Source organism: Vulpes vulpes, chromosome 11, assembly GCF_048418805.1.
Source record: "Vulpes vulpes isolate BD-2025 chromosome 11, VulVul3, whole genome shotgun sequence".
Lineage (NCBI taxonomy): Eukaryota > Metazoa > Chordata > Mammalia > Carnivora > Canidae > Vulpes > Vulpes vulpes.
Window position 1 is genome coordinate 4,370,200 of NC_132790.1, and position 144,179 is coordinate 4,514,378.

The following is a 144,179-nucleotide window of genomic DNA, read 5'->3' on the forward strand; positions in this document are numbered from 1 at the left end:
AAGGATTACTTAGCGGTTAGAAAAAGGGTGAAAATACATTTTGAGCTTTTAATGGTATCGCCGCCATGTGGAAACACATTTCACTGAAAGGTCAAACTTGTAAATGTTTCAAGACCAAATATTCTGTGCTTCACAATCTAAAATCCGTGACCTTTACACTCTGTTTATTCAGCTCATGCAGAATAGACTCGTAAGGCATTAGGCTGTTATATCATCCTGCTAAATTTCTGAGCTTGTCTACTGCTGGCTGCCATGTGCATATGTATTTTGTTGAAAGATGCTAGTAGGAGATTTTTTCTGTAGTGTAAGTGTGAAATGCACATCCATAATTCAGCAAAACGGCCATTTGGAAAATGAATTAACCATAGTAACCGCACTTCTGAATCACAAGATTTCAGGTTTGCTTATTAAAATAGCATTCAGTTATTCTGAATAGGTGTGAATGCAGTTCTAGTATGTGAATTTATTCCTTTTGGAAATCTCTTTCAGTGTTGCTTGTTTAACTTTCCACTTCTTTTCTAATGAGACATGTCGATAGGAATCAAATAACAGTCTAGGCCTGTGGCTTTATTGAAACCTCTCTTTTTCTCTTGGAAGATGCTTAAGGAGGACTATTGGATTCAAGATCCCGAAGAACCAGGTAAAAATTTAGTGACCTTTTAGTATACTGATCCATTCCTCTCTTTGATAAAACATCATCTTTTGTCATCACATGAAAAAAAATGTCTACTTAAAAAAGGCCAAGATATTCAATGAGTGTTAATTTCTGACAATTGATATGCTATATATCTCCATGTTCTTGTAAAAGATGTTAGCAAATTTGGATAAGGACAGAAAACTGCGGAATGTATTTAAAAGTCAAATGAGAAATTATATCTATTTTTTTATTTTTTAAAATTTTTATTTACTTTTTAGAGAGAGAGAGAGAGAGAAAGAGAGTAGGATGCAGGGGGAGAGGGAGAGGGAGAAAGAGAACCTCAAGCAGACTCCCTGCTGAGTACGGAGCTGGAGATAGGGCTCATGACCCTGAGATCTTGACCTGGGCTAGAGTCAAGAGTTGGACACTTAACCAACTGAACCACTCAGGTGCCCCATAAATTATATCTTTTTAATTTCTGATATGTCTTCTTTTATAGAATAGAATAAATGTTACAAATTTAGGGTACACACCTTACGTTAACCAGGATGCAATAATATATCCTGAAAAATGATACTAGTTTATTATTTGATGAAAATTTATTCTATTGAATCATAGAAACACAGCAGTAGAAAGAGTCTCAGTTTCTTCTAATCCCTTCTACTTGGTGGGACATAGAACTCTATTAGGAGCCACCAATGTGCTGGTCAACTGCTGTTTGTTTGTTTGTTTCTTTCTTTTTTTTTTTTTTTGTTTGTTTCTACAACCATCTTTGCCCTTCCTTATGCAACTGTGTTCTGTATCACAAGAATCAAATTTCCATCAACTGAATAACCATTTCTCTCTCACTCTATTTTTTTCCATGCAAATGCCAATCTACATTTTTGTGTCCCTAAATGAAACTTCACTGTACACTCATTTAGTATCATCACAAAGGAGTATTAGGATGGCTCTTTATTTTAATTTAACCTTTACCTTAGCATATGCCATTGATCTCTATGTACACTAGTTAATATGGTTTATGAGAATTTTAATGAGCCAAGTAATTAGGCACAGCAGGAAAAACTAACTTTGTAGATCTAATTTTAGATCTCCCAGTAAATTTTTACAAATAAATGCATTTGGTGTCAGAAAGCTGGGGCTAGTTTAAATTATGCACATCAAGCTTCATTCTCATTTTACTGTAAGTTTTAACAAATTATATATTGTTACAGCCCTCTGAAAATCCGCAACAGTTATTTGTAATCTATTGGACATTAAGCATATATACTATTCCAGATCTATCTGTGTAATTGAAAACCATAAGATTGGGGCACCTGGGTGGCTCCGTTGGTTAAGCATCTGCCTAGGACTCATGTCATGATCTCAGGGTCCTGGAATCGAGCCCCATATCAGACTCCCTGCTCAGCAGGGAGCCTGCTTCTCCCTCTCCCTCTGCGCCATGCTCATGCTCACTCTTTCTTTCAAATAAATAAATAAATAAATAAATAAATAACGATAAGATTAATACTTAGGAATTAATTAATTAATAGGGGGATAATTTTGAATATCATGATTCATGACTGAATTATTTTATTCCAATGAGAAGATAGGTTTCAGGTGGTTAGGGTATAGCTTTTAGCTTCAACTCAAACTGTGACTTAAGGCTTTAAGTGTCAGTGCAGCTTTATAAAGGAAAGTCACATGTTCAACATTGAAGATGAGGAGGAGGGGCTATAAAGAGCAAAGTTGCATACATTAATCATGATAATTCTAGCAGATATAGCATACAAACATTGGACTGTCAATGACATAGTTGGTTTTCAAACAATATATATTGAATGAATGAATGATTGAAACTTTAATTTACATGAGAAATCAACACGGCTTCCTCATTTTAGCTGGCCCCATGTAGTTTCTGGTCAGCCAAAAACTAGGGGCAACAATATTATTTAGAAGCCACCAAATCTCATTGCAACTACTCAAGGTAATTCAAATCCTTGATTTCAAGTAAGAAGGCTTGAGAGGAATGTCATTGTCTTTCTACTTGTTTCCTTGCTGTTTTTGCTAATGATGCCATTTTCCCTACTTAAATCTTCTTCCCTGACATATCTTTCATTTTCATTTAATGGCTTATGTGCCTTTTCTGGTAATTTTGAAATTTCTCCTCCTGGTGCTTAGCATGGCAGAGATGTCTTCTCTCTCCTCATTCTGCTGCCCAGTGGAGGCACTTTTATTATTCTTTGCAGCAGCCGGTATCCTTGGATGTTCCCAATTCCAGGATGTTGCTGGTTGTTCAAAATCATCATAATCACCATTCCCTTTCCTGTATTTCAGGCATAGCAAGATGTTTCTAGGGACTACTAACCCAAGACTGTCTTCTTTATCACTCATGTTATATGGTGGTTCCCCACATACTGCTATATATTCCTTTCCAGCAATTCTAGCCATCACTTTGGGGATCACAGTCTAATGACCTGTAAATGGCATTTATCCTTTATATATCCAGTGATTCCAGGATTCAAATTGAGCTCTGTGTGTGTTTGTATATGCAACATAATTTATTCAAATATATATTTTACCTTATTATTAACTAGTCTAGTTTTTTTAAGCAGCTCTGTGTTATTCCCCACACATTAGATGAGAGAGTAAAACTTCTTTTCATGTGTTGAGGAGTATACAGAAGAAATAGTACTAATCATTTGCATAAAAAATGAGGACCTTGTGTATAGAAGTGAAGTACTACTTTTGTTCATCAGAAGGAATCAGTACCAAGAGAATTCCACAGCTCAACATTGAACCTTCTTGAGCTCTACCAGGTGTACTTGGTAGTTTTGTCAACACCATCCAACTTTTCTTTCTTTATGGCTCGTGGTTCTTTACGCTCTTTGGCTATCTGGAATAAGTACCACTGTAAACTATCAGGGATGCATTTCATGCTCTGAATAGCAAACAGATGTATTCTTTAAGAGAGTATTCTTTTCAGAGATTTTTTTTTTTTTGTAGTTAAAGACTCAAAAGGAATAAGTAAAACAAGACTTTTTCTGAGATGTACTAGAATGAGCTTTAGCGTATGGGCAAATAATTTGAAACCATATTTTATCTGTAATCAAAAAGGAGGTTTTTGGTTATTTGTTTTGTTTCGTTTTGTTTGTATTTGGCAATCTTATTTATTCTGTTTTCATTTATTCTTTTTTAAAAATATTTTATTTATTTATTAATGAGAGACACACAGAAAGGGGCAGAGACATAGGCAGAGGGAGAAGCAGGCTCCCTGTGGGGAGCATGATGCGGGACTTGATCCCAGGACCCCGGGATCACGACCTGAGCCAAAGGCAGAAGCTCAACCACTGAGCCACCCAGGTGTCCCTTACTTATTCTTTTTAAAATTTATTTTTTTTTCTTTTTTTTTCTTTTTAAAATTTAAATTCAATTAACCAACATATAGGACATGATTAGTTTCAGATGTAGAGTCCAATAATTCATCAGTTGCTTATAACACCCAGTGCTCATCATATTACGTGCCCTCCTTCATGTGCATCAGCCAGTTACCCAATCCTCGACCCCGACCCGCCTCCCCTCCAGCAGCCCTATTTATTTCCCATAAAGTATTTCATGGTTTGTCTCCCTCTCTGAGTTCTTCCCATTCTGTTTTCCCCTGCCTTCACCTATGATCCTCTTTGCTGTTTCTTATATTCCATATATCAGTGAAACCATATAATAATTATCTTTCTCTGATTGGCTTATTTCACTCATCATAATACCTTCCAATTCTATCCACGTCGATGTAAATGGTCAGATTTTGGCCTTTCTGATGGCTAATATTCCATGGTCTCTACCACATTATCCATTCATCTGTCAATGGACCCTTGGGCTCCTTCCGTAGTTTGGCAATTGTGGACATTGTTGCTATTAGCATTGGGGTGCAGGTGCCCCTTTAGATAACTACATTTGTATCTTTGGGGTAAATACCTAGTAGTGCAATTGCTGCGTTGTAGAGTAGCTCTACTTTTAGCTTCTTGAGGAACCTCCATACTGTATTCCAGAATGTCCATATCAGCTTGCATTCCCACCAAAAGTGTAAGAAAGTTCCCCTTTCTCCACATCCTCACCAAAATTTGTTGTTTCCTGGCTTGTTAATTTTAGCCATTTTGACTGGTGTGAAGTGGTAACTCATTGTGGCCTTGATTTGTATTTTAAAAGGGAGTTATTATCATAATTAAGTGAATAATTTGAAATTTTACTATTACTACAAATATTTATATTGTATAACAAAAGTGGCATAAAGAAAAAAATGTTAAGAGGATGTTTAAGATTTTTTTGACTTAAAGGCTACTGTTTCAAAGGAATGATATTGAATATTTGTGTTCCCAAAACATTCTGAAGATAGAATCAGAGTTTAATTTATCTCTTCCTTCTAAAAATATGTTAAAAGACTCAAAGTGGTAAAAAAAAAATTCACTTTTGAGTGCTTTATATTGTCACAATTGTCTCCACAATTAGCGAACTAGGAGGCCTCGAGCTCACCATAATGGAGCATTTTCTGGAAAGAGATTTTCAGTGAATGCCACATTTCACAATATTTGTGAGAAAACAACCTCGATGCCGCAGTATATTAGCAGTCCTGTGCAATAAGCCAAAGACCCTTTCTCTTGATAATGCTCTTATCAGAGTAAGTAAGAACAATGTGGATTTTGGGGATAATGTCATGAAACTTCATTCCTTTAATTAACATCCCCTGAAAATAATCTGTAATGGAAAGAGAGAGGAGCAAAAAGAAAGAAGCCTATAAGAACCTCAAATGTGTGGGCAGGTGCTTCCAGAGAGACAAGGCATCAGGCATTTTTCTACTTTCTCTGTGGAATAAGTACCAATGTGCTTAGGAAAAAGAATCTTACTGTGCTTCCAATCAGGAAGTTGGTACTTCAATCAAAGTTCCATTTTAAAAAATACTGTAGAAATTACAATTGTAATTAGGTAATGTGACAGTTTTTATACACCTTCCCAACTAATGGCTCTGTGTTTGGCCTAGACCCTGGATGAAAGCCATGTCATTATAGTTCTCAGTCTAGTAGCCATAAAAATTGGGAAAACATGTCCTGAGCTGTTAAGTCATGGGCTTCCAGAGAGGCTGAACCATATTTGATTTTTAATTTATCAAAAGAGTCTGGCAAAGTACTTGGTCCAGAGTAGAAGTACAACAAAAATTCGTAAGATAAACTGAAATATCCTTGCAAATATAGGTAAAAAAAGGAGTTTTGCAATTGAAGAGATTTATCATAAAACTCTAAGGATTGATTCTTTCATCGCTGTATTTCTAAAGTCTGTTACAATTATGGCTCTAGCTGACATGAGTAAATAGTTGCTACATTTCTGTCCTTGGCAGATCTTTAAATTTCACACATTTGTCAAATCAACAAATAAAAAACAAAAATATACTTAACTGAAGAAATCACATCTCATCATTTATACAATTTTTTTGTAATTTTTATTCTTATTGGGGGATCTAGTTAAAGATTCTCTGCTTTAGTGACTTTTTAGAAACATTTACTCAAAACATTTAAGGGAGAATCACTTTTGATAATAGAACTTTGCATAAAATTACAAACTGGGCTTGACATTATAGGAGCTGGATGCAATGTGAGATTATCTTAATTAATTTTATCCTGATTTGGCTGTCTCTTTCCCACAGGTTTTTGAAATTTAATGATTCCTACAAATTACTTCAGCTACTAACACAGATTTTTTTTTTTAAAGACATGATTTGATTTAATTCTCTGTAGTTAGCCCTTTAGTGCTTTTTAAAAAGTATTCCACATAGATTTCTATCTTACTTTAGAGCAATGATGATCAGTGGATTGCTTCTTTGAGATACAGATTTAACTTTTTAGTTTATAAAAGAAAACCATTCTTTTCTTGGAAAGCTATAAAAATAGTCCATTTTCAGCTATAATTTTTGATGTGAAATATATACATGCTTTAAAAATTCAACATTGAATTCATTCAACAAGTTCCAATAGACTTTCTGCTGAAGGGCCTAAAAATCTTCACTTTATGGAAATATGAAAATCTATGTTGTCTGCAGATAATAAGGATTTTTAATAAGGACATTTCAATGTAGCTTGAAATAAACCATATATAGTGACAATAAAAAGAGGACACATAAAATTGTACCAGATTGTGTTGCTGGATAAGATTTCAGTGTAAATTTTTTATCATAAATATTGTGAAAAATACTTGTATTCTGTGATTACAAAATTTTTAACATACTATCAGGTGTTCATAGTTATTCTCAAAAGAATGCCATATCCAAAGTAGTTTGTTACACATTGTGTGCGTGCATGTGTGTGCACATAAAACAAAGGATGTGCAAAAATTAGTGTAACTACAAGTCGAAATAGAAAAAGGTCTGCAGTCCCCTTTGGTTTAGTCTTAGTGGAGCATTTGTTAAAATGTTCAAAACATTTGCTGAAAGTTAATTACTTCATAAACTATAATAATTTGATGCTTATGATAATATGATCTAAATTTGGCTGACTTTATATCGACTATATATTAATCTATTTAAATATCATGAAATTGCTACCTTCACTGCTTCTATTATCACTGCTACTGAATCTAACATTATCATACTAATAATCATAACCTTAGCCAACATTTATGTAATGAATTTTTATATCCTTGGTGCTACGTTAAATAATTTACATGCCTGTGTCCCTTAAAATTTCACTATATTTCTTTTTGTTATGACGTATGGGATTTTAAGGTAAGCAAGCAGTGATGCCCATCACCACTAATGCTATTAATTTAGCTGATCTAAGTTCTTAGGCTGGTGTTTCCGTCATTTAATACTAATATGCACGTAGGTCTACAATTATTTTGATCAAATGGATTAGCCTTTCCTGAAAAAGAATCATGTTTCTTCAATGGGAATGTGTAAGCTATACTTTAATGTGAGAGATTCCAAATAATCTATTACCTTTTTTTGTGCCCCTAAACAGGGTCTGATATCCCAAGTTTGACAACTTTAGTAGTGGAATGTAGGCCTTGAAAGCTAATCTAATATTATACCAAGCAATAATCTTAAATAATGCTTATACTTAGCAAATTAACGAATTATGTAATCTATCTGTCAAAAAATACTTTAAATGTGGAATTAGAGGGTAAAAAATAGACCTTGTTTTTAGACGGAATTACTTATTTTCTTTTTAGATTTGTTGGGCATGCCAAACATTATGGTAGATTTTATTAGTCAAAAGGGGCTACACTGACATCTCCCATCTTGCCACTCTCCATTAAGAAAGCCCTGAGCCTAAAGTTTGTATTCTACATGCCTTGAGACTACCACGGTCTGAGAAGATCTAGATGTCGAGATCTAATCCTGTGAGGATCCTAGAAGGACAAGCCTGGGAAGTATATGAGGGGAGAGATAGCTGGCCACATCCACTGGCCTAACTCCTGCTACCATTTTACTGTCCCCATGTGAGGGACCCCATGCGCAGAAACACCCAACAACTCCCTGAATTTCTGATTATAGAAATCAGGAGAGTTAAAATAATTGTTGTTGCTTTAAGTTCCTATGTGTTGGTATAGATCTGTACGTAACAAAGATGACTGAAACAAAATTTGGTGCTGGGAGTACTTTTCATAATAAAACTCCAGACACTTGTCTCATTGACTTTGGGACTGAACAGTAGATAGAAGCAGGAAGGACCTTGAAAAGACTGTGGACTATGATGGGTCTGGAGGTGGCAGGCAATCAGGGCTTAATGGAAAGTCAGGAGGGACACCTGGGGGGCTCAGTGGTTGAGCGTCTGCCCTCAGTTCAGGGCGTGATCATCGTCTGGGGATTGAGTCCCACATTGGGCTGTCTGTGAGGAACCTGTTTCTCCCTCTGCCTCTGTCTCTGCCTCTCTGTCTATGTCGCTCATGAATAAATAAATAAAATCTTTTTTTTTTCTAAAAAAAAAAGGAAAGTCAGGAAAAGTATTGCTGGAAGCTAGGAAAAAGGAAACAATCTAATAAACAATGTTCTAGATTAAGGACTAGCAATGATTTTCTGTAAAGGATCAGATAGTAAATACTTAAGAGTTTGAGTCCTATTCCCTCTCTGTCACATATATTTAAGTATTGTATTATAAAAAATCATAGACAAAAAAAATAAAAATCAATCAATCAATGACAATATGAAAATAAATTTGGCCAACAGTGGACTAGATTCAGCCGCAAACCATAGTTTGTTGACTCTTGATCACGATGAGATTTTCATGCAAAATGTGAATGTATTGTCTAGCTGCCTCTTACAAGAAGATAGAGGAGTGAGATAAACAGAAGAATAAATGTCTGTTTTTTGAGTGGATCGTGCAAGGTGCACACCATCTTTTCACATAGAAAAGGATTTTCAAAGTAAAAAAGTGTCTGAGGTTTAAGAACCAATCCAGGGTTGGACTTAATATCCGTGGTTGAGAACTCAGACTATCTGAGGCGATGACACATAAAACATTTTGGAGACACAAGTGGCCTTCTAAGGATCTTAAAGTTGTGCCTTATAGATTCGGTCTCTTAAATAATAAGGATTCTAATATATTTAAGGAAAAGATCCCAACAATCTCATGCAGAGTCCAAGGTAAAAGATTCTTTCAAAGAGATTTGTGGGCACAATTTTTGTCTAATAGAATGGATTATACCCCCAGTAGAAAAAAATAGTTGTAAAGTCATAAGAGCTTGTACTGAATGAGACAGAGTATCAAATGAAAAGAGGCTTTTGAGCTCCAAATATTTTATGAGGAGAAGCAGGCAGAGGATGTTTTCAGAGAGGCTGCTTCTTTGTATTTTTGTTTTTTAAAATATTTATTTATTTATTTATTTAGGACACTTCTTTTTTATTTAATTAATTTTTAAAATTTAAATTCAATTTAACATACAGTTTATTATTAGTTTCAGAGGTAGACTATAATGAGTGATTCATCAGTTGTGTATAACACCCTGTGTTCATTATATCAAGTGCCCTCCTTAATGCCCATCCCTCAGTTACCCCAACTCCCCCACCCTTTCCCCTCCAGCAGCCCTCAGTTTGTTTCCTAGAGTTACAAGTTTCTTATGGTTTGTCTCTTTCTCTGTTATCTTATTTTTCCTTCCCTTCCCCTATATTTATGTATTTTGTTTCTTAAATTCCACATATGAGTGAACTTTTATGATATTTGTCTTTCTCTGACTTATTTTGCTTAGTACAATACCCTCTAGTTCCATCCACGTCATTGTAAATGGCAATATCTCATTCTTTTTGATTGCTGAGTAGTATTCTATTGTAGACATACACCTCATTTTCTTTATCCATTCATCTGCTGATGGACATACACATTGGGGTGCAGGTGTCCCTTCGAATCACTATGTTTGTATACTTTGGATAAATCCTAAGTAGTGCAATTGCTGGGTCATAAGGTAGCTTTAGTTTTGACTTTTTGAAGAACCTCCATATTGTCTTCCAGAGTGGCTGCAGCAGTTTGCGTCCCCACCAATAGTATAAGACGGTCCCTTTCTCCACATCCTTGCCAACTGTTCTTTTTATTGAAGCTATTTAAATGAAAAATGGCCTGTGGGGTAAACCTAAAGTCTAGAAGATGAACCCAAGAGCTATGGAAAACAATTCATTGGGAGGTGGAATGAGTCCTAATCAACAAATTAACAATATATGTAGATTTAGAATATAGAAATGGTATATGTATCAATTTCTCCTATGCCTTCTTATTTTTCTCTTCTTTGAAAGTATCTATTGAAGTTTTTTTATGTCTGTCTCACTCTCATGTGCTTTGAGAGGTGGTTACTATACTTTGCATTAAAATGAGTATAATTTGTTGAAGCCGGGAGGATGGGCTGTGACAACTTACATATTCCAACAATAGCATATGCCCCAATTAATTTTCTAGAATTTCTACTCAATAAAGAAATGAGATCTATGCCCTTACCTTTGCATATGGACTGCTTTATGACTTCTTTGTTATCAGTAGAATGCAATAGATATGACTTTGTGTGACTTCTGAGTCTAAGTCAGAAAAATAGAGTCAGACTTGTATCCTGGTGCCCTGTCTAAACATATGATTAGATTAAGGTTATAGTCCCAAGAATATATACCTTCAAGAATCAAAAGTACATCATCTCTAATGGAAGAAAGTATCAACAAAAATTCCATTAAAAAATCCATTTTACCTTTTTTTTAAGCATATAAATGCTGTTACCCAATATAAATAGCAAGATACACAAAGAGATAAGACAATGACAAAAAAAAAAAAAAAAAGGAAGGAAGGAAGGAAGGAAGGAAGGAAGGAAGGAAGGAAGGAAGGAAGAAAACACAATAAAACCAGACACACAGAAGATGTAGGCAATGCAATTTATCAGTTATCAAAATATATCTGATAGATGACTCATATCTAGAATACATAGGGAACTCAGTCAAAAATAAAAAAAGGCAAAGGACCAGTTAAAAATGTGGACAGAGGATGTGAATAGACATTTTATTAAAAGTGCATCAAAATTTACTTAAATTAATTAAAATACAAATTAAAATCACAATAAAGTATCATTTTACATACTCTAGAATAGCTAAACTTTAAAAGATTGGGGATATAAAATGTTAGCAGGCACGAGAAACAACTGGACTCTCTTAATGTGTTTCTGGGTATGTAAAATGACATAATTATATTGAAAATGACTTGGAACTCTCTTATAAAGTTAAATATAAACCTATCTCCTGTCCACGCCTGGATATTTACTGAAATTAAAAGTAAATGTATCTATAAAATACTTGTACAAGGGTCTCATAGCATCTTAATTCATAATAGCCCAAAGGTGAAAACCAATGCCTAGCAGTAGAAGAGCAGATAAACATATTGTAGTAGATACAGTGAAATGCTCCTGTACAATAAATGTTCCAACAACTGGTACATGCATATACAGCCTGTTGTGCAAAGGAATCCAGACATGAAAGAGTCCATGCAGGAAGATTCTATATTTAGGAATCTCAACAAACAGTGATAGACCTCAAAATCCTGGTTATCGGGATCCCTGGGTGGCGCAGCGGTTTGGTGCCTGCCTTTGGCCCAGGGTGTGATCCTGGAGACCCGGGATCGAATCCCACATCGGGCTCCCGGTGCATGGAGCCTGCTTCTCCCTCGGCCTGTGTCTCTACCTCTCTCTCTCTCTCTCTCTCTCTGTGACTACCATAAATAAATAAAAATTTTAAAAAAATTAAAAAAAAAATCCTGGTTATCCCACTGGTGGGAAATTTACTAGATAAATGCATGAGAATTGTCAAGAAGGTGAAAGTGATTCCTATATTTATCTGGTGGTGGGTAAAACGTGTTAAACTGATTGAATTCTATACTTAAGATCTTTGCATTTCATTACATGCAGATTTTTCTAAAAAGTGATTTATGACACCTGGCCCACTCAGCTGGTAAAGCATGTGACTCTTGATCTCGGGGTTGTGGGGTCATATCCCATGTTGTGTGTAAAGATTACTTAAAAACAAAATCTTTTTAAAACATATATAAAACTCAAGTGATTTTTAAAAGGTTAACCAAATGGTTTTGAAAAGAAAATTAAATTTGGAGGATTTAATCTATAGAATACCAATATTTCTTTAAAACCAAAGCAATTTACTACTGTGGTGCAGTCACAAGTACAGACAAATAGAATAAAGGACCCAAACTATAAAGCTCTAAATATTTTATGTGCCTTTCTGATCCCTTTGAGTGGAGAAATATAAATTACATGATATGCACAAAACTGGAGTTTTTCAAGATCCCAAGATTACTCTAAAACTTTTGGGGAGATTTGTACCAGGCTGTGTATTGTCTGCGCAATATCATAAAACAAATTCTGGCCTTCAAAAAATGTCTTGTTTTTATAGTAAAAAGGCTTTTGATATCTTCACTTAAATAAGTGTGGCATTATTAAAATATGTTGTGCCGTCTTATTAAATAAAATGGTTACCTAAAAGTGTACCAGGTTTTTTACATATTTAATGCTCACAACAAGCCTGGGATAGGTTTTAGGTGAAGAAACTAAAGCTCATAGAGCTAGGTGATATCTCCAAGATCATACGATAGGACCAGGATTTAAATCCAAACTAACCAATCTGCAAATCTCTGCTACTTACTATCAGTTTCTTTGACAAGTATTTTTAGAAAAAGTATACATAAACAACAGATCATCTACCTCTAGATTAGAAGCACATTTCAAGAAATTAGCAGTATATTTTAAGAATAGTTTAAAATGTTTTGAAATGAAAAAAATAACTAGCAATAAACCAGTACTATCTCTCTCACAGAAGGACCAACAAATGTTTATGGTATTTGTTTCTGTTTTTTTGTTTGTTTTGGTGAAAGAATGCTGGGTTTGTATTTTATCATGGTTACGACTGTGTTTTTTTCCAACCACCAGTAACATGAAGAGAATCACTTTGGCTGCCACATAATTCTGGAAAACTTCAAAAAGGAGCCTTATATAGGAAACAGACATTTCTCTAGGGCCATCTTCACACTGAGGATATCACCTTTTCAGATCTCAGATCCCTTATCACTTCAGTTTTCTTATGTTTTGTCAACATCTCAATATTGACATTCTAGTCATGTATTTCTTATAGCATTATTAAAGCTCAATTTTGAAAGAAAAAATTAAAACACCAGGGCACATCAGTTAAGCTGTTTGACTAAATGTCTAGATCTCCAAAATGAGAAAATGAACCAATCAATGATATAGATTTAGATTATAATATTTTTCATAAAATAATACAAAGGATCTCTGCAAGATACTGCCTTTTAGGAAGCATTTAAAGATAACAAATTTACATCAAAATGTAAAGTTATATTCCCTCCAATTGACACATTTTAATGCATGCTGAGATTTGGATTACTAAATTATGAAAACTAGTTTCATTGTTCAAATACCATTGTTAGGGATAAGTTACTAAGAATTTTATAATAAATGCTGTGATGAGTATTTAAATGTTACAAAGGAAGGTCTCACTGTCCTCAGGGATCTCAGATCTTCTATGAGGAAATGAGGTTGGATTATGTGAACAATATTGAATGCAAAAGAACCAAATAGCATCTGTGAGAGAGCAAAGAACTCAGACACGAACAACTAGGAATGTAGACAAGAGAGCTCTTAGGCTTCTCTAGAGAAGCAAATTTGATTTTCTTCTTCTTAAAAAGTCACTAGAGTTGTAATGAAATGCTTATTGACATAATTTCATGACCTAATCCAAGCTTCAAGTTGAGATAATATTTTCTGTTACTATGGATCCTACTTTCCAACCAACTTTCTTCAATGTCGCTCAACCAGTCTGGGCATTCCTGCCTATAAGCCTTAATATATGTTTTTCCCCTCTTCTTGGAATGCCTTTCCCTGTATTTCCTTATGTCCTTCATCAAAGACTTACCAAGGTTTAGTTCAAACATTACTGAATACTTCTATGATCCCAACACCTAGTGGAAATGACCTTCCCTTTGTGTTATTACCATACCATTTTAATATATTGATTTATATTTCCATTTTTACACTTTTTTTGTCAGCTATGAACTCTTTGGAGTTAGGCTATGCAGTTTCTCATTTCTAGCACCTACATGACATAGTTATTGGCACTTAGTGATATTGAATAAATAAAATCTTCAAAGAGTTGATATAGTTAATTTAGAAATTATTCTTAAGCATATCAAAGGCATGTGCACTGCCTGTTTTCTCTGGCATATTCTCAACTTTGCAATCCACCAGGAAGTCCTGTCCCTAACACTACTCCCAGCAGCTCAACTAGCCTGTGTTAAAATACCAAGAAGCCATCACACAAAAAGATCATTATATGCTTTTCCATTCTGTGAAAAAACTCAGTTGGTTGACCTGAAACTGAAAAAAGGAAAAGTGCCAGGTGAATTTTAAAAATAAGTAAAATAAAACAATAAAATAAATAACTGCAAGCTTAGTCTTAACCAGCTCAAGCTGAAATAGGACAATGTATAAAGAAAGCCAAATGAGGCCTGGTTGTGCCAGAAGGTTCAAAAATCCTCTCACCTCCAGGAAAAAATAAAGTATTACACCCTAGCCACAATCCACTTCAAAAATCCATGGAAAATTGTGTCTAAACCCCTGTATTTCTCCTTGCAATTATTCTATACTGTAGGAGGAAGTTTTCTCATTAAGTTATGAATTAAAAGTAATATAGTTGTAAACTCACAAACTGGGCCATCATATTCAGCCATATACAGTACTTTATGCTGCTATTCTGTGCTCATGGGATTTTCTGTAGAATTCTAAGGAAATTTATAACCTCCCTGAGAAATAGATATTCCCATTCCTTGATGCTTCAAAGGATTAGCAATAGAATGTGTGAATCGAGTAAATGAGATTCTACTGAGTTCCTGTGGAAATTTTTCTTAGTGCATTTGATTGCATTTCTACATATTTTGGTTTGTTTATTATTCTCCTTCTATGCCTCTGTGTCTTAACCCTGATGTTTTTGTTAACTCTATCTCTATTTCTTTCAGTTCCTATGAGGATGTTCTATAATAAATTTTTAGAGAATGAACATATCTTTCTTATAAAACCAAATATGTAAAAAAAGAAAAACTTTTAAATATAGGACAGTTCCAGTTTGGTTCGAACTATGTTTTATTTCTATCATCATGTTTATTTTATTGAAAGGTATTTTGATTGTGTAATTATGCAGAAATTTTAAGAAATATTCCCAGTATTACTCCCAACCCCACTGTTTACAGACGATTCAGGACTGTTTGATCTCTCATTCAAGATTTTTCTATTACCAAACACTGTATAAATTTTATTATCTGCTTCTTATATTTTCCTTTATTTCTTGAGGTTATAATCAATCATATCTACAACCTGCCATCAGGATATATATTTGACTCGTTTTAAGTCACTAAATAGAATTCCAGAAATTCACTGTTGAAGTGAATTAATCTAGTACCAAGTTTCCTACTTCAACTCCCTATGCTTTCCAAAAATTTTGGATCACTAGAAGATCTTTTTTTAATTAACTTTATGGTAATTATTTTTTGTTTTGTTTTTAAGATTTTACTTTCTAATCATTTCATTACCTCAGAAAGCCAAACATAAGGAGGCCGAGTGATTTTCCAAAGTTTGAAGATATCTTTGGTCTTCCTGAGTTTTGTCTTCTCTCCTATAAAATGATTTTGAGTCCTATATTATTAGTCTCTCTTTTCTGAAATCTTTTTTCTATTTCTTTAAAATATGAACTCAGAACTTAACATTACATCCTAAGGATGGTTCGATCAGTAAAGAAGTGAAGTTAATGATAGACTGGGGATGATCAAATAAGGGAGCATAAGCCCTCCTGGTATTTTATTTTTCAATTCATACAATATCTATCTTACTTAGGACCTTATCTCTGTCTTAAGATTTCTAAGAAGACGTGAAAAATCATCACTTGAACTGACTACTTTTATTGATAGAAATGTGTTTACTCTTATAAACAGAAGTTTAGAATAATTAACTTATGTAATAATATCCTCTATCAAACTTGGTCCACACAACAAAACAAAACTAAATTTGTGCACATCTGTGTTAGTTAAAGCAAGTTTTCTTATGAGTTTTTCATTGATTATGTGACCTGAAACAGGATCTAAGGTTAATTACTTTTAAAAATTAAAATAGAATCTTTGGAAGTGTGGTAGTATAAGAATGAGCTTACAAACTCTTCTCAGAAAGATACAGAAATGACCAAAATAGCACATTTTCAATCAGGGCATTGTCTTAATTTCCTAGGGATGCCAGGACAACTTACCATACACATGTAGACTGAAAACAACAGGCATTTAGTCTCTCTTAGCTCTGGAGACCAGAAGTCCAAAAACAGGGTATCAATAGAGTTACACTCTCTCAGAGGCTCAAGGAGAGCATCCTGTATCGCCTTTTTAAGCTTCTGATAGCTCAACTTTTTTCTTGCCTTGGACTCCAACCTTTGCCTCAGTCTTTTTTTTTTTTTTTAAGATTTATTTATTTATTTATTTATTTATTTATTTATTTATTTATGAGAGACACAGAGACATAGGCAGAGAGAGATGCAGTCTCCTAGTGGGCAGCCTGATGCAGGACTCGATCCCAAGACTCCGGGACTATGACTGAGCCAAAGGCAGATGCTCAACCACCGAGCCACCCAGGTACCTCTGCTTCAGTCTTCATGGAGATTTTCACATGACCTTCTACTCTGTTTCTCTGCATATCCATTTTTGTCTCTCATCAGGACATGCTCATTGGATTTAACGTCCATCCTAATTCAGTATGATCCCATATGGATCTTGACCTTAATTACATCTACAAAAACCCTATTTCCAAATAAGTCACATTCTGCGTTTCAAGGTACACATTATTTTGAGACAGAGAGGGGACAATTTTTAACCCACTACAAGTATGGTGACAATCTTATCCCATAAGCTTTAAGAGATGCCTGATAGATACAGTCCAGTTGGGGAATACTAGAAGTTTACTTATATATTTTCTTTTCTTTACAATACTGGTTAGCAAGCTGGGAAACATTTTGTGAACCCTACTATTCTGTTTTGGGAAACAAAGGTTAGAGACATTGGCACTTTGTGTGATTGATGTGGACCACAATATATAGAACATTTCTGCTACAAATAAATACCATTAAAAGCTTGAACTTACTGGGTAAGAATAAAAATTACATTATTATTCAATATCATTTTTAATTCTCATTTTACAATTTCTACAATATTATTCTAAAATAGAAGTACTACCGCTAATTGGAACTGTTAAATATTAGAGGGTAGAGAAGCTGGTACACGAGTTGAGAGCTCACCTCTTGATCTTTTTACAAACATCATGAGAATCTTGAAGGAAATTGCACTTGGTTTGACATTTTTTTTTAAAAACCTTTTATAGGGAATATGATTCGTTAAGCTAATTTCTTTCCATTAGATATGTCTTATTATTATTAATCTGTTGAGTAGTTAGTTTAAAATGGGTAAATCCCAATTAGCTCAGTTCACTCCTTGAATCAACACAGCTCGATGGACCTTAGGTTACTGTTAGAATACAATTAAAAAGGACAGGAAAGACATGAAACAAACATATTAGAAGCTAAGTTTCCTGACTATAAATTCTAAGAACCCCCAAACTCTTCCTTATATCTTTTAAGACTGCTACTGTTGAAAAAATTAGAAAAGAAAAAAGAAAATAATGGATACCCATTTATCAATCAGTATCTTAGTTTAAATTCTGACAGGAGAAATTTTCATGCATAAATAGGAAGTGGTAAAATAGTAATGTAATTTTTTCAAACCCACAAAGTCTTGGGTAAGTGTACCACCTGTAAGAATGTGAAAAGCTGAATGTAAGGTATATATATATATATCAGCCCAGGTGACTCAGTGGTTTACCACCACCCTCAGCCCAGGGTGTGATACTGGAGACCCAGGATCAAGTTCCATGTCAGGCTCCCTGCATGGAGCCTGCTTCTCCCTCTACCTCTGTCTGTTCCTTTCTCCCTCTCTCCCTCTCTCTCTCTCTGTCTTTCATGAATAAATAAATAAAATCTTAAAAAAATTCAAAAAAATAAATAGTAAACACAAAGCTTTGTACATGAAATTATATATATATATACATATATATATATATGTATATATATATATATATCCTCCCCAAGGGAATATAAATTGTTTTGATAGTCTCAAATTATTTTAGTGTTTGACCATGTGCATTATGAAACAAAAAATGATTGATAAAATTGAAATCTGAGGGCAATGGAAATTGGAAGAAATAAAGATATATGGTAAGGAGGAAAAGAATTATGTCATTGCAGAACTTAAAATGACATTAGAAGCCAAAAAGAGAAGGAAAAAAAACTAGAGAAAATGAAACTGATAATGTCAACAACAGGTTTGAGAAATTGACCGAAATTCAAAGTGAGACCAAAAAAAATGTATTTTTAGAGAAGTATGTAGATAGATATAAATGGTTGGAAGTACAGAACCAAAACATAGCCTTAAAAGAGACAGACACAATTGTCCTAGATATACTGGAAGAAAATTGTACTGACATATGAATTAGACTAACTTTTGAGAGAACTAATCCAATGATAAGTGAAACAAAGATATGTATTGTGAAATTATCAAATTTAAAATTTAAAAAATACAATAAATATTAAGGCAGAAGAAGTAAGCAGACCGCTATGTCTCCTTCAAAGGAGAAAATGCATTCATATATCACATAAATATATAAAATATTGAGGGGGCAGAAAAAGGAGTTTGTGACATCGAATTCTAAATATAATTCCCAGGATGTTATCTACATTTAAAAACTACAAAAATATTTTTTTAATTGTGGTATCATTCATATAATACACAATCTATAATCTTAACCATTTTGAAGTATATTGTTCTGTAGTGTTAAGTATATTCATATTGTTATGCAATGAATACAAAAAATAATTTTTAAATATCCAAGTTCTCATGAATTTTACTATCCAACTAATCTTCCTAAAAATCTGATTTCAATAAAACATAAATTAGAATAAAGTATTAAGTGTTGGGAGACTCATTTATGAAATGAAAATATGGTCAATTCTATTTAAATAATCAAGCAATCTAAATACAAATTTATATATAGCTAATGGATAGGGATCCCTGGGTGGCGCAGCGGTTTAGTGCCTGCCTTTGGCCCAGGGCACGATCCTGGAGACCCAGGATCGAATCCCACGTTGGGCTCCTGGTGCATGGAGCCTGCTTCTCCCTCTGCCTGTGTCTCTGCCTCTCTCTCTCTCTCTCTCTCTCTCTCTCTGTGACTATCATAAATAAATTTAAAAAAATTAAAAAAAATAGCTAATGGATAAAAATTTAATTTGAACCCACTGAAAATTAAAAAATTGATATGTTATTGCATATCAACTGAAACTGGAGTGGAGGTGGGTAAAGAGGTAGAGAAAGAAGAAAATATTTATTTTTCATCTTGAATAAGAAAAGATATATGATTTCTGAGTGTTCTGAATTAAAGTCAGAAGTTATATTTATTTAAATATATAGAGTTAGGAGCACTTGAAATAGTTACAAATTATCAATTATAAATCAAATAATTGAGGAAAATTATACATATATAGTAGCACATATATACATAGAAACAATCACAGAAAAGGAAGTAGTAAAAACTATAACATGTACAATAAAATAACATCGATCAATCGGTTATGACACTAAAGTAAAATGAGATAAATCTACCTCTAAGTGTTAACTCAAAAAATACACAATTTATGAGAGATAAACCAGATATAACAGCACTGAAATAAAAAGATCAAGGTTCCTACTTCAGGGTAACGGGCCTACCTTCACTCATAAGAACATTGGAAATGACAATAAAGGGAAATAAAAATGGGGATAGATTGATGAACGATTGAGAAAGTGTTCTACAATTTCTTAAAGATAGAGCCAATTGTGTTCATACTTGTGGATGAATCAAGGCTGAGCGATCTACAGCTCAGGATACCCCAGAGTAGAAGGCAGAGGACAGGGCAGCCGAGGGGCTCAGGGGTTGGGCATCTGCCTTCAGCTCAGGGCCTGATCCTGGAGACCAGGGATCCCACCTCAGGCCCCCTGCATGGAGCTTGCTTCTCCCTCTGACTGTGTCTCTGCCTCTCTCTCTCTTTCTCTGTCTCTCATGAATAAATAAATAAAAAATCTTAAAAAAAAAAAAGAAGATGACATAGGGGCAGTTTTGTCACAACTGGCTACCAATGAGATGAGAATATAATATACAAGAGTTTTAAGCTGTTATAATCTATTTTACTGAAAATAATTTTAAGGCCGGAAAAAAATGTGCAGGATAAATGTAAATTTAAACAGAAAGAAAGCAGATACAGGGCAACCCAGGTGGCTCAGCTGTTTAGCGCCGCCTTCAGCCCAGGGCCTGATCCTGGAGACCCGGGATCGAGTCCCACATTGGGCTCCCTGCGAGGAGCTTGCTTCTCCCTCTGCCTGTGTCTCTGCCTCTCTCTCTCTCTCTATGTCTCTCATGAATAAATAAATAAAATCTTAAAAAAAAGAAAGAAATCAGATAAATATTAATGCCTGAGAAAGCAGATTTTGAAATAAAAATTATTAAATGAAAGAATTGTGTGAGTTTTATTGATTAAGCTATTTTCTCCTTACAGTATAAGCCCCAAGTCATTACATAATAACTAGAAATCATTTTGTAGATGTGTATGCATGTATAAGTAAAGATGGATTTTAGATAGAAAGAGAAGGGATAGACAGATAAAAGAAATAGTTGAAAGGCGATATTAATGATTTTTCCCTTATGGGTCTTTGCAACATACCTAATATACATTTATAATCATTTATTTATCTATCTTGTATAGGTTTTTTTTTAAGTGTCCTCTAGATACTATATTTATAAGAAAATTATAGAAAATTCGTACTCTTCTGTGCATAGTTAAGGTGTGGCATGAATGCAGTTGAAGTTCCAATGTCAATATAAGTCTACTTTAAGCTCAAACTTTTCTTGCTTAGTATGTGGCTCATTCATGGTAAGTGGCTCATTGAATACATCGTCCTGAAAAAACAAACAAACAGAAAATCATCTTCCATTTCACGAGTGCTTGATGTTTCCTTTTGCCTAGTTCCCTGAGCTGACGGGGCCTGGTGTTAATCACTCAGTCACGTTCAGACTGTACCTGCAATGCTAGATAGAAAGCCAGTCAAGTGTTCACTCGTATTCCCCATCACCCCCGTGACAGTCTCATTCTCCCCTTTAGAGTCAGTTAATTTGAGAAATATTTCTGCTCTGACTTTTAATTTTTCCCCTAGGATTAATCTAAACATAGACTTGTTTTCCCTTCTTATCTGCTCAGCCAAATCATGGAAATGGGAGGGTCTCTCCTTGGTGTGTTGGAGGACTTCTGATCTCCACATTTAAACACATTACTTAGGGTTGGAAAACATGACATTTGGAAACTCAAAGACAAAAATCAAAATTGCCTTTCCCTTATCTATGTGTGTATACTCAGTAAAATTTTACATAAATTGTACCTGGAAGTTAGAAGTAAGAACTCTCAGGGTTTCTTGTGTTGGTTTTGTTTTTATAAACATGTACAGAGGGTAAAGAAATCTTCTAAGCCCCTCTATGATATTTGGGCTTTCCATTTCAATAGCAGTTCTATGAGATAGGTAGTAACATTCTGACTTTTCAAACAAAAAAAAAAAAACAGGATCTCTGATATGAAATAACATGTACAAGACCCCAAAACTAGTGACCAGCAAACTTGACTTTTAGACCCAGGCTTTCTGCTTTGAAAAACTATTTTATTTCTGATTGCACCCTATTATTATTTCATCCTAAATACACATTGCAACGAGAATGATAATTAAAGACCAGCTCCTCTTCCAAACTCTGTTGTTCGTGGCAGATTGTGCTGAGAAAAGTTTTCCTAAATGCTAAACTTGACCATCAGGAGAGATGCATGCTACCTGCCAGGCCAATATAAGTACTTGGAGTCAGCTGTGGTGTCTTGTTTTGTTTTGTTTTGTTTTAATTTCATTGTTTCCGACTACAGTGAAGTTGGAGCTTCCAACTTCCACCTTCCAATGAAGTTGGAACACTTAACCCCTAACCATCATGATTCTATCGGTTTGATGAAGTAATGTTACTTGCTTCTCTCCGCATACTGGAAGCAGTGTCTTAACCCTTAAATTGGTGAATTTTCAAAACTAAAATTTTCCTCTTTTCCCTTCTTCCTGCCGAGCCCTACCTGAATGCAGGTAAAAGGCATTTTAGTTGGTTCTCTGCTGTGTGGTAAGAGGTCCGCCCCAGTTACGGGCTGGTGAGTACTCCTTGAGCCCTAAGGGGAATTATCAAGCCCATCTTCTACAAGGCCTAGCATATCTAGCAAGCTACCATTTGCTAGTATAAAAGTTGATACATTTTCCCCCATCTGTGTAACTCCTGTGTCTCCTATTCTTCTCCTTCTCCTTCTTCTTTCTTTTTCTTCTTCTTTCTTCTTCTTCTTTCTTCTTCTTTCTTCTTCTTCTTCTTCTTCTTCTTCTTCTTCTTCTTCTTCTTCTTCTTTCTTCTTCTTCTTCTCCTTCTTCTTCTTCTTCTTCTTCTTCTTCTTCTTCTTCTTCTTCTTCTTCTTCTTTCTTCTTCTCCTTCTCCTTCTCCTTCTCCTTCGTCTTCCTTCTTCGTCTTCCTTCTTCGTCTTCCTTCTTCGTCTTTCTTCTTTCTTCTTCTTTCTTCTTCTTCTTCTTCTTCTTCTTCTTCTTCTTCTTCTTCTTCTTCTTCCTTCTTCTTCTTTCTTCTTCTTTTAACTGGCTAGGGAAATTATCGATTGAATCCTTTCCTGATCTGATTCATACTACCTCCTAGACCTAACACTTAACCCATCTTGCCTCAGACATTGATCCTGCTATTCCTGTTTCCTGTTCTTCCTAGAAGACAATCTCTTCTCCCTCAGAATTTTATACTTGATGCTCCCTGGGTCTCCTTCCTTTACATGATTATCTAACTTAATTCAGATCCCTCCTCAAATGTCACTGACATGTGAATACCATGTCTGGTTTCTGACATAAAAATAGAAAACCTGCTGTAAATATCACTGTATTTTATTGCCTTTCATGCTTGACACAATTGAAACTGCATTGTATGTTTATTTGCTTGCTTATTTGTCTCTGCCACTAGTATATAAACTTAATGAGGGCAAAAACTTGGAAAACTTAGGCTTTTTTTTCTTTCTTGCAGTCTCCAAAGTATGTGTGTGTATATATATATATATATATATATGTCTGTGTGTGTGCGTGTATGTGTGTGTATACACACACACACACACTATATCTGAAACATCTCTCTTCCTCCTGTTTCAGCCAATTCTAAACCTAATTCATTCAATTTTGGTGATTCCTTTACTATTTATTTTGCCAGTAATAAACTGTTTTACATCCATTTGCAACATGCAAAAATTCCTGAGACAAGAGAATGCTGCGGCCCATATAAAACAGATACCTTCTTATTTTACCATGGTTTACTTAAATATTTTTCCAATACCACCTAGGTGTATATATGTATGTGTTTTTCAGTTATAAATATGATGCAATAAGTATCTGTATGAATTTATGTCTGCCCATATATCTGATTATTTGTTTTGGAAGAATTGCTGAGTAAAAAACATCAACAGCTGACAGTTCTTTAACTGTCAACCTGACATCTTTAGGATTGTAACAATTTGCATATCCAGTGACAAGAGTATGCCTCAGTGTGCACATGTTATAATTTTAAATTGCCATTCATTTAATCTGTTAGTTCCATAGATGAAAAATGAAACTTCAATATAATTTAATTACTGAAGAGGTGTAATTGTGTGTGTGTGTGTGTGTGTGTGTGTGTGTGTATTCATTGGTCACTTCCATTTGTTCCCTGGAAAATTGCCTGTCCACGTGCATTTAAAGACAATCAATATACCAGACAGGTAAATAACTAGGTATGTGTGATTGTGGGTAAGAGCTCTTCCAGTTACTTTACCTCTTTGTGCCTCAGGCTTTTGAAAACAACTCTACATTTAGATTTTTATAAATATAGTTCATACATGCCACAAGACTAATTATTCCTGCTAGTCATTCTTATCCTGATGATATTTCATTCGTTGGTATTCTTTGGAATATGAGATAAAGTCTACACATTCCTTTGTTCTGTTGCAACATATTTTTTACTGCATTTTCATCATTTGTGGAAGTCCTTAGAAAATAATATGTCCTCCTTATAATCTCCTCTCTGTTCAGGGTCATAAATTTATATGCCTAAAAGTAAAAAGAAAAAACAAACTAATTAAAAACATAACTAACTGTACCTTATTCTAAATGGTTAATACTAGTTCTATCCATTGACATTTATTCACTTATGAGAAGAATCTAAGGTGACTAAGGTGATATTCTTGGAAAATTTGGATTTTTCCCATCATGTGATTCATGTGATTTTATGTTTTTGTTTTATTTTTACTTTCTTCTTCTTCTTCTTCTTCTTCTTCTTCTTCTTCTTCTTCTTCTTCTTCTTCTTCTTCTTCTTCTTCTTTCTTCTTCTTCCAAGAAACTGTTGATAATCCATCAACCTTATTTCCATTTTCTGTGCCTTTGTGGAAGAGCAGCTTAAGGCCACTCAGTGGTTGTTCCTACCCATCCCGTGGCAGAGCAATGGGAGCTGTGAGCCAGTCTCCAGTGGCAGGCAGAGCAGTCCAGTCTTCAGTAGAGAGCTGCTGAGTAGGCACACAGGCCCCTGCCTGCCGTCATATCAAACTGTAACTTCCGGTGGCCTAACCGTGAACTCAGGAGCTGGAACAGTCCATTCACTCTTAAATTCCTTCTGTGTCACAGTCTTTTCATCAGTGGCTGCTTTTCCTTTTCAGTCTTTTCAGGGTCTCTGCAGAAGGAGAGATCAAGAATGACCTCCCAGGGTTGTCCACACAAGCTCAGAGCTTCCTGGGCCAACACTCAGCAGGACAGATCCTTTGAGTGAGCTCCTTTGTTGCTGCAAAGGATGGCTGTGTCCACATAGCACAGAGGACAATCTCTGTGAGAGGCTCTGTGAGAGGCTGAGAGCCCTGCGGAGGCTGGTGGTCAGCCCTGGGATCAGTAACCATCAGAAGCCTTGGCTCCTGGAAAGCTGCCTGGACCTGATGCCTGAAGGTTCCAGGAGTGAACAGCCAGCAATAGGAGTGGCTGCAGGAGCAACAGCAAACTCCAGCACAGCTTACTGGCCACTATTCCTGGGTAATATGACATTGGTATCATCTGGGTTTTATATGGCAACAAAAGCACAAGCTGCCAGAAGCTTCCCCCAGGGTCTCTTCAGATTTATGATGTAGATACCATCACTTTTCCTTTTGGAAAGGATGCTCTATTCCAGTTGGAAGTCAAGGTTGGTACCACGTAAATGGGTTCCTGCTGTAGGAAATTCTCCTTCAGGCTCAAGGTCTTTGGATATAGTGAAAGTTTCCCTTTAAGTTGTGATGGGAACAGGTAACAGTGCTGCATGGATTTTTCCTTGGGTAGTGCAGAAAAGCTTTACTTTCAACTTAAAGTCAGGCTTGTGGCTACTCCAGTCTTGACTTCTTAGACTCAGGTTCCTTTTTTATCACCTGTGTCAAGGATACATCTTCTCAAACATAGTCTTGAACATGGTTTTCTTTCTTTCTTTCTTTCTTTCTTTCTTTCTTTCTTTCTTTCTTTCTTTCTTTCTTTCTTCTTCTTTCTTTCTTTCTTCTTTCTTTCTTTCTTTCTTTCTTTCTTTCTTTCTTTCTTTCTTTCCTTCTTCTTTCTTTCTCTTTCTTTCTTTCTTTCTTTCTTTCTTTCTTTCTTCTTTCTTTTTCTTCTTTCTTTTTCTTTCTTTCTTTCTTTCTTTCTTTCTTTCTTTCTTTCTTTCTTTCTTCTTTTTACATTTAAAAAAAATTTTTATTTATTTATTCACAAGAGACACAGAGAGAGACAGACGCAGGCAGAGGGAGAAGTAGGGTCCCTGCGGGGAACCCCATGTGGGACTTGATCCCAGGACCCAGGGATCACACCCCAAGCCGAAGGCAGATGCTCAACCACTGAGCCACCCAGGCATCCCTGTACTTGGATTTCTAGAACTAGTAATGTTTCTAGTCCTGCCAATACCATGTCCCTTATATATTCCCATGGATTTCCTGTCTTTTATTTCCAGATCATTGTCTTTCTAGGAACTGACTGCTGACAATTACCTCTAATTCCACTCTTTGTTCCTCTTTCAGGATTAAGCTGGCTCGGTCTGCCTGGGGTCTAGCCTTTTTTCAGCCATGCTATCAAGAGTTCCTTTAGGTACTCCAAGTGGGTGTTTTCCTCTAGGGCTAGCTCCACCCACGAGCAAGATTCCAGTACAAATTATGACCTTGCAATTCAACCCGATTCTACTGTAGTTATGCAACATTTTTGAGGAGTAAAGAAGCATGCTGAATCTGCCAGGGCTAAGTTAAGTTTTTTAAGAGAAATAGTTATTCCTCTTTTAAGTGACTTTTTTTAATATGTATTATATTTCTTAAGTCACCTCTCTATCATTGAAAAATCCAAGATTATCAAAAACTGTTCATCCTTTGCTAATTGATAAATATATTTTGGTGCCAGAGTTGCATGGTCATTGAAATGAAATGCATGGCAGCCTTGCAGAGCCAATAGCCCACTACGGAGTGATAATTATTTTGTCCACAGGACTTAGATTGACCCAAAGTTATTTGGAATACCTATTTCTTCTCCTGTGTTTTGTGGTTTCTAAGCTTTTACCTATAAAGTCAATAACAAATAACCTAGAAACTCAGAAAAACTTAGCTGCTGTTAATATAAGGAAATTAGTTGTGCACATGGCTTGAGGATCTCCTTTTGTTTGGTTAAGGCACAGAATGCCAATTAATTATATTTATAGCAGCCATGAAAATTTTCAGAAAATTATTAGGTTAAAGAGGACCTTGACAACTGAATTTAATTTGTTTTCATGTCCTATATAAGTATTACATATCTTTTGTACTTATTAGATTGTTTTAAAAATGCATAGATCAAATACAAATTTGATTTCTAACTTTTAAGAGTTCTAGTGCACAGAGATGATGACTGAGTTGGATGTGAATTGAAGAATATTTTAAGTGGCTTATGATATTTCAATTTGAGGGCTAACATGCATCCATGCATCAGTAACATCAGAGATCAGTTGAGATGTGTGAGGACTGAGATTGCTGGAAAGGAAAAAGAAGGTTAATGAAAAGGGTTAGGTCAGAACTCCTCTTGTAGAGCAAATTTTGCAGTAATTTCTTTCTCAAGAATAATGGAGCTAGGCTTCAAAATAAATAAATACATATATATATATAAATATATATATATTTGTATGTATGTATATATGTATATATTATATATATCAAAATCAAAATCCACTATGCTCAGAATTCAACTTTTTTTTTTCTCAAGTAAATCAATTTTGGTTTAGTTTTATGTCTTTTAATTTTTTCTTCTATTTGGATCAAAGATATTACATAGTCATTTTTCACAGGCCCCTAGAAGTCTCTTTAGTCAAATGAATTATAAGTTTATTTCCATTATTCTAAAATGTAACAATTTTATAGATGAATAATTATAAGTATTTGACATCATCTATTAATAAAAGGGTTAGTACCATGGTCTATTGATTAAATATATAATTTCATTTTATGTTAAGTTTAGCAGCACACATTTTTCCATAAGTTGTTCTGAATAATTGCAGAAAATTATGCATAGGTCCTCTTATATATGCAGAGTTAGTTAACAGCATAGCTACACTAAAGGAAATTTTAGAAGGTTTTTTTTTTTTTTGGAAGTTAATAACTCAGCTGAAAAGAAGGAATGGGGGAAAAAGAGAAAAGATAAATATGTAGAATAAGGTAAAAATACATGCTGACTATAATTATAATGTCTTGTGTGGTTAAAAGTAGAAATAGAATTAAAATACATTATAATTAATTTGAAAGCAGCACGATAATTTGCTGTGGACCAATCTATTCACTGAGAACAACTAACTGAGCTGGAAAAAAATAAGGCAAAAGTTATATGTAAGAACACACTACAACAAAGACTTATTAATTTATAATTTTGAGGGAAAAAGGAAGCTAAGCAAAATGAGCCAGACATTTGGAAACACTTTTCCCATTAATTTTCCAATTTGATATGGGGGGTGGGTGAGGGAGGGATGGTTCTTGTGCTGAGAAACTAAGCAGAAATCTAAGGCTGAGCATCTGAGTGTCCAAACTGTACCTTCATTATATCAGAACACTGGTAGGCTAAAAATTAGAGTTGAGCTCCTGTCATATTAGAGAGGTTCTATAAACACCCAGGATTTTCTACTGGAATCCAAAAGACTATATCCAAGGAGTAAAACTAGACTAGAGATAAACCAGTTGTCACTGAAAATACATTTGAAGCACCTAATTTCTGAGAAGATTAAGGTAATCTACCCTAACCAAGCTTCCTGCCAGAAGAAAATTAAACCCTATCTGGAAGGTATGTACCCAGATACCAATGAGCTATATGGTTTTTATCTACAGTTCAGTCAAATTAACTCCACAGAAACATTTCCAGGTAAGATGCTGCAGTTTGCAGCAGACTAATGTCCCTCTTGCACCTAGTAAAGCCACATAAATTAGAAAAGCATATTTTCAAAGGTGTCAGAGGACTTTAGGAGCAACAAGGTCTGGATAAACTAAAATTCACAGAAAAAAACTGTTGTGATGTTAAGGATGCCCAGCTGTTTTTGTGTTCCTTGTAACATTGGCTGGTCTCTGCGTGTAGGCTGATGATCAAGCTTGTTCTGGATAAGATACTTTCCACAGGCAGAAGGATTATCCAGTAATGTATTTTGCAGAAACTTGGGTCTAGAGTGACATGTGAACCTTTCAATGGTCTCAAATTTGAAGCTAGTTCTGAGCTTTGAGGTTGCATACAAGGCTGGAAAGCTAAGCCAAAAACTTATATACAAAGGAGTTCACTCTTTCATGCTTAGGGGCAAAATAGAACTCATGGGAGAGGTCCTGCTTCATGATAAATATAGTCTCTCTTAGTGATATTTATAAACTTTGAAATTGCATGGGCTGGGAAGCTGAGGAACTAACTTAGTAAACCAAGAATAGCTGAGACATATTAATTATTACAGGACTGAAAGACAAGGACCCTTAACCCTGAATGAATCATGCAGGGAAAATAAGGATAAACTTGCTGTAGACTGAATCTCTCTAAAAATTATTAGATATGGAATGAAATAATAAAATATGACTCATAATAAGACAATAAAGACAGACTTACCAATGAACTGGATATTGGAATTTAGATGTAAAAACTCAACTTGGAACACAAAAAGAAAACTGGAAAAATATAAAAGTATAAGAGACTTATGGGACACAGTCCAATGTGTTAACATACATGCAAATCAAGTTCCATGGAGGAAAGAGAGAGAAAATGGAGAAAAGCAGTTCTTAAAAAATACAATGGCTGAGCAGTTTTCTAAAACAAGTGGAAGACATGAACGCACAAACTCAAAAAGGCAGCAGACTCAAAGAAGTATAAACACACACATACACATACACACAGGCACACACACACACATAAACACCTCACTTCTACACATCAGGTAAAACTGCTAAACACTGACACAAAGTGGAAGTCTTGAGAGTATACAGGGAGAAAAAAATATATTACTATCAAAAAAAGAAATATTTGTTTATGCTGACCTCTTAAGAGAAACAATGAAAACCAGGGGCAATGGTATGGCATATTTAATGTACTGAGAACAAATAACAGCCAACCTAATAATCTATGCTCAGGAAAAAAAAAAAACTCCTCAAAAATGAACTAAGATAGAGACGGAAGAAATTGGAAGCGAGTAGGCTTACATGTAAAGAAAGAAATTTTTCAGATTTTAGTCAAGAGATAGCGATGGAAATACGGATATATAAGAGAAAGTGAAGAAAGCTGGAAAGAGTAAATAAATGGATAAATATAAATACATGTTGATTAAAAATGAACAATAATAACTTAATAAAAATGAACAATATTTATACTACTTTGATGAGTTTAACTCTATATAGGACTACAATTCATGGCAACAAAAGATGCATATAGTGGATATGATTTAATAGATTTAGGGTAGTATCAAGAAAGATATAAATATTGTTTTTATTAGACTATAATAAGATAATGGTTGATGTTACAATGCTTTGAGTAATGATTTAAAAAAGAATTAAAAAATGTGTAAATATTAAACAATGTGTAAATAATTTAAAGAAGAATTAAACAACGTGTAATATATAAGCAGTGTTTAAGTTAAAAAAGAGATAAATGCATGATTTATTCAAAAGAGAAGGAGATAAAAAGGAATATAAGCCAAATCACACAAATGGGAATAAATAATAGGAAGGTAAAAAAAAACATAATTACATCAGTGATTATAATAAATATAAATACATATTATACTCCAAGTAATTTACTTAATTTGGGGACTGTACAAAAAATAAATTCCTCTTATACTGCTTACATGAGGTGTATTTAAATACAAGGATGAGAACTTTTTAAAAAATGCTATACAGAAAATCGAAAGCAATTTGGGACAACTACATAATTATCACATAAAGTATATTTTAATGCAAATATAAGAGGAATTTCTTAGTTTTTAAGGAATTTAAGAGGAAAATGTCATAATTCTAAATCTATACTCTAAAACATACATAAAGCAAGAATTAAGTGAAGAAAAAGAATAGACAGGCCCATCATGTTGACATATTTTTCAGCAAACATATCTAAAAAACTAGTAGAAAAAGCAAACAAAATTTCTATAAGGTTAAAAAGCTTAAATAATCTAAGTACTTGATTTAACATAACTGTCATATAAAAATATTATAAATAGCAAATGATAAATATCAGAGCATTTTTTAATTTTTTAAATTTTTTAAAAGATTATTTATTTATTCATGAGAGACAGAGAGAGAGAGAGAGGCAGAGACACAGGCAGAGGGAGAAGCAGGCTCCATGCAGGGAGCCCGAGGTGGAACTTGATTCTGGGTCTCCAGGATCACGCCCTGGTCCCAAGGCAGGGCTAAACTGCTGAGCCACCCGAGCTGCCCTATTTTTAAATTTTTTTATAAAACTCATGACCCTGAGATCAAGACCTGAGCTGAAATAAAAAGTTGGCTGCTTAACCCACTGAGCCACCCAGGTACCCCACAAATATTATGGTATTAAGTTTATATTGAATATTCACAAAATTGACCAGATTCTTACCATAAAGGTTCAGTAAATTTCAGTAGTTGGGAATATTCGTGGTAAGTTCTCTAACCACAATGGTTTTAAATTAAATAAAAACCAATAAAAATTAAAATATAAAATATCAACTAAGTGGAAATTAAACAACATACTTTTAAATAATATAAGGCACAGAAGGTGTTAGCAAATATCTTAAATGAATTAAATAATTAAGATATAGGTAAAAATGTGTTTCAGCTAATATATAGACTTAAAAGCATACAGTACAAAAGAAGAAAAAGTGTATGTAAATGATGAATCACTAAATTCTACACATGAAACTAATGTATGCTAATTAACTGAAATTTAAATAGAAACTTGAAAAAAAGAAAAATAAGTGATTTAAATTTTTATATCAAGGGTAGAAAAAGTTATCAAGTAAAAAAGAAATAAATTAAAAAAAAACAACACAAAATCAATAAAATGTTAAAAAATAACAGAAAATCAGTGAGACAAATAAAGGGTTCTTTGAAACATAACAAAAATTAATAAGTCTTTCAAAGAACAATTAACAATAATAAGGGGTAAATATCAGTTCAAAAATAAAAAATTATAGAATCACTAAAAATTGTATAGATTGTCATTACTTACAATGACTCAACTTAAAATATTTTGACTTCCCGATAGAGTCAAAGCAATATGCATTTAGTAGAAATCATATTTTGAGCTTTGAACACTATGATACAGTTAAAGCAATCCCCTTTTCATAGAAATCGTATTTTGAATTTTAAATTTTGATCTTTTGCTAAGCTGCAGATAAGATAATATCCTCTGTATTGATTCCGGGCAGAGGCAGTGAGCCACAGCTCCCAGTCAGCCCCATGATCACGAGGACAAACAACTGATATAACTGGTTTGTACCTAAACAACCATACTGTTTTGCACTTTCAGTACAGTATTCAATAAATTACATGAATTATTCAACACTTTATAACAAAATAATTTTCATGTTAGATGATTTTGCCCAGTTGTAAGCTATCATAAGTGTTCTGAGCATGTTATAAGTAGGCCAGGCTAAGCTTATGATATTCAACAGGTTAAATACATAAATGCATTTCCTGATAGTTTCAACTTACAATGGGTTATTTTTTTTATTTATTTATTTATTTATTTATTTATTTATTTATTTATTTATGATTTTATTGATTTATTCATGAGACACACACACACAGAGAGAGAGAGAGAGAGAGAGAGGCAGAGGGAGAAGCAGGCTCCATGCAGGGGCCCTGATGCAGGACTCAATCCTGGGGCTCCAGGCCTCTTTGGAGCAGGTGCTAAACTTCTTGAAGGCAGGTGCTAAACTGCTGAGCCACCCAGTGATCCCCACAATGGGTTTATTGTATGTAACTCCATCATAAGTTGAAGAAATTATGTATAGAAGTAAAATTAATATATAGATACTTTGAACATTTTTGTTTTATTATATTTGACAATTTAGAGAGAGTGAACAGATTTCTTGATAAATACAACTTTACAAAGATGACAGCAGAAAAAAACAGAAAGTCTGAATTATCTGATGTCAACTGAGTAAATTATCTTTGAAAACTTTTCCATAAAGACAAATCAAAAGATTTTACAGTTATTTCTTCCAAATACTTTAACAGAAGACTATAGCTCTTTAACAAACCATTCTAGAAAATACAAGGGAAAGAGAAATTCCCAACTCTATTTATTTATTTATATGTTTATTTATTTATTTATTTATTTATTTATTTATTTATTATTTTTTAAAAGATTTTATTTATTCATGAGACACACACACACACACACACACACACAGAGCAGCAAGGACACAGGCAGAGGGAGAAGCAGGCGGGACTGGATCCGGGTCTCCAGGATCACGTTCTGGGCTGAAGGCAGGCGCCAAACCACTAAGCCACCCAGGGATCCCCCAACTCTTTTTAATAAGACCAACACAAATTTACTTCTAAAACTTGGAAAAGATACAGCAAGTAAGGAAAATGTGGGACAGATTTTTCCCTTGAATGTAGATGAATTTTTTTTCTAAAATATGAGCTAATCAAATATAATGATAAAAATGAACATTATTAACAAGTAGGGTTTATTTTAGGTAAGCAAAGATAACATCATTAGATAATCACACAGTATAATTCAGCACAACTGAAGACAAAATCATATAATTACTTCAATAAATATAGATAAAGCATATAAAAATTTCTTATACAATTCAGCAATAAAGGGGAGTGAAATTATAACTGTCACATTTGCTTCTGGTCTTTTTTTTGTTTGTTTGTTTTATTTTATTTTTTTAAGCCATTTAGCTTTTCTTCTAAACAATAAAAACACACAACTAATAAAAATAAAATAAAATTGAGCAAAATTTAAATTAAGGGAAATAACTTTCCTTACATACACATACACACACTAATTCCAACACAAAACTCAATAAATACTAAGTGAATTCAATGGAGAAATAGTCCATGTATTCTCTAAATTCTCTAAGGCAAGAAGCAACACATGAATGCCTTTTTAGTTCCAGTTCTGTTCATACAGTGTTATAAAACAGGGAGAAAACATTGAAAGAATAAGAACTAGAATAGGAATAACAAAAGAAATTCCCAGATAATAAAGTTATAAATGTTGGACTTACCAGAAAATAAATATTTACATTAATGAGTTAACTTAGCAATATCCTTCAATCCAAGTTCTCTGTATAATAACAACCAATTTTTATTTTTATGTGAATGAAAAAAGGCTGAAAAAATATAAAAGTTACTATACAATAGCAAAAACTTCAGCAATTACCTAAAAACAGATTAAACATAAAATGAACAAGACATAAGTACTAAAAAGTCCAAAAACTGAGAAAAATTGAAGATTTAATAAAGCAATACACCACTATGAATTTAAAGACTAATTTTTATAAAGATAGCAGTATCCTTTAAATTGATCTAGAGAGCGAAGCAATCTCAATTAAAATCCTAACAGATTTGGTTGTTAGTTTTTGTAGCCATTAACAAATTGACTTCAGGAATTTATACATAAATGCAAAGGGCAATGTTCAGGCAACATTCTGAAGCTAAACAAAATTTGTTAGCTCTCCAGTACCAGATATAAGACCCATTACAAACACACATGAAGGAAAAAAATAACTTGTACTGTTTTAAGGCAAAAAAAAAAAAATTCAGATCATCAAATGGCATCATTAAAATGAAAGATAATCAAGCTGCAGAATTGAAGATATTTGCAATGCATGTTCTGAACAAAGGATTTATATTCAAATCCATAAAAATACTACAAATTACAAAGAAAATGACAGACAGCAAAAGAAAAATGTGCAAAAAACATGAATTGGCACTTTACAAAATAAGAACATGAACATGTAATAAAATAGAAAAAGTTGCTTAGTCTTATTAGTCTTTGGAATGTGCAATTTAAAGCTACAACTTAATATCACTACACATTTACTAAAATGGTTAAATTGAAAAATTAAAAAATGCTACCAAATGCCAGCAAGAATATGGAACACCTGGGGCTCTCCTAAATGAACTGTAGAAGTATAATTTGGTACTGACATTTTGGAAAGTTGTTTTCTAGTATCTACTAATGCTGAATATATGATCCAGTTGTACATATATACACAAAAGGTATGTCTACGATGTTCTTAAATAAATGCACATGTAGACAAACATACAGACGCTCTCAGGAAAATTATTTGTAATAGTCAAAACTGGAAATACTCTAACGCCTATCTAGCACAGAATGAATAAAAGATTGTGGCATATTCGTATAATGATATATTACATATCACAAGAATAAATGAACTATACTACACAGACCAGAATGGAGGACTTACAAGTATAATATTGAGCAAAAATAGCCAGACACAAATAGGTTATGCTGTATGATTCTATTTATGAAAAAGTTACATCAGGCAAAACTAACGTAAGTACTTAATAGTTAAGATAGCCTTGCCCGTGGGCTGAGCAGTTATTACTAAGAGAAGGACAGAGACCTCTGATGTCTTATTATATCATGTTTCTAATATTGGTGCTGGCTACATGAATGGGATTTCTATGATAAAAATATTTGAGCCCTACCATAATGATTTCTCCATTCTTTGGTATATAGGCTTCAGTAAAATTTAATAAAGAAAGCAAACAAACAAAAACCTTGTAGAATGCAGCTGATACCATCCTTAGACTGAAATTAATATGGCTGTACATGCGTATTTTAGAAAAGAAGACTGAAAGTCAATGGTCTAAGGAGCCATCTAAAAATAAGAAAAGGAACAGCAAACCACACATGCAAGAATGAAGGAAATAATGAAAATAAGAACAGAAAATAATTAAATAAACCTAGAGCAGAGAAGATATATAATGTAATCTATTTCACAATTTTGTTTTAAAAATGTGCATTTTATGAAAGATAATATGTGCTTATTTGGGAATAATTTCAGATCTACCCTTAATCAAATTATTAAAGACCTCTTCTACCTAAATTCTCTCAATTCCACATAGAGAAGTGACTCTTAAGTATTCCATGTATTTTCTTGTAGATAATTATATAGACAGGTGAATATATGATACGATACCGACATAATTATTTTCAAGAATGGGATTACTTTTACATACTGCACACCTTACTTTCTTATTTACTGTAGCTCATATACATCCTTTTTCAGCATATATGATATTTATATGCCTATATCTATATAAAAATGTTCTGATACATAAAATGATAGATTGTCTCTACAAGTTCTTTTTTTTTAATTTTTATTTATTTATTCATGAGAGACACACACAGAGAGAGAGGCAGGGACATAGGCAGAGGGAGAAGCAGGCTCCATGTAGGGACCCTGACATGGGACTCGATCCTGGGTCTCCAGGATCAGGCTCTGGGCCGATATTTATATGCCTATATCTATATAAAAATGTTCTGATACATAAAATGATAGATTGTCTCTACAAGTTCTTTTTTTTTAATTTTTATTTATTTATTCATGAGAGACACAGAGAGAGAGAGAGAGAGAGGCAGGGACATAGGCAGAGGGAGAAGCAGGCTCCATGTAGGGACCCTGACATGGGACTCGATCCTGGGTCTCCAGGATCAGGCTCTGGGCCGATATTTATATGCCTATATCTATATAAAAATGTTCTGATACATAAAATGATAGATTGTCTCTACAAGTTCTTTTTTTTAAATTTTTATTTATTTATTCATGAGAGACACAGAGAGAGAGAGAGGCAGGGACATAGGCAGAGGGAGAAGCAGGCTCCATGTAGGGACCCTGACATGGGACTCGATCCTGGGTCTCCAGGATCAGGCTCTGGGCCGAAGGCGGCACTAAACCGCTGAGGCACCTGGGCTACCCCTACAAGTTCTTAATTTAACTATACCATGGGTACAAAAGAAATCCACCTATCATAAATGTACAAATCAGTGCTATCACAAAATAACCAAACCTTTGGAATCATCTCCAATTCAGAAAACCTAAAGCAGGAGCCATAACAAGCATATATAAAATTCATTTTTTTTTGTTTTGTTTTGTTTTGTTTTTATTTTTTTTTATCTTGTAACGAGAAGAAGTTTTCAGGAAAACATATATAATTGCTCAGTCTGTCTAATTTGCTCGTATCTTTAAGCTTCCTGCAGTATTTTCTCAGGAATCCAATATTATCTTTCTTCACAATATTCTAGACAGTCTGACAGAGAATTCCAACTCCACTCTACATTAGGAGAGGTGAACTGTTAATCATCTTGGAAGTATTAGAATTCAAATTCTTATGAAATATAAGGTTCAAATCTTGTCACCTTTGAGACTTGAATTGCTTACTAATTCAAAAGGAATTGAAAGCACCTTGTAGCAATTGGTGAGAAGGTCATTGATTTCGAGGTGAACTTTGAGTGATTCAAAGTCAACGGTCTCATCTTCCAGAGCAAAGGGAGCAACGTAGGAAGGAGCCTCATGATTCTCAAATTAAGTTAGCATAGATTGAGTCAGCTAGAGTTGGATGTTGGACTCATCTTTTGGGGCAGAGTCAGTATAATCTTCTGATCACAAAGAACCTTAGGTTTCAAAACTAGAAGAGAGAAGTACTTGGCTTCGGGGACTTTATCAGTTCATCTCTATTGGAAGATCCAGCCCTCCCATCCCTCCAATGGAATTTCTCAATTCCTTTTTAGTCTCCCTGGTCTCTGTTGCCATGGTAACTATTCAGAGCCCCTACTGTTTAGTTCATCACTGAAAAGGCAACATTTCAAAGGTTTCTGACACAAATTGCCAAGATATGTAGCTGCTGGCAGTACTATCTCAGTGGGACTCCTGGTAATCTAGTAGGAAATGTGTGGTAAGGCGATTAGAGAACATGGGTATTGATAACTGAACATTCCATGTATGAGAAAATGCCTTTGGGAGATCTGCTACGGTACTCCTAGTGTTGGGAATGCAATGCAGTTTAGCAGCAATCTTCAATTCAAGGAGCACTTTTTGTGTGCATACAGATATCACACCGACTGCAAATTGCATACGAACAAATTGACGTGATCTCTCACCTCAAAGAACTTGTACTCTACTGGGTACAAATACCATTTGTCCGATCACAGTGAAACCAGGTCTTCGTGTGCGAGCACAGAGATAGGAGAACCTATTCTGAGTGAACTATCCCAGGAAGGCTTCAAATATGTGATAAAAGTTCTAGGCGGCCTTTCTTGTCCCTCTCATAGTAAGGTTAGGGGGAGGGCACTGGAGACAGCAAACTACAACAGGAAAATATAAGCATGGACACTCTTCGGCCAGATTTGCTAAAGAAAGGCAGAAAGTCCCCCCCAAAGAATGCAGAGTAGGTGTAAAAAAAGTGGGGGAAGATAAAACGGGAAAGGTAGATAATTATTCATTTATGTATATTTTACACCAATCTTTCAAATGACTCTATAACGAAAGCTAAGTTATTTTTTTCCCCCAGTAAGTAACCACAGGACTCACAAAAAAGAAATAGATTTTCCTTTATTCAAGTTTAAAAAAAAATCCAAATACTATTAATACTACTACTACTACTAATACTAATTAGCATCAGCGTGATGCTAAAATAAAACATAAGATTAGATTGAACCACTTAAAATGACCAGTTTTAGAAGTACAAAGTTTGATGTCCAATTTTTACATCAATTTAATACATAATACCTAAGTATTCCATATGCGTCAGCATTGATCAATTCACTAATTTATTATTTTGCAGAGATTTTTAACATTCAAAGACATTTGCAAAATTGCTTTTTCTTCTGAATAACTGGGTCCTGGGACTACATACATGTACATTTACGTATATATTTTATATGTGACAGCTGCTCTAAATGTGTGTGAGGAAGTAGCTCTCAAATAGCACTGGAATATTTCATGTGTATGGTTCACGAACACGAAGGGACATATCTTTGGGGAATAAGAATATCAGTTCACACTCATCCAGGCTGCACAACACAATCAAATGATGGAAAAAATGGACTAGAAGACCTCGTGACTCTGATGGTTTCTAACTCAATAAAAGTGAAAGTTCTATCAAGCATCATTTTTCTATACTTTTCTAAGGACGTGCTTCCTGTCATATTACTAGGGCTTTAAATTAAGCTGAATTGTGCTGTTGGTTTTGGTTTTGTTTGGCTTAGACTTTGCTTTCTGAAAAATATGTGCAACTGATCACTTTCTACTTTGAAGCAAGATAACTCATATTACTGATTGGTGCCTGAGATGAAGGTAGAAAATAACATTTCACCAATGAAAAGGGATTCTTGTTGCAGTTATTTAGAAGAAAGATTATTTCCCTTAGACTAATTTCCCTGTAGAATTTTTGAAATTTTGAATTACTTAAAATATTAGAGTTTTGTCATGTTTGGGATTAAGTGTGTTTTTCTTCTTCTTCGTCTTCGCCTTCACATTGCAAACTGTTTTACTATTCTCCATCTTTATGGAAGAGTGTACGTAGGTTCAAGAGATCTTTGGAATTTTCACCTTCATAGAAAGTAATTATACTTACTTTCTTCTATTCCATTTGTTTTTATTTTTATTATTTTTTGTTTTTCTTTCCATTTGTTTTTATAGATGAATAGAATCCCAACAAATGACAAACTTAGTGAAGGACTATTTGAAAACTATGAAACTTTAGCTATTTAAGATAGAAACTCCCCCAAATGGTTTTCATTACTAATGTATGAAAGCATTCCCAGAGGCAAACTGCAGATGAGATTTTCACCTAGAGACCAGAGATACAGCAGAGGCTGGAAACAGGGTTCTAGAATGGCGATGGCAGTGGGTGTAACATACTACACCCCCCATAGGGGATCATGTGGAGAATGTCACTCTCAAAAGAGATCCTTGTGCCATCGACGGAAACATCCAGACAGATTGCTAAACCTCAGCATAGCAATGATTGTCTATGGAGTCGGTGGCTGTGCAGTAGCATATCTCTAAGGTGCTCATGGTATGACTTGTTCGTAGAAAAATAATAATGTGATAGGAAAGATAATGTATGTCTTGAACACCAGAAGGATTTGAGTGGTGCTCTAGGCAGCACCTTAGACTGATCCTCAGTGACCCACGGCCTTCCCTAATCCCCTTCCCTGGAGTAACTGTGAACATGAAGGCATATTACTCCTTTGGTTATGTTGCATTATATGGCAAACGTGAAGTGATACAGCCACACTGATATTTTATTTCCTCACTAATAATATAGATGTAAAGAAATACTGTGTGGAATGTTCCTTGCACAATGTCTGTGACAAAATAGTACCAAATGATAGTTATCATCATTAGTATTAACATAAAAAAACCCTCTATCATTCTATGACTCTTTGTTAAGCTTCTGTACATAAATCCTACCAAGCTACCTTCTGTAAGAAGGCTTCCTTGATCCCTAAGACACATATAATGTATTTTTTAGTATTTTATTTTATTTATTTAGTCATGAGAGACACACAGAGAGAGGCAGAGACACAGGTAGAAGGAGGAGAAGCAGGCTCCCTGCGAAGAGCCCAATGTGGGACTGGATCCCAGGACTCTGGGGTCATGCCCTGAGCCCAAGGCAGACGCTCAACCACTGAGCCACCCAGGCGTCCTGAGACAGGTATAATTTTGAGAGCTTTTTTAATGTGTACTCAGTGCAGTTTTGTCATATTCTAGTTTGAATTCTGGTACTAATTCTGGTTTCTCCCTTCTTCACTGTACTGCAATGTCTACCAGATTTAGTGATTGATCAGGTACTACTGATTCTACCCCTGAAAAACTCTGACATCACAGAAAGTTTTGAAGTTGCTGGGGCTACTGAGACATATGCCGAGACATAACAAATTTCAAACATTACATCGTAAGATACAATCTCATCATTAGCCAAATGTGAAGATGGGTAGTAACAAGGTAAGTCCTGTACCCTCAGAGGTCTGGGTTCACTTTAGACCTTTCATAACAAAAAGATCTTGATTTTGTACATTCAACTTGCCAAGATATTTGAAGCGGATTTTCAGTAGATCACAAATAAAATTGATACATAAAATCCTTAAAACCGAAAAATACGGTTTTCATGTGAACTCTATTTTTTTTCTTCCTAAAATTTTCTTATGCTCAAAGCCAGGAAAGGTTGAAATACAGGAACCTCAGAGTGTCTATTATTTCTCAAAATCATCAGAACTTAATGCTGAACTTCAGATCTCTAAAAGCCTAAGTGGCAGTTTTACTTTTTATTTTGGTAAAAGTGTGGATTGAATAGAGTAAAAATGAAAATGGAAATGTAATATATTCATAAGCAGTATTTACATTTCTATTATGTGCCAAGCGTTAAGCCTGATGGCAGAGATTCAGTGGAGACTAGCAGGGATGTGGCTTCCACGCACTCAACACTTACTGAAAAGCCAAAATACTGTTGTTTGTGTACTTGCTTCAAATTTTCAGTTGGCTCTTATTGTTTATGTTTCTTTGTTTTTACTTTTCCTATTTGATTTTATGTATATTATGTTCATTGGGCTCCAGGTATAAATCCCATTGCTTTAGAGCCCAATATCAATACTGTCTTTTATTCCAGAGTGTTTATCCCCAAATGTTGAGTCTTCACTGAGCTGCAGAGATAGGCAATAGAATTACCTGCATGGGTTTAAAATATATCTTTAGTAAGATTTTTAAAATAAGCTAGAATATTGTATGAGTTTAGAATCAAATATTAATATTGAATATATTCTCATTTATAAGCACTCTTTATTTCTTCTATTATCTATTTACTTTTACTTTTTATTTTTTCTCAGCTTCCTCATTTTTAATTTATGTTTTTTTTATTTCTTTGTATTTCTATATGCAAATTTATCAGAGAAAAGATTCTATACTCAATGTGTCTTCTCAAATACAGTACTTTTTCATTTGATTTAACCTTATAACTACAGTATCTCTAATCTGACCTCACCTCCTCACCTGACCCTAATTATTGTGGTAATTAGGTTTTTAGTTAGTTTGTAGTATCAGGTTCCATCCCATACACCATTTTTTGGAGCAGTCTCCACCATTTTCTGGAGACTTATTCCTTCTTTTCCTGTTCCTGTCCAGATAGCCTCCAACTAACAAGGTTTTTGAAAATAAATTTTATAATAGAGCAAGCTCTGTGAGGACAGAGTTTTTGTTTCATTTATTATAATAGACAATGTCAACAAATGTTTCTCAAATCTATGTGCCCACTGAAATATATTTGTTAAACGGAGGTTGCACGAGTCCCTTCTAGCGTAGCGTCTACCATTCTCTTCCTAGTCTTCCCAGTTTGGGAATTTTTGCAGCAACCTATTGACAGACCGTCCTGATGTCATCTATCCTGAAAGGGCAAGACTAAAAACTGAATCAATTTTATATATATTTACTAAATTGAAGAAATTATTCTACTCTTGACATGAACTTCCCTGGGAAAAATCCTTCCATAGGCAAACATACCATCTTATCAACCTGTTAATTTAAGTCTATAAGAGCCCTCGTGCTTTTCTGTTTCCATTCCTGACAGCTATACTGGCCTTTTGAGAATTTATTTCAGTAAAACAGTTAATTTGATTTTTCTTGTTCCAGTCTCTTTTACTAATGCTAATCAAGTCCTTTGTTTCCTGTGCCTCTGTTTTCAGCTTCCTAAATGACTTGGATATAGCCATCTACCTTGCTTATCACTAGGGGTTGATAACTGTGGCCCCGGGGCATCAGGTTAGATGCCCTGCTAGATTTCTGGACCTGTTAGACTCATGAGCAATGAAGCTTCTTAATGTTTCTATCTTTGCAACATGGGTCAGAAATTAGGGCTTTGGGGCATTTCTTCTAATTTCCATTCCGAAAAGCAGAGTTTGTCTTTTCCGGCCATCTTTTGATGTATACTTTAAGGTTCCTACAGTTTTGCAATTATATCTTGATAAAACTAAAAAAAAAATATATATATATATATATATATATATACCTCTAGACTGTTGCCTCTCAACCAATGGTGAAATACATATCCACCAAACTTGGTTATAAATTAATTCTATTGCAGTTATCAATTGTGTACATGTCCTACGGTGCAGACATGCAGATGTATAGCAGTGGAAGTCCTGGGTGCTAATGCAGACAGAACTTGGACCTTAGTAGCTATTACTACTGCTTGTATCAGTTTAAACTCCTACTAGCCATATGAGTATTCCTGTTGCTGAACATTCTTGCCAACACTTGATGCTATCAGTTTTCTTTTTGTTGGTTTAATTAATTTTAGTGATTCTTCAGGAACTGGGGTGACATCTCATTGGAACTTTAAATAGCATTTCCTTGCTAACTAAATATACTGAACATCTTTTCATATAACGATGTTTTCTTATTCAGATGTTTTCATCCATTAGGAGAGCTTTTATGCTTTCATTTTTCTCAGTATTTTTTTATTATTAAAATTAAAGTAAATATCACAGTCAATGAAAGAGATCAGTATCATTTCTATTTTGAAGGTTATTTTTGAAGATTATAAGATTTTATCATAGAAGTTTATTCTTTTATTATTTGAAAAATATATTCTATTTTCCATCATTTCTTTTGATCGATCATCAGTCTTATGTTGCGCCTTGAATGTAATATGTCTTGTGTCTTTTTTTTTTTAACTGCATTGAAAATTTTATCTTTGGGATTTTTATCTTTAGCAGATTTATTATAATGATCTGAGTACTGATTTATTTTAATTTATATTCTTTGAGTTTGTTGTAGCTTTATGAATGTCTATCTTAGGGTGTTATATATGCTTTGGAAAATTAGTGTTCTATATCTACTGAACTATTGTTTCTTCCTCATTTTCCCCTCCTTCTATGGCACTGTAATTATATTTGGTCAGGCTTTTTGCCCACAAGATCATACGCCTTTTATGAATTTTTCCCATTTCCTATTTCATATATGAACCTGCCTATGTTCTTCTGATCCTCTCCTCTGCTGCATCTATTTTATGTGTAAACTCACCCATTTTAAGTTTTTTATTTCAATTATTACATCCAGTTATTTTAAATTTCATTTAAAAATTGGAATCATCCAGGGCACCTGGGTGGCTCAGCTGTTGAGTGTCTGCCTTCAGCCCACGTTGTGATCCTGGAGACCCGGGATCAAGTCCCACATCAGGCTCCTTGCCAGAAGCTTGCTTCTCCCTCTGCCTGTGTCTCTGCCCCTCTCTCTCTCTCTGTGTCTCTCGTGAATGAATAAAATAAAATCTTTAAAAAGAAAATTGGAAATATCCTCAATTGTCATCTATTTTCTTGAAGAATACAACCACAGATATTTTGATATTATTTTTGAAAACTTCAATAACTACCTCATCTGGCTGTGTATTGTTTTTTTTTTTTTCTCTCTCTCTCTTGGTTCAACTTATTGTGATGTGTGGAAAATGTTTATAAAAATTGAGGAGATCTGAATGATAATATATTCTTTCAGTGCAGGTCTATCCTATTCTCCGGTAGGCTGCATAAGTGAAGTCAAGTCACTTCATGCCAATTAAAAAAACAAAAACAAAGACAAGCTCTAGTTGGCCACAGTTATTATAAGGTCAGTGATCATCTCCTTTTGCCCTCTCCAGCTGAGCACTCATTTTATGTACTAGGGGCTCTCATTCTTAGTGAACCATCCGTCTCGCCTCCCCTTGTAATACTATAATCCACTCTGGTTTTTAGCAGCCTTTTGCTGATGCCGTGGTCTTTTGCCTGATGCAGCTTAAGACTTCAGCAAGTGCCTCAAATGGAAGAAAATACAGTATTCAGCTTATTTACTTGCATTTCCCTCTTGGGAATCTTGGCCCTTCAGATCCACTCTCTTGATAGCTTCACACTTTAATTTTTTCTTTCACCAGCCTATGAGGTAGCCCAAAGCTATGCCAGCTACCCTGCTTCTTAGCTGAAATTCTCCCACTGAAATCCCCCTCATCCTAAGACTGGGCCAGGTTCTGAACTTTCAGAATATCATTTTCCACCCCTCTAGGTGTCTTTTCTCTATGATCTTCTATCCTCGAGTTTTCATTGTCTCAAAAGCCCCTGTTGCCTTGAAACATGCTATTTTTGTTTTGTTTCTTTTGTATTCAGCTTTTTTTTTCTTCTCAGAAATACTATTTTTCTGCTAGGATATATGCCATAATTAGAAATGGAAGACTGAAGGATTTAATTTATATGAAAAATATTGGTTCAAGAATGACTGGAATTTTTCTTGATTTCAGAGGCTGAATTTCTACCTCTATTAGAACGGGCTGAACAATATGGTATCTGTGTAAGTAGGTCTTTCCTTCTCTTTCTGGCTTCCAAAACTCCTAGCCATGTTCAGATACAGGTGGAGGCCAAAAGTTGAATGCGGTATTTTCACTCAGTTTCTAACAACGGGAGCTGTTGAGGAAAGAGGAGAAGTTGAATAGTGTCATAAAGGAAAAAAAAAAAAAAAACTGTATGACTCTGCACTAAGAGATCTCAGTAGAAGACAACTTCATTTTTACTACTTGATTCTTGTTTGTTTGTTTTAGCTTAGCTAGTACTGGGATCCAACATCCTTTGCAATACCATCAGGGTTGTCCTGCAGGATATCAACAGCCATGGTAGCAACGTAATTCAGTATTCAAGTGGCTTTTTGGACAGAAGGCATCCAAGAGGATGCTGAGAACAAATGTATGGTAAGAATGTTGATTAGTACCTGAGAGATGCAATCTGGGATGCCAGCAGGCTAGTGGGAAATGAAGTAGCATGGGAGGGAGAAAGGTTTAGTGACATTTGGTGAGATGAAGAGGTAGTCTGTTTATGTATGTTTAAATTTTGAAATTCTGACTCAAAGTCTATCTCATTTATGCCGTATATTACAAAAGACTTGATGTTCTCTGACTATACACATTCTTCTCTTCTTCCCTTTACCCACATTAAAATTAATTTTATACATTCTCTTAGGTTGTAGTTTCTGACTACATAATTAAAGAGAAATAAAGGTGATGATACAGTGTGCATTCTTTTTAAAAGATTCATGTATTTATTTTAGAGAGAGAGACTGAGAGAGAGAGAATCTCAAGCAGACTCCCCATTGTGTACAGAGCCCCGTTGCGGGGGATGCTCAATCCCAGGACCTGAACCGAAATCAAGAGTCAGATGTTTAACTACCTGACCCACCCAGGGGTCTGTAGAGTGTTATCCTACAGACCCCATTATTATCCTATTGTTGCTGTAGCAAATTGCCACAAACTTAGTGGCTTGAAACAATGAAAATTTATTATCTTGCAGTTTTATAGGTCAAAGTATCACTCAGCGAAAGTCAAGGTGCCAGTAGGGCTGTATTCCTTCTGGATGATCTAAATGGAAATATCTTTCCTTGTCTTTTTCACTTTCTAGCAACCAGCTTCATTCTTTGGCTTATGATCTTGTATATCACTGTGTCTTCTGCTTCTATTGTCATGTCTTTCTGTGATTCTGACTTTCATGACTTCCCTCTTATAAGGAACCTTATGATTACCCTGAGTTCACTCAGATAATTAACAATAATATTCTCATTTTAGAGTTCCTTAATTACATCTGTAGAATTCCTTTTCCTATTTTCATTAATACATTCACACATTCGAGAGATTAGGGAATGGACATACTTAAAGGCCATTGATCTACCTACCACACTGAGTACACAATTTCTTTTATATTCCTCCTAAATCAATTAATAAACTATTCTAAAAAGAATAAGGTGCTCAGAATATCTGTGGGCTCATTATCATTAGAATAATCTTAAAATCTAGTGGGTACTTAGAAACTACTTGGAAAATATTCACTAAAGTACACTGATGGTTGGCAAATCTTCACCAAAATTTCTGAATAGAATGAGTAGGCATCAATGGCCGATTTAATATAAGAATATTTTGATCATATTTGACATTGAGAAAAGGTATCTCTAGAAGGGTCTGTAAAAATGAGCATATAAAATACGTTCAAAGGATGAAGATTTCTATTTGAGCATAATAAAATTTTATTGCTTGTCCATATAGACTATATTCTGGGCTAAATTGTTCTGAGCTCTAGGCTTGGGAAACAGGCACATCTGTATAGTTTGGATAATCTTTATTGTATTTCTGGCTTGGTTCTTCTATTGAATTGTTCACTTAGAAATATTGTGAAAGTTCATTACTATGCAATCATATGTACATTGGGGCCACACATATTGGATCCAATCCTATGTTTAAATGCATTTTATACTTTTAAAATTCAATGACTTTTCCCACTCACCAGCTGGCTTCTTGAAAGGGGTGGTTCATACCAAAGAGCTAGTACTATTCTTGAAAAAGAGAACATATTTTACTCATCTAGTTACCTCATAAGACTGGTATCATTAATTTAACAACATATTTTCATGGATTATTTTTTGTTTAATGAATTAGACAATTAACTTTGGAACTGTGAACTTTGCAAATAGCAGATGGTCATATAGAAACTTCTAATTTTCTTTAACACTTATATAATTTAATACTCTATGGTTCCCAGTGTTAAAAATATAATTATAAGGAAAATAGTGATTATGTATTAAAACAAAATAATTCATTAGAATGAAAATACATATTTAAATATGAAAAGTGTGTTTATAACATCAGATTTTAATGTTATTGAAGCAGGTCAAAAGTTTTTTCAGAACAAAACCTTAACTTTGTCAGTGATTAACCAACAAGAAGATAATTGGTGTGCTTCTTTTAATGCCAAAACACTTGGTTGAATTTTTTTTTAATTTTGTTTTAAAATATCTATAGAGTTACATTTCAGAGTGATAGTTCAATATATGGGGCAAATAAAATTGTGCTGTGAAGCAAAACTAATGACAGTAATAAAACAGCAACTACAATGTCGAGTGAAAATCTTCTAGGCAGTAAATTACATATTTACCTACATTATTCCTTAAACCTTCATAATTAATTAATCAATCCAGTGTATCAGGTAGTAAAATCTCCATTTCAGAGATGAGAGTGTGAGGAAGGTTAGGAAACGTGCCCAAGATGATCCTGTTGTTGTTTCAGTACTCCAATTTACAAGTTAAATGTTGACAAAGAAGGTCTTAACATTCCCCTCACCTTGATTAAATTTTGGGCAGGCTTCTTCTTTTGCTTTGTCATTTTACAACCCAGGTCTGTTTTTCTCTAGGCCCTGGAAGTTATCACACTGAAATGTAATCATCCAGAAAGAGAATTCCCCTGTCTCCCAGTCTCTGTGAGAGGAAGGGAGCCTAACATGGGTGGGTGCCTTGCTCCAAGCTGCAAAACTACCACTTGTCATGAGGATACAAGAGTTTAATTTTCCCTTAGTTAAGGCCAATTAGCAAACACACATGTCCTACAATGCCTCCTACCCTAAATCTTAGAGATCCTTTTACATTTTATTTCAGTGAAGATGAGTTCAGAGTGTATCTAGTCTCTCTCCCCTACTGCAATACCCTTGCATAAAGACTTCCTTACCCATTCACATTTGTCTAGGGCAATTGTTGTCTCAGTTTCTGAAACATTAATCCCATGCTTTCTGTCCAGTATGATGATATTACAGGAACAATGATGTTGCTTCCTGGAAAAAAAAAATATATATATACATATGTATATCTCATTGCTTTAAGGTAAACATCAAAAATGTTTACACAAAGTTATGGAGTTACATTTTCCTCTTTTTTTTTCAAAGCCATATATCTGCATACACCATACTGTGCATGTGTGTATGTATGTGTGTGTTTTCTGATCCCCAAACACACTAAAATTCTCTTGATATGCATGAGTGACATCTTTGCTTCCATTCCCAGCTTAACACCCAGCTTTTTGTGTATCTGTGCAGACACAGACACGAATGAAATAACTACAAGGAGATAGGTTTGGCATCCATGCTAAAAATAGAGCAGCAGGGATAAAACAAAATCATATATATTCTCATGATGTGACAAGCAGTTTTAAAGCACTTTTTGGATGTTTATTCACTTATTTTTCCAAACAAAACTATCCCTAATCCACAATGTGGACATTAACCACATTGTGCACTGTGGATGAGGAAACTGAGACACAGTGAGGTTTCTAAACCATTTCAAAGGTAAAAAATACCAAAGCACAGTGAATTTAGTAAATTCCCCAGGTCAGAAAGTTAATAACTGACACAACCGGGATTTGAAATCCTGACCAGTTTACCTCTATAACCTGAGGACTTAATCTTTCTGTCACACTGCTCCATATGCCAGGCACCATGCAGAGGCCATGGAACCTACCAAGAAGTCATCCGTCTGGTTCTTGAATTTGTATGATCATGCAACTCTAATTTTTCATGATTATCCTAGAAGCCCCAATAACTCCAGATAAATTGTAGACCCCTCTGAAAAATAGACTCTGAACTGAGTCTGCAGACAAAATTAAACCTCTAGAGGTCATAAGGCAAGAATATGGTGATCACTGTGACCAAGAACAAGTACCTAAAAGATTAAACCACTGTTAGATTTCCATTACAGAGCAGAGGCTGAACATGGAGCTGCTGCTAGACTAAGCCGTTGCAGAGAATTATTCCAAAATCGGTCATTGTAGAAGTCTAGCCCAGTGATCACAAAGAATACAACTCAAAGAACATAAAAACACTCCTTAAATAGGATTGTCCCTAGGGTTTACATTTGTATGGTCTCTTAAGACCATAGGTAATTAGCACAACAGATTGACACTATGGATATTTTTCAGGATAGTCAGAAATATAATTTCTCTCATCATATTATGGTTAAATAAATTGACTGGGGAAATACAAGGTCCCACATTTTACCTAAGTGCAATGTAGCTATAAGATGCAGAAGGCAGGGGTCACATGATTCACGTTAGGAAGGGAGACACTTGTCTTCAGCTGGCAGTCAATGCCATATCTGTCAGGGGTCTGATGTGCCAGTCTTGCCCGCTCACCTAAATAATGATGCCAGCTTAAGTGGTGGGAATGTTACATACAAAGAAGTACCAGGGCATGGGGTGAGGTGGTGGGGGAGGTGCCTGACTGGCTTCAGTCAGTAGAGCACGTAGCGCTCGATCTCAGGATCATGAGTTCAAGCTCCATGTTGGGTATAGAGCTTAATTAATAGAAAAAAATAAATAAATAAGCACCACTCCACACTGTATCTGTTATCAGGATATCCTTGAGATAGCACAATCATTAGAGAGAACTACTCTTTATAAGAACCATGTAAATGAAATCAAATGTATTCAAGAGAAACCAGCCAGGCTGAAGATGTGTCAAAACTATTTAATGAACAAATTAAAAAGCCAGGGCAAAGTTCAGCCTGGGGAAGTACATTTGCAGAAAAGTGCTGAACATTCTGTATAACTTGTCATGACCTGGTAACAGGTGTTGGAAACTCTAGAGACATACACTTTTCAATCAGAGCTTCTGCTGCAACAGGCTACCCCAGGGTCTCAGTAATAGGCCCCTCAAGGTTCATGCCTCACTTTACAATTTGAAGAAATTGTACAGGATTACATATTCAGGTGGAAAGTCAAATTAGATGATAGCTGTATTGTCCCCTTTTAACTTTTGATTCTGCAATTCCGTTAAGTGAATTTGTTGAATATGATATGGCAATTTGCAACATGTTAGATGTAAGCTCTCAGAGGATGAGGGGAGTGTGATAAATTATACTTTGGAAATAGGGTTAGTAGCTGAATTTCAGTCCATTTGTAATATCCCATGTATGGCCTGGATTCTAAGAGGTTGAGATAATTGCAATTACTAATTTTTGTGCCTTGGAAGAAAAAAAGGCAAATATACAGGATACAGTCACTACTTTTTTTTTTTTTTAGGATAAAAACCAAAGGAACAACTGAAGTTGGTAAAGCAGACACAGCCACGGTCAGTTAGAGGAGGTGTTTCCACCAGCAAAATTTCAGCTCAAGGAGTCCTCGCAGCAGACTTTAACTTGAGGAATTTACCGAGGCCCGGGTGGTTGTTATTCTTGTATTGAATAAGATGGCAAGGCTCCTCTCCACCTCCACATGGACTTCCATTTTATTGGAGCCCTTAGGAAGCCAGAAAAGCAAGCAGATGCAGTTTGTGGTGAGTAGGGGATTAGAGAAAATTCAGGGATGGGGGATAGACTAAACTTAATTTTCTATGTTGGTCACTTCCCTTTTCTGAGACTGTTTCTTTCAATTTAATAAACCGGATAGTAGTTCCAGTGGGTTTAGCGAACTTTCTATCTCATCCCATTGTCCGTAGATTTGATTAGTTTAAATCTCAGAGGTCAACTCTATTTTCTTTCTTTTATATCTGCAAGATCCTGTGGAACATCTCACTATTGCTTACGTGCTGTTCACAAAGAACAACATAAACTATAAAACCAAATACCAGAAATCCGTTGGAAGGACTATAGTAAACCAAATGATTACTTCCATCACTTTTCTCCTCAAGGAAATACCTCAATCTCTCTAGTAAACATTTATTATATAGCGAATGAAGAAAATGAAATATTTTTATCACTCTCAGCTCTGTAATATATTTTTAATCAAGCTACAGTAAGAATCTCAAGTGGATCGGACACCTTCAGGCACCTCTGCTAAGATAAGTTAACCAAGGTGACTGAATTGCAGTCCTGGCTTAATATTTTTAAAGAAATGAAAAACCTTTCCATTTTTGGCCAGAAAGAGCTTCAGTGGATAAACCCATGTCCTCATCTCCTTGCTAAATGCCTCCGTTTCTGTGTTAGGAAGGATAAGAGAAAATCTCTTCCCTAGTGCTTTATCCAGGATTTATTTTTCCTAAATTCAAAATTCAAATTACGTTTTATATTAGGTGATTTGATCAACTACAGAAAATAATGCAAAGTAAGTTTATAAGATCAAATTATCTTTTAATATTTCCCTTCTCACTTAACATTCTCTGATGACTTACAGAAGGCCTACAATATTCTGGGCACATAGATTAGCATAGGTGCAGAGCATGCTTAAATAGAACTTGTAGGGCCATTACATTAGTATTCTCTAGACACGCAGAGGAGGACATAACCATATCAAGGTGAGCAGGGGCATGGTCAAGAAGGCTTCTAGAAAGAAGAAATTTTAGTTTTGTTTTTTGTTTTGTTTTGTTTTGTTTTTGTTTTTGAGCTGAGTCTTGAACCAAAGGGAGAGGATTAGAGGTAAGGGGATCTTAGCAAGTGGACTAGCAAATGTGAAGGCCCAGTGAAAAGGAATAGCATATTCAGAAAATAATTGGATTTTAAAACTTTCTTAAATATGAGATTTTATATTTTAAAATTCAATCCAGTCTAATGCCATAGATTGTTCACGTAATACAGGCTTTCTAATACACATTTTTGATCTGACAGGGAAGGATGAACAAGAAAACATAGGGCAGAAAGTGACATAGAAGTAGTTTCATGTACTTTACACAAAACATAGGTTGAGATTAATGTCAAAAGCCAAAGGGCAGAGCAAGCACTTCTAGTCCAGGGTTTTTGTCTATTCTTTTTCTATCTCCTACTGTGTAACTGGATCAGAAACCCCTTCCCCAAGAGCAAACCTCGAGTGTCTTAAGTAACTTGTCTGCTGTGGCAGCAAAATCTTCATGCTAAATTGGCTTAATTACGATATAGATAAGGAATTAGGTTTTTACAGTTTGTGTATATTAACTATTCGCTACTTGTCCTCAGATCTCAGAATTGCCAAGTGCCTTAGCCTTCCTGAACATTAGCATTCCCAACCATAGGATGGGAATATAATATTTTATCTATTCTGAAACACCTTTTATTGTAAGGTACTCCATTCTTTGATAAAACTGTAAGAAAAAAAATCTGCCAATTCAACTTTATTTTTAGTAATTTTTATTTTATACTGATTGAAATAATTATTTTAATCTTCATTAGGTAGAGGTTCTACTAGGATAACACTGCTGTGTATATAAAAGGAAAATATAAGCAAAATATTGATTAAGACTTTTCTAAATATTTTCACATTCAGAGTTTAATGATTCAAACTCGATTTTCAACTCAAAATTATTAATTTCCTTGTTTGTACGTACAATACCATCTTATGTACCACAAATTGCACTGGTGATACAACAGCTCAAGGTAATTCATAAAATATTTTTAAAAAATGGCACAGAGCTCTTAAACTGACCGAAATTAACTAAATTCTAACCTAATTTTTGCTTCAAGTTTAGCAATGTTTATAAACATCTTTGATTCACTATCTCCCCTTTCCACAACTGTTTGGTCCCTCAAAGTTAAAATAATGATTAAGTATTGTCTCTTGGATTTGCCTCCAAGCTTTTGACACCCAATTTACAAATTTTGATATTGCTACTCTTGATGTTATTAATGCTTAGGGATCAGCAACCATATCATAGCTGACCCCTGGTCGATGTCAATTCTAAGATAGCATTACTTTTAAGATGTCATTACTAGTAATATTAACTTTGATTTTAGAGATCTTAAAATTAGATATGATTCTTGATATCTATGAAAAACAGTATTAGTGGTACCTATCTCCCATATAAATGATAATTGAAATAATTTAATAAACAAGAATTTATTGAGCACTTAGCAAACTGTTTAGCGCAAAATAAATACTTGTTTTTGACCAGTTTGAAAGCTGTTCAGCACTTTTCCTAGGATTACTTTTCTTCAGAAATCAAGATACTGTGTTGCCTCGAAGAATAGTGAACAATAAAACCATTATTTTTCCATTTAATATTGAGTCTAAGTCACTATGTAAGTATCAGATTCGGCAGCAACGTGGTTACCTTTAGTATAAAAGAGTGTTTCTGATCAAATATAGTTCAATGTTTATGTTTTTTCCTAGAAGTTCATTCTAGAATTTCCGGCACAACACAAGGACTAATATTGATAACATTTCAGTTATGAAGCTATCATTTCTTTGCTTTTGCACACATTTTATTCCTTTAGCGTGTGTTACAAATAAAATAGTGTGGGACATGCTAACAGGGAAAGAAATTCTAGTACACTTTAGACACATCACTTTATAACAATAGATGGAGAGAAAGTGAAACCAAACATAATTATGCTTTTACATCATAATTGAAATATACTTTATTGGAAAACCATTGCCGTACTTAAATTTAGTTCTTTGCATACATTTTTATAATAGTTAGAACTTTGAATCTATCTACATTGCTTTATTTATTTATTTTTTAATGAGTATCTAGTGACTACACCTTTAGGAAAAATACCTCTTAGTTTTAATGGTTTCTAAAATCAAGCATAATATATGTCAAAGTATCATGATGAAATTGTGGAAAAGAAAGCCTAAGAATTATCTAACATGTAAGGTGTAAAAATTAGATTTATTTTACTAGTTTGCTATGTGTAAAATATCATTGATGTTTACATTTTTTTAGGTTTTTTAAAAATAATTTCAATTTAATAAATGTGTTAACAAATCAATAAAGGCTCTTCTAATTTTGCCAGTGACTTTGTTTTACCAGCTTTTCTATCTGTAGGTATTATTGTACATTTGGAGAAGTAAATGGTAGGAAGAAAATTAATATTATCAGTCCTGAAATCTAGTATTTCTCTTTACCAAGAAAACAAAGAAGAAAAGACCTGGTCCCTTTTAAACATGTTAATGATTAATTAAACTAATAATATTTACTAGCTAGAGAATTTTTGTCTAAGGAATGCTTCCATGAAGGATGGAAGCACTTCCATGAAGGAGGATGCACCTGGTCTAAGTTGCCTATTATAAATAAACCAAGAATGTATGGTTTCTGACTCCCTACAGAAGTTGTATAAACCCATAGAATTAATGGGATATATAAGATATAACATCAATGAAATGGTGAGGCAAGTATGGCCTTACATGAATCCTTAGTGAGGTCCTATCTGAACCAGAATGCATCTCCATGCAGGAAAAAGGACCTGAGGAGTTACACTGGTTTCAGAATGATCTCAAAATTTTTTTTTGATATTTCCTCTGTTCTTTTGATTACTAAAAATTTTGGTTCTAAGTAAGAACTGTGATTTCTCTGAGTTTGACCTGAAAATCTAAGCCTTTCTGATATCTCAAATAGTAAACAACATAAAGTATATGACCCTCTTAGATCATTATTTTTATTTTTAAAGCATAATACTCACAACAATATAATAATCCTATGATTGGAAAAGAAATTTTGCAAATGGAACTCCCATATCAATTTTTCATTATGAGTGTCTGGATATTTCAGCAAGTTACATTTATATCTGAATATAGTTCTTTTTTTACTCTACCAGAAGCTAAGTTTATCATCTTAATAATTGCTAGTGATCTCAATGTTTGAATATATTTTCTCTGTTTGGTTTTATTTTTACATAATTAAAAAATTTCAGCTATGATTGCTTTTTTGTGTGTATAATATATAACCCAAGTTGAGAGAGTAAATTCGGATTAAAATTATCATATATAAATATTTTTTCAAAGATGTAAAAGCTACTATGTTCATATTTCTTATGGATATGAGCACGTATGAATGAATAGCTCATGGATAAGGAAGTAGTCAAGAAATTGACTGGCAGAAGAGGAGTCACTTGAATTCAGGACAAGATAATACCATGTGTCACTTTACTTTCTGTAAAATAAAGGGAACCATTGAAAGGAAATGGTTAGAAGAGGGACAGTCTTTCCATTTTAAGACTTTATAATTAAGAAAGGGTATAGGGCATAAGTTTTTTTCAATTTTTCTCGAGAATTCACATAAGAACTTCCTAGGAATGGGTTTGAATCAGGGAAAATAAGTACATAAAATTTCTATAGGAAATGACAGAAATATTGAACAAATTCTGATAAGTTTGTCGATTTTGAATTTCAGGATCGACAATTTCCATACCTGTGATCCTTTAGAAGAGTGAGGTAATTTAAAAGAATATATGGTTCATTGAACCTTATAGAACTTATTAATTTATGTTACTGGTCTAAACATTATGGGAATATGGCAATGAACACACATTGGTTCAGACAAAATTTCTCAAAGATTCTTAATAAAAACCACCTAAAAATTGTAAACCATTTTTCCTTTGAGATTTCCACCTCTTACCAACATCCTCATTCCCAGAAGGTGTTCACTAAGAATCACATTTCCATCTTGATCTCTGTATCAGCATTTTTGCTTTTTAAGATCCTCATTTATTTTTCTTGTGATATCTCAGTGACCGTGACATTCAACATATTTTATTATTTTTATTTATTTTATGTATTTTTAAAAATGTTTAGTCCAGAGAGAAAAAGACACACATTGTGTGTGTGTGTGTGTGTGTGCATGCACATGTGTGCTGGATCACAGTGGGGCTGAATTCCAGGACTCTGAGATCACGATCTGAGCCAAAATCAAGAGTTAGCTGCTTAACTAAGCCGCCCCAGGCACCCCTTAACCCAATATTTTAGAGTTTGAGTTCTTTACCCACACCCAAAATTGATAGATGATAAAAACCTAGAATATTAGCATGCCATCTACAGGAAGGAAAAACATAAAGTTGTTGTTTAAAAAAATAAAGCTATGTAACACTTCAGATTTGGAGCAGCTTTGATTCATTCCCACACCATTCAACAGGGACCCCATGATCATAAGACCTGTCTCACTGTCTCTGAAATATAATTGTGATTATTGTCATACAATTCTAATTCACAAATAACCCATACCTCCCTACACACATGCAACTAGCAAAACAAAATAAAACTTTGAAAAGAAAACTTCAAAAATAAGTAAAACACATAACCACAAATCAAAATACAAAAATGAAAGAGATAAGCCAAGACACAGTAAAATCCTAGGCTAATGAATTCCATAAACTCAATTATATAATAAATTCAAACTCAAATTATTTTATATATATTTCAGTAAGTTGATGAAAATTATTTCAAATAATCAGATTTTAAGTAGGTGGAACTAAATGGATTTTGATTGTTAATTCTAAGGTGAGATTAGAAACTAGAGTTTCAATGCAATATACATTGTAGTTATCATCTATATAGTTTGGTATGTAATGTTTTATGTGTTTCCTTTTTCTGCAACCCAAGATTGCTTCATATCAGAATTGTTAAATGTCAGAATTAAAATGGATATTTGGCATGGCATATGTAAAAGAAACAAACATATTCAGACCTCTCATGTGAATCTCATTAGCTTCAGCCCAAGCATTTGAAAACAGTAAGCATAAAGACTGAATTCTTAGATATCAATATTTTCTGAAAAGGCCTTTGGGAGAAATCTTCATCTTGTTGGAGTCTTCATCACATTCTCATTGTTTAACTTTGCAATGATCGCATCTCCAGTTTTGAAGCATAGTGGAAATTTTATTTGTACGTGGAGATGGATATGTATCCATCTATTATACGTATGTATAATATTGCATAGTGAAAGATTTCTAATAACAAAATTCTGTACATACATACTTGAATTTCTGTCTACATGGATAAAATAATGGCAGCAAAGGGAAGTAGCTAAAAATGCTAAGCTTTTTTAAATGAGGACTTGGCCAGAGAAACGGTGCTAATGTAAAATCCTGCAGTGAACCTGGAGGACAGAGAAAAACCGTGGCTCAGTAGAGGCTGTAACAAATAGGGAGGAGAGGATGGTAGCTTCAATGGCTGAATTTAAGGCAATTCATGTGACATAATTTTACCCAGCAGAATGGTGGTGAAAAACAAACAAATAATAACAAAAACAAGATAGAACTCATTGACTTCTGAATTGCTCATCTGTCTTCAGGTCACCCAAATCTATTCAAAGCTGCATGTATCCCCTTGGGTGGAGAGTCTTGACAATTCAGCAATGATGAATGAATCATTGGAGAAGACATAATCCTCCCCTTCCATTTTCTTTCTCTTTCTCTTCTAACCATTGGTATAAATTCTCACCATTGGGAAGATGAGAATCAAAAAATATCCTTTAAGGATGACAAATACTTCTCTTTTTTTGTTCTTTTATGTTAAAAAAAACATAAAGCAATTCTGACTCAAAGGGAGAATAAGATGAAAGAATGTAATTCTTAAATTCAAACAGAACTCACCATATTATCAGGGCATTTGAGACAAAACAGATTAATTGTGTGTATTGTGATAACGGACGTTGTGGTTACATATGTTATTAGCATCATTAAGAGGTAGAATTAATGATGTCTATATTAGAAGATCAAGTTTCATACAGAAATATGGAATGGGAAATTCAAATTGAAGTATAACATTAAAACAAACATAACAACTAACTTGGAGTTTAAAACACAGGCATCATAGAACATTTTGGGGGGGGAAGGCAACGTAGAATTAGAATCTAAGAAAATTTATGTTAAAATTAGAGGTGAGTTGTTCTAAAGATTTGGTTTTTCAAGGGAAGAGACAACATCTAACAACTATTGATCACTCATTCTGGGCCAACTTCTGTTCTTAGTATTATAATGCTGCAGTTAAGCTTACAGCAATTTTCTGAGCTCAGTACTATAACTATCATTCTTTTAAAGACTAGCAAACTGAAACACAAAGTAGTTCAGTGTCTTGCCTTAGGTTCTATGCTTAATAAGTCTTTAACCAAGATCCTACCCTGAGTAGTTGAATTCAGACAATTCTGGAAATCGAGGCTACTTAGTGACTTGTTCAAACTCATAAAATGATTTCAATGGCACATGGGACACATTATCTACCTGAATGAATAGGAAAATGAAGCATCGTACAGTTTTTGAATGTTTAAATAAATGGTAAAAGTGCCTCCTTTAGCTCTAAATCCTATTGTCCAAAGAGCAGCTGTGTGTGCCAAGAACATACAAAACTTACTATCAAAAGAAATAAAGTGATTCCAGTCATTTCTGTTGATGTGATCTTACTTTGTTTTGATGTAACTAGTTCCCATTTAGGATCACAGCCCTCAGGAAAGTGTAATACAGGGCAGCTCTAATCTTTGGAGAGAGTAGATAGAAAATAATGCACAATTTAATGAATTTCACATTAGGCTTTACTCTAATTTGTTTTGCCAAATGTGAAAAACAAGGTTAACCAGTATTTGAGAACCAAAAACTATCTTCTTATTTTTTATCTCCCCTTCAGTGTTTTCCTAGTTGTTTTTTTTTTTAAAGATGATTTCACGCTATTATGATGTCTCCTGAATTATCAAATTTTAGGACAGCAATTAACTTTTATTCTACTGTTGCCATGTGCCTGACACTTTGCATACGGTATCTCCTTTACCCATCTGCACATCCAGATCAGGATCCATATCCCTGTTTATAGATAAACTGCTACAGAGTAATGGAAATAGAATTTGAACCGATGTCTTTCTAGCTCTAAAGCCCAAGCTCATCCATGTGCCAAGTGACCCAACATGGGATTAATCTCTGGATTATAATAATATCATATTTTTAAAATTATCTTCCACAAATGCTTAAGTCTATTTTATAGATTATTTTTAACTTTAAAACTTTGATCCATATATGGTATGATAAATGTCATAATTCTTTAATTAAGATATTTATTTTTTGCGGGTGCCTGGGTGGCTCAGTCAGTGTCCAACTCTTGATTTTGGCTTGGGTCATCATCTCAAAGTCGCAGGTTTGAACCCCTTGCTGGGCTCTGTGCTGGGTGTGGAACCTGCTTGAATCCTGCCTGAATTCTCTCTCCCTCTACCCTCTCTCAAAACATTTTTTTTTACTTTCTTTATCATTTAAGAGTTTACCATATATGTGTAGTATATATGTGTGTGTCTGTGTGTGTGTATACACATATATATAATACATAAACATAAAACTATTCCTATGGCATTTTAATATAACCATAAATCTCCCTCTTTTAAAAATTTTGTATTTGTTACCTGGATTTGGATAAATTCTTTTAAAAGTTGTAAGAAGACTTATTTTGAAGGATAGACATGAATTATAATTTCTAATCTAACAGTGGAACGTCATCATGTAAAAAAATAAAAGTGTTCAATATTTGGCCATTGGCATTAATGTTTTCCTACTGCTAGGAATTGAACTTAACTTTGTACCTTCTGAAAGCCATAACCGTGTTAGTCACAAACAAGAGAACAAAGACATATAAGAAATCATCTCTGATTTCAAGATAGTTCAAAGTTAGAAGAAATGATTTTTAAAAATATTTTATTTATTCATGAGACAGAGAGAAAGAGAGAGAGAGAGAGGCAGAGACACAGGCAGAGGGAGAAGCAGGCTCCATGCAGGAAGGCCTGATGTGGGACTCGATCCCAGGATTCCGGAATCACACCTTGAGCCAAAGGCAGAGGCTCAACTGCTGAGCCACCCGGGCATCCTTAGAAGAAATGGTTTTAAAATATACAAATTATTCCATTTATAAATCCTATTGAAGAGGCTATCGTCACCTGGATATGTCAACATTGCTCATAATCCAGGAAATACAAATCAAAACTATAAGGACATATCACCTCACACCTGTCAGAATGGCTAAAATTAACTAAACAGGAGACCACAGGTGTTGGCAAGGATGTAGAGAAAGAGCAACCCTCTTACACTGTTGGTGAGACTGCAAACTGATGCAGCCACTCTGGAAGACAATACAGAGGTTCCTCAAAAAGTTAAAAATAAGACCACCAGATATCCAACAATTGCACTAGTATTTACTCAAAGGATACAAAAATGCTGATTTGAAGGGATCTATGCCCCCTGATGTTTATAGCAGAATTATCAACAATAGCCAAATTATGGAAAAAGCCCAAATGTCCACTGAATGATAAGTGGAGATTTTTTTTCTAGAGGAATAATATTTTTCCTACATGAATTTTGTTAATAAGTAGGATTTTTGTAATAGTTTTCTGTACATAGCATGAAAGAGCATCATCCAATAAATCTACTTTTGATTTCTTCACATTTTACTGAAGAATGTAGGACTTTCCTTTTCTATCACAACCTGTGCTTAAAAATTGTTCACATTTTTATCAACTTTATATCTGTATTGTTAATTGCTGTGATAAACAAAATTTAAAGCCTATCAAACAAAGCATAGAAATAGAATTAGTACAAAACTAATTCCCCTATTTCTGTTCTTTGAATTCTCAAAGGCTGTGCCTTCCTGTTCCATCAGGTAAGGCAATTAGTTGTCTATATGAAGGATAAAGAAAACTGTGTTTCCTAAAATTTTAGTTAAGTTTTAGCCTAGGCAATTATGAAAAATGATGTGAATGTATTGAGAGACATGAACACTGGTGTTAAATCTGACAAAGAAACCACAAAATAAGAATCCTACCATTAAGAATTTGGAAGCACAAATCCTAAGTAAAATATGAACAATACATCCACTTCAAGACCATTTATCTGCCAAAGCCTTAAAAGTATCATTTTACTGTCATCATTTAAGATACCTCATAAAATAAACATGAAAATTCCCTACGATCTGTTTACCTCTACAATAATTTAGTTTTATTGTGAAAATCATTAAAATTTTGCAGCAGGTGATTAAAATACCTGTAAATTGCATTAACACTTTAAGTGTAACATTTATAAAGAAAACTGAAATGTAAAGGAAAATTAGAGCCATTGAATGTAGAAAAATTATAAATTATGCAACTGAGTCTGTAATGGGAAAAGATTTTTTAAGGTGTTAAGTCCATCACTCACACACACAAACACACTCTCCCCACAAGGAAATACTTTGTCCACATAAATGTTAAGAATCTCTGCATGTCAAAAAGTCATAAATGGAGTTAAAAGACAAACAGAACTGTGGAAAGTAAGTACCAAACACACAGGTTCGTCTAAAAGAAATTTAAGCAATTGACAAAAAAATACAGAACAATCAAAATACTTAAATGTGTACAGGACATAACCATATAATAGTAAAAATAAGATATAATTTCCATTTCACTCCTATGTTTATTTTTAAGATTTTATTTATTCATGAGAGACACACAGAGAGAGAGAGAGAGAGAGAGAGAGAGAGGCAGAGGGAGAAGCAAGCTCCATGCAGGAAGCCAGACGTGACCTCAGGATCCCAGGACCTCAGGATTACGCCCTGGGGAGAAGGCAGGTGCTAAACCACTGAGCCACCCAGGGATCCTCTCACACCTGTTTAAAGATGAAATTCAAATAAAAATATCAGTGAAGCATTTTCCTACCAAGTACCTAATATTTCCTGTGAACAAAAACACAGTGATGTAATTCAACTTTTTTGTTTTATTAAATATGAGTCTGGCTGCTGAGAGGAGAATGAACTAGAAAAGCATGATTGGATGAGACGGACCAATCAGTTGCAGTCATCCTGGCAGGTGTGAGAGCAGAAAAGGGAAGTAGTTGGCCATTTCCAGACACATTTTAAAGATCTTTGCTCCAGAACCTGTATTGGACAATGGTGAGGAGAAGGAGGAGAAAGCAGAATGACTTCTAGGCTTCTGGTGTCTGAAGGGCTTTTCCACCTTCAGACATAATAAACATTGAGAAGGAACCAGATTTTATCAACTAAATCTTACTTCCCATTTTTTACAGTGAGCGTAAACGATTCTTAATCATAAAGAAAAATATTAATAATTATCTAAAGTGCTAGCCTGCCTACATTATCTGTTTATAGCGGACATAATTTCCAGAAGTATTAGTCACTCATTTTTGTTATGCACACTTCAAAAATAAGCTGTAAGTAAAGTATTTCATATAGGGGAAAGAGCATGATCTTTGAGATCAAATAGACCATGATCATTACCTTATGCAAGTAAGCTAAGTTACTAAAGTCTCAATACCCTCACCTCTAAACAGGGTAATAATATCTGACTCACAGAATGGATACAAGATTAAAAAAAATTAGATATGAATTACCTCGTAGATTGTCATTCATATGTAGTGGATGCTCAAATCTCTTAGTTTCGTGTCCTTTTCCAAAAACTTGGCACAGAATTGAAATTCTACCGATGTATATTTATTTTGATTAGACATTGTCTCCTAAAAAAATTCAAGCACACAAAACGGGTAATTCAGGAAGTTGCTAAAATTCTTGTACATTAATAAAGAAAAATACATTAAATACTTCATTGCTGTGTGATATAGGGTGGATTTAAGGACAGCACTAGAACCCAGGGTAGGTGGGGAACTTGAAAGGATAATATATGAAATAATATTTGAAATTTGGGATAGGTGGGACAGAAATATTGAAACTGAACCTCCCTACCTTGGTGATCTAATTTCTTCTGTCTTCTGTTATTGTTTTATACTCACTACAGTAATCACCTATTTACTCTAATATATTGCATGTCAGTGACTTCATTTTCAGAGTTCTATTTTGCTTAAATTATAGTTTTAAGATATCCATTAAGTCACTCATCACACATTGAGCTATTACTTGAAGAATTCAATTTTTGGACTATTCATGAAAACTAATTGGGTTGATTCTCCAAGAACGTATAGCAAGTAAAAGGCATATTACAATTGATAGCCTATTTCATAGCTGTCACAATTCTATGAACCATATATATTTATAGATATGATTACAATAATCCTAGGAGATAGTTTTTTGCAATGCCGTGTTAATAATTGCAATGAAACATGATTATTTGTTCACAGAGAGAAGGTTTAAAATGCAAATCTACATCAATACTGATTTTTATTTTATTTGGGTCTATCTCTATTCCATGCCTCTCTGATCATACAGCGTTGAATATTTTTTTTTTTAGATTCCTATTTCTTGCTGCTGAATTCATCTTATAAGTGAAATCAGTAAGTAGATAGAGAGGAGCCTTAGTTAGTCTTCCTTTTAGACTAAACTTATAGTCTTCAAAGTAGAGTGTAGGATCACACTATCAAGCCATCTATTTATATTCATTTTTATCTAAAAATATTTAAAAGACAGATTTACACTAAAGATGTCAGTTCTCCCATATGTCAGATTCCCATGTCACTTACATAACCAAAGTATTCAAAGCAAGCTAGTCATTCATCCCACAGATGTCGTTTAAGGACCCCTGTGTGCAGACCTTGTCCTACGAGCTAAGGACACCACAGTGAATGAACAGATGAAGCCCCTCCTCCCAGGGGACCGATGAGCCCAGTCCCCTTGGGCCTTATACAGTTCAGGCTGACGTTAGATCTGGAAATACAGAACACGAAGCTCTGAGCAAAGCTTGGCCTGGTGACAATATGGGCTTCAACGTCCTAAAGATGTTCACCAAGACAACATATCTGGTGACATTGACAATAACCCCCAGGGGAAGCTTCCCCTTTTACTGTGGATGGAGGTGAGCGTCATGGACTCTCAGCAGTGCTGGCGATGCACCTGTGCTGATTGTCCTCTTTCACATACTGCTTGCGTGAGTAAGAGAGCTAATCATTGTTCTAGTAAAAATATAGGATGGTGGCCTCAAATTCTTGAAATCTGGTGAAGCTCTATTGCTTATATGGTTCTTAGAAAGTTCATATGCGGCAGCACACCGTTCACATCTTCCTTCCTTGGGTTATTTTGCTGTATGTAATATAAAGCAGATTTTGCTATGAGTGGAATTAAGACAGTTGACAAAAAGATTACTAAAGCTGTCAAGATTCACAATGTGTACCCAGGAAGCTCAAAGCGCTAAATTGATATTCTGCGCAATAGCTTCTTTACAACACCAGCTACCAAAGCTGCAATCAGTGGCGGGAGAATGATTCTAGAATCAATGTCGCAATTGATCTGCTCTAGTTTTCTTTCGGTCAACTGTCCTGATTGCATCCACAGGTGTTTTACTCCTTTTAGCCACAAGGGATTTGTGTATTCAGATTGTCTTCCCTGCATGATGTTTTTCCTCCTCTTCATATATTAATAATCAATGCCTTTATATGTCAGCTCAAGAATTACTCATTCTTTCCATTACCTTTCCTCTGTCTCTCTGAAGGAATCACATTTCCCTACCGTAATATGATCTATGCATCCTACCTTTTTCTTATTTATTTATTTATTTATTTATTTATTATTTAAATTTATTCATGAGAGACAGAGAGGGCAGCAGAGACACAGGCAGAGGGAGAAACAAGCTCCCTAAGGAGACCCCGATGTGGGGCTCCATCCCAGGACCCAGAGGTCATGACCTGAGCTGAAGGAGATGTTCAACCACTGAGCCACCCAGGTACCCCTGCATCTTACCTTTTTCAAACACAATTCTAATTTTATAATTCAAGTGTGGCTATATTTTTTAACATTTATCTCTCTTTTTGATTTATAAAATCCACATGTAGAGAGAGTATCTGTTTTGTTCTTCGTACCATGGTGCATGACAAAAATATAGCCACCCAAATGTTTTTTTTTTTCCTTTTTAAATACATGAATGAATCATCCAGAGAAGTTGCATAATAGCAGATTTGAGCATTCCAAATGTAGCAAATTCACAAAATTGTTGAGGTAATCTCTGTTTTTTTTTTAAGTTTTTATTTATTTTTTCATGAGAGACACAGAGAAAGGCAGAGACACAACAGGCAGAGGGAGAAGCTAGCTTCTTGCAGGGAGCCCAATGTGGGACTCGATCCCAGGACCCTGGGATCATGCCCTGAGCTGAAGGCAGATGCTCAACCACTGAGCCACCCAGGCCTCCCGAGGTAATCTCTGTTTTTATTCCCAGAATTAGATTTATTACTATTTCTTTATGTACATATTTTCCCATATAGTTTTCATTGACTAATCATATTTTTTTTGTAAAAGGAAAGAGGAATTTCTAAATAAAAAGACTGAAAGACTACTTAGAAGTTCATTATGACCCTTTCCCTTGTAATATTTGGATCGTATCCACCTGAAATCTATTATACCCTCAGAATTCTGCAGAATGATGTTTATTAGAAATAGTCTAAACACTTGTGTCTTTCTGGACCCCAGGGACAGTTTATATTTTCCTTTTATTGCAAAGCCCAAGTCATTAAAAAAAAAAATAACCCAAACCTACTAAATGGTAAAATTAACTTATCTTTTTTTCCAATAACCTCTCTAAATTTTATTTTCCCTAAGGAATATTTTTGCCCAAAATAAATGTGCAAAAGACATGAACAGGAACTGAATACTCTGTGATAGATGAGCTAGGACCCAGGGAGTAGCTAGTCTGCAGGGAAAGCAGGAGGATATAGGTAAATATAAAATGTTCATAATCTGCATCTTTAACCTGTTGCTAAGATCAGAGCACATTAACATTTGGCTCTCAGCTACTCAGGCTGGGCCTGAGCCGTCCCATCCTACCCAAAGCCTTACGCTTCCTTGGTTTTGCCAGGGAGATCTATGAAGTCAGAAACAGGCCAAGAATAAGTCAGCTCACATTTCCCCACTTTGGTCCATCCATCAGCCATGCCAATGACTGCAGTGTCACGGAGAAATGTCACTGCAGAGTAAAGTCATACTGAATTGACAGGGTACCTTGTAGTGAGTCTCAAAAACCTTTCCGTTAGTTCAGATTGGTTAGCTGCCGGCCACGACCTTCCTCTTCAATATATCTTGAAACCAGTCCCTTAAGCTAAGTAGGAGACTACATAACTTATCATTTGCCTTCTTCATTCTTTCTTCTTCTTGTGTTGATGGAAAAGTTACCAACTTCTTCCTTCACCCTCCAAATCCCAAATCTATCACGGGTAAGAGTTTTTCCAAGTGGAATTACAGTGGGTACAGCCTCACAACCAGAATTTGAATTAGTCTTGAATACATAGGAAGTCTGTGAGTTCAGTTACTAGGTTTCAAATATTACCTAATTTTAGATGCTGGGAAACAAAGAAGCAGAAGCCTCATTAAAGGTGTGACCATTACTGCGGGTAATGTCCATTAGAAGAGCGTTAACCAGTAAAGGGCGTCATCAGTATCAAAGTCAGATTTCCTGAGATCTGGTGGCCAAACTTGCTTATTCGGGGATTTTCGTTTTTGCTTTAAATATATTCTGGATTCTTTATGTTTTGAGATACTGGAGACCAGTGGTCATGATGTATGCTTTTGATTCAAATAGATTTAGTTGAATTTCATTAAGTATAACAACAACAACAACAACGACAGCGAAGTCAACAACAAACTCTTTTTTTTTAAATTTTATTTATTTATGATAGTCACAGAGGGAGAAAGAGGCGCAGAGACACAGGCAGAGGGAGAAGCAGGCTCCATGCACCAGGAGCCCGACGTGGGATTCGATCCCGGGTCTCCAGGATTGCACCCTGGGCCAAAGGCAGGCGCCAAACCGCTGCGCCACCCAGGGATCCCCAACAACAAACTCTTGTACCAGATACTAAACGTCAGGCACAAGGTTGGATACCAAAGACAGAAGTAAAAGGCAGGTTATTTTTAGATTTGGACGTGTACTGTTGATAAACTTGACAACTAGCATAGTGTTTCACATCTAGTCAGTAAATAATTAGAAATAAATAGTTGAATTTGTGAATGAGTATCAGCCTATTTGTTTCACTTTGACAGATTTATATCAAAGCTCTCTTAATTTTAAGCTGTGCTACCTCTACCTTCCCTTACACTGTTTTTGCAAAGGTACATCATTTATTGCTGACTTGAAAGGGGGTATAGATTCCTAAGTAGATTAAGATATATTATTTCAAGGAAAAAATTAGCATTCTATCTGTGACATGTCAAATATCATGATTTTGTAAGTATAAGGTGACTGTACTGAAATACTTTATTTTTTTAAGATTTTATTTATTTATTCATGAGAGACACAGATAGAGGTGGAGACACAGGCAGAGGGAGAAGCAGGCTCCAGGCTGGGAGCCCGATGTGGGTCCATCCCGGGACCCCGGGGTCACGCCCTGGGCCAAAGGCAGACGCTCAATCACTGAGTCACCCGGGCGTCCCGAAACACTTTTTAAAAAATTGTTCTACTATATTCTGTGGCTTGAAGCTAAGAAACAAACACCCAGGTATAAAGGGGCTTTTTTTTTTTTTTTTTTTTTGGCCAGATCCTGTATTTATCTCCCTTGAGTTCTAATAGCTGGTAATTATAAAGTGAAATCATCACTTAAAACACAGTTTTTAAAATGTTCCTATCCTTACTTAAATATGTTCTATTAATTCATGTAATTCTTGAGGATACTTTCTCCCCATCAGCAAAGTGATAATGATCTCAAGATTTGTCATCTTCACTAAAAAGTCTCATCTTTGGGGTCAATGAGAGCTGAACCTCGATTCTGAGCCCTAACTGTTAAAAAAAGTCAGGATATTTTGACAGGTGAAAAGTATGCCTGGGATTTATGCACCATTCCTCACTTAGACCTCAAGAGCTTGCTGCTGAGTTATTTGAACTTGACTTATACTGAACGAGAGTATGAGTAAATCTCTATTTTTAAGTCGTCACTGAGACAGCATGGAACAGTGTTTTCTTTTAAAACTCTGTATTTATTAGAAAGTAATAAATTTTCCACTACAAACAGTTGAAATAATATGAAAGTGTGCTGTTTAAATATTGCAGCTTACTTCCCCGAGGTAACCACTGTTAACATTATAATAAATGTTCTATCAGGCAATTTTCTAGACACTCTCACACATATACATACACTCTTCCATCTGCTATTTTTATTTCTTAAAAGCTAATATAATATATATTGTGCTTCAAAATGCACTTTCATTTGATATGCTGAAGACAATTTTCCATGTTAGGACATGTACATTCATTGTATTTATTTTAATTGGAGCTGTATTGTTTCGAAAAAACCATTTACGGGTTTTCTCTCTGTGCCCTACTAGATGAGAAAACAGTGTAAAAGGGCAAGATCTGGGGTTCATACTACTACTTTAACAGAAAGCTCTGCTTATAGCACTGAAGAATCACATAGAATTTTATTTAAATACAGTTTTATTTCTAGAAACTAATGTAAATCTAGGATCTGTAAAATAATATTACTTTCAGAACAATGATATGTGGAGAAATACAATGATTTAAGATTTCTTGCTATATACCTTTGATTTAAGACCTTTTCTCATAATTTTTACAAGTTTTTTCAAGTTTGAAATTCACTGCACAGAAAGTGAGAATGAATGTTCTCTGGAGACCCTGTTCATTTTTTTTTTCTTCTTTTATGAAGAGTCTGATGCTAAAAATTTCTCTCTGCTGTAATTGTGATATTTCTGTTGTGTTTTCTGATATACCTCAGTCTGAGAATGAGGTATAAAGCTTCCATATACACAAATATGGAATTTTTGATAAAGTTAAGATTTCTTCATTTTGCTTCCTCTATGCAATATTTTTTAAATAATCAATTTCCATTTAATTTTAATTTTACCCTAACGTCATTTTCTGTGTTTCTTTCTTTTTTTAAAGATTTTATTTACTTATTCATGAGAAAGAGAGAGAGAGAGAGAGAGGCAGAAGCAGGCTCCATGCAAGGGAGCCTGATACATGTCTCGATCCCTTGTCTTCAGGATCCCGCGCTGGGCCGAAGGCAGGCGCTAAACAACTGAGCCACCCAGGGATCCCCATTTTCTGTGTTTCATTGCAATAAATTATGTAATCAATATAGTGTGGTTGGCTGGATTATTTGGGTACTGTTGAGAAATTTATCATGGATAATCTGTTCAAACCTGTAGGGTCTTTTTTTTTTTCTTTCATTTAAGTTTGGATTTTGAAAACTGCTCAGATTTCTAGGGTGACTCTTTAGAAATAATTTCTAATCCTTGTTTCTTCAGTTATATCATATCCAAGTTTCTTTAGTAATAATTATTAGAATGTTTTCTTTAAGTTCCTACTCAACATGATTTCTTGTAGCAGCTCACCATCACGGACAGCTGTATGAAGACTGTAAACAGGCTGCTCGCATATGAAATCCACCTCTAATACTCACTCTCTAATTTCAACTACTCCAACTGTCCAGTCCCTTATTTCCATTACTGGTAAAATAGAAAAGACAATAGCAATTACTGCAGAGGCACTGTATGGATTAAATGAACTAATAAACATGATGAACTTAGAGTGATACCTGAGAGCTAGAAGACACTCATTGTGTATTAAATAGGATTATTATTCTGAGATTTCACGCTTTCCCCTCCATGTCATTTAACCACATCCCCTGCCATTATGACCATTGTTTCTATTTTTTTTTAAGATTTTTAAAAATGTATTTCAGAGAGAGAGAGAGAGAGAGAGAGCACAAAGGGGCGGGGGGTGCAAGTGGGGAGGAGAGGGAGAGAATCTCCTGCAGACTCTGTGCTGAGCATGGAGCCCAACCTGGGACTTGATCTCACCACCCCGAGATCATGATCTGAGCTGAAATCAAGAGTCTCGTGCTTAATGGACTGAGCCACCCAGGACCCTGGGACCATTGTTTCTAATCATAACATCAGTTGTCATCCCTAACATTCATCCAGTGTTTTCCATTTCTCAAACATACTGTGGATTGCTTTAAGCGTATTAACCCATTTAATCTGCACAGCTCTATTTTCAATCTATGTTATTAATATGATGGTTTTACAGCTTAATACATGAGATTTTGAGATTCGAGAGGTTAAACAATGTACGATGGGTGATCCCACAGCATGTGTGTGGAAAAATGGAATTTGAATCCAGATCATGTCCATACTTTTAACCAGTTACTGAGCTTTCTACCATGAGATCTATGTTTACACCATGCTTTAATCTATTTTTCTATTCTTAATGTCTCATTGCCCAGATATCATTATCTCTAGTAATTGGTGAAGGTCAGCCTGTGCCACTTGTGCCACTTTATTGATTGTCTGGTGCTGCAGTCAGCCCTTAGTCTCCTGAGAGCTTTTTACCCCACTTTGTCACAGACATTGTTCCTATTTTGGTGCTGGTTTCCAGCCTTCCCACCCTAACTTAGGTTTCACCCATGATCCTCTAGTATTTCCAGGTCAATTGCCCCTTTGACCTGGTCAATGGTAAATTGTTTCCATGATCCCAAATATTGGGTAAGCTCCTTTTGTATTCAATTCCACTGAGGCAATTTTACAAACATCCTCAGGGGCTGAAGCAAGGGAATTTATGTGCAGTGAAACCCTCATTCACTATAAGGAATGTATCTCCCGACCATGGATGTTCCACTCTATGCCTTACACACAAGCGCCTTGTTTGTCTTCCTCATCCATTTGGGTAGGTTATTAGCTCTCTGCGTCTATGCCACCCCATCTCTTTCATCCAGCGCTAATCTCAAGGCAGCCTTTGTCTCTCATCCTGTGCAGAAAACTCCGTTCCAGGGTTTCAGTTACCCACCCTCAGCCTCTACATCCTCCTCACTATTTCACCAGATGGTTTGGGAAACAGTGTAATCTGTGGGAAGAACAAGAACTGGGGCTCCAGTCTATATATTTTGTTTCAGCTTTATAAAAGATTATTAGGGATATTATGAATATTATACACAAAATATTTTTTAAATGTGAAAATATGGAAAAAGTGGCAAAACAGAACCAGAGGAATAATAAATAATGTCACTGCTATGATTTATACACATAAAGGCATGTAAAAAATTTGCTGAATATGAATCCCACTTTATGTATATACGTGTGTGTGACGTGTGTGTGGTGTAGATGTATGTGATATATGAGCCTATGATTTATTTCTTAGAATGAGACAAATGAGATATCCATTTATGTATGTCCTGCAGAGAGAACATAGAATAAGGGCTTTCTGCTTAGTTGATAGGTGAAAATAATATACATCCTGAAAATAGTATATGAATTACTAACATCTGGAAAACATGGCTTATAGGGTGAAGTTCAAGTGGTACAGCCTGTGAGGCCATTCATAACTTTCTCATGACTTGCTTACTTTGCCCACTTCAATTCCTATCATTTTTCATCTTCCTGCCTGTATTTACTGCTCCCTTATTATTCCCATCCTATGTATGTGTATGTGCTTTATACACACTGTCATAATACATCGCATTTGGACTATATTTCTCATACCTGCTAGAAGATACTGTGATTTATTTAATGACTCGGGCTTTATCTTATTCACCCTTGTTCCTTCAAGGTCTCACAAACAGTAAGAGCTCCGTAACATTTTTAAATGTGAGCATACAATTATGATTTACTCAGTACCCCCTAAAATCCATCTTGTAATAATACACTAGCTGGAAATGTACCCTACAATATGTATCTCTTAAATCGGACACCTTACTTTCCTAATAATTTTTAATAATATTGTAATAGGCTATTAAAAAGTAAGATAAATGCTTAAGTCAGGGTCATACTAACTCGTGTTCAAAATACCTAAATTGCAGTGCTCTATACATTGCTGAGGATAAGCTTGAATTTAGGCTCAGAATAGTGATTTAATGTCGAGTGAATACACACAGAAAGTAAAAAAGGTATATGCAGCATCGTGTTCATTGTCATACTTTTCAAGGTGATTATTATGCTTAAAGACCATAATCAATTTCTCAATGAGAAGTTGCCTGAAATGCCATGAACAAAAGCTGCACACAGGCATTACATGTTCTATCTTTGAATTTCCCCTCACCTAGGGGTATTATAATTTTATATCGTTGTCATTGCCTGGGAAATATTTCAGCAAGGAGTACTATCTTAGTTTTTGTTTTTTTTTTTATTGCTTCTGTAACAAATTACCACAAACTTAGTGGTTTAACATAACACAGATTTATTATCTTACAGTTCTGTAAATCAGAAGTCTGACACGATTCTCACTGGATAAAATCCATATGCCAGCAGGGCTGAGTTCCTGTTTTGTAGGCTCAAAGGAAGGATCTATCTACTTGCCTCTACCATCTTCTAAAAGACGCCTACATTCCACGGCTCATGACCTTCTGTCTTCATCTGAAAGCCCGCAATATCGCATCTCTCTCACCATGACCAAGTGAGGTTTATCTCAGGAATACAAAGATGTTTGATATCTGAACACCAATTAATATAATACAATGGAGGGAAACCACACAATAATTTCAATCAGCATGGGAAAAAAATCTTCATATTTTCCAGACAGATTTTAAGCCAATCTCTCATACATGATATGCTCTCGTCCAGGAATTTTCATCGTGCACTAAAGTTGCTCTCACTTTTTAAATGAGCCCAAAGTATCAAAATGAGACATTGGTTTATCAAAAGAAAGGTTGGGGGAAAAAATAAGCTAGTCATTAACCCCCACGATAATTACCCCAAGAAAATGATGTTTTAGAACCATCAAAACACACTGTAATTTAGAATTACATTACTGTTTTTGACAGGCATTTAGAATATAGGGGCGGAATGTATCTGAAAGGAGAAGGTATTCAAAAAAGTCGTAAGAACAAAGATAAAAGTTATTTGGTCAGCCTAGCTAAGACATCAGACAATAAGTCTTTGACAGCTTTTAGAATTTCAATCTTTTGGAATTTCAACTTTTAAAATTAAACAAAACTGAAAGAAAACTTTCAACTACAGGACAATTGTTATGTGATATATTTACACAGATTGGACACAAGAGTTGGACCCTTAACCATCTGAGCCAGCCAGGTGCCCCAAACTCTTGGATAGTTAATTTTATCATATAATGTACATTGTTTGAACGTTTGATCCATTTGTGGATAGTAGACAAGTCCTATGTTAAAGTTAACATTTCTTTTAAGATTTATTGATTTTAGGGAGAGAGTACAGGGGGAGGAACAGAGAGAAACTCAAGTAGACTCCCTGCTGAGCACAGGATCCCTCCGCCAACCAATGCAGGGCTTGATCTCACAACCCTGAGATCACCGCCTGATCCTAAACCGAGACACTTAACCAACTGTGCCACACAGGAGCCCCTTTCCTTTATAGTATTTTAGGCAATATTTAATGGACATTAAAGATTCAAATATGAAGAAAAGCTTATGAAAATTCTGCCCCACATCATACTACCTCATCCCATTTCTATTTTCCTTCTCCTCCCATTCCTATTTCCTAAAACAGCCACCTTTTTGCAGTTCTTAACTATTTCATTTGGTAAATCTATGATAACAATGTGTCTGAAATGATTAATTTCGGGCATTTAAATGTTCTTTGTTGACCACCTACCTTGATATATGAGAATTCATCTCCTTTACCAACATCCAACCTACTGTGATGAAGAAATCCAGGTGGTATACACAGTTATTATTATTATCATTATTATTATTTACTGAGATTTTTATTTTGTTGGAGATTTCTCTTTTAGTGTTTTTATATCTTGATTGTAGGATGGTGTGCATGCTGAAAAATGTATGTAAAACTTTTTAAAAGTGCTTAAAAAGTCTTTGCCCTTCATCAAGCTTCATGAATTGAACACCATCCTACTTTTAACTTCCTCTGTAAGCCTCACTCTGATTGTATCCACCTCCCCAAGAGGTAACCACTGTCTTTGACTTTGTGTTAATGATTTTCTTGGTTTTGTGATTTTACCCTAATAGTATATGCCCTTTACATGTAAATTTTATCTTGATGTTTTTAAATGCTAACATATTAATTTTATCCTACATATTTGACTTAACAAAAATAGGTGGATGATCAGCACTTTCATTCTATTTTTTTTCTTTCATTCTATTTTTAAACCAGAGAGGGATTCATGCTTTAACTCTGTTCTAGTTATTTATTGTTGAATAGCAGCCATTACAAAGCTTAGTGGCTTAAAGAATAATATTTTATTATCACTTACTATCACTTAGCCAGACAAGTTTTTTGTTTTTGTCACTTTTTTTTGTTTTGTTTTTGTTTTTGCAATCTCTGATCCACATACTATTCCAGACAAGACAGGCTGGGTCTGGAGTCATTTGAAGGTTCACTTAATTACATATCTGGCACCTTGGAAGGAAAAACTTAAAAAACTTGGAGCTGAAGGAACTCTATTTTGATCTCCATGTGATGTCTACACATGTCCTCTCTAGCATGTCAACCTCAAGAGATCTGGATTTCCTTCATGATGTCTAAGGCTCCCAAGATATCTGTCCCACAGAGAGAATGTCAAGACAAAACCATTTTGTCTTTTATGATGAAGTCGTGAAAATCAAGCAATGTCAGTTTTACTGCATTTTATTCATTGGGACAGTCACAATGTTCCATCCAGCTATAAGAGGAGAAAAAGTAGGTTCTACATGTTTATGGGTAGTAGAAAGGAGACTGTGTGAAACCAAATATATCACCATGGCTACTTTCAGAAAATATAGCACAATTTGTCCTCTGGTCAAAACAATTTATACTCCGCTTTACCAGCAAAATGAAATCAACCCTTCCCCAGGACATTTCATCTCTTTATAATATCAGACTCAAGGCTTGAGGTCCAGGATTTCATACTATAGATAAGGTTTATGTGTGGATGACATTCCTTGGTTGCAGTTAATTTTAAATTAACTAATTTTAAATTAACTAATTAACTAATTAACTAATTTTAATTAACTAATTACCTATTAAAGACTTGTGTAAACTAAAGATATAATTTATCTGCACATGCTCACACACCTCCCCCCGCACACGCAACTGACATACAATAGTGGGACAGTCAGGTAATAGCAATTATAGACCATTCTACTCAAAATAGTGAAAAATACAAGGTGCCAGAAGTCATTGACCTGTAGTAATTCCAAAATGATGCATTTCGATTCCGACTAAGTTCTACTATTTGGAAACTATCTGCAATGGCTCTTCAACCTCTGGATTCTTGCTTCTTCCTTCTAATCCATCCTTTCTTTTCCATAAGAAAGAACGATACTTACATCTGAGTCAGTTTTGTCAATGATAGTTCCAGGGTCCAAAGACCTTTTTCTGATTTTGTACAGAGATCTGTCCGGTTTTGACCTAGTTGATGGTGTTTTGGCAACATAATTCTTTTTAAAGCATTGGTGGTTCCTGTAATTCTTATTATGATTCACGGTAGTAGACTAAAGCCACACCCCCAAATCTCTTCAAAACATGCCTTTTCTGTTTGGCTTTCCTACAAGGTCACTAAGGGACAATGCTCTTAAGGCTTTAAGAAATCCTATTGCTTAACAGAAAAGATTTGTAAGACACGTTACGATGATCCTTAAAGGAAATTCCGTTTATGCCACCTTCCTTAAGTCTTTCTCAGATGTCAACCAAAGGTTGTAAGTCACATCTTATCTCATGCCTTTTTTTAAACTTGAGTAGAGTTGACACACAATGTTACATTGGTTTCCGGTGTACAATTTAGTGGTTTAATAACTGTATAAATTATCCTAGGCTCACCCAAGTGTAGCTGCCATCTCCCACCATGTAGTGCCATTACAGTATCATTGACTATATTGCTTATGCTGTGCCTTTTATTCCCATGACTTATCCATTCCCATTTAAACTATTTTCTTTGACAGCACTCTGGATTTTATTTCTCCCCAGAAGCCATTTCTCAATTTTAACATTGAGAATATGATCATCAGAGTAAGAATCGGTTTTATTTTAGGTCCATGCAGATCGTGGTGCCTTTCTCTCTACCAGTTATCTCACTGGCTTATCTCTCTTCTATTATATTGTATTATCCAGTCCTAAGACAATCAGCACCTTCAACTGTCTGCCTAGTTTAATAGGTACTTTTTCTGTTTTCCATGCCACTGCAGGTAATAGTGTCATTAAATTTCCTGTCACCACAGGACAAGTCCCCATTTCCTACAGGTCCTGAGATCACTGCCCTCACTTTTAGGTTCTTATTGACAGCCTCCTCAAGACCCATCAGGCTTTTGCTAAGTTCCTTTAAGGCAGCATTTTTTTTTTTTCCTGTGACCTGGCCTGAAAGCCATTTCCACGTGTTCTAGCATTACTCCTCTGTCACGTACCACACCGGCTTCCAGTTATTATCGCTGTGTGGCATGCCAGCACAAATCTCAGCAAATCAAAATAACCACATATTAAATTATTATCTGTCATGATGTCAAAGATTAGCTGAAGTTTCAGTCGGATTGTGGCTGGGGCTGGAATCTTCTGAAATCTCTCTCTGCTACACATCAGTCGCCTGTGCTAGGAAACTCGAAACAGCTGAGAACAGGAATAATTGGGATTGCTTGAGAATTTCTCTTTTTTCATGACCTTTCTATATGGTTTCTCAAGAACCAAATAGAAGCCATATGAACTTCTACGACCTTGTATCAGAAGACATTAAATGTAACTTCTGTGACATTCCATTGGTCAAAGCAATCACAAGGCCTGCTCAAGCTAAAAAAAAAAAGAAAAAAAGTACCATCTCTGGAGAAGGGAGTGACAAAATTTTAGAAGAATATAGGAGATCATAAACGTTCTGGTCCTTAAATATATATATTTATGGTGAATTTATGGTGAATTTCAATCCAATCTCCATCCAAAGTAAGTATCATTGTCAAGATTTTACCAAAAACCTTTCTTTTTATGTCATTCTCTTCCTTCTAAATACTACTGTTAGAAATATCTTTAGTAAAGAACAGCCTGTTAACAGTGGACTCTGAGATTCTCCTTGGTAGGAAATATTTCTGTAATTCTCATACTTTAGAGGAAATGTAGACATAAAATTCAAGAATGACAGTTATTTTTCCTCAGGGCTTTGAAGATAGGATTCTACTGTATATCGCTGTTCTTCTATTGGTTTCTATCTTGATTTCTATGGCTGATTGTGAATATTATCTCACCAGTACCTTTGGCTGCTCTTACTAATTCTTTACTTACACATCTTTGTCTTCATCTTTGCTGTTCTGTAAATCATGTTATGAAGTCTCTAAATGTCAGTGTCTTTTCTCTCTTTTTATTCTGCTCGGAATTTATTGAGCTTCCTCGATATAAGAATTGGTAGATTTCATCAATACTGGGAAGTCTTTGGCCATTATCTTTTCTCATATGTCGCTTTCCATGTTTTCTTTCTACTTTTAATTCCCATTAGATTCATATTTAAACAAATCAAAATAAATCAAAATAAAAAAAAAGCTTCGTATTCAGTTTTTTCACTCCCTACTCCATATTGTTCATTCTTCACTGCAAGTATTCTTCTTATTTTTGTGTTTGTGAAATTTATTCTGAGTTACTTCTCCTGACATATGTTAGATTTTTTTTTTGATAGTCTGTGTTTCTCTCTTTGGTTTTGTTTAGCCAATTTAATCTTGTTATTAAATTCCCAGTATTAAAAAAAATTCCCAGTATTGATGTATATTTTAATATATTTAAAAAACTTATTGCTTCCTAATTATTAATATGTCTGTTATTTTACACTCAATTTGTTCTTTTTCCAGTATGTCCCCTCAATATCAATAGCTTCATATTATTTTATACTACTTCTACCTTTTTACTTCTTAGCTACATTAAGCTTATTTAATTTTAATATGATATGAAAGAGGGCATCCATTTTGCTGATCCGGTTGTATAGATTTTTTAAAAACTCTTTTTTTTTTAAAAAAATCTTTAATGGCTTGTTTTTTTAAGGACTTTATGATAACCTTTCTGCAACCTCACTTCTCTGGAATTATTTGAACCCACTGTCTTAAAGAGAAATTATATTTGTACCTGTTATGTTTCTGCAACTTTAACTACCAGTGAAAAATTAACTAAATTTTTTGCATTTCTTTTGAAGGGAGCATAAACACGCATGAATTCTAGACCCAAATACATATGAGGGATAGCTTGAGTTCAAGAGTCTTTTTCCCATCCTCTTCCAGTTCCTTCTTTACCAATCCTTCTCCTCCATTATCTCCATTATATCCCACAAGGATGTCACACTCTTATGAGTCTCTGCTTTAAACAGTTGCCTCTGATCTGACCACTATTCTATTAGCCTCCAATTTTGCATCTTTTATCCAATAGCACAGACTCTCCCACCTGTACCATAAGCGCTCTGGGTTGGGTGGCCCACCCATAGTTAGTGCCCATCACTGTGTACTGACATGTCTTTAGTGAAGATTCAGACTCTGGGATCAGCAGAGGCCTCAAAGTCAAAATATGAATCCAGTTATAACTCGCACCCTTAGATTAAATTTGTTTTATAATGTTTGCCTTTCACGAAAGACCAGCTCAAACATGTTTTCTACTACATATGGCATTTTAGGGATAGTATATTAGAAATGATTTATCTGAACATATAAATTGCTACAGGATTAAAAGCACTGTTTTGACTATTTGAGCCTTGTGTCTCTGATAATCAGTTTTAATTATGAATTAAATGAGGGCTCTCTCTAATAACTTTAACTTCACCCCATCATGTTGATATATTAATACATATATTTGGGAGGAAACTTTTCAAATTCATATCTTAGTTTTGCATTCACTACATTCTTAGTCTTTCACCTTTGTCTTTATATTATCATTATTATATCACATTATGTTATTATAGCATAAGACTTCTGGCCCTATGTTACTGTCATTGTCTTATTTTTGGAAACTTTGTGGCCTATAATTTCCTCTTCCACATATTACATCTTCTCTCATAAAAGAATTATCTGAAATAGTTTCTCACATTTTAGCTACATTAAGGTTTTTGAAGTTTTATGTCTTTAGGGGCCCAGTGAAGACCAATATGGTTTCCTTCAATGACCAATGCCACCTCAAGGTCATCAAAAGCATATTGCTTTATGACACGAATTTTCCTGCAGCTAGAGACTATAGCCCTCAATTCTCTTTTTCACTAGCACACCTATTCAGCTTTCTTTAGTTCGTAACATTGTAACCTACTTTTTATGCTGTCTCCTTTTGCTTTTCTTTTTTTTTTTTTTGCACAGTATCATCGCTCTTGATTAGATCAGAGCAGTGTGCCATCATTCATTTTACATTCTGTTTGCTTGCTTGCTTTAAGGCCAAGTTATTTGTTCTGATTATGTACTTCCCTATATTTGAATTTATGGATATCCTCTAAAGCAAGAAAAATGAAGTAAACGACAGTTCATCTGTTCCAATATATTTGGCTCACCTCCACCTCCCTAAGCAGATAATTCCACTCAGGAAGTAGCTCCATGCATTCCCATTCTTCTCAAGACAATTTTCTATATGGCTTATCTTTTCTGAAGAGATTCAATCTGATGTCCGTGCTGGATATGGATGTCACCCAATTGCCTTACTTGCACACCAGCAGAAATAGCTATCACCTTGAATCTCATCTGATAAAGCTTGATATATTTCATCAACTCATTCCCTTTAAATTTCCCAAAGTTTTATGTAACAATAGAATATTTCTGTTTTAGACTTCTCGGTTATTTCTGTTAACTCTTTAGTTACAGCTTTGAGAGCCAAACCTCAATATCTTCTTGCTTATGATATTTCCTCAGGGAGAAAGTATTCAATTTGTTTTTTTAAAAGTCTCACCTATTTTCTTCCATTTAATCACTTTTGCTCCCACTAACTCTCATGACAACCAGATTAGCTTTTATATTCTTAGTTTGACCTTGACCAGTAGTTGGTTTTGAATATATATCATTCTCCTCTTTATTTTTGGCTTCCTTAACATCCTAGATGTTTGTATTTTACACTTATTTGATGAACACTGAGTAATATACAGAATTGTTGAATCACTATATTGTACACCTGGAACTAATGTAACAGTGTATGGTAACTACACTGGAACTAAAATTTAAAAAATAATAAAATAAAAAATAAAAATAAAACTTAATTGGTTCTCTAAATGAACTGATCTCTTACTATCTTTCTGTCTCTCTCCCTCTCCCTTTCTTTCTATCTTTCCTTCTTTTTCCTTTTTTTAAATATTCATTCTCTATTCTCTTACTTTTGATTCTGAGACTAAAATGTTTTTTAAGACTAATCTAGTTACCCTTTGAATTCATGAGGACATCTGATTCCTAGAGACACACAAATTTAAAATTGCCTATTTTTAGATATTGTGTTTATAATTTCACTCAGTTTGGGTTTTTTCCCCTCAATCCAAGAATATTAATCATATTCTGCAAAATAAGGACCCTTGGTTGTTTCTGTTTACTGATGTAGTTTATCACTTTTGTGTCATTTAAATCATAACCGAAATCCTACAGTCTTGGTCAGAGCTTAGAGAATTTTATTCTTTCTTCCTATATTTGTTCCTTGTTTGAAAAATAATTGAAACGACTTCTTTGGGAAGTATTGAGAAGCTTCTAACTTTTTACCTCTTGACCTCTCATGCATGTTTATCTGATTGTAAGATCTGGGGAGAAAATGGTCTCTACATGTACAAAGGAGGTATAGACTCCTTTTGGATCTGTCTTTTGATATCTTCCTATTTTTTCAACATGAAATCATTCTCCAGTGAACCATGGAGTAAGCCGACTGGGAGCTTCCCTGCCAGCAATACTTCCTCTTGTTTTTTTTTTTTTTTGTGTGTATATATATGTATATATATATATGATATATATTCATATATCATATATATGTATAATATAATCTAATATATATATAATTTTCATTCAGTGAAGAAGCTACCGAAAGTCCATTTGCCCCTGAGTCATATTATGTTCTCCAGTGCAATTACCACAACAAGCATCTTGGTCCTTGTGTCTTTCCCCTGTTTCTCCACTTGGCTTCCTAAGAACTCCCATGGAACTCTTTCAGGAATGATATGATACTTCATATGATTAAATGTCTACAGATTAAAGTCTATTGTCTTTATGGATTTTTATAATAAATGCCAAAGGTATTCAAGTTGTTAAACTGTACTAAAGAAAAAGAAACTGAGACCTGAAAGACAAAATCACCCACCACATTCTATGTGGGTGCTAAATGGCAAGAGCTGAGGCAAGAACTAAGATCCATCAATATTATATTATACTCCAGGAACACTGCACACCCTTAAAATGCATTTAGGTAATTGAGCTGAAGAGTATGGTGCATTAGTCCTGGAAATCTGAACAATCTCAGTCAAATCGTCAGGTGGTAGATGTCAAGATGTTTGACATTTTTGCCATTACCGAGCTCTCTTGCCGCTAGCGATCCCAAGGCTCTGTGTCTCTCTAGACCAAGGACACTCATGCAAATGATCCACTTAATGTAAGGAAGGAAACTTTTGACCATTGTGTTCAGAGGAAATGTGAAGTAGTTTAAGTAGAGAAGTGTGAGCTAATCATCATTTTAGCTGTCTGAGCAGCTAAGAGTCTTTCACAGTATTAATGAGGTTTTAACACTGTTCCTTCTTGTTATTTGTCTTGCTTGTCCTACATTAGTAACCCTTTTTTACCACATTAGAGAGGCTTGGAAATTGCTTGATGAAACACCTATCCACTCTGGTGAAAGTGCTTTCATGATTAGATTTCTGGCTGTGTAATTTTGCTTTCATGGTACTCCATCCAGCTCCATAATCAGAAAGGTCACAAGCGTAGCTCTTTCTAGGCCAGGCAGTGTTACAAAGCTGACACAATGCTGGAAATGGATATCATTATGTGTCACTGATGTGAAAGACTCAGTAATGCTAATAGTTTTAGTAAATATGATTAAGTATAAGTTTATTCAAAAGAAGCACGTATGATAATTAATAGCCAGGAAATGGCCAGAAATGTGTACAGAGATGGGAGTTGATTATCATTGACTCAAGCTGTATTTGCTAAACTTTGCTTGGCAATTTTTGTTCACTTTTTCAAAATAACATGATTATTTATGTGTGTGAGTCTATTTTTGGACTTCCTCTTCTGTTTCATTGTTCTCTGTGGCTGTGTTTGCATCACTTCCATACTCTCTTGATTACTGTACCTCTTAGCAAGACTTGGAATCAATTGGTATAAATCCTCCAACTTTATTCCACTTTTCAAAGTTATCATGACTATTCTAGTTCCTTTCTCTTGTAATGAGTTTTGAGATTAACTTATTGATCTATCAAAAATATAGATACAATTTCATGGTGAATTTATAGATCGGTTTGGGAAGATTTGATGTCAACATTGATACTTGCAGTGCATAAACATGACCTCTCTCTCCATTTCTAACATCTTAATCCTCCCTAAATGTCTTTTAGTTTATACCATGAAAATCCTCTAGATATTTTCTTAGATTTCTATCCAGTGATTTGTGATTTTTTGGCACTATTGTTAACAGTATTTTTTAAAATTTTAATTTCCAGTTGAAACATAATTCAAATACTAGCAACAAGTTAGTATATCAAAATAAAATCAACTTTAGTGCATAATCTTCTATCTTGTGATCTTGCATAATAGTTACTAGTTCTAAGAGCTTTTTTGTAGACTCAAATGTTCTGTGTAGACACTCATGATATCTACAAAGAAAGACAGTTTTATTTCTTCTTTTCTAATCCTTGTGCCTCTAATTCAAGGTTGAATTTAAGAGAAGAATGTATTTCTGGAACATCTTTTGTTCTTTATTGATCATTTAAAGAAGTGATATTTGTCCTAAGTATTTAAATGGCACTGGTTCCTTGTTACTTGTTCCCAAATTTCCTATATTATTTGTCCCCATGCATATGAGAAGGTGGAGTTATGAAACTCTTAGGGGATGAAAAGATGAGAGAACAATGCAGGAAGGATATACAGACATCCGCAAAAGACAAAGGGAAAAACATACAAAAATAAACTGGCCTCATCAATCTCAAACAGGATTAGATTATTAATATTCTCTTGATATACTGTACACTAAATGATATATGGCTGGCAATCCTAGAAGATACTACTGCTGACCTATAGTATTTGAGAGTAATCGATCTCTTTGTGGTCATTAGATAAGACCACATCCTTATTCATGGTTAATGGGGTTTTGCTGAAAAAGTGGATATTTCTGTTGTTAATCATGGTATCTAGGAATAGATCTAGTGCCAAGACAAAAGAACTGAGGAAGACATCGCGAAAGACACTCATCTGTAAAGCTGTAAGACCTTAGCACTGGCATGGACACTGGAGATGGGACAAAAGTTGACACAATTTGCGAAGAAACGGCCCTGTTCTCAACAGGATCACTATGGCAGTGGCGCTGCACAGGTGGGCTTATTAGAAATTATAAATTACTCAGTTTTTGTTTTATACTTCTCTTTCCTTTTATCTAAATTTGTATCTAATATCTCATCACATTTACTACCTGGTGTTAGCTGGTACTGTGGGTAGATAAAGCAAAGGTCTGTGACCACACTTGGGACAAAATAGTAAAGACAAAAACGGTAGCAGCCTGAGGGAAGAGGAGTGCCTTAGGAGAAAATCCCATGAACTCCAATAAAAAAGGTCTAGGCCCACAGAGAAAGTGCACAGAAGCCATTTGGAGCAGAAGGCCCCATACCTAGGATGGGCTTCTGACAGATGGAGCTCCTTCATCAATCTGAGATATACTTAACAGGCAACAGTGGGAACATTGAAGAATCCCCAAAGTAAAGCAAGAGCAAACAATGGATTGATTACAATTTAGCTTATTTTTAAAATTTTTTTTAAATATTTTATGTATTTATTCATGAGAGACACAGAGAGAGAGAGAGAGAGAGAGAGAGAGAGGCAGAGACACAGGCAGAGGGAGAAGGAGGCTCCACGCAGGGAGCCCAACATGGAACTCGATCTCTGGTCTCCAGGATCATGCCCTGGGCCAAAGGCAGCGCCAAACCACTGAGCCATCCAGGCTGTCCATAATTTAGCTTATTAAGAAAAACAAAAAACTAAACTGATAAAAATAGATGATGGCAGATTCATATTATAAAGAAATTAAGTCATTCTAGACTGATTAATTTAAAATGATCATTCATATGGCCAAATGAAATGTGACAGCTAAAGCATGAACAAGGATTTTTTTTTAAAGGAAATACAACATTCCCTTCCCAGCAGCAACTGTATTATATTACTTAATTGCTATTAAAGGGCAAAATGTTTTGAATTCGGAGGGACCGCATTCACCTTTGCATCTGACTATTTGTGCTCATTGTGACATGCTTTGAGCATATGGATCTAGGAATCTAGACTACCTCCCCAAATAGGCAGGAAATTCCTGAAAATGGACAAGAGAGCTTGCTGATGGTGGGATGCTTTTTGAAACTGCTTTAATGCACGACAATTGCCATGCCTGTGGAATCTCACATCCTGAGTTTATGTTTGCCAGCTGTAATAAGTCAATCTGAAAATAAGATCAAAAAAAGGATTTGTTTTTGCCTGGACTTGTCTGACAAATCACATTCTTGGACTGATCTTGTAGCGGCTGTAGTTGTTTAGATAAATGGCTAAAAACACCTCCCCTTCCCATCCCTACCATCATACATTCAGCAGGATAAGTGTTATGACAACTTTTCTTTATTTGCTCATCCATCATATATTTGTTGATTCCTATGATGTTCTGCTGGCCAGTGGGGATACAGAGGACATATCCTCATCTGTCAAGGAGTCCAATCCGGTGCTCAGAGAGGGAAGCAAACATACAATTACAATAGCTACATTAACAAAGCTGTTTGACCATTGACACCTCAAACTGCTACCATTTTCTATTCCTGTCACAAAGGAGTCACAAAAGACTGCTGAGTCTATGATATGGAGAGTTGGGTTAGAAGTCTTTCCAGCGGGAAAAAATCATGATGCTTATGAATGATAGAGATGCTATATATTTTTTTCATATTGAACAATATGTGCTTAATATATGGAATTGAGTTAGGAAGCTCAAGTTTTTCTGCCCGAGAGATGGCGTACGTATTAAACAGATTTTTTTTTTTTTTAGGGCAGAAATGAAAAATAACAGGCCAGCATGTCCACTCTTCTCCCTAACACCCAGTGCAGATATTTCTAATAGAGCCTGCAGACATGCTTTCCCCTTCCCAATAAACTACCTCCACGAGTCACTACCAGCCATCAGGCTTCCTGTGTGGGATGAGACTTTTTTTTTTTCTTTTCTTCTTCTTCTTCTTCTTTTTTTTTTTTTTTTTTTTTTTTTTTGAATACCTGCTTTCTGGTAGAGGGAGTCTATTTGTTTGGGATCTCTCCGAAATGTTCCGGAAGATAAATAAGAACACTTCCTATAAGCAACTGAGCCAAGTTTTGGGTTGGTTTTACAATTTTCTAGGGCTTATATTCTGAGCCGTTACTTAGTGTTTCTGTCAGAGCTGACGAAGTGGAGTATGTGCTCATGAGGGCAGACGATTTTGCGTCTTATTCACTATGAAACCCTAGTACCTTAGTAAACTTCTCAAATCTTAAATGCTTAATCAAAATATGAAAAAATTGCAGGAGGCAGGCATAGTATAAGCCCCATTTTGTGGATAAGAAAGCAACATCAGAAGGGTCTCTTGATTTGTTTAAAATACACACAAACATCACACACACACACACAGTGAACAGCACCATCCCTTCATCTATGCTGCCTTCCTTTTGGCCCAGTCTAAAACTTAAGGTCACTCAGTACTTGCTGATAGCTTGTTCTCACTGGAATGAGGTTGATAAGGAGAAACAAATAGAGGAAATCCAACGAAACTCAGTACTTAGGGCAAAAAAAACTGATACACAGAGAAATCTGGCAAGAATTCAGAATCATTACCTTTTAAAAAGATGCCAGAATTTGTACGAGGTACAAGAATCTCCAGGATTCATTAAAGTTGCTCTCTAGAAAGCTCAACAGGTCAGGAAACTATTGAAACAGACATTTCAGAGGCTTTCTTTTATGCCTCATCACTTGTCAGTGAACACTCTCAAATTATTTCAGTTAATCCTCCATTTGTATGATAACATTTAATTTATTTATTTACACCTACTATCACAGAAATCCATTTAATTGATATTATCCTTAATAAGCATTTAAGAGAAGCAACTAAACATATTTTCTCATGTCCTACGACCTTCTTTTTTCCTGCAAGTTTATCTCAACTTTTCTGCCTTAAAATAATAATAATTGCTAAGTAAAGAAACTCAATATTTCAACATTAAGTTTGCTTTATACTATGAAATAATAAAATGACAAAAGAAGACTCTCATAAACGCTTAGGACCCATTTAGAATTGAACATACCTAATGTTATGAATATGTATGTACTTGGTATGAGTTTTTTGAATTTCTGTCTTTATCAGAACTCTTAAGGATTCAGTTGGTTAACAGTGGACAGCAACATTTTTCATACCTACTAATTTTAACACAGCAACCTTAAGATAATCTAAAGTAGCACAGAAAATAGGGTTTACCATTTAACAGAGATCTCTGCTGACCAAACTCAGCCACACAACCTTCTTTCCCTAAGTCTATCCAAAACACAAAGCTAATACAATATGGGCGCAAGCTCATTGCAATGACACCCAGATGTACGGTTTGCCCAGAGCTCTTTGAATTTCATTTACTTTCTTAGACCTGGGAGAGGTGAGCAAATCACCAATGATGCTGAAAGTGTCTTCTGTGTATTTCTTTCTATCCTTTCTTTTGAATACAGAGAAATGGTGGTGAATTGCTTGGGAATGAATTCTCATCCCAACTATCCCCTGTGAGCCGCTTTTCAGACAGTGATGCATGTTCTATTTACAGTGTATGCTGGCTTCCAAATTTTCAGAATAGAATATTTCTTGAAAGAACTTGAGTGTTCCTTTCCCCATATATTGATTTCAATAGAGCCTCAAAACAAATTACACAGTTAGCAAAATTCATCCACAATATGTGTAGATAAAGACACACACACACACACACACACACACACACAGATTAGCCTATGTTCCTCCAAGGTGTGGTGGATGTAGGCCCAATGTCTACCGGGGGAAATGTCTGTGTTTCTACTCCCCGGGTTCAGAGGCTACAGCATCTACATAAGAAGCATTTGACTCTGGGCAAGTTGTATAACTTCTCTACGCCACTGTTTCCTCTTGTTAAATAATAATAATAATCTCAAAGGATGGCATGCAAATAATTTAATAAATATAAAATATTTAGAAGAGTCTATTGCCTTATGTACTTTTATGTAAGGATTTGGTATCAGATTACTAACACACACACACAAATGCTCTCTTTTATTACTTTCGGCATGACTTGTGTTTTCTTCTCTCCTTTTAAAATTGTTGCATTCAAAGTCACAGGGATAAAAGCCATGGGCATATAGTCAGTGATATTGTAATGGTGTTGTATGGGGATAGATGATAGTGGTAGTTCACTTGTAGTGAACATGGTATTATGTATAAACTTTTAAAATAATTATATTGTACACTTGAAACATTGTGTATTAATTATACTCAAAAAGTATAAAGTGAAATAAAATAAAAATGTTCCAACCAAAGAAACAAATTAAAAATATTTAACATTAGGGATCCCTGGGTGGCGCAGCGGTTTGGCGCCTGCCTTTGGCCCAGGGCGCGATCCTGGAGACCCGGGATCGAATCCCACATCGGGCTCCCGGTGCATGGAGCCTGCTTCTCCCTCTGCCTGTGTCTCTGCCTCTCTCTCTCTGTGTGTGTGTGTGACTATCATAAATAAATAAAAATTAAAAAAAAAAAAATAAAAAAAAAAATAAAAATATTTAACATTAACAATTACATTCTAAACCTGTGGAGATTACGCATATTCAAATTATGGTTAATGGTCACTTGGTTTGACTTTTAAATCAAGATTTCATTAAAAAAAAAAAAAAAACCTAAATGAATGCTGACTACATTCAAGTAATCCACTTTGAAGGTAATGAATGAACTTCTTTTTTTAAGACATTTGAGAATGCTTGAAAAAATCTTACTTATCTTTTGTCATGTCTACACCCAACATGGGTCTCAAACTCATAACGCCAGGAAAAAGAGTCCCATGCTCCACCAACTGAGCCAGGCTAGTGCCTTGAGGGTACTTTAAGCACAATGTTATGTACACCTACTGAAGTCTTTTCTCTTACTTTATTTCATGCTTTATTTTTAATGCATTTTTTATTTTAATCACCCATGATAGACTCTACAGATAACTTTGAATAATGTTTTGCATGATCCTAAAACCAAACACACTTACAAATGACACATATGTAACACAGCCCGGAAAATTCTTATAAACAATTTTCAGATTCACTCCCAAAACAAATACGGAGTGAAATTCCAAAAGTACGTTATAAAGTGACGTTGCTCATGTGGATATTTAAGCTCAGAAATATACGTCCACTGGAGGTCTGTGTGGCTCAGTTGGTTAAGTGCCTGCCTTCTGCTCAGATCATGATCCTGCATTCCCAGGACAGAGCCCCACATCAGGCTCCTCCTCTCTCTTTCTCTCAAACAATTAAATAAAATAATTAAATAAAATCTTAAGAAAGAAATACATCTGCACCAGGAAATTCACACAATTCAAATTGCTTTTGAAAATTCTCAAACCTGAAAATCCAGCCCAACAAAAATATATAGTATTTTCTGTTGTGCCAGGAAAAGTGCCTAAACCATAAACATTACAGAGTCTCTGCTTTCAGGGTTCAAAATTTAACAGAAGAGATACACCTTAAATAATTATCAAGTACTTAATCGCTAGTATAACTGAAATTGTTATATGTGACCTAAGGCTAGTTGTTTCAGTTATGTGATCTCAGTTTTCATGTATATGAAATAGGAATTATAAAGCATATTTTGCAAGTGTGTTAGGATGAAAGATGTGTAAAATGTTTGACATATGTTAGGCACTCATTAAATAAGATATATTTAAAAAGGAAGTATTAACATGTTTTACTGCTACCTGTATTTTTAAGTATTTAGGAAGATCATTAATCACTATTATATAGTTTAATAGAAGAATATACTTGTAATGTTTTCCTATAATTGTAACAATTAGTAAAGAACTGTAAAAATGGTAATTTTATGACACAATCTAATATCCCATAGTTTGCATTACTCAGAGCACATATGAATACATTTACTCTGCTGCTTACTGTGGGGAAAAGATTGAAAATTTTGCCTGTAAGAAGCAGCCAGGTAAAAACCAAAGCCTACAATGTAGATCTGCTTCGGTGAAGCTTATTATGATCTAAAGAAATTTTTTAATGATATTCTATTTTGAGGAACTGAGTGACACATGGGTGATAAATACTAACTCTTTTTCTTTTTTTTAAAACTTGTTAATATTTTGTAGACTCAAATGTCATGTTCTTTTTTATTTCTCCCATGTCTTGTTTCACAAACTTTCTCCAATTAAGATATTGTCAGTAGAGTCACAAGAATTGGTTCAAACATGATCTTATCAGTGATCTACATTATAGCCCTAGTTCCTCTTTCTGAGTCAGAATTTACATTAGTGGAAAATTTGAAGTAGTGAACTACTTTATCAGTTCCTTAATATAACATACTTGAAATATTATTTGAAATCATCTGAGTTTCTTTCATTCAACACATCCTAATACCGTTGACCTGTCTCTTCCAATTATCTCCTGAATATTGCTCACTCTGGACTTTAGTTTTATTTCCTGATCCTTGAGCATATCATATCCAATCAGCAGTCCACCAGTCTGTTCATTTTACATCAAGGCTAATTTCTCTGGAATTCAAAGCGTCTCTCTTTAGGGGCTATATTTTCCTTAAACTTTTTGTTCTTGTTCTTGAGAAAGTACATTCCTGAGTATCAGGACTGTACTCAGGAATGAACCCTGAGTTCATAAATCCTTTCAAATTGATTGGCCTGCTAACTATATTATATATATATATATATATATATATATATATATAGTATATATGTATATATGTGTAATATATATGTATATATATTTAAAATATATGTATATAATTGAAAACATATGCATATGTAAAATATAATTAAAAGCATAATATACTTTATTATAATATAATAAAATATAATATCTACATATATATTTTAAAAAACAATATGTAGATAGACACCCTTTTTTAAAGAATTCCCTAGAGGCCCTCCCATTAATACATATATAATTCCAACACAATATATGGTTTATATTTTAAGTCAAACTATCCTGACCATGCCTTGCCAATCTGATAAATATCTTTAAATTATCTAAGTCCATGTTGGTAGGCAGGTAACACAATTCCTCCTCTCTTGCAGGAATTCTTAGTGATGGCCCATAAGGCAACAAGATAACTTTTATAGGTTGTTTTCCTTACCTGCTACAAAAGGTGGACACTGTCTAAACTCTTAGAGATCTCTCTTATATTCTAAGAGAGTACTTGAAAAGACATGAGTGATGGAAAATTTGAGATGAAAAATTGGAAAATCAAAAGAACTAGTTCAACCAAATGATCTAAGTCTATTTCTTGGGACTCACAGCTCTAAGTCATGTGGTAGCTGAGCTTTTTAGTACAGCAGTGGGAGTATGAACCAAGGCAGTAATTTTCATTTAAAATGCCAAGAATATATAGTGCTAATACCAATTATCACAGCAGTGGTCATGGAAACTTTTCACTTCAAAATTACAGCTCCACACAGTGTAAAATGTGTGAGTATAACTTGCTGTTTTCACTCCCTCACACCCCCTCACTCTTTAACCATTTTTTAATCTGTTTCCAGCCACTCCCTTCTGAGAAATGGCCATCTTGAGCATTACTAATGGCCTCAAGATGCACAAATGTAGTCACCTTTTTAGCAACTTAATTGAAAAATTTGTATTGAATACATCCTATGGTCTCAAGGCTCTGAATACGGAGTCAACCAGGGCAAGAACTCCTGTTCTGAAAGAAATCCCTGCTCCATGAGGAGCCTAAAAACATGTAAATATTTATGACTCAAATCAGTGTGTTATGTATTGATGCCAGTATAAAGTGCTATAAAACTCTAGAGGTAAGATCAATGACTCAAAAAAGAATCTGAATGATTTCACTGAAGATTTTAAATTTGAGGTACACTTTGGTAGAATATACAGTTTCCAGAAAATTAGCAGTAGGAGCCCCCTCAGAAACTTCTGGTGAGGAAAAAAGATTCTCAACAGCTAAAAGGTTTTTTACAGCTAAAAACACTTAGTTTTTAGTTAAAAACTAAAGATTAGTCTCTCCACTCATCACAACCATTAGTCAGAAAGCATTGTATTTCCAAGGAATAGGTCTGAGAGTTCTAGAATGAAACTCAAACAATTGAGAGAAGACACAAAATACCTATATCAGAAATGAGAGAAGTAATATCACCACAGATTGTATAGACATAAAAAAATAGTAAGGAAATATTTTAAGCAATTTTATGCAAGTGAATCTGACAGCTTATATGAAATAGACACACTTCTTAAAAGACAAATTACTGAAGATCACTATATTAGAGTTCCCCAGAGAAAAGAATCAGTATATATATGGACGGGAAGGGGGAGAAGAAAGAGAGAGGTAGAGAGTGGGGGGAGAGAGGGAAAAGGAGAGGGAGAGAAAGAGAGGAGAGGTATTTGTTGTGAGGAAGGGCTCACATGATTATGGAGGCTTGCAGATTTCAACATCTGTAGGGGGAGTTACCACACTCTCACAACCAATGTCTAGCAGTCTCAAGACCCCGTGAAAGCCAAAGTTTTAATTTGAGTCTGAAAGCAGGAAAAGGCCAATGTCCCATCTATCAAATAGAATAGTTCTCTTTTACACAAAGGAAGGTCAGTTTTTTTGTATTCAGGCCTTCGACTGATTGGATGAGGCCCACCCACATTAGGAAGGACAATCTTCTCTACTCGATCTAGCAATTTAATTATTAATATCATCCCATATACCCTTACAGAAAATCCCAGAATAATGTTTGATCAGATATCTGGGCATCCTGTGGCCCAATCAAACTGACACATAAGCTTAGCCATCATACTCAGGAAAAAAATAGAAAACCTGAATAATTCAAAATCTGCTAATAAAATTGAATTTTAGTTACAAGTCTTCCTACCAGGAATCCTCCATTTCCATGGCTTCCTGGTAAATTCTACTAAGTACCTAGCCAGAAATGGTACCAATTTTACACAAGTTCTTCTAGAAAATTAAAGAGGTAAAAATGCCAGCTCATTCTAAAAGGTTGGCATTACTCTGATACCAAAATAAACAAAGTAAAGTAAAATTACAGGCCAATGTCAAATACCAATGCAATTTAACACACTTTTGGAAAATCACATGCAACAATCCATCAATCCCAAGTAGATTTTATCCCAGAAATGCAGGTTTAGTTTAACATTCGAAAATTAATTAATATAATTTGTCATGTTAGCAGGCAAAGAAGAAAAATCATATGATCATCTCAACATGTGCAGAAAAATCATTTGACTTGGGTTAACATTTCCTGATTAAAATCCTTATTAAGCTAGAAATAAAAGAAAACTGTTTCAACCTAATAAAATATATTCAAAAACCATTAGCTTACATCATACTTAATGATCGGGATCAAATGCTTTCCTCTTAAAATCAGGAAAGATAAAGATGCCTTTTTGTGCCATCTTTCACTTCATACATGAGAGTCTAGGTAGTATAATAAGAAAAATAAATACAGGCACTCAGTTTGGAAAAGAAGAAATAAACCTTTTATTCACAGACAAAATTTTCAACTATTTAGAATATTCTCTAGAATCTACAAAAGTGCTAGCATAAATAAAAAGCACATTTATCATGGTGGTAGGATACAGAAGTCAATATCCCCAAATTATATTTCTGTATAGTATCAAAGAAAAATAGAAATTGTCATTTTAAAAATATAGTTTATGATTGTATAAAAATGGAATTTTTTAGAGTTAAATCTGACAATATATGAATAAGACGTGTACCTGAAAATTAAACACCGTTGATGGAAATTATAAATGACCTGATGTAAATAGTGAAATTTATCCTGCACATTGATGCAACAATTAATATTTTTAAGATAACAACCCTCCAAAATAAATCAATGAGTTAAATGCACATAAGTTTAGAAATTGGCAAACTGATTCTAAAATTGATATAAAAATATAAAGGAACTAGAATAGCTAATCTAACTTTGAAAATAATAAGGGGCGCCTGGGTGGTTCAGCAATTGAGCTTCTGCCTTTGGCTCAGGTCTTGATCCTAGAGCCCAAGGATTGAGTCCCTCAGTGGGGACTTCTATCCAAGTCTTCCCCTCTATCTGTATCTCTGCTTCTCTCTCTGTGTCTCTCATGAATAAATAAATATTTTATAAAAAGAAAATAATAACGAATATGGAGGATTTAAGATTATTATAAGTCTATAGTAATCAAGAGAGTGTGGAATTCTTTAAAACCAAGGGTCGTGAGAAAATTTTTGCTGGTGATGGATATGTTGCCTTTTTTTTAAGATTTTATTTATTTATTCATGAGACACACACACACACACACACACACAGAGGCAGAGACAGAAGGAGAAGCAGGCTCCATGCAGGGAATCCGACGTGGGACTCGATCCTGGGACTGCGGAGTGACAGTGTTTATTATTCTGTGGCCAAAGAGACAGTCAATTGATTGAGTGAGTGAAATTGCTCATCTCTCATAATGATCAGAAAGTACTTGGGAATCAGAAATTCATCTATTTATCACCAAATAGTTAAGCTCTTGTAAAAGAATAGAGGCAACTAAAGGATTTGCCACATCGTAAATATTGGAAAAACTAGAGATCCATTTCTACTAGTTCCCATACTATTATTAATATATTCATGAAAAAGTGCTTAGTGGATGCCTGGATGGCAGTGGTTGGACGTCTGCCTTTGGCTCAGGCTGTGATCCCGGGGTCCTGGGATCGGGTCTCATGCACAGCTCCCTGCATGGAGCCTGCTTCTCCCTCTGCCTGTGTCTCTGCCTCTCTCTCTCTGTCTCTCATGAATAAATAAATAAAATCTTTAAGAAAAAAAGAAAGAAAACAAGCTTATTTTTAGGCCAGGGAAAAATGTCTCATATTAGAAATATAAATTTAGGGATCCCTGGGTGGCGCAGCGGTTTGGCGCCTGTCTTTGGCCCAGGGCGCGATCCTGGAGACCCGGGATCGAATCCCACATCGGGCTCCCGGTGCATGAAGCCTGCCTGTGTCTCTGCCTCTCTCTCTCTCTCTCTCTCTCTCTCTCTCTATGACTATCATAAAAAAAAAAAAAAAAAAAAAGACCTCAACATTAAAAAAAAAAAAAAAAAAAGAAATATAAATTTAGAGTGAACCAATGATTCCTTTTGAGAGTTAGTTTTCAATCTAATCGTTTGCCAGAATTATTATTTATCCCCCCCCCCTTTACAGCCATCCAGTGAAAGTAGGAAGTCACAAAACTAAATTTCTTTATGCCTATGAAACACTGTGACATAGATAATCTTAGCCACGAGTAACAGTGAAGAATATCAGGGCTTAGGAATAATAAATAATTTGCTTGGTTCCTAGTGAGTAAATGGTGCAGTTGACACTTAAACTGAAAACTTGCTGGTTCCCAATCCATGACCATCTTTCCCATTATAGGTGGAAATTGTGGACAGTATATCTAGGAATATTGTTCTTTCAATCCTATGATAAATGGCTCCTACAATTAGGCTACAAACAACAATTTATAAATGGTGTTCTCTCTGATTTTACTATTTTTCTTCTAAGGGCATTTACTTATTAGGAAGGCACAAGTTTTTTTTAAGTTTAAATTATGCCTCAGGTAGTCACTTCTGACCATTTTCTTCATACACTGCCGACTTTTAGCTCTTGGGCTGAGATTAAGAGAATATTTTGTGTTGAGATGGACCAGAGAGAAAGAGAAGGAGGCAGGAAGTGAGCAGAAGGAAATGAGGCCTGCTGAAGTCAGCGTGTAGAAAAGTTAAGTGACTTAGGAATTCAGGAAATATAAAAGAAAAACGAAGTGATAAAAAGAGGGCTCAAGTTTAGGCTTACTCATGAGTTTTTAAATTAGGTCATCATCAAAGTTAGCAAATACAATTTACTGGCATTCGAACCAGCAGTGGCAAAAATATGAATCTAGCTTTTTTTTCCCCCCTTCAAACTACTAAGAAAAGCAGAAGAAAGGGTGAGAAAAGTGAGAAAAAAAGAGTGCATTTCTTAGGAGTAAGTGAAAGATGTGCTTGAAATAGAGATCACACCAGCATCGACGATCAAAGAGTTGGGTGAGGCCAAGGAATAGCAGGAGCCTGGGCAGAGCCGAGCTGCAGCATGGCTTATGCACACACCGTTGGCTGACCCCACGCTCACAGGCCCCACAATCCTGGGGTAGGGGACCTCGGTGGTCATCTGGTCGAGAATTCTTGTTTACAGGTGAAGAAGCTAATGTCCAGGGATTTAGCCAAGTTAACCAACTCATACCTTCCCAACAAATTGCCCTTAGGCCATCCTGCCTTTGTTGGTAACCAGAGGTGGCTTGTACTTGGTTTCATGTTAGTGTGTATGTGCATGTGTCTGTGTATCCTTAGAGTGAAGGAGTAGAGGGGGCATGTGACCGAGAGAAAACTGATCTCATCGATCTGCCTACCAGTTATTTTGACCATATGGCAAAATACAAAAGTGATATCACCCTCGCTGGAGCCCTTAACTCTGCCCCATGTCCTCTAAACCTTTGAGCTCATGGGAGGATGAGCCTGTAATGTATTTCCAGCTGCCTGAGAAACCCCTAAGAGGAGGATGTTGGGATCTACTAGCTAGTGACTAATAGATGGAAATATTTTTCTCCATGTAATGCCTCAAATGACATTCCCCTATTTTTCTTTAATTCATCGTACTTTTCAAGTGAATTATATTGTATGCCACTGAAAAGCCTTCCAAGAAGTATCCTGAATATAGGCTTTGAAAAGAATACATAGGCTAGCCTGGGAGTCAGAGGTTTTATATCAGTTTTACCATATATTTGCTGTGTGACATTAGGGTTTTTTTGTTTAATGTCGCTGTGCTGTGAGGTTTGTTCAGAATAATGAAACAGATGATCTCTATTATTTCCTCCCACTCTGACTTTCTGTAATCTATTTTAAAATGATACATAACAACTTTCCATAGATTCACAGCAGCCTGGAAACTCCTCTTCTCACTGCCCACCACCCACATCTTATTCCCAATTTCTGTTGCTCCATCCACACTCCGCCTCCACCCAAACACCTTCAAGCAGAAACCAGGGTGGCACGGACCGTATTCTGCAAGATGACCAGGGCGAGGGCTCTTTATGAAACCTGTGGTATGTGTTAGTCTTTGCTTATTTATATAATAACTATTCAGATCTTCGAGAATGCAGGTCATGAATGCCCACCTAGCCAAATAAAAATATGTATCTTCAGACTATACTCGAAGACCTGGAAAAAATAATGTATTTCTACTTGTTGGGGAACTATTTAAAGATAGGCCCCCATCATCACCAATGGCAACCTTTTTCATAAAAAAAAAAAAAAAAAACAGGAGCATATATTTAATCATTGGGACTGATAATAAAAACACAGGAAATTCTGAATAAAAATAACTTTTGACAAGAGACTGCTAATAGTAGTTGCCCTCCATGCTGCTACAAAGAGAAGGTTGAATAACGTAGGCTTTTTTTTTTTTACTTCAAATTTAATCTTTAGCAAAAGAGCCAGAAATCTAAGTAGAAATTTACCAGACACAAATGAAGGCCAAAATAGAGGTTTAAATAACGTGTCACTGAGAACAGAGAATAAATGGCAACTAATTTTGCCTGAGAAATCTGGACGGTTCCACGAAGGAACTGGTTTTGTTGAATAAGACATTCCCCCCACTCTTTAAGGGAAGGGCGGGAGGGGGGGGCATTCCAGATAGAGCAACCAGAGCAGAGAGTTGGATATAGAGTGTGAATTTAGACAGTGGATAACATGTGATGTTGGAACATAAGGCTCTCCAAGAAGTGTCGTGGGGGAACTAATAACTTGGATAGAGACAAAGTAGTAAGAAGACTCGTATATTAACCTGAGAAATACAGATAGGATGACCCAAGCTAATTATTAAGGGAATCTTCTGTATAGACACTTTTCCCCACAGTCTGACTCCTCTCTGCTGTTTTTCAAAAAATAATATCATTTCTTAAGTGAAAGATCCCTGTAGAGTCGATTAATACTATTTTACTAAAGATGAGTCTAGTAATCAGAATCTAACGGAGGCCTAATAGATTGTATATGGTGTTTGTTCTCTTGACAATGATAATTATTTAAGAATGGACATGACCCATGTTGGTGCACTAAGAAGACAGCTGAGAAACATTGCTTTCATGGATAAAAGAAGAGAGACGAAAGCCAGAGCCTAATTTAAAGCCGGAAATGCTCCTAATTTTTCAATTTGTAAAGCATTTAGAAAAGGGGGGGGGGCACATTTTGCTGTAGCTGTTTGAATTGAGATTCCTTCATTTGCAAACAAAATAGAAGAATGAGGATTTAATATGGTTATATTTCCCCATAACGTTACTTACAATTCTATTGCCTTACCCATTTTACTCCACCTGGAACCACTAGGTCCAAGCTCAGAACCGGGCACAGAGGGGGCCTAATCCATAGTCACTGGCTAGGGAGATTCCATATAGAGGAGAGGGTGATAGATGATATGAGACGTGGTTAAGGAAAAAGAGGAATTTATTAAATTGCATCTATTTCTAGTGAGAGCAACTAGCTGGATTGCAATAGCACTACATAAAGGAGGGACTGAAGAGAAGGAACTAAAAACATGGACATAGGATGAAGCAGTGGCAAATAAAAAAATGAGTTTTGCACATTCGGGGATATGGAGGGCAAAATTCTAAAGTGACTCCCAAGATTCCTGCTATCTGCTGTACCTATCCTGCTTAATCCCTCCTCCTGAGTGTGGGCAGGATGTGTGCATTTGACATTCATGTGACTAGGCTACATTATATGGCAAAGGTGAAGGATTCTTTGAATGTAGTTAATGCCTCGAATCAGTTAATTTTGAGTTCATGAAAATGGACACTACCCTGGGTGAGCCTGACCCAATCAGATGAAAACCTTAAAAAAAAAAAAAAAAAAAGAAAGAAAGAAAAAAAAAAAAAGAAAGAGAAAAAGGAGCTGAGCCTTTGCTTAACAGGGAAAGACCTTTTTGCTGTATGAAGAAGACAGCTACCAGGATGTGAGACAGCCATGTGACTCCATATATATTGAACACTTTCTAGGCACCAGGCTGTGGGCTTGGACCTCAGAATTCAGGGTGGAATAAAATAAGCAAGGTTTCTAGCCTCCATTTCTAGGATCACCTCATTAATCTAGGCTCTTATCACTATTTTCCTGAGATAAATACTGTCTTCTTAACTCTTTTTAGGGCATTCTTCATCTTTTAGTGCAAATTGTAATTAATGAAAAAAATTAAATTTTCTATTCAAATTTGAGTCCTCAAGATCAATACCATGCTTCTTTCCTCCTGGTATCTCTCGGAGTGCCTCGGAAATGCATGGCACTGGGTATATGCACAGTAAATATTGGTTTAAAAACATTAAATTAGAAATCTGAAATTCTTATATTCATAATAAACATTTTTTTTAATGGAAATATGGTGGTATGTGTGTGTGTGTGTCACACTTCTAAGTTCAGGCTTTAGCTTCAAACTACATCCCAAATCTAAAGACATCTGACTGCTGAACCAGCTGCTTTCACTACTCTGTTAAAATCTTCTCAGAATTTACCTGTCTATGCTAAAGTCTGCTTATTATGCAAACCATGAATCTTTGCCTCAGGACTTTTGACTTGCAATAGGAGCATTCTTGACCAGAAGAGGGCAAACCAAGAAAGGTCCCTTTAAGTAGTCCTCAACCACTGATTAACAAATTTGTCAGAAATCTTCCCCAGCTAACTGACCTGGCCCCTTGGCTGGAGTAACTCTGAAGTATGTTCTATACTTTCTCCCAGAGTTTTCCAGAGGGATAGGGCACCAGGTGCCTGCAAGCAAAGTAACTTATTAGATGACGTGTTCTCTATTGACTTTCTGTCTTTCTTGTCTACTTGTCTCCTACTATGTCTCCTGTTGACTTGCCCTAAGATTCTTGCCTCAAAATCTGCATCTGGGGAAGAAACACATATAAAGTCTCCATCTCCATTACTACACTTGTTCGAACCACCATTATCCCTTGTCTGGATTTTTGAAATAAGTTCTGGAATTTTCTTCTTGCTTTCGTCTTTGCAGCTCCTAGAAAATGTCTTCATTTCATAACCCAGATTTTTTTTTACAAACTTTTCAAATAATTTCACTTTTTTTGATCAAAATCTTCATTATTCCCCCTCATTTATTAACATCAAAGTACATGGAAGGCCCTACATGATCCAACTCCAGACTCCTTCTCTGACCTCTCTTCTCCTCTCTTTTGTTCACTCGGCTATAGCCACACTGTGTGTTCCTTGCGGCTTTTCAATACAGCAGACCCCATCTTCTCCCAATGCCATAAGCCAGGGATTTTGTATGTTCTGTTACTAGGGCCTGGATTATTTTCTCCATTTATATTTGAATGGTTCTTTCCCTTGTATTTCAGTTGTCTCAAATGCTATCCTCTCAGGGAGGAGATCCCCCATCAGAGTTAAACTTTTCTGATGTATGGGTCTCCATTTTATCCTTATCACTTTCCAACCTGCATCAAAATATATGCCTCCAGCCTAGAACTCTGATTCTAAACTTGTATATCTACCTACTTTACTTCTCCATGTGGATATCTAAGAGATATTTCAACTCAGCATGTCCCAAACTGAACTCCCAAACCAGATTCGCCCATTCAATTGATGGCAATCCTATACTTACATTTCCTCAATTGCTCAGGTCACAAATCTCAAAATCAACCTTACTTCCTTCTTTTGTTAAACCCCAGGCCCAGTAGATCAAAACTTTGGTTGGCTCATTATTTAAAATATATTCATGAATTCACCACTTGGCACATCCAATGTTACCAACAGCTCGAGCCACCATCATCTCTCATCTGGATTATGCTATGACCTCTCTGGTTTCATTGCTTCTACTGTCAGAATTGAGGAGCCAGAGTGATGATTTTCAGACATAACTCAGACTATTTTACTCACTACTCAGAAACTTCAGGGTTTGTCAGTTTTACTTAGATTATAAATCAAAGCCTTTGCAATGGCCCACAGGACTTTATATTACTATATTCCCCATTATCCTTCTTAACATTTTAGCAGTTTTTAGTCCAGCTGCTCCCATTTCTTGGAGTACTGTACCATAAGATATTTGGCAAAATCCCTCACCTTCTTCAAGTAATATCTACCCGGATCATCCTATATACTCTGTAAAAATGTGACTACTCAAGAAATACCAACCTCTTCAGGTCTCCCTCACAGTGTTACCTATTTGTATATGATTTATCATCTTTTAGCCATGACTATAATTCTATTTTTAGTTTTTGAAAATTCTTTCATTATTTGTGCTGCTGTTTTTGACTTTTTAAAATGTCTGCTTCCTTTCAATAAAATACAAAATCTCCATGAAATTTGGAATTTTTGTTTACTTTATTCTTCAAGGCATTCTAAGTATCTAGAACAGAGAAGTAAATAGTGCATGGAAGTAGTCAGCAAGATATACTGAATAAACTGAATTGTGTGTTCACATTGTTTAGTGTGTGTCTGTGTACTAAAGTGCCACATTGCACAATATATATATATAATAGTCTGTGTGAATGCTATTGTTGGTAAAACTCTATGCACAGTCTCAAAAACTGAGAAAACTAGACAAAGATAAAGATTATCATCTATTTTGTTCTCGGCTATATCTTCAGTTCCTAGAACAATGTGTGATATAGAGTAAGCATCCGATTAATCACTATTTAATAAACAAATGAATGATAAAATCATCCATCATAAAAGTATTAGAAGGTTGCAATTCAACAGAGGTTGACGGCTTAGACATTTTAAATGTAGGGCTTCTTGACATTAGCACAGTGATGAGACATTTATCTATATTCTGTCAAATAATAGATCAAATCAACATGGCACTTAGTGAATGTTTATGATTTAGCTAGAAGAGTAAAAACCAAGAATAGTAAGCTATAAATTGTATTTATTCACGTTCACGTTCTTTCAGACTATACTGTACCATTGTTAATAGCCACGAGGAAAGGAAAAGGGGAGAGCATATCAAAGATATAAAATATATTTTGCTACATACAAGTGGGGAATTGGTATAAAAGACTCCATGAGTTAGGTCTGCAATAAACAGAGCGAAATAGATACTCATTACGTGCTGGATCTCTGACAGGGTCTAGCATATGCCAGAGAAGTCGATGAGTGAGGTACACAGCCATGCTGATATCCTCTGTCAACAGTAAGAAATAAACAGAAATTTAGAAATGGCAAAAGAACATTTCCGGAAAAAGAGAAAATGGATGCAATATGCAGTATTCACGTTCTCTCTCTCTCTCTCTCTCTCTCTCTCACACACACACACACACACACACACACACACACACACACACACATCTTGCTCCAAATTCTTAGAGTTTCTATACTCTGAAGTAAGATGGTTAGGGTGAGGGTAGTTAGGGAACCTTTACTTTCTATTCCTGCTTATTCATGATCAGATTTCACTCTGCAAAGAATAAAAACAGAGGCTGTAGGTCTACAATTTTAGTCTCAATATGATGCTGGGAAAGATTTTTGGCTATAGTTTTCTATTCTGCACCACTGATTGCCTAAGGCAAATGCTTGTCCACATTAATTTCTCCTAAAGATTCTATTTGTGTTAAAATTACAAAAACTTTCAAAGCTTAGTCATAATCTATGCAGATAACTGCTTTTTGGACTGTAATGCCCACCTTTTATACTTAGTCACTAAGCATCAAGTGATAAGGGCTACTGGATAAAAAAGGATAAGAGATAGCAGACATGTATTGGTAGGTGGTAGGAATTTTGCAGGATTAAATTGGGTAGTTACACCAGGTTCTCAAGAAACTGATCCAGAGGTCTAAGTTAGTGTGCAAATGACTTATTACAAGTGCTATCAAAAGAAAATGGTAATAGATTGGGGAAAGCAGGATAATGATGAGAAAGAAAACAAAGATTGAATTTAAAGCACACTATTGGCTGCAGCTTGATACTACAGGGAAGCTCTGGAGTGTAAATCAGCTTCTGTCTTAACAAGAGATAAGAGGGCTGGACTATAATACTTCCACATCGGGCCAAGAGCTTCCCTTCGTGAGGTAAGATCATAGATTCTGGGAGACCTGGGATGTAAGCTCCCAGGCACTTCCGGGTCTCTGCAAATGGCAAAACAGCTCCAGTAGCACCAGAATAATCGTCCATAGAGTGTCAAAGATGCAGGTGTCAGAAGGAAAGCTAGGGAAATGGCATAAGGAAATGGAAAAATGAACATTAGGGGATGTGAATAATGGTGTCTGCTACAATAGTCGTAGTAGATTTCTTTGACAAGGTAGATTTGGACAAAGACTTGAAAGTTGATGTCATTAGTCAAGCAGAAGTCAAAGAGGAGAGCATTTCAACAAGTACAGAGATCTAAAGCACAGGCCAATCATGATTTAAATAGGTCCACAAATTCCTTGGGACTTCCTTCAAAAATTGGATCTAAGTTTCCTTTTTTTTTTTTTTTTTTTTTTTTTTTTTTTAGCATGGACTGGACTTTGTAATTTGCTTTCAATGAATCCAATAAAGCAAAAGTGATGGTATGTGACATCTGAAACTAGGTAACAAAAACCATCGAAGCTGTCTTGGTCTCTTCTTCGATCACTCTTTCTGAGTGAAGCCAACTGCTGTATTGCGAGGACACACCAAACAGCCATGGGAAGAAGCTCTCTGGTGAAGAAGTTAGGCCTCCTGCCTACAGCCATGTGAATGCACCATTTTGAAGTAGATCCTTAAAGCCTAGTCAGTCTTTCAGATGACTACAGCTCTGGCCACCCTCTGAACTGCAAGATCATGGGAAACCCTGATTAGAGCCACCCATCCGAGCCACTCTCAAATTTCTGACCACAAAATGTGAGATTATATAAATTGGTTGTTTTAAGCCACTGAGTTTTAAGGCGATGTGTTGCACAGCAGTAGATCATTCAGGTCCTATGTGGAAGACATACCTAGAAGGTTCAACAAGCATCAAGACAACTAGTTTGAAATATTAAAGATTAATTTAGTAACAGGAAGACAGTTATAATGCCAGATTATTCTCAATTAGCTCTATGGTTTATAGTAAATTTTTTTGAAACTTAATCGCATATGAAAGGCCAGTTTTTCCATATAGGCAACAGTCACAGATTCTGGGAGACCTGGATATGTTTGGGGGACTGAATAATGATTCAGCCTACCATGGTCTTATTTGCGCAAGACAGGACTTGAAAAATTAAGATCTGTGAAAGCTATTTTCTGTAAAACAAACAAGGCAATTGAGTTTCCTTTGCTATTTTTTTTTTCTATTCAACCTCTTGAAAACATATGGTACCAAGGTTCTGATTAGGTCTGATTAGACAGAACAGGCCTCAGCAGGCATGTCTCTAATTTCCTTGGGGGAAAGAATAGCAAAACCTCAATAGGGGGGTTGAATGCTTTTTTGTGAATTTTGTTTTTCTTTTTTCTTTTTCCCTATTTCAAAGGCTAGCAGTCAGAAGACAGAATAAAATTATAAGAATCTATCCACTATTCATGTTGGCAGAATGTCCAAAAGATTCATCACAGGTAGAGCAGGTGTGGAGAGCCAAGGTGAGCCAAGGCTAAGTCGTGGCCCTGAGATGTGGGAGAGAAGCTACGGGCACAGGGTGGTTGTTTCCTGGTGTTAGAACAAAAGTTCTTAAAGACCCCACAAGGTAGAAAAGAGAATTCTGGGAAAATGCACGGTAGAGGACTATATATATTTGAAAAGTCCTATATGATGTTAAAATATTTTATATCTGAGAAATGAAAGAAGGTATCATTGTTCTTATAATACAAATCATAAAATGCACATACAGCTCAGAGACATTTTCATGAATTGAGAATTAGGGGTCAAAAAATGATTGGGAAATGGGGATCCCTGGGTGGCTCAGCGGTTTAGCTCCTGCCTCTGATCCAGGGCATGATCCTGGAGTCCCAGGATCGAGTCCCACGTCGGGCTCCCTGCATGGAGCCTGCTTCTCCCTCTGCCTGGGTCTCCCTCTCTCTCTCTATGTCTATCATGAATAAATAAATAAAATCTTAAAAAAAATGATTGGGAAAGACTGCTTCAGAGAAGGTTCATGCTTAATCAATTAAATAGACAAATAGATCATCTGCTGAAAAGCTTCCATATTTGACTACATTTTCTTTTTTAAACTCTTCAGTATATTAGGAAACACTATAATGCATCAATTTAAATACAGGAATGTTCCAGAGTCTCTATGACAAGTGCAAGCGAGACAGAATTTTTTTTTTTCTGTAAAAGAAAGGCGTTACGATGGGAGAAAAGGCATGAAGGTGTCTTTAAAATTCTTATGTATTAAACCTGTACACGGTGCTGTTTGCACTTAGCATAGAGGATGATGGTTGATTGTGTGAATGTAATCAAACTAAAGAGATAAGAAGGGCGGTTGCTACTGCAGTGCTTGGCATAGGCCTTTAAGGTGGGTTTGTTGAGGCGTGATTTACACAGATAGGATTTAGCTGCTTTTCTGGGAACACAGCTCTATGGATTTTACCAGCTGTATACAGTCGTATAAACACTACCACAGGGAAGATGCAGAATTATTTCCAACGCCTCCAGGAGTTCCCTCCTGCAGTTTGTAACCAATCTACCCCTTCTCCCTCCATTCCTGGAAACCGTTAGTCTGTTTGCTTTCCAAACGTGTCACCCTCTCCAGGACGGTGTATTAATGAAACCATGTGGTAGGTAGTTTCTAAGTCTAGCTTCCTTACTTGGCATGACGCTTTTGATATGAAATGCATAGTATTGCTCAGAGTTTGTCCATCGTTATTGTTGAGTAACGCAGTAGTTTCAGTAAAGCTATGCAAAGACACGCACGATTAAAAAAAATCAATATAAAATGAATGTCATATACTTAAGAAATACAATTAGGTAAGTTTGACATTTGTATGCACCTACGTCAACATCAGAAATCCAGTTATGAACATACAGATGATCTGAAATTTTTCCGTATGTTCTTTTATAATCCTCCTCTCTTGCCCCGGCCTCATTTTCATGCAACAGTTTGCTTTTTTTCTTAGTCCAAAGAAGCATGCATTTTCAAGAATTTTCTATAAATGGAATCACACAGAATGTAGCCTTTTTTTTAACGGGCATATTTCACTCAGCATAATTATTTTTAGATTCATCTGTTATTGCTTATATAGTCATTCCTTTTTGTCCCATAGTAGAATTGTATGGATATATTTATGCATTCACCTATTAATGGGCATTTAGGATGTTTCCAATTTTTGGTTGATACAAGTGAAGATGCTGTGAATGTATATATACGTGTGTGGTGGACGGCTTTCATTCTGGGAGGCAAATACTTAAAAGTAGATTGAAGGAGAAAATTTTGCTTTTTAAAAACTGCCAAACTGTTTTTCCAAAGTGGTAGTATCATTTTTCATATCACCCATTAGGTCATGACAGCTATAGTTGTTTCACAACCTTGCCAAAACGAGATAGGGTAAGTCTTTTAAATTCCAGCTATATTTATAAATGTGCAGAAGTCTCTTATTGTGCTTTTTAGTTTGCATTACCCTAATGACTGATGGTTTCAACCATCTTTCTAACATGCTTAATTACCATTCATATAACTTCTTTGATTAAGTGTCTATCCTTTTTTTTTTTTTTTTTTTTTTTTTTTTTACTGGCCTGGTTTGTTGTTGTTTTACTATAATTCGATTTGAGAGCTATCTATACAATCTGGATAAAAATCCTTTCTCCAATGTATAACTTCTAAATATTTTCTCCAAGTCTGGACCTAATGTTTTCATCTTCTTAACAATGTCTTTCAAAAAAGAACATTTTTTAATTTTGATGAATTCAAATTTATCAATTTTTTCTTTTATAGACTATGTTTTTTGGTGTTGCAGCTAAGAAATATTTGCCTAAAAGAAATATTTGCCTACAAAGACAGATCTTTTCTCGTGTTTTATATTTACACATAAGTCTGTGATCTATTTTGTGTTGATTTCTGTATGTTAGATGAGGTATGTATGAATCAGTGTTTTTTTATGTTTTGTTTTTGTTGTTTCTTCCATGTGAGTATTCAACTATTACACCACCCTTATCTGAGACTTTTTCTCTTGAATAGCCTTTGCTCTTGCATCCTAGGAAAAACCCTACTTGATGATAATGTATTATTCTTTTTATAATTGCCGGATTTAATTGGATACATTTTCTTTCAGAATTTTTTCATCTATATTAATAAAAGATATTGGTTTGATGTTTCTTTTCTTTCAATTATCTTTGTCTGGTTTTGATTTTAGAGTAATTCTTGCTTCATAGGTAAGTTGAAATATGTTTACTCCTCTTCCATTTTTTGGAAGACTTTCTATAAAGTTGTTATTATTTCCTCACTAAGTATTTGACAGAATTTTCAGTGATTTCATCTACACCTAAAATTTTATTTGTTGGAAGTTTTCAGCAAAAAATGTCTTTAACAGATATAGAGTTATTCAGATTATCTACCTTTTTCCAAAGAATGTTTGGCATCTTTCAAAATAATCACTCTGTTTTATTTATGTTGTTCAATCTCTTGGTATGAAGCTGTTCACAATACTCAAGGACAATCCAATATATATCTAGAATCTCCAGTGATATCCCTTCTTTCATTCCTGATATTGGTAATTTAGATATTCTCCCCACATACATATAGCAATGCTTAGATCATTCATCTGCAATTGGATGCAAAATTGCTATGAAGGTCATGAAAGTGGTTCTTGCCAGCGGAAGAGAGGAGTGAAAAAAGTCTTTTTTTATGTATAAATCACAGAAATATATACGTAGAGCACAGGAGTAGTTATACACTATACTGTAATATTAATATTTCAATAGAAGATTAGGCAATATTTTGGGGGAAAATCCACTTCAGGGCTAAAAATGAGCAAAAGGTTGAGAAACATTGACCTAGAGCTAATTTATTAATTTTATTGATCTAAAGAATTATTTTTTGGCTTTATCATTTTTCTTTTAATATTTCACTGATTTCTGCTCCAATCATTATTATCTCCTTTTTATTCAGCATATTTTTTATGTCATTTTCTCCTTTTTACTCTTAAAATGGAAGTAGTGTTCACATTTGAAAACATTCTTTTTTCATATATGTTTACTACTAAATTTCCCTGTTAGGACTTCTTTAGCTGCATCTCACATATTTTGCAATGTAGGCCTGTCACTCAATATTCAGTACACATATGGGCTATTTTCTATTTTGCCTTTTGACCTTCTATTTAATTAAAATTCTTTTTTAAGTTTATTTATTCAAGCAACCTCTACACGCTATGTGGAGTTCAAACTCATGACCCAGAGGTCAAGAGCCATATGCTCTTCTGACTGAGCCAGTCAGGTGCCCCTGACCCATGAGATTTTTAGACGTTTCTATTTAGTTTCCAGATATTTGGGAATTTTCCCAGACATCTTTCTCTTACTCTAAATTTCTAAATTAATTCCATGTTCTAGAAAAAAACGCATGTTGATGACTGGAATCATCTAAAATGTATCAATATTTGTGTTAAGTCAAAGAACAGGGTCTATTTTAATAAATTTTCTGTGTGTACTCGAAGAAAACACATATTCTGTTATTCATAAATGGAGGGGCCTCCATATATAGGTCTATATACCCAATATTATGTGAAGTAGTTCATAGAATTCAAGTTTTCTTTATTCCTACTGATTTTCAGTATACATTCTACCATTACTGAAATACTGGTGTAAAAATTTCTCAGTGTACTTATGGTTTTGTGTAATTCTGTGTGTGATTTTATGTTTTTATTTCATGTATTCTGAAGGTCCATTATTAGATACAGAATCGTTTGGGGCTATTAAATTTTCTTAATGAATTAAAAGCATAATCATTATAAAATAATCTTCTTTATCCCTGGTAATGTTTGTTGCACCGAAATATACTTTGCCTGATATAAATAAATTAATTCCAGGGGCTTTTTTTTTCTCTCAATGCTAGTGTGGTATATCTTTACATCCTTTTGCTTTCAACATAATGATGTCTTTAAGGTGGGTTTCTTGTTGGCAATGGATAATTGTGCCTTGCTTTTATTTATTTATTTATATTTTTTTAATAAAATAAGAGAGGTGGAGCACCTGGGTAGCTCAGTCAGTTAAGCATTCAACCCTTGATTTCGGCTCAGGTCATGATCTCAGAGTCCTAGAATCAAGCCCTGCATGGGATTCTGCACTCAGTGCAGAGTCTGCTTGAGGATTTTCTCTTTCTCTCCCTCTGCCTGTGCATGTGCATGTGCACTTGCACACTCTCTAAAATAAATAAATAAATCTTTAAAAAGAAAATAAAAGAAGAGTCTTTGATGAGAAGTTTACTATATATTATATTCCATAATTTTTAGTTATCTGCATAATGCACTTTGGAGCAAATATGCGATATTTTAATGGGACAGACCTAGAAATAGCAAACATCACCTCTGCCTAACTTGTGCATAAACACCTTAACCATAAAAGAAGCTGGGAATACTATATGTTAGCAAATTGAATTTAAATAAAATATTAGGAAAAAGAGCCATGACTACTTGTAAATAATTTCCCACAAATAGTATATTAAATCTTAGGAGTATTTATGATTATTATTTCTATCACTATGAATAATAGTACATTGGTTTAAACACATTTAGAGTGCTTATGTAAAAATAGGACTCAAATTAGTTCATTAAAATATTTTAGCTACTTAGTTGGAAAGATATTCTGCTAAAAGAAAATAATATATAAAGCGATTATTAATAGATTTTTAATAAATAGATTACTGTTTAAAAATAAATAAAAGAGGCTGGAAAAAGGTAGCTTTGCTATGTTTCCAAGGAAAGGAGAAAACAGGTTTTGGTGAAAACACAGTCTCTGCTGCATTATATCTTATGGATCACCAAACATTCACTTTACCTTCCTTCAGTGTATAAAAATATCATATTCATCCTTTTTCCAAAGGGAACAGCACAAATAACTGCTTTGAACTCAAAAGTCCAATATTTCTGTATGATGTTCAATCTTCCCCTGTTAGATCTGTTTGTAGTTCCATATTGTCTGGCAACCTGTGAAATAAAAAGTTAGCTCATTTATCTTCTGTACACACATGCACAGCCCACACATGGTGGTGAATTGAAATGCTAGCTCCACCATAAGAAATAGTAATTCCTCCCATTCAAAAAAACAAAAAAAACAAAAACAAAAAAACAAAAATTGGAATAATGGAAAACACACAACATTCACTGGCTCATAGCAATAAAGCCTGGCAAAGATTGCAAAACTCTTTACTGTGGGCAGAGGGCCACAGTAATTTTATAATTAGACCTCATTATTCTGAGTCACATGAATTTTCTTGTCCATTTTTTTGCTATGACCCCTGGATCTCCCTTCTGTGTAAGAGATTATCAACCCTTTGCTTTCATTCCTTTTGCTAACGTCCCATCTGCCCTAGCCCAGAGTCAATGGTGGAGAAGACTAAACAAAGAAGCAAATTACGAACAGATGGTTCATTAAGGGTCATTGATGTAGGACAAACCTACTCTTCAATTAGCTCACATCCTGAGATGAGGAAAACTAGTGGAATTGGAATTGAACTCTAAATCAAGTCCCAAAATTTGGGCTTTTTGTACTCCCTAAAACACCAGAATGCTTGAGCTTTCATTAGACGAAAGGTATTTTGGAAAAAGAAATAGTGTATCAAATTGATAGTTTTATGACACAGAGGCTTTGCTTTCATGTTCAAAGTGAGCTTCGCTATTGGGTATATTTTTTTCTGAAGACACAAGGTAACACCACAAAAAAAGCATCACAGAAAATCATCCTGCAGCCTTCATGGAAAAACCAAGAAACTTAGAATTCCATAATTGCAGCTTTGGACCAAGGACAAGGCTCTCAGTCCTTGAATTAGAACCATACAGATCTTAGAGTTTCAATCCAACACACAAAAAAACCCTGCTCTTGCCAGTCCTTTGATGTTATTTTAGAAATTGGTGATAAACTCTTGGATATAAGAACTTTAAAGGGACATTGGAGATCTTCAATTCCAATCTCCTTATTCTATGTGCGAAGATAATTAATTTCAGAGAGATTAAATGGATTTTCAAGGGTCATGTAATTAATTAATAGTAGAATTTCCAATTTTAGAATTCTTTCCTGTAAAATGATTATCCAACATATGTCTATTGCCTGTCTCTTTTACGGCAGATTATGCCCCCCTCCCAAACTTTTCTGTCACAAAAAAAGAACTGCTTTTCTCAGCCAGGCAGCATCCTTTCTCATCAAATTGGAAAGAACATAGTCTTTTTTTTTTTTTTTTAATTAACTTTTATTGGTGTTCAATTTACCAACATACAGAAAAACACCCAGTGCTCATCCCGTCAAGTGTCCACCTCAGTGCCCGTCACCCATTCCCCTCCAACACCCGCCCTCCTCCCCTTCCACCACCCCTAGTTCGTTTCCCCGAGTTAGGAGTCTTTATGTTCCGTCTCCCTTCCTGATATTTCCCGAAAGAACATAGTTTTAATACCAAGTAGTGTCACAGCTCTAGAAACTCATTATTGCTGTCTTTGTCCTGAATTTTCACATAGGAAGAGCTGCCATGGTTTGACAGCTGACGAAATGCTTTACTTTTAAGATAGATTTTGATGGCATGCAGATTTTCAACATTTTTATGCTGATAATTTTTGAAACTATGCAAGAAATAAAGTTATTCAATGTATTATTCATAATATGGTATGTGTGGTCAAGCTCAGAGAAACTGATCCTACTCCTTAAAGTGTTTTGCATACATGCCTAAATAACATAACTTGTTTTTAGTGTGAGAAGGTGAGAGATTGACTTCTCTAATTTTATCTTGTTCTTGGATTCTGTATTTCCCTGTACTATAACCTAATGGCAGATCTGAATTCATCCAATTATTTAAAAATGTGTCCAGTAACAAGAAAAAAAATCATAAAAATGAAATATCATTGTTGTCCTTCCTTATCAATTTTCCATGTAACAAAAATTATATCCTGAGAATTGTGCTAACTGTAATCTAAGACCTGTGAAAGCAACTTTATTGAGGTATATTGATAAAAGCACTGTCCATATTTAAAGTACACACTTCGATAAGTTTGAGCATATATATGCCCTCATGAAATTATCACAAAAAAAGAAATGATCATCACAACCAAGATAATAGACATATGTATCATTTCCATAAGTTTCCTTATGTCCTTTTTTTCTTAAGTTTTGTGATAAGAACACTTAAAGTCTACTCTCTTAACAAATTTTTATATGCACAACACAGTATTGTTAGCGTACAGATTGTATGTGAGGTCTCCAAGACGTATTCATTTACATAAGTCAAACTGTACTCATTGAAAGAATTTTCTATCCTACAATCAAAAGCAAATCTTAGCGTTTGAACACTGGATTCATTCCCTATTCAAGGACAATGAACAAGCAATTTTAAATTCATGTCAATATTATGTAGACTGAATAATAATGACCAGTGACTGTACCATACTTTCCAAAAATGTGCAAAGGTTGTACTAAATAGTCCTCTCATTTTAACGTTAGATTCAGTTCTTAAGGGTTACTCTTCCATGATACAACCATCATTTCTAAAGAAGAGAGGATTTAAGATACTCTCCTAAGGCATTTATTGCAAATGCGCTGGCATAAACCCTAGTCCAGAAGCAGAATTTACTTATTCTTAAAAGAGTAGTCTAGGCGTGCCTGGGTGGCTTAGGTTAAGCTTCCACTCTTGGTTTCCGCTCAGGTTGTGATCTCAAGGTTGTAAGATAGGGCCCAGCATTAAGCCCCACATTGGGCTCCCCGGTCAGCACAGAGTCCGCTTGGGATTCCTTCCCTCCTCCTTTCCCTCCCCTTCTGCTAACCCCAGCTCTGTGGGTGTTTTCTCTATCTCTATCTCTAAAACAAACAAACAAATAAATAAATAAATAGATTCTTTCAAGACAAAAGAGCAGTCTATCAAGCAATATAATTACACTATATTTTCAGCAATTTCATTCAGATGTTTTCTCACGTACTATGGGTCACATGGTAATCTAGGCTTTGTAGATATTGCCATGAGTAAGACAGTGTTATTTCTTTAAGGAAACTTAGTATCTAACGGGAGATAACCCAAAAAATGTGCATTATTTAAACACATGTGGTAGTAATATATGTATGATAATATGGATTTGCTAAAATGCTGTAGGGAAGATTTACTCTCTCTAGGGCAGTAACAGAGGAATTCATACGGGGGGAGACTATGATTTGGGTCATGAATATATGTTTAATTTCATCAAGTTTATAAAGAACAGAATAGTAGGTCTATCGCAGAACAAGCCAGGAAAAGCTTGGAATTCACTTAGTGCTGCTTCTCCATTTTAATAATGATCAAACTAAAGACCGGAGAGGCTATGGGACATAGCCCAGTTTTCATAAAGATTTTGAAATAGAGCCGTTGCATAATATTATACCTCAGAATGTGAAGAAAGAATGTTGGTTTTTTTTCTTTAAATCTTTCCTTAATAACTAGCCACTTCTTAAAATAAATAAAAAATAGATAACTAGCCAACTTCTTTATTAATGAAAGCTGCACTTTTCCCCTCTTCTGTTCACCCCCAGTGTTGTTAAAAGAAGTAACTGTAGGTAACCCCTGGAGGTAACCCCTGGACTGGAGGGAACTCCTGACAACTGTAAATTCTTTTACCCTTTTAGCAATTACTTTCAGAAGAAACATCTGATACAATTCTGTCCAATGTGCTGTGACAGAAATTTTGGGAGTGGCTTTTTGGTAAATCTTTTATCCCTGTTAAAACGGAATATGGTATATCAATCGGGGTTCCATCAGAGAAACAGAGCATTTGAGATTTGATTGCAAATCATTGATTTACACATTTTTAAGGCTGCCTAGGCAAGTTCAAAATCCATAGGGCAAGCTATCAGGTAGGCTGGACCTCTCAGATGGGGGCTGATACTGCAGTCCACAGGTGGAATTTCTTCTCCCTTAAGGAATCTTCCCGTCTATTCTCAAGGACTTCCAGTGAATTGGACAAGTCTCATTCAGAAAACCCAGAATAGGGATCCCTGGGTGGCTCAGTGGTTTAGCGTCTGCCTTTGACCCAGGGCCTGATCCTGGAGACCCGGGATTGAGTCCCGCATCGGGTTCCCTGCAAGGAGCCTGCTTCTCCCTCTGCTTGTGTCTCTGCCTCTCTCTCTCTGTGTCTCTCATGAATAAATAAAATCTTAAAAAAAAAAAAAAAAGAAAACCCAGAATAATCTCCTTTATATCAAATTCACTGATAATAGATGTTAATCACATTTACAAACCACTTTCACAGAAACACATGATAGATGAGTGTTTGATTGAAAAATATATACTATATAGCCTAGCCAAATTGACACGTAAAATTATCATCTGCCGTGGAAGAAAGGCCTTCTTTTTCCAATGAAAGTCTTTCTGAAATGCCTGGAAATTTGCCAGTTATCTTGCAACTGTGGATCAGATTAAACTGACACACTGAAAATGTCAGAGAAGAAAGATGAAAAATCCTGGATCCTTATAACATGGTTAGGCCACAGATTTAACTAACCCCGAAGCCACTTCTGTAAGATGATAAATCTTCTTTTCTGTGTAAACCAAGTGAGTCAGACTTTTGTGTTGCTTGCAGCTAAGAGCATCCTGTTATACTTCGTTCTGAATGGATCGTCCAGTAGTAACAATCTCAAAAATAGGCATTAAAATACAAGTACTTGTAAAATTACAAAGTTCTTACACTTAGGTTTTTTCTTTCTCTTCCCAATCCCCCATGAGCTTTACTCACAACCGTACCAGGAAAATAAATGTGGCCTCTGTCTAATTTAAAAAGTCTGCCTAACTTTCTGGTCTTAATTGGTTTAATTATAGAATACCAGCATGCTTTACAGTAAGGTGTTTGATTAGTGAATGATGATTTGAGGTCCCTCATTAAATACTATATTCATATTTGGGGATATCTTAATTAGCTAAATCCAAAGGCCTGCCTATCAGCATGTGGGCTCATTTTGAAGTTAAAGTAAACGTGGGGTGTCCAACAGGAGTGAATGTGGAAAGAGTGAGTGCCTACCTGCTGGGAATAACCCAATTTTCACTGCTGGTAATGATTTGTCCCTAAATAAAAGGAGAAATATCTGATGGACATCAGAAAACTGGCATATATAGCCCTGAGAGTAAACAGGAAGAATGATGCGAGATCAAAGATGACTTAATACATATGTAGATCTACACAGAGTTTAACAGAGGAGGCATGTGTCCTCTCGGCATATATCCAGGCTGACAGAAGAGTTATTGGAAAAAATTATACCAAGTTGTTAGTGGTGGCTGTCTCTGGAATTTGGGATCACTTTATATATTTTTTTTTCATTACTCCGTATTTTTCTGTAATGCTCATTGCTATTATAATGAGTAAGTGTGAATGAAGTTAAAATCATGTTAGTGAAATTAAAATTAGGGTGGTGATGATTTCTCAATCCCTTCAATAGATCATGATTGGTTAAAAGCTCAGATACTGAGATCCGATGGCTCTTGAGAGTAGTCTTGGGTCTACTACCTATTAACTTGGTAACTGTTCTAGTTACATCTCTGTGTAGTTTTGTTGTTTATAAATTTGGATAATAATGGTACAATGTTCACATTGTTGTAGTGAGACAGAGAGATAATGCACATAAACTACTCAGTAAGGATCCAATAAAGAGTAGATATTTTGCCACGTTCTATTTAATTGAGAAATAATTGACATAAAATATTGTGTAAGTTTAAGGTGTACAAAGTATTGATTTGATACACATATATTCCAAGATGAATACCACCTTAATGTTAGCTGACCCTCTATCGTGTCACATAATTATCTTTTTTTATAGTGAGAACATTTCAGATCTAATGTCTTACCAACTTTGAAGTATATAATATTGTACTATTGATTATAATCACTATGCTGTACATTAAATCTCCAGATTTTACTCATCTGCTAACTATAAATTTGACCTCTTGACCAATATCTTCCCAAGTCCTCTACTCCCTAGACCTTGGTAACCACATTTCTGTCTTTTTTTAAATAGGTTAAGCTTTTTTAGATTCCACATATAAGTGATACCTTACAATTTTTGTCTTTCTCTGTCTGACTTATCTCACCTAACATGATACCATCAAGGTACATCTATTTTGTCACAAATGATAAGATTTCCTTCTTTCTCATAGTTGAGAAAATATGGTCCATTTTATATTTTTTATCTGTTGCTATATATTGATATTTATCAATCGACTGATTTATAGAGAAATATTGATATATATCACATTGTCTTTATCTTTTTAATGGGATTTGATTTATTTATTTCTAGAAAGCAGGGGAGGGGCAGAGGGAGGAGGGAGAAGAGAGAGAATTGCAAGCGGACTCCCCCACTGATCCAGGAGCCCATGATTTAGTGCTTGATCTTATAACCCTGAGATCATGACTTGAGTTGAAATCAAGTGTCAGACACTTAACCAACTGAGCCACCCAGGGTCCCTGTCCATTTATCTTTTGATGATCATTAGGTTATTTCCACATCTACTTTAGATACTGTGGATAATGCTGCAATAAACGTGAGAGTGCAGATAGCTTTTCAATAGCTTATTTTCACTTCCTTTGGATATATACCCAGGAGTAGAAGGGTGGGCTCATATGATTGTTCTATTTCTAACTTTTTGAGGGATCTCTAAACCATTTTCCCCAGAGGCTGAACCAATTTATATTTCCACCAATAGCACACTAGGGTTTTCTTTTTCTCCACATCCATGCCAACTTGTATCTCTTGTCTTCTTGATGACAGCCATTCCAACAGATGTAAGGGGATAGCTCATTGATGATTAGTGATGTTGAGCATCTTGTCACTATTGTGTCCTGATAATTAGTGATGTTGAACATCTTGTCACTATTGTTGATGTTCCTGTGTCATGAATGAAGTTTTACCTTTGTAAAACAAACAAACAACATACACGTGCATATATACACCCATGATTAAAACCAAACCTTTTAAGCACTAGAGCAGAATGTTAATGCAGCAGGTTTCTAAGGGCAGGCACCAATGACTCTTTATGACACCTGGCATCCTTCTCTACTTGATGTGTAACTCTAATTACTATCATAATTGTGGGGCCCCAGTTTCAGTGATTGGAATCTATATCAAGAAACCTTTCACTTCTGGGCTGTAGCTTACCAATTCTTATAACAGGCTAAATGGTTAATATCTCAGATACTTTCAACATCTAAAGTCTTGCTATTTATTACATGTTTGCCCAGTTGAATACAAAAAAAAAGAGCAACAACTCTGACAGAAGGATAAATTATAGGTGAGAATCAATAAATCTGTAAATATTTATTGAGCAGCTGGCAGGTAGGGTATATAGGAAATATACATATACATGTACAGAGATCTTTATATATTAAAGGAGAGAATGCATATCCCAATATTTCTCCTCCTACCCAGATAGTATAAAGCTCTTTCTCTCTCTCTCTCTCTCTCTCTCTCTCTCTCACACACACACACACACACACACACACACACACACACACTATAGGCTATAGATAGAGATACCGTGACAGGAAGGATCTACGCCGTGCAAAAATTTTAGATCTCTTCTCAAAATAACACACATACTTTTGTTTTTAGTTGTTTTTTTCTGAGAGAGGAGGGAGCAGATATTGCAGAGTTTCCACTGTCCTAGAGAAAACAGAATTGTGCTTATGTTCCATAGTAGCTGTTCTGTGCAGCTAATTACACTGGTTTACTGTGGGTAACAAGTGTGGTAGAGGGCAGTGTGTCATGCTGCACTGACACAAACTATCGATGACTGAAGCATTCACAGAAGCATGCAATAATATACCAGTCTTGATTTTTTTTAAAGAGTTTATTTATTTACTCATGAGAGACACACAGAGAGGCAGAGGCACTGGCAAAAGGAGAAGCAGCCTCCCTGTGGGGAGCTTGATGCTGGACTCAATCCCTGGACCCCTGCGATCACACACTGAGCCGAAGGCAGAGACGCTCAACCACTGAGCCACCCAGGCATCCCCAGTCTTGATTCGACTTGCAGGAATTTATATGTATATAAATTATAATAAAAATAAAAGTGTAAAATATGTTGTGGCAATGTGCAGTAGAGAGGGGATTCCTACTTACAGATCGCAGGAATAGCAAAGCCAGAAATAGAGAGTAGATGTTGAGTTCATAGCACATATATTTGAAATATATGATTCTTCTATTTTTTTATGGTCAAAATTGCTGACTCTTGCCGTTATATATGCTTCAACGTTATATATTACATAGTCTAGGAAACCTGTGTTTTAAGAAAAGTGTGTTAGAGAAAAGATATGCTCTTTTCTGTGAAGAATGGACAAATTCTAGATAGACAGCATTTGGGAAGGAAGTCGTTGGGATCAGAATATAGTTCTGGCCCCAGCAAGCTTATGTAGAATAGATCAAGCCAAATACAGCCTGTCAGGTGATCCCAGTGACAGAGACAAAAATCTACCCTTCCTGCTTAGCTAACATATTCAAATTTTAAGGGAGGAAATGGCTTGGTATTTAGTGGTAGTTGCCTTAATTACTTGCATTCCTTATAGCCTACTTGTGATCAAGTCTCTGGGTATTTTGAGGACAGTAAAAAGTCACTGCGATTCTTTTATTCACGAATAATCTTTCTCTTACCAGGACATGTATTTTATAAAGAGATTCTCATTACAGTCTGATGCTTCATTCCAATCAGATTGCCCACTACAATTTCCAGGAAATAAGGTGTGCTCAAGCATCAACATAGAGCTGTTTGCTGGATGCCTTATGTTGCCAACAGAATCACACCTAATGGATTTTGTTTGGTGCAAAATCTAAATTCTCTGATGCATTAAGTGCAAATGATGACAAGCATAAAAACCGCGTCTGACTCTTGTAGCTAATGAGGAATCCTGTCAGAAGAAGCAGAGTTTCCATGTTGAGACTCTGCTGGGCTAGAGCAGATAAAACAAAGGCTTTACTCTATGAAAATCTACTGTCACAGCTGGTCTACTGCTTAATAGCTCTTTACCTTCAACAAGCACTTTAATCCCTCAAACTTCAATTTCTTCATGTACAAAATGGATACAATAACTAAATATACAGTGAATGAGTTCCTATTTTTAAAACTATGACAATATTCCTAATAGTGTCTACAAATGGTAAAGCAAGGTCCATGTGCTTGTTTTGGGTGAACAAAGAGTTTTTAGGTCGTTATCAATTGTCAGGCACTGGATCTACCTCTGGAGATCCACAGGTGAATGCACCAGGGTCACTACTCTCAGAAATCTTTATAGTCCAGTAAGGAAAGCGGGAAGACATAATTTCCCTTCAATGTGAGAAGGACTAATGCAATACATAAGATTTATTGAGGTTTTCCTATGTTTTAGGTCCTCCGCAAAAGACTTTATTTGCATAATATCACATAATATCATGCAATCTTCACATTCTGATGAGTTAATTATCATTTTAGACTTCATTTTGGAAATGACAAGAGTTTCTTAGAAAGGTTAAGGTAATTTTAAAAAATGGAAGAGAAGAGATTTGAATCCCTGTGCATTTATCTTCAAAGCCCCAGTCTTAGCCACCATACCGTAGTACTAGGATGGAGGGATGAGAAGTCTGCTAATGCAAAGGTAGCTTACCAGCACATCCCTGACATTGGGACTGTCTGGAATATATTACTGGAGAATATAACTGAGTTTTATAACACAGAATGAAGATAGGTTACTTAGAGTAAAAATAGAAATTTATAGGCACAGGCAAAGGATTTAGTAAAATCTCAGAACTTTGAAATTGTATGGTGCTCTTTAGGAATCACAATAACTTTTTTGTTACTGGAGCATTCTTTGTGAAAGAGGAATAGCTGGTGATAAAGTGGAAGAGAGGCAGGGCCTAAACCAAGGCAATCCCTGTCATCTCTGCTATAGAATTTATCTCTGCCCAAAAGATGATGAGACATCACTGAAGTAGACTAGGGAAGGATATGGTCAGAATTTTCTTTTCAATATGGCATTCCCCAGGGGTAGAGAGTCAAAAAGGGCATCACGATAGTTTGAGTAATAGATAAACTAAACTTGGGCCATGTAAGTAAGGACGATGGGTACAGAGGAAATATGAGAAATACAAAGATGTACAATTAACAGGACTTTGTGATTGGTTGGATATAGGGAAATTTTATCTACTAGTCTCAAATTTCTTTCTTGGGTGATATAGACAAGTTATATGGTGATATCACGATGTGTAGAGATATGAATACATAAGGGTAGTTACTACTACTATGATCGTTGTTATTAAGAGACCAAATTCAACCACAAATGAACAGGTAAATGAACATTTCCACCTGGGAAATGCTATATCCAATACAGAAATATCTAATATATTTGTTAATTCCCATTCATCTGTATCCAAATTTAAAAATATTTAGTACGTAGAAAGTTTCAGGAAATGAGGGTTCAGTGTGATAAATGCTATGTTTTTAGTAACCACACAGTTCCAGGAGCCTACAAAATGAGCTCTTAGAATATAGCGAGTTATATTTTGATTCACTCAATATTATTTGTATAACATCTTATTTTTCCCCATGAGATATTGAATTTCTTTTTTTTAAAGGTTTTATTTATTTATTCATGAGACACACAGAGAGAGGCAGAGACATATGCAGAGGGAGAAGCAGGCTCCCTGCAGGGAGCCCGATGGGGGGACTCGATCCCGGGACTCCAATATCACAATCTGAGCAGAAGGCAGGTGCTCAACCACTGAGCTATCTAGGCATCCCTAGATATTGAACTTCCTAAGATCAACGACAGTCTTACAAAATTCTTTTTGTCTAGCAAGGGTTTTAACTTTTGGAATAGAACTATTTCTAACTAATTTTCCTTTGGATTGATTTAAATGGGAATATCATCCAGATGAATCAAAAACATTTTTATGGATTCTTGAATATTCTTGAATGTTCAGTTTTGCTGTGTATTTTGGGTTAAAGAAACACTCGATTTTTTTAAAGGTATCATAAATATCTCAGTTACTTTGCAATCATCAGCCAGCTTGTGATTTTAGAGAAAAAAAAAATCAACTAGTGTCCTTAATGCCATCCTTTCCATCAGCCTTATTCATAATTGGTTAATCTTATTCCCATTGGAACTTTCCAAACTGATGGCAGTAGGTGGGGAAATCCTGCTTGTTGGAATAGAAGCCCAGGGCTTGTAGCAACCACAGAAAATAATTATCCTTATTCCTTTTTATAAAGAGACAGAGTCAGGGGATTTAAATAGTATATGTTAGGTCAATAAGTGGAAAAACAGAAAATAAAGCAGTGATCTTTAATCGATTATCCATTAAGACTTTCACATATTTTCTTTTTCATTTCTTCTATCAACTCTAGGAGATAAATGGGTCAAATGTCATTATCATCATTTTAACAGTGAGAAAATTGCAGTTTAGAGGGCATCGGCATTTCAATATTGTGTCTGACGTTTCAATATTGTATTCTTTTGTTTTGGAAAAATCCCCTTTTAGTGGAGATGGAATTTCTCTGTGCTTGTGCTCAACGACAATAATCATTTCCTATTTTTCCTCTAACCAATCAGATTAGATAGCAGCATTAATTATACCCTGTGTTAACTATTTATATACCCCCTTACAAATAAACATATCCTAGGAAATGTTAAGTCACTAGTTTTTCTTTTTGACATCTTCTTTTTTTCCTTCCTCTACACTATAGCCTGGGATTCTAGAGCCCACTTCTCAGCAACTGAGTTTTTTTTTTTTTGTTTTCGTCCATATATTTCATCCTCATTTTGCAATACCAACTACTGAACTAAGTGCTACAATGTGTAAAAAATCTCAAGCGCCAAAATACCTAAGGAGTAAAAAACATCAGGAAGAAAAAAGGCACGTATGCCCGATGTAGTAAGTGCAACACATGAAATAACATGGGTGCTAGGGAGGCAGGAAGAGGTGACCTATCAACTTTACCTGAAAGATACGCATTTTATTTGAGACAAATGTCAGTTATGTTATTTGAATGCTCACTTTGAAATCAGAATTTTGACTGACTCAGTTTAGAGAAGACTTGGTTTCAAGATATTAATCAGAAGAGGCAACCTGGAAGCCGTTCCATTTCCTGTCTCACATAATTCTCAGTTAACAAGCCAATCACACAGCCAGTCAATTTAACGATGGAACGGCTGTGCGCCAACAGAAAAGAAGTTATGCACTACCTTGTTCCAGGACATTAGTCTCTTTACTACTTTTGCCTGCTGTTTACTCCTAAATATTACTTGCAAGTGAGCTTTTGAGTATGTTCTTTAACAAGCATTTCAAGGTGATGGAAGCAACCTTTGGCCATTCCTGAAACAGTACACATCCTGGTCAATACTCTCTGAAGAGATGGGGGGTGACGTGGGGGGGGGGACAACTAATGCTGTTTTCAGATAGTCTGTGTCAGAACTAGGCTCATTTCACTAATTAGGAAATTGGACCATTTGGAAACAGCTTATGTTTTATTGGCATAACAGTGGATCATCCCTATCAGTACTTTCATATCCTAGTAAAGAAAGATGGGACTTACACATGTCACTTGTGTGCAAATCATGTCTTCATAAGTGTACTTACCATTTCGTACTATTTATGGCATAGGTGTGTGCATGTCTGGCAGTTATCAAAGAAGAGGTGGGCTAAACAACACTGGTTTGTCTTTAAGCGAAGCAACTTTCATAAACCACTCATATATTTTAGTAAATTAGCCTGGTGCACTAGCCACAATGATTAAAAGTTTAAATTTATTTTTTATTTATTTATTTTTTTAAGCTTTTATTTATTCATGAGAGACACAGAGAGAGACAGAGAGAGAGAGAGAAAGAAAGAAAGAGGCAGAGGGAGAAGCAGGCTCCATGCAGGCAGCCCGATGCAGGACTCGATCCCAGGACTCCAGGATCACACCCTGGGCCAAAGGCAGGCGCTAAACCGCCGAGCCACCCAGGGATCCCAAAAGTTTAAATTTAAACATGTATTTATTTACAAATTGTTTCCTTCACCCACAATGGTTACTAGTAATTAATACATAATAAGTTAAACATATGAAGAGAAGGAGTGTGAAGGTTAGCAGATGATGCCATAGGCTATGTGATGAGCTGGAATTAGTCTGAGATAATGGGTCAGATTACATGGATTTACATTCTAATACTTTCATTCACTTGCTGTAAGTATGCTTGTTTTTTTTTTTTTTTGTAAGTATGCTTGTTGACTCTAGTTTGTAGGAGTTAATGGCTAAAATCCCAAATCATTACTCTTTGTAGGATTTAATAAGATCAAGTATATATAATATGTGCCCATAGGAGATAGTCAAATATGTAACATTCAGGGATCTTAAGAGTAGTGATGATGTTAAAATATGTTATTGAGAGTCTAATGCTAAGGGAAATCAGTTAGTCAGAGAAAGACAAATACCGTATGATCTCACTAATATGTAAAACTTAAGAAACAAAACAAACAAGCAAAAGAAGAAAAAAGAGAGAGAGAGAGACAAACCAAGAAACAGACTCTTAAATATAGAGGACAAACTGATGGTTACCAGAAGGGAGGTGGAGGGAACGGGGGAAATAGGGGATGGGGATTGAAGAGTACACTTATCATGATTGAAAAAAAAATAAAATAAAATGAAAAAAAAATAAAATCTTCCTCCCTGTTATAAAATAAAATGAAATAAAATATGCAACTGAGAAAATTAATTAATTAATTAATTTATTTATTTATTTATTTATTCATTCATTCATTCATTCATTTATTCATTTATTCATTCCACAACACTGGAAAAAGGCATGGCTAGATTGAAAGTGGGTCTTTCAGAATGTCTTTTTTATTTATTATTATTATTTTTTAACTATCATACCTACCAGTAATGAAGTTTTAGGAAATGGAAACTTGGGCGCTGCTTGTAGGAATAGTACAAATACTTTGAAGTACTATGTATTCAAAAGGCTTAAAATCCAGAAGCATCACCTACATCATCCCAGATTCCTGGTAGCTGACAACAGTATCCACTGTAGCTAATTGGAGGCAAGAAAGATTTATTAAAGAGCATCCATTAGCATAATCCTATGAAGGAGTGAGGAATTTAGTTTGGATTCCATAAATCTTTCCCAACGATCAAGTTGGGAAACATAGCCAAGATGACTGAATAGCAGTATGCATGAATAACTTCTTCTGGGACTGCAGATCAGATGGTCATCAGGATGCTAGGGGCTGGAAACCAACACTAAACACTACTGCCTCTATGCTTGAAGGGGGTCCAAACTTCTTGTCATGGCCTTGAACCCTGGAATCTAGTAAATATAGTTTCTCAAATATCAGAGTGCGGAGGGGAATCTAGAAGGGAGTCAGAGTCAGTATTTAATGAGCCCATCCGTAGTACCTTCCTCGCTATTTATCATTCTCTCTTGTATCCCGAAGGAGAAAAAAAATAAAAGAGTTATAATAAAGCATAAGTGAAAATCTGTATTATATCACGGTGAAAAGTTTTGAAATAACATAAACAAACAATGATAAGAGTACGATTAAATAAGTTACGTTTCATTTCATACAAGGATGTAATATTTGGCCAGTTGAAATGCTGTGAGTGGAGTCATTGAACGGCATGTGCACATATGTGTGTGTGGTTAATGTGAATGGCTTGGGCTGCTTTTGTTAAAAAAAAAATAGTATTGAAAGTAGCAAAACTACTTTAAAATTTTTATACTTTTAAAAAGTGTGAGTGAGAGAATGTTGAAATCTACAGCCGCCCTGCAAAGGGAGGGAATGTGGGCAGAGCCCCATGGTCCCTGCAAATGGGCAGATGGGACGATGACTAGATGACCTGCTCCATGATAGTGGCGTCTCTCCATGTCTATAAGCGACATACAGCCAACGACTTGGCCCTCGCTGTATTTCTTTCAGCATATAACACATGCGGGCAGAAATTGCACTGACTTTCAGAAATAGCTTTGGAATGGTCTCTGGATATTTCAGAAGGTAGAGTTTCAGAAGTAGTTACAGCCACATTATTTCTTTGGTACCTATTTATTAATGACCTATTATTTGTTAGAATTTGGGAAATAAGGCCCAGATCTCCCTTCAATACATTTTCACAATCCAGGACCCCTGGGTGGCTCAGTGGTGGAGCGTCTGCCTTTGGCTCAGGGCATTATCCCAAGGTCCTGGGATCAAATCCCCCATCGGGCTCCCTGCATGGAGCCTGCTTCTCCCTCTGCCTGTGTCTCTGCCTCTATCTCTGTCTCTCATGAATAAATAAAGTCTTTTTTTTTGTTGTTCACAATCCGGTATACAAGGCAGATGTAACAAATGATTTCAAACACCTGTTAGGATTCTCCCACTATCTACCTAAGTTAGCGTAGAGACAAAGGAAGGGATAAGCAGTCAGCCTGCTGCAGGGGGAGGAAAGGGGTGACAAAGGTCTACAAAAAGGAAATGAGCAAGTTTTGACTTACAATCTAAGGCTTAGCCAAAATATAATAGTAATAACTGATGTTTTGGATTTCTTAATATGTACTAAGCAGTTTGCAAAAATTATCACATCGGATCACATCACAACTTACGGTGCAGGTATTATTATTATCTCTATTTTGAAAAAGAGGCAACGAGGAGAGAAGTTCAGAGCTTTGCCCAAAGATAGGGGAGGGCACCTGATCTTTGCTAAAGCCCTGGCTTAACCCGTACACTCTGCTTTTGTTCCCTGAGAAGGACGGAGGACTCTCCGTGGCAGTAGTCACATGTACAAAAGCCAGAAGTGCAATAGCGCTGTGCTTTTGGAGAATAGTAGGTCAGAGGGATGCCTGGATGCCTCAGGTCATGACCTCAGGGTCCTGGGATGGAGCCCCACGTCAGGCTCCCTGCTCCATGGTGACCCTGCTTCTCCCTCTCCCTCTGCCCCTCCCTGCTCAGGCTAGCTCTCTTGGGCTGTCTCTTTCTCTCTCACAGATAAATGAGTAAAATCTTGAAAGAAAAAGACTACAGGTTGGGTAATCAGCGGGAGACGACCACCGTAATCAAGGTAATAGCATGCTGGCAGCCTGATTGAAGCAAACAGTAAATTTTATATTTATTATTTGGAATCAAGAGGAGGTGTCTTGGCTGAAGATAATCATCTGGAAATCCATGTTGAGAGTGGAAATAATTCTAAGTGGGGAGAAAAAGAAAAATTCCAATAGAGCAAAAATTTTAGATGTTAATAAAGAGGCAGACGGGGCTGAGCAAGGGCGTGGTGATGGAGGGTGGAGAGTTTGGAGGTTGGTTGGATGTGGTGAATAAAGAACATCAGAATGACTCCCAGATTTATAACCGAGGCCAAGTTGGTAGATGTTAATCCCATAAGCCAGGGGCCAGGGAAGATTGCCTTCTCAGAAATTAGAATCCTTCAATCTGCTGTCTTTGACAGCTTCATGTGCATCTTGTAGATACGCCTAGGCCCCATGAACCATTGCGAAAGCAGTAACTATTCATCAGAAATTTGTTCAAGGCAGGTAAGCCTCTCTCCTTCCACCTCCATGTAACCAGAGAGCAATGGTGTCCCGTGTGCAGGCAGAGAGAGAGGATCTCCCTCCATCCCCCCCCCAGTAACCCATAAAGTCACTGAAAGAATCTCGTTTCACGGGTTCCCTTTTCAGCCTTGGGTCAGAAATTCCAGCAAGCTGCTTTGAAAACATTTGGCACTTTTTTTCTAAGACATTCAAATTGTTTCATAGACATTATCTCACCAATAGCCATTTCATCCTGGTGAGGTAGGCCAAGGAACAATTTATTCCTATCTCTAAAGGGTAAAGAGAGGTTAAATGACTCATCTGGGGAGCTGGAAATAGCTCCGTCTCCGGAATCAGCTCTGTGTGTAAGAGCCGCTGCCAAATGACTTCATAAATGGGTGTGAGTTAAAGGTTCTTGGTATTTCACAAGACTTGAGTTGTTGGAGTCATCATTTCCCGGTAAATAAAGAGCTCAGAAATGGAAGAGGAATTGAAGATCATTTTCTGAAGATCGGCAGGTTTTTCTATTTGTGCGTCAGCTTCCCTGTGACCCATAGATTCTGTAAACAAGAATCACAGGGGATTTTCAATATCAGCCGAATATCCACAGCACATGGACAGAATATGTTTACTGTGTTTAAAGTAGTTTTCTATTATCTATCACCCGTAGTGCTGCTGCTAGTCATCCTTATACGGGGATGGAGTGGTGTGGGTGATATTTATTATCTAATCATTTTATAGGGTCCAGATGTTTCCACCACTCAAAAATATCTTAAGAACCGACTCTGTTCCTATAATTATTATACCCTGGTAAAATCTGGGGCGCAACACTGCGGTGCCGCATTCCCAATGAAGGACAGCAAATGGTCACTTTCTCTTCCTTGAAATACTTTTCTTCCTTCCTTCCTTCCTTCCTTCCTTCCTTCCTTCCTTCCTTCCTTCCTTCCTTCCTTCCTTCCTTTCTTCTTTCTTTCTTTCTTTCTTTCTTTCTTTCTTTCTTTCTTTCTTTCTTCTTTCTTTCTTTCTTTCTTTCTTTCTTTCTTTCTTTCCTTTTTTTTATTTTAATCTGGCTTTCAGGATTCCTCACTCAATTTTCTTTGTACATCTCTGGTCGTTCTGTGCCAGGGCTTGGCTTAGCTCTCACACTCCTGTCTTTTGAGTGTCCTTGGTACTTAGGTGATCTCATGCACTTCCTTCGTTCACTGTGCATGCTTTTACTTATTTATATTATTTATTTTCCATCTGCTCACTGAATTGTAAATTTTGTGAGGATAAAGAAATCGTCTTTTCTGTTCTCTGCCCTATGCATAGCATGCATGTGATCATGACTCAATAAATATTCACTAAGTGAATGAGGAAAAGCTGATTTTATGATTGCTAGCACAGCCTAAAATTTTACACCACATATAGATCATAGTTTCAGCTAGCTCATCATGAAAAGGTTCTGCTACCTGTTACAAACTTATCCTGTGTCTTTTTTATCTTTTAAATGGAACGGAATGAAACTACCAATAATTGACTCATTTTGAACTATGAAAACATTAATTTCATATGGTTCAACCTAGGATGTGTAATGAGACCTAGGGGAAAAAATGCACAGCAGTCTAGGCGAGTATACTGTGAATAAAATTGTTTTGTTTTTTCCTGAATGATTATCGTTTCCACCTTTGACTTCCTGCAGTTCACAAATATAATTCTCCGATGATAAAATCTAGAAACCAAACAGATACCTGTTACTTGCATTAAAAAGGTAAAATAAAAACGCATGACAATTACCCAGAACCTAGCCATAGTGACATAGCCCTACCTCTGCAGAAACCTGGGGGTGTTCTGGTAAAGTTTTATGCAGGAAGGCTAATACAGTTGGCAGCTGAAATGTGTGTCCTGTGGATGGTTGACAACCACATAGCTGAAGAACGGCGATGTTCAACATCTGGTTGAGTGGCAGCAATGATGGAAACCAACATATGTGCAGAGTAGCACGTTAATGGGTGGGCTAGGGCAACTGAGTCCTGAAACACTCAGTATATGGTGAGTGCATGTGTGTGTGTGTGTGTATATATATATAGTGAGTGTATGTATATGTATATGACACTTCATATTTAAGTTAAACAACTTTTGTGTGGTAGGAATCTCTTTAACCTCAATTTTATCAGACAAGTAAATACATCTACAAGAATAGTTATTGTCAGTATTGGAATTTTTCTTTTTTTTGGGGGGGGGTGGTGGAGTGCAAGTGAGCAGGATGTGGAGAGGCAGAAGGAGAGAGAGAATCTTAAGCAGGCTCCGCACCCAGCATGAAGCCGATACGAGACTCAATCTCACAACCTTGACATCATGACCTGAGCCAAAACCAAGAGTCAAACACTTAACTAACTGGGCCACCAGGTGCCCCCCGAGTATTGGGGTTTTTCAAACCTCACAATCAAGTTGTTTGCATACAAACAACTACTTAAAAGCACTGTTTACAGACCTCAGAGATAGGGGCCAAACATTTGCTTAGAATTTATCTTGTCTATCTAAGAAACATGTGTTGGAGCTCAAGGATATGACAACAGTGACAATATTGGATCTCTTTGGTTTCCCTGAAATAACTTGAATAATTTGAAATTTAAGTTGATCATATACGAGAAAGTGATTTGGAAGATATAAATGGCCATAAAATATGCATTGTTGCTTTATTTCTATTACTATCATGATAACTTCTGTTGTAAGTGTTCCTAGCTGATTTAATAAGGAAGGAGCCCAAATTCCAGAAATATTGTTCCCCTAAGTGTTTCTTGAGAGATATGTATTCCATTTGATGAATATACTTTTATTTCACTTCTGACCTCATTCACCATTTGTATGCAACCCCTGGGACCACTGGCTCCACAGTGTCCTTTTAGTGTTCATACAGTGAAACAGGCCATAATGAGAGTTGCCCTGGTGTGAAGTAGCCAGATCATTTCCTTCCCTTTTCTACTCTATTGTTTCTGATGGATCCTAAGTAGTGCTGTTTGAATCTCAAAATATTTAGCCTTTTAAATCAAATGCCCATTTCTGTCCTTTCCTCTTTAACTGTACACTTCTCTACACCAGATAACTCATGCATTATTCCATGGAGAGCTGCACAAGGATCTCTTTAAACCAAAAAAGCTGTTTCTTAGGTTGTCCCATCTGACAAGTAGGCTAAGTCTCTCCTGGGCTGGATGTTCCTTTCAGGATCAGTGTCTTCTCAGGAGCCTCAGTACACACTCATGTGGATTTGTTTGACTTGACCTACCACTTTTCTAGACGTAGTTGATCCTCAGGACTTAAGCAATTGAGGATCAATACAAATACAAATAAAAAATTCAGAGAAATAATTTTATATAATTTTATAAAACTCATGCCTGAGAGCTACCAGTTTATGAAAAGTGATTTAGACTTTATACCTGGCTACTATAACCCTGATTAAAATATTAAAAAAAAAAAACATTAATTCAAGGACTTTGAGAAGGGAGAGAAATTGGTGGAGTCAGCACCAGCCCCAGCTGGTCAGAGCCAAGGATTTGATCTTTTTTATCCTGAATCTTGATTCTGAATAAATTATATTATCACTTTCAGAAATCAGCAACATTTCTCGGCCTCGGACTCCTCACGTAATAAATAAGCATAACCCTCCATGCAGAATCTTCTCAAAAGATAATAAATAGAAAGTAACTAGAAGTATTCTGTTGAAGGGAGGTAAAATAATAATACAAATGTAATTAAATAATTTTAGAATATCATTATATTATCTGATTAATATACATTTCATTAGGTAATCATAATTCATATGATTATAATAAAATACATATTTTGGAGGCAGTTGCTAGAAAGCTTTGGTCTCAGATAATATGGTGAGTGTAGTAAAACCTAAGAGAAGTAAAACCAGGAAGGTGTGGTCCAGTCCAATTAGGTGGGGGCCAGCAGAGCACCCAGTAAAAGAATTTCCCCAACACTGAGAAAAGGATATAGGGGTTGACACTGCAGAGGAGTAGCAGGTAGGACAGCAGTGGGCAAGGAGACACTGTCTACCAGGAGGCGGTGGTGAGGGTCTATAGTTATAGGGTGGGCTGAGGAAATATGGGAAGGTATTTTCCCTTTTTTGGTAACTGTGCCTGGTTATAAGCAGCCCATTGGTTAGTTTGGGCCTATGGCCATTTCGAGGTGGGTCACTTAATGAGCCTGTTTACATTCAGTTGGGTGGTCATTGTGGATACTTGTGCCTTGGTCAAGTTCCCTTCCACTCAAGCCCATTGCCTAAAAGCAGTGTCTATAAAAGGTAATGATAAGGATGGATTTGACAAGAAATTGCTGTTACACATTCTAATTCCCACTGCCCTAACTGTTGCCAGACAAATCTATAACCTTTTTCTACATGTCTGCCCTTTTAGTCCTTATGAACCTATTATTACTTATATAGACCTAATTTTCTTCATTTATAAAATATTGGCAATGGGATTAGATCTTAGAATACAAAGATATTACTAAGAAAGCCTAGCCTTATGAGATGTTTGGGAGATAAAAGGAATATTTGTTAAACCTTTTGGGAAATGCTAATTATATGCCCCTATCCAGGAGCTGAGTTGGTTAAGTGACAGATTCTTGATTTCAACTCAGGTCTTGGAATAGCCCCACCCCCACCTCCAACTGGGCTCTGTGCTCAGAGGGAGTCTGCCTGGAGATTCTCACTTTCCTCTCCCTCTCCCTCTCCCCTCTCTCAAATAAATAAATAAATCTGAAAGAAAAGAAAGAAAGAAAAAGAAAGAAAGAAAGAAAGAAAGAAAGAAAGAAAGAAAGAAAAGAAAGAAAGAGAAAGAAAGAAAGAAAGAAAAGAAAGAAGAAAGAGAAAGAAAGAAAGAAAGAAAGAAAGAAAGAAAGAAAGAAAAGAAAGAAAGAAAAAGAAAGAAAGAAAGAAAAGAAAGAAAGAAAGAGAAAGAAAGAAAGAAAGAAAGAAAGAAAGAAAGAAAGAAAAGAAAGAAAGAAGAAAGAAAGAAAGAAAGAAAGAAAGAAAGAAAGAAAGAAAGAAAGAAAAGAAAGAAAGAAGAAAGAAAGAGAAAGAAAGAAAGAAAGAAAGAAAGAAAGAAAGAAAAAAAAGAAAGAAAAGAAAGAAAGAAAGAAGAAAGAAAGAAGAAAGAGAAAGAAAGAAAGAAAGAAAAGAAAGAAAGAAAGAAAGAAAGAAGAAAGAAAGAGAAAGAAAGAAAGAAAGAAAGAAAGAAAGAAAGAAAAGAAAGAAAGAAGAAAGAAAGAAAGAAAGAAGAAAGAAAGAAAAGAAAGAAAGAAGAAAGAAAGAGAAAGAAAGAAAGAAAGAAAGAAAGAAGAAAGAGAAAGAAAGAAAGAAAGAAAGAAAGAAAAGAAAGAAGAAAGAAAGAAAGAAAGAAAGAAAGAAAGAAAGAAAGAAAGAAGAAAGAAAGAGAAAGAAAGAAAGAAAGAAAGAAAGAAAGAAAGAAAGAAAGAAAAAAGAAAGAAAAAGAGAATTGAGGAAACCTAGAGATTGAAAAAAAAAAAAAAAAGAAAGAAAACCTGCTTAACCTATGTCTTATCAAAATAATATCTAAATTTGTGAGGCCATCAGCCCCACCCAGCACCCAGATCCCCTTCCTCCTTTCATTTCCCTGCAAATCTGCCCAACTCCAGTCTGCTGATACCTGCTTCTTCTTGCCTGAGGTCTTTCTCTGTCCCAACCCCAGTGTTTTGTCTGCCCACAGGAGGGCCAGAAATGCTGAGGAGATGACTGGGCCTACCCCAGCATCCCTCTGCAGGAGTTGATGTGCTAGTACACTCTGAGGTACCTGTGTGACTGGCTTCCAGTTGCCCCAGTGATGAAGCTCAGGTCACCCTCAGTGGAATCTGTCCCTAATCATGTACCCTTTCAACTGGAATTCCTTACTTACTCTTTTCTGATGTTTGCCTTACCTCCCACTAAACTATTTCTACTCCAAGATGGCTTGGGGTAGGGGGAAAACATAAGATAAGATACACATTTGGAAATTAGTGGGCTACAATATCTTAACGGCTATTTCCAGCTCCTCTCTTCAATGATCCAAATGCATTAAGAGATTATTTCTGACAGTTTCAGGATACAAGCCTTCAGTACCTGGCTTTTATGAGTCACTTAATAAATGTTTCCTGAATAAATTAATTTCTTCAGAGGGCAATACCATAGGTCTTTGCAAAGGAAAAAGCATAATTCAGAAGACCCCTCTTGTAACCTTCCTATCTTTTAGGAGACTTAATGGACATGGGAGCTACGTCCTGGTTGTTTTTCCACTACTTCCGTGATAGGCCTCTTTGTCTCTCCTGTGACACTTCTCTCTAGCAATGCGGTGTTTTAGTGCCATTTTCTTCCCTGTCTACACTTTTGGTTTTGGAATAGAAGAAATTCTTATTTTCTCTATGTACTTGCAATTCACCTTCAAGAAATATCGGAAGAGGGACTCATTACATCCACTATCAGTGCTACTTAGTAAGAGCCTACTATGTGCACTATAGTACTGTATACACATACACACATGTGTACATATTGTACATGTATACATACACCTGTATACACACACACACACACACACACACAGTGAGTTAATTAGATCTTCAAAGAAGTCTCGATATTGTTAGTCCATTTTAGAGATGAACAAATGGACTCTGGGGGTTCAAGTAATTCTTCCCAAAATCATATAGTTAATTAGGGGCAGAACCACAAGTTTCTAAATGAGCATATAGGACGCCAGAGTTTACCTCTTAGTCTCAATACTATATTGTTGTCAGCAGTAGTCTATTTATTTTGCATTCTAGATAACATTTATTACTATGCTTTTAACATAAAAAAGACAGAACAAAAACGACTCACACTTTCATTGTCCATAAGAAGCATATTCTTCTACTTTTAAAAAAAATTCAGCTTTAATAATTACATACAATAAAATTGTCCCATTTTAAGTGTCCTATCGCTGAGTTTTGATAAGTGGCTTAGAGGTTGATTAGAAAAAGCAGAAGTGGCTTCAAATATTAGGTCTATCACTTTCTAGCTTTGTGGCTATAGTAAAGAATCAAAGATATTGTAAGTATGTTTGCTCATCCTTAGAATGATGCAAATAATACCTATTTCATAGCCCTTACTAAGCACAGTTTATGGCAAAGGGAAGTAGGATACCAAAATAATATTTCTGTAGATATTTGTTTGTGTGTCCTCAGAAGTTAGTAAAAGTTTAATGATCCCTGGAGAGACATTTTTAGGCACCAGGACAAACCTGATGATTGATTGATTGCTCCAATCAAGGTGACTATTAATTGAAGTGCTTAATTAATTTAGCAAAGGAGTTAAACAACACTAGATGTTATGGAAAGGAGGCAGAGCAGGAATCCTGTTTTCAGTGTCCATAGTTCTGCTCCCTAAGCATCAGGACTTCCTTTTCTTTCCTGTGTCTCACTTTATACGCCATCCCCTCTTTTGTTTTCTTCCTTATGGGAAGAAGGGATTTTGTCAGGGTTGGCTCTTATGGAGAGTTACATTTTCCCCGTGCGATGGCAACTTTCTCCCCATCCCAACTCTTCTGTGCTTTTCAGACCTCCTTGACATGCCCACAGGAGATATATTTTAATCAAATCTTCCAATTGCCAAGTGTTTACTAATAAAATAGTTACTGGGTATTGCTATTTTATTTTGGGTCAGCAGATCAAATACAAGGTGTGTTTCTTTAGTATGAGTATGTCCTATACTTTGAAACGTGCTTATATTAAAAAAAATACTTGTTATTTATCTGAAATTCAGATTTAACTGGATATCCTTTATATTTCTTTGTTAAATCTAGTAAACAGATCTATATCTAACTCAGAATTCTTACTCTATTTTTTAACATTGTCTGTATATGGCTAATTTCTTAGGTGGCCTGTAGACTGGTTTAACATCTTAATGGCTCTCATTTATTAATAAATTATCTGAAATCATTTTATATTTGACTGAGAGCCATGATTTTACCTTTTGAAAAATTACAAGTCAACAGCTTATATTGATCTGTTTATTCACTGGTGCAAATTATTTCCCCTGAGTTCTGATATATTGTTCTTGTTCAGTATTAATTATTCCTGTTTAACAGTTTATTTTAATGGAAAGTTTAATGAAAATACACTGCAATGTCAAAATTGTACTCATTTCATGTTAAAACAAGATGGTAGTACTGTTTATATGAGAATACAATATTCAAATACTCATAACTTTTGAATATACCTAGATCATTTCAAAATCATGCACATTTTGAAAACACTGGCCTAGATAGAATTCCAGTAGGTTTTAATCCCACTGAAAAAGTTAATACTCTTAGAAAACAGTTATAAAATAATTCTCAGAAAGACAATTTCAGTTTTCATTTTGAAAAAAGAATGGGAAAACATAGTAATTCTTTATTCTTAATAAAAGTCAGAGAAAAACTAACTTTTACTCTCAAATTACATTTCTTTTACAACAAGTTAAGCCAGAAAAATCATCCAAGGTAGTAAAATGTATAAAATGCACTTTAATGTCTTTAAACACTCTGGCTACATGTGGGAGCACTTTGCTTTGAGAGTCTGTAAAGGTTTTCTATTTTACTATTAAGAACAGGTTTTGAGAGGTGCCTGGGTGGCTCAGTTGGTTAAGCAGCTGCCTTTGGCTCAGGTCATGATCCAGTCTCCCTCCTCAGTAGAGCTTGCTTCTCTTTCTCCCTCTCCCTTTACCCCTTTCCCTGGCTCATGCTCTCTCTCCTTTCTCTCTCTTTCTGTACTCTCTCAAATAAAAAATAAAGTCTTTAAAAAAAAAAAAGAACTACTTAAAAAAAAGACAGAGGTTTTGATAGATTTACCACTTTGCTAACAAAGAGGGAAAAAGTGTAAATCACAGGGGAAAAAAGTGCTTTGAACAAAACTAGATCAAAACGAGTTTCCTGCCTTTAAAATCTGTCCGTCTTTATGTTTAATAATATTTATCTATGAACTTACTAAATACTTTAGGTATTAAAAACTTTTTTGGCATAAATAATACATACATTCTTTTTCTTTCAATAGACAAAAGGCATAATGATCAAATACTGATAATAATAAATTCTAAGATATAATATAGGAAGTATTTTAATAACTTTTTCAGAAACAGACTTGATGTGTTCTTAAATATTCAGATTATCAAATCAAGATAATTGAATACTTTACAGGCACTAAATAAATAAGGAATGTTCTCTTTTTAATTGGAAAATCAATTATTATGTCCTATGGAGAAGAAGTGCTATTCTAACACGCATGTGCTGTGCATGCTTGTTATATACCACACACGTTCTTATATAGTTGGAAAACATTTTGCACTGAGAAAAGTTACCACTGTTAAAACCTGTGGTTAGCATGTCAAGGTGTTGGAATCACGGGTAAACTCCTAACTCGGGGAAACGAACTAGGGGTGGTGGAAGGGGAGGAGGGTGGGTGTTGGAGGGGAATGGGTGACGGGCACTGAGGTGGACACTTGACGGGAGGAGCACTGGGTGTTTTTCTGTATGTTGGTAAATTGAACACCAATAAAAATTAATTAAAAAAAATAAATAAATAAAAAGGAATCACGGGTAATTTCTATTTTCTTTCTTTTCATTTTTCATGTTGTATGCATCATTATCTTTCTTGCTTTCTCCATGTGTATTGGAGATACATTTGAACATTTGAATATTGGAGATACTATTGTTGAACTATGCCACGGGTGCTTCTCCATTTCCCTCTTGATGGACATTTGCAGTGTTTTCACTTTGGTATACTTATGAAAAGGTTGTTGTAAACATTAATATTCATGTACACAAGCAATCATTCTCTTGAATATTTACTGAGGAGGAGTAGTATCACTTAGGTACTGGATACATGTAAATTTAATTTTATTATAACATCGAAAGAATTGTCTTGAGTGTTTGCACCATTTTACACTCCCACCTGCAATGTATAAAAATCACAGTTACTCTATATCTTCGTCAACAGTTGGATTGCTAAACACCTTATTTAAAAAAAATAAAGATTCTATTTATTTATTTGAGAGGGAGAGAAAGAGCACAAGTGATGTCAGTGCAGGGGAGGAGGAAGGACAAAGGGAGAGGGAGGAGCAGACTCTCCACTGAGAAGAGAGCCCGATGTTTGATCCCAGGACCCTGAGACCATGACCTGAGCCAAAGGCAGATGTTTAATCAACTGAGCCACCTGGGCACCCCTGTAATATTTGTTTGTTTGTTTGTTTGTTTGTTTGTTTATAGATCAAAAGACAGAAACTTTTAATTCTATTTTGTGTCAGGGAAGGCTATTGAGTTTCTTTTAGATTTTATTTTAATTCCAGTTAGTGAACATACAGTGTAATATTAGTTTCAGCTGTACCCTAAAGTGTTTCAACACTTCCCTACATCACTCAGTGCTCATCACAAGTGCCCTCCTTCATCCCATCACCTATTCACCCATCCCCTGCACTCACCTCTCCTCTGGTAACCATCAGGTTGTTAAGAGTCTGTTTTTTGGCCTGTCTCCCTCTCTCTGCCTCCACCCCTTTATCCATTTGTTTTGTTTCTTAAATTCCACATATGAATGAAATCAGATGGTATTTGTCTTTTTCTAACTGACTTCTTTCACTCAGCATTATACTCTCTAGCTCCATCCATGTCATGGCAAATGGCAGGATTTCATTCTTTTTATGGCTAAGTAATATTCCATTGTATAGATATATCACATCTTTATCCATTCATCTATCAATGGAAACTTAGGCTGCTTCCATAATTTGGCTATTATAAATAATGCTGCTATAAATATGGGGGTGCATCTATCTATCCCTAGGAAAGGTCATTCTTCATACAGCAGTATTATAAGCCTATGGTACATTAGGGACTGGACTAGATGGCTCTTACCAAAAACTAAAAGCAATAAGGAATCCTCATTCCAAAAGCATGCATGATGCTTATTTAAAATGAAATTAGATAATTAAGAATAAAACACCCCTTGACATTCTGACCTTAAGCAAAAATTGAAACCAGGACCTTCTATGACTACGTTGAGAATCATATTGTTCTTTGCAACCATGGGGCTGCCATTGCCGAAAGATTTGTAATAATTTAAATGTTAGCCATTCTGGGAGCCATGTAACAGTATTTTCCTGTGATTTTAGTTTGCATTTTCTTGGTGACTTGAGGAGCTTGGTACATTATTATATGCTTCATGGCCATTTGGATATATTTTATGAAGTACTTGTTGAAGTCTTTTGCTTTGCATTGTATTAAGCTGTTTGACTTTTTGTTATTGTCAAAATATTTGTATTTGGAAAATATAGGTTTTTGTTAGATATGTATATTGAAAATATTTCACATGATTGTGACTTTCATTTGTTTAATGGTATCATTTGGTGAGTTTTAATATTACAGATATGCATATATATAAACTCTATAAATTTACCGTATATATAGACATTTACATCACACATATACATGTTATATATATGCACATACACACATGCAGTAATGGAGAGACTATTAACATGTGTTGTTTAAGACATTTTTCTTATATCAAATAACAAAGATATTCATCAATGTTTTCTTCTAGAATCTAAATTTTTTTTACTTTCACATTTATATCTATATTCCATTTTAGATTAATTTTTTGACATAGTGTGGGTTAAGGGTTCACTTCTTTCGATATGGATAGCCAATTGCTTCAGCCTGGTTAATTAAGTAGATCTTATTTTCATAACAAACTAAATTTGTTTGAAAATAAATAGGTGACTACGCACACACACACACACATACACACATTTACTCTTATATATTCTATTCTGTCCCATTGAACCCTTTGTGCCTCACATTAATCTCTCACCATATTAATAATCACAGCTTTTTAATATATCTTTAAATGTGGCAGTTTAAATCCTCCAGGTTTTTCTTTATTTCAAGATTATATTTTTATATCGTTAGTAGAACCAAATTGTTGATAACTTCAAAATATTGTATTGGGTTATTGATTAAGATTGTGCTGGACTTACACATCAAAATGGAGCAAATTTTTATCTCGACTAAAGGATCTATCAATTAATAAATATCCTTCCATTTATTTAGGGATTAAAAAAATAATGTCAGAAAATTTATGTAGCGTTTTATTAGCACTCTTGCATATTTTTGTTAAATTCATTTCTAGGTATTTGATGTTTTAAATGTCACTGTAACTGGTTTTGATATTTTTCAATATCAAATAAGTGATAAGTGGATATTTTTCTCTTATGGTGATAGAAGGAATTCATAAGCTTAATATTTTACCATTAAATATATGCCAGTTTTTTTTTAATTTTCTGTGAATACACTTTACCAGATTGAGGGGTTCCACTGTATTTATAATTTACTGAAAAACTGAAAAATTTTATATAAATGAGTATTAAGTCATAGTAAGTGCTTTTCCTAAATCTATTGAGGTGATCCTCCATGGGGTACCTGAGTGACTTAGTGAAGCCATTGACTTGATTTCATCTCAGATCATGATTTTGTAGTCATGGGATTGAGCCCTGCCTCGGGCTCTACAGTCTGCTTGTTTCTCTCCCTCTGTTCCTCCCCCTCCACTAAATAAATAAATAAATAAATAAATAAATAAATAAATAAATAAAAAGTGTTCCTCCTTTATTTGCTATTATGATAAATTACATTGATTTTCAGTTGTTAAACCTTTCATTCATTTTGGTTATTCATGGTCATGTATTACCCTTTTGATATGTTGCTGGTTTGATTTTCTAATACTTTGTTTAGACTTTTTGTGTGTATATTCATGAGTAATATTGGACAGTAGTTTTCTTCTCATGTCAGGTTTTGTATTAGGATTATGTTGGCCTCAAATAAATTAATTTGAGAAGTGATTCCACCTTTTTATTATCTAAAACATTTTGTTTAAGACTGATAATATTTCCCCTGAGCATATTTGATGGAATTCACCAATGAGATTATTTAAGAATAGAGTTATCTTTATGGAAGATATTCAATTATTTAATTTTAATTATCTTAATTTTCTATTATCTTTTCTCTGATTTAATAAGTTGTGTTTTCAAAGACTGTTAACTTCATATGTCATCTATATTGCTATAAAAATTTCTGTGATCTATATCTCTGCTGTAATTTTGGTTTGTTCTTAATATGGGTAATTCTATTTTCTTTCTTTTGCTCATTCTTGTTGGGACTTTATCAATTTTGCACACTAGTATAGCTAACTTAAAGTTATATATTATAGAAATTCTGCAATAGCTCCTTTTGTTGTTTAAATTACCAATAGTCTTTTATTTTTTAATATTCTTATTCCTCACAGGCTTTTTATGTTTTCAGTAATGATTGTTCTTCCTATAATTTCCTACTTCCTTGTATATTCATTTTAATCATCCTTAAGAATTTTCTTCAGTATTTCTTAAACATAAGGAATACTATTGGTAAAGTATTTTTGCTGCATCTTTGTCTTTAATAACATTTATTACCTTATCAGTCTCTTTGAGTTGATTTTGAATGACCTACAAAGATGTAATTGCTTCTGCAGTTTAATAGAAAAGAAAAAAAAAAGATGCAAGTAACATAACAATGATAGAAAGCTATTTCCATTGACAGTAAACACACCAGGATGTGAATTTACCAGCTAGAAAAAAATTACTCAAGACTTGCTAAAAGAGTAAAATTTGCATTCCCCTTTACTACTCCTAATTGAGTAAATCTTGTTCACTCGGACCTATATTTTATCAAAAATATTTTATGATATAAAGGCCTACATCTTTCTGTGAAAATAAGAGAGAAACAATTCTCAATTTGAACTTTAGACACTGGAAGGAAGCCTTTGCTAAAAAATTTTCCCCTTTGGGTAACAATCATGTTTCTAAGGCTGGGCTCTGCCTCACTTGGTGAAAATAGAAGAAAAAAAAAAAGGCCATCAAATATCTTTTTGCTCCACAAAATTGTCATTTACAACAGATAGCTTCACAAATAATTTCTAAAAAAAAAAGTCATCACTATTTTATGACATTTTTAATGCATGTTTTCTAATTCTACTGAAAAATAAAAATAAAACAGAAACAAACAAACAGAACACCTGGCCCTGACTGTTGTCAGCTTGGTGTCAGCTAGCTCTAATGATTATTCCATACCAAACATGATTAATGTCACTGAATACAACATAAGACATGGTCATTATCTGATGGTAATGGAAGGAGATAAAATGAAGACCACATTATAATTATGTCAGAACACAGACAAAAGATAGGAACGAAACCACAGACATGAGACATGAGCAAAAGTCCATTTTGATCAAACAATAGTGACTACGGCATCTTTTTCAATTTTGCCTTTGGTTCTGCTCTTTACCTCTCACCTGCCAAGTAAAAAATTATTTAGATACCTGATTAAATAATTTGTCACAAGTCCGATCCACTAAGAACCCTTCCTTATTACCTTTAAATGAGATCCTCACACTTCACTTTAGGGGTATTGACATTATCAATGAGATATCTTCTCTGAGAGATCTAATGTCAGATGAGGGTTTCTCTCTTTCTTTCTTTCTTTTTCTTTCTTTCTTTCTTTCTTTCTTTCTTTCTTTCTTTCTTTCTTTCTTCTTTCTTTCTTTCTTTCTTTCTTTCTTTCTTTCTTTTCTTTTAATTTCCATTTTCTTTAAATTTTAAATTGGTGAACAGATTTCCTTAATAAAAGATAGGAGAGCAAAATCAATTTTAAAATTCAAAACTTTCCAATTTGTGTTAGAATTCCCTCTCTTGTTCCCAAGAGACATGAATATGAGAGTTCTGTTTCCAGTGCCATGGAGCAGGTTCCTAACATATAATTCTCCCAAAAGGAATGACTATAAATCCTGAGCAAAATACAAAATGTCTCTGGAGGATGAACAAAAGCAGTGAGATTTGGGTGGTGAGTCAAAACTTGGAATTGGGATTGTGGCACTGGGTGAGTACCTCAATTTTCTAGATTTAGCTTGAAGGGCAACTGCATTTGCAGCACAAGATAGCTATACCTCTGATCAAAAACTCATCCTTCTGGCCCTAAAAACAGGGGAAGAAAGCTCAGACAATCACAACAATTATATGTATAAACGAATTCTGTGTCTATACTTTATGCGATTGACAGGCTGATTCCTCAACATGCATGTATTAGACAGTCTCAAAGGAGCTTGTAATTAAGACCAAAAGAACTAAGAGATTGAAAATGCTGTTCTACACAGACAAGACAGGGAGCAGTCTGAGGGTAACCTGATGAAACAAGAACATCAATACTTTTTGGAGAAATATAACAGAACCAAGAATCTCAACAACATAGTATAAAACATGTCCAGAAACTGTGATTAATGAGTATTAATCACATTAATACTTTGTAGAGACCTTGAACTCAGTTAAGTTTCTCTGAAAAGTTTTTTGTTGCTGTGCTTTTTTGGTTTTGCTTTGTTTTTATTCACTGGGACTTTATTTTGCTGGACTCAAATTCCAGCCTCTATCCCACTTATGCAAGGAAACATCCAAAATCGTTGCTCAGTTCTTTCACCTTCCAATTACTGTCTTTACCCAAGACTCAGAAGTATCTTCCATGTTTGTGTAGTTCAGCGTTCAGGTCAGCATTTGAAAAGGTTTAGTACAGATTCTGAAGCTTACTTTCCCTCCAACTCTCTCCTTTCTGGGCCTATGTTTTATGATTTTTGTGCCAAAAATCTTCTTCTGAAGTATCTAGCCAGTAAATATCAAGCTTTCAATATCTTTACTCTCAGACAAAAAGCCACAGATATTTAAATCTCATCCAATGTCATTCTCATCTTCAAATGTTGACTTTCTTCTAGTTTCTGCCTAATTTAGGTAGATCTAGAGTTCCATTGTTTTGTTTTGTTTAAATAACATTTTGCAAAGCTTCACAATTTTTTTTTTTTTTGTGACAGGTAATCCAACCCCACAATTCTTGGGTACTGAATTCCCATTGCTCAACTTTTGATACCATTACTTCACTTCATTCAACATAATTTGTCTATGTATGGATAGGCAGAAACTTAACAGGGTCTTTCCAAATAAGGTGTATAGAGGAAAGAACAATACAGAACTAAGAGTTCAAACTACATTCAATAATTTTAGTAGAAATTGTTTATCATACATTTATGTATTCAGCATTTATATATATATATATATATAATACATTTATACATACTCTCAGATTCTTATTGAATAATAAAGAGCATCAACAAATTATTTACCTGTGGTTCAAACAACATCAACTTTTTTTTCCCTCTTTTTTAAATTTTAATTGTTGCCCTTGGTTTCCTGTCTCCAAAACTGTGGTACATTTCAGAGCTGATCTTGGAAAATAAAAATTATAATTTCATGGTAGTCACTATGGCAAAGCAGATCTGTAGATAGGAGTTGGGAGGGAGAATAAAAAACAGAGGAAAAAGAAAAAGTGTTGCTAATTCTAGATTTTAGAAGCTTCTGAACATTACTTGTGATCATTTCCTGGTGGTTTTCCAAAGACCGTTTAAAAAGGAGACTGGCCATATATGGGATATAAGAAATAGTGAGAAGGACCATAAGGGAAAGAGGGGAAACTGAATGGGGAAAAATTAGAGAGGATGACAAAGCATGAGAGGCTTTTCTTTTTTTTAATTTTACTGAAATTCACTCTGGGAAACAAAGGGTTGCAGAAGAGGCTGTGAGTGAGGGGACAGGGTAACTGGGTTATGAGCATTAAGGAGGGCATGTGATATGGTGAGGACTGGGTGGTATTATACTATATATCGGCAAATTGAATTTAAATTTAAAAAAATTTAATTAAAAATTTAAAAAATTAAAAAGGGGTTGAGGCAGGAGGGATTGTGTGTGTGTGTGTGTGAAAAATGGAGGTTATATTACTTTTAGCTCGATGGACATGATATGCCAGTACTTATTTCCAGAAACAATCATGTACAAAAAATCCGTGCTAGTGAACACAGCTCTAAGACCACATATAGGAATTTATGATACCTGCTGATGCATTTCAGTGCCCAGTGGGTCAAACTGAATGACCTGAGCTTTGGCCTTTATAAATTCAATAGAAGGAAAAATTGTTCTACAAATAATCTAAGTCTCTTTTTATAAGAGAATATAAAAATAATATCTCTGCTCTCTGAAGCTTTACTGTGTTCTCTGCAGATATGATAATACCAGGTCCAGCTAAGTTTCTACAAGTACAAGGGGAAATAAATGGTGTCCTTACATAAATCCAAACATCACACAGCTCATGACCAAAGAAGTCAAACATAGATAGCCATTCTGTCCTTTCTATTTATTATTTATGATCAATACCTAAAGTCCACAGAAATCTAGAATCCATATTTTAAAAAAAAGTTCTATAAAAAATAGGGTGTTAAGAAAAACTGTTAATGGGCCCCTGGGTGTCTCAGTTGGTTAAGCGTCTGACTTTGGCTCAGGTCACAATCCCAGGGTCTTAGGATGGAGCCTCGCATCAGGCTCCTTGTTCAGCAGGGAGCCCACTTGTCCCTCTCCCTCTGCCTGCCTGCCCCTCCCTCTGTGTGTGCTTCCTCTCTCTCTTTCTCTCTCTCTCCCTGTCAATAAATAAATAAAATATTTTTTAAATGTTAAAATAATATAACTCCTCAACCAGTGAGGGCTTGTTTAATATGGAAAATCAAACATTAGCAGACAATGACCTAAGCATAAAAACACCATTGATCTTTTTCTGGTAGGCAGCCTCTGAAATGATTACCAGTGATTCCCATCTCGTAGTGTCCATTCCCTTCGGTGTATACTCCCCTCTCATTACATGTGGACACAACCTAGTGACTTCTAACCAATAAGATATGGTACCAGTAATGAGATGTCAATTCTGAGACTAAGTCACCATAAAACTGGCTTCTTGTATCTCTCTCTCTCTCTCTCTCTCTCTCAATCTCTCTGTCTCCCTTATTCTCTCCCTGGAAGTCTCCACTCTGGGACTAATAGGCTAATACATTGTTAGCTACTCTATGGAAAGACAGATATCTTCTATGAAACATATATTTAGCCAATAACCTATAGGAACCTAAGGACCAACAATAGCCAAGTGAGTAAACTTGGTGACTCTTTCCATCGTCACACTTTGAGACTATCATAGC